The sequence below is a fragment of the Heptranchias perlo genome, unplaced genomic scaffold, assembly GCF_035084215.1.
Source record: "Heptranchias perlo isolate sHepPer1 unplaced genomic scaffold, sHepPer1.hap1 HAP1_SCAFFOLD_389, whole genome shotgun sequence".
In the NCBI taxonomy this organism is placed as follows: domain Eukaryota; kingdom Metazoa; phylum Chordata; class Chondrichthyes; order Hexanchiformes; family Hexanchidae; genus Heptranchias; species Heptranchias perlo.
Window position 1 is genome coordinate 12,982 of NW_027139401.1, and position 144,179 is coordinate 157,160.

The window sequence follows — 144,179 nt, forward strand, 5'->3', positions numbered from 1 at the left end:
TTCGGCGATGGTAATGCCGTTGAATGTCAAGGGGAGGTGGTTAGACTCTCTCTTGTTGGAGATGGTCATTGCCTGGCACTTATCTGGCGCGAATGTTACTTGCCACTTATCAGCCCAAGCCTGGATGTTGTCCAGGTCTTGCTGCATGCGGGCTCGGACTGCTTCATTATCTGAGGGGTTGCGAATGGAACTGAACACTGTGCAATCATCAGCGAACATCCCCATTTCTGACCTTATGATGGAGGGAAGGTCATTGATGAAGCAGCTGAAGATGGTTGGGCCTAGGACACTGCCCTGAGGAACTCCTGCAGCAATGCCCTGGGGCTGAGATGATTGGCCTCCAACAACCACTACCATCTTCCTTTGTGCTAGGTATGACTCCAGCCACTGGAGAGTTTTCGCCCTGATTCCCATTGACTTCAATTGTACTAGGGCTCCTTGGTGCCACACTCGGTCAAATGCTGCCTTGATGTCAAGGGCAGTCACTCTCACCTCACCTCTGGAATTCAGCTCTTTTGTCCATGTTTGGACCAAGGCTGTAATGAGGTCTGGAGCCGAGTGGTCCTGGCGGAACCCAAACTGAGCATCGGTGAGCAGGTTATTGGTGAGTAAGTGCCACTTGATAGCACTGTCGACGACACCTTCCATCACTTTGCTGATGATTGAGAGTAGACTGATGGGGCGGTAATTGGCCGGATTGGATTTGTCCTGCTTTTTGTGGACAGGACATACCTGGGCAATTTTCCACATTGTCGGGTGGATGCCAGTGTTGTAGCTGAACTGGAACAGCTTGGCTAGAGGCGCAGCTAGTTCTGGAGCACAAGTCTTCAGCACTACAGCCGGGATGTTGTCGGGGCCCATCGCCTTTGCTGTATCCAGTGCACTCAGCCGTTTCTTGATATCACGTGGAGAGAATCGAATTGGCTGAAGACTGGCTTCAGTGATGGTGGGGATATCGGGAGGAGGCTGAGATGGATTATCCACTCGGCACTTCTGGCTGAAGATGGTTGCAAACGCTTCAGCCTTGTCTTTTGCACTCACGTGCTGGACTCCGCCATCATTGAGAATGGGGATGTTTGCAGAGCCTCCTACTCCCGTTAGTTGTTTAATTGTCCACCACCAGACCACTCTGTCTGTCTCTCTCCCTCTCTCCCTCCCGCTCTCTCTCTCTCTCTCTCCCCCTTTGTCTTTCTATCTCTCTCTCTTTCTCTTTCCCTCCATCACCCCCTCCCCTCTTTCCACCACCCTCCCTGATTGCGACATACAGCACTTCCCTCTTGAGAGAGGGAGTGTGAGAGAGAGAGGGGGAGTGTGAGAGAGAGAGGGGGAGTGTGAGAGAGTGACAGATCACTGACTTGGCTCCCTTGTTGAGGGACAGCGTACAAACGCAGGAAATCACGTCACTGCAGACAGAGCAAGATTAAGACACTGGGTTTTGGAAAATGTGACACAGAAGTCCTTTGATCTGCAAACTCAGCTCAAATGTGAAGGCGTCGAGTGGTGAGGGTTTGTCTGTTCCTTCCAAATATCACAGAAAGATCAGAGGGCGGAAAGACGGCATTCAAAAAAACCAGCCTCAGTCGACGTCAAAAAGGGGAGTGCTGATGCTGGGAATTGCCCCTGATCTCATGTAATTATGTGAGATGCCTGCCTTTTTGCTTCCGTATAACGTCAAAGGGATTTGTTTTCCGCGGCGAGGTTCTTTACCTGCGGGTGCGGAGTGTGCGGTTCCAGCTTCCCCGAGAGATCAGCCGGGAGCTGTGCTTGGGATGGTGCTGGTCGACTGCGGTGTGCTTCACAGCTCAGGATTGTGCGTCTCCATCTGAACGGCGAGGAACGGTGGCGCCTTTGTGGTTTCATGTGGGTTTAGAGGCCCAAATCTTGCTCTGATAGGAGTGCACGTCCGGTCCCACTTTTTTTTTTGAAGGGTGCGCTCCTCGTCATATGGTTACAGGGACCACTTACAACCCATGTGCATTTGAGGAAATATTCCAGTATGGTAACTCCCGCCCCCACCAAATGTGATACTCATTGCTGTCTTACTCACTCATTCTTTCCCACCTTCTTCGCTCCTTCATTGGCTCCCTCACCCTCTTACTCTCAATCACTCACTTGTTCCCCCTCATTCACCCACCCATGTCCGACAATCCTTCACTCACTCTCTCACTAGATCCTTCACTGCCACACTCACTCATTCATCCATAAAGACATAGGAGCAGAAGGAGGCCATTCAGCCCCTCGAGCCTGCTCCACGATTCAATGGCTGATCTTCGACCTCAACTCCACGTTCCCGCCCGATCCCCATATCCCCTCGATTCCCTTAGTGTCCAAATATCCCTCGATCTCAGTCTTGAATATAATCAACCACTGAGCATCCACAGCCCTCTGGGGGAGAGAATTCCAAAGATTCACCACCCTCTGAGTGAAGAAATTCCTCCTCAGTCCAAAATGTCCGACCCCTTATCCTGAGACTGTGACCCCTCGTTCTAGACTCTCCAACCAGGGAAAACAGTCTCTCAGCATCTACCCTCTCAAGCCCCCTCAGAATCTTATCAGTTTCAATGAGATCACCTCTCATTCTTCTAAAGGCCTAGAGGAAACTTGACTCTGAAACTAACCCTGTACCTGCCCTGGGAATGTTTGATGGGACAGTGTAGAGGGAGCTTTACTCTGTATCTAACCCTGTACCTGACCCTGGGAGTGTTTGATGGGACAGTGTAGAGGGAGCTTTACTCTGTATCTAACCCTGTACCTGCCCTGGGAGTGTTTGATGGGACAGTGCAGAGGGAGCTTGACTCTGTATCTAACCCTGTACCTGCCCTGGGAGTGTTTGATGGGACAGTGTAGAGGGAGCTTTACTCTGTATCTAACCCTGTACCTGCCCTGGGAGTGTTTGATGGGACAGTGTAGAGGGAGCTTTACTCTGTATCTAACCCTGTACCTGCCCTGGGAGTGTTTGACGGGACAGTGAAGAGGGAGCTTTACTCTGTATCTAACCCTGTACCTGCCCTGGGAGTGTTTGATGGGACAGTGTAGAGGGAGCTTTACTCTGTATCCAACCCTGTACCTGCCCTGGGAGTGTTTGATGGGACAGTGTAGAGGGAGCTTTACTCTGTATCTAACCCTGTACCTGCCCTGGGAGTGTTTGATGGGACAGTGTAGAGGGAGCTTTACTCTGTATCTAAACTGTGCTGTACCTGCCCTGGGAGTGTTTGATGGGACAGTGTAGAGGGAGCTTTACTCTGTATCTAACCCTGTACCTGCCCTGGGAGTGTTTGATGGGACAGTGTAGAGGGAGCTTTACTCTGTATCCAACCCTGTACCTGCCCTGGGAGTGTTTGATGGGACAGTGTGGAGGGAGCTTTACTCTGTATCTAACCCTGTACCTGCCCTGGGAGTGTTTGATGGGACAGTGTAGAGGGAGCTTTACTCTGTATCTAACCCTGTACCTGCCCTGGGAGTGTTTGATGGGACAGTGTAGAGGGAGCTTTACTCTGTATCTAAACTGTGCTGTACCTGCCCTGGGAGTGTTTGATGGGACAGTGTAGAGGGAGCTTTACTCTGTATCTAACCCTGCACCTGCCCTGGGAGTGTTTGATGGGACAGTGCAGAGGGAGCTTTACTCTGTATCTAATCCTGTACCTGCCCTGGGAGTGTTTGATGGGACAGTGTAGAGGGAGCTTTACTCTGTATCCAACCCTGTACCTGCCCTGGGAGTGTTTGATGGGACAGTGTAGAGGGAGCTTTACTCTGTATCTAACCCTGTACCTGCCCTGGGAGTGTTTGATGGGACAGTGTAGAGGGAGCTTTACTCTGTATCTAACCCTGTACCTGCCCTGGGAGTGTTTGATGGGACAGTGTAGAGGGAGCTTTACTCTGTATCTAACCCTGTACCTGACCCTGGGAGTGTTTGATGGGACAGTGTAGATGGAGCTTTACTCTGTATCTAACCCTGTACCTGCCCTGGGAGTGTTTGATGGGACAGTGTAGAGGGAGCTTTACTCTGTATCTAACCCTGTACCTGACCCTGGGAGTGTTTGACGGGACAGTGTGGAGGGAGCTTTACTCTGTATCTAACCCTGTACCTGCCCTGGGAGTGTTTGATGGGATTCACTCACTCTTTGACATTTTCACTCAGTGACTTCCTCAGCCCGCAATTTCCCTCACTGCCTTCTTCCCTCACTGCCTCCTTCCCTCGCTCCCTCCCCACTCCCACCCTCTCTCACTTGCCCCTTTCTTGCTCTCCCTCCCTCTGCACTCCCTCCATAACTCTCTAACTCCCTTTCTCTGTCCAAATCACCTATTTATTTGCTCCCTCCCTCCCTCATTCTCTCACTCACCCATTCACTGTCTCATTCACTCTCTCACTCATTCCCTTCTTCCCTTATAACCCTAACTGAACCCCCCTCCCCATTCCCTTTTCTCTTCCTGAATCTCAGGATCGAGGGGCCGATTGGCCTACTCCTGTTCCTATTTCTTATGATCTGCGGGAGAACAAACCAGTCTCTATCTGCTCAGTTTGTTTTCTCTCTCCTCTGTCAGAGGCTATTAACACCTTCTAATCTGATTCCTTTTTTGGCACAAATTCAAATTGAAACACAAATTTGGCCACAACTGGAGTCTTGTGTCCAGTTCTGGGCACCGCACTTTAGGAAAGATGTGAAGGTCTTAGAGGGAGTGCAGAACAGATTTACGAGAATGGTTCCAGGGATGAGGGACCTCAGTTACGGGGAAAGACTGGAGAAGCTGGGGTTGCTCTCCTTGGAACAGAGAAGGTTAAGAGGAGATTTGATTTTTTTTTATTCGTTCATGGGATGTGGGCGTCGCTGGCGAGACCGGCATTTATTGCCCATCCCTGATTGCCCCTTGAGAAGGGGGTGATGAGCCGCCTTCTTGAACCGCTGCAGTCCGTGTGGTGACGGTTCTCCCACAGTGCTGTTCAGGAGTTCCAGGATTTTGACCCAGCGACGATGAAGGAACGGCGATATATTTCCAAGTCGGGATGGTGTGTGACTTGGAGGGGAACGTGCAGGTGGTGTTGTTCCCATGTACCTGCTGCCCTTGTCCTTCTAGGTGGTAGAGGTCGCGGGTTTGGGAGGTGCTGTCGAAGAAGCCTTGGCGAGTTGCTGCAGTGCATCCTGTGCATGGTGCACACTGCAGCCACGGTGCGCCAGTGGTGAAGGGAGTGAATGTTTAGGGTGGTGGATGGGGTGCCAATCAAGCGGGCTGCTTTGTCCTGGATGGTGTCGAGCTTCTTGAGTGTTGTTGGAGCTGCACTCATCGAAGCAAGTGGAGAGTATTCCATCACACTCCTGACTTGTGCCTTGTAGATGGTGGAAAGGCTTTGGGGAGTCAGGAGGTGAGTCACTCGCTGCAGAATACCCAGCATCTGACCTGCTCTTGTAGCCACAGTATTTATATGGTTGGTCCAGTTAAGTTTCTGGTCAATGGTGACCCCCAGGATGTTGATGGTGGGGGATTCGGTGATGGTAATGCCGTTGAATATCAAGGGGAGGTGGTTAGACTCTCTCTTGTTGGCGATGGTCATTGCCTGGCACTTGTCTGGCGAGAATGTTACTTGCCACTTATGAGCCCAAGCCTGGATGTTGTCCAGGTCTTGCTGCATGCGGGCTCGGACTGCTTCATTATCTGAGGGGTTGCGAATGGAACTGAACACTGTGCAATCATCAGCGAACATCCCCATTTCTGACCTTATGATGGAGGGAAGGTCATTGATGAAGCAGCTGAAGATGGTTGGGCTTAGGACACTGCCCTGAGGAACTCCTGCAGCAATGCCCTGGGGCTGAGATGATTGGCCTCCAACAACCACTACCATCTTCCTTTGTGCTAGGTATGACTCCAGCCACCGGAGAGTTTTCCCCCTGATTCCCATTGACTTCAATTTTACTCGGGCTCCTTGGTGCCACACTCGGTCAAATGCTGCCTTGATATCAAGGGCAGTCACTCTCACCTCACCTCTGGAATTCAGCTCTTTTGTCCATGTTTGGACCAAGGCTGTAATGAGGTCCAGAGCTGAATGGTCCTGGCGGAACCCAAACTGAGCATCGGGGAGCAGGTTATTGGTGAGTAAGTGCCACTTGATAGCACTGTCGACGACACCTTCCATCACTTTGCTGATGATTGAGAGTGGACTGATGGGGCGGTAATTGGCCGGATTGGATTTGTCCTGCTTTTTGTGGACAGGACATACCTGGGCAATTTTCCACATTGTCGGGTAGATGCCAGTGTTGTAGCTGTACTGGAACAGTTTGGCTGGAGGCGCGGCTAGTTCTGGAGCACAAGACTTCAGCACTACAGCCGGGATGTTGTCGGGGCCCATCGCCTTTGCTGTATCCAGTGCACTCAGCCGTTTCTTGATATCACCTGTGATTTCAGGATAGAAGTGTCCAAAATCATGATGGCTTTGGATAAAGCAAACAAAGAGAAAGTGTTCCCATTGGCGGAAGGGTCGGGAAGCAGAGGACGCAGAGTTAAGGGGACTGGCAAAAGAACCAAAGGCGACAGGGGAAAATCTTTTTTACGCAGCGAGTGGTTAGGATCTGGAATACGTTGCCTGAAAGGGAGGTGGAGGCAGATTCAATCGTGGCTTTCGAAAGGGAGTTGGATAAATACCTGAAGGGAAAAAATTGGCAGAGCTACGGGGAAAGGGCGGGGGTCGGGGGGGGAGTGGGACCAGTTGCGTGGAGCCGGCACGGTGCTCGATGGGCCAAATGGCCTCCTTCTATGTTGGAACCACTCTACGATTCTCTGAAAGCCTTTCAGACAGTTTTATTGAGAGGGAGCAGAAAGACACGGAACGATAATGAGGAACGTCAGATCCTGAAATGAAGATTCAATCGTCTGATTTTCCCGCGACCCTTGAACTCGGACAACGGTCAGTCATAAACAAAAGGATAATGTTTCATGGTTTAAACAATTCGCACAAGCAAATCAAGCAACACATACAACACTCTCTACCCGTAATGCACTTATCTCTTCCCGAGGATCTCTGGTTATTTCAGCACCGTTTCTCCAAGTACATTGTCTTGTGAACCAAAGGCCCTCTTCGAACCGTCCTGAAGATGCTTCAGAACTCTTCTGGGCAAAGTTCCTTTCAAACTTGTCTTCTGTCGTTGAGGTGCTCGGAGCTCAACGGGGGTCACTCGCGCCTCTGAGTTCGAAGGTCGTGGGTGAAAATCCCGCTCCCGAGACTTGAGCACAAAGTCGAGGGAGTGCTGCACTGTTGGAGGGTCGGTACTGAGGGAGTGCTGCACTGTCGGAGGGTCAGTACTGAGGGAGTGCCGCACTGTTGGAGGGTCAGTTCTGAGGGAGCGCCGCACTGTCGGAGGGTTGGTACTGAGGGAGCGCCGCACTGTCGGAGGGTTGGTACTGAGGGAGCGCCGCACTGTCGGAGGGTCAGTACTGAGGGAGCGCCACACTGTCGGAGGGTTGGTACTGAGGGAGTGCTGCACTGTCGGAGGGTCAGTACTGAGGGAGCGCTGCACTGTCGGAGGTGCCCTCTTTCAGATGAGACTTTAAACCGAGGGCCCCGTCTGCCCCTCTCAGGTGGATGCAAAAGATCCCACGGCCACTATTGGATGAAGAGCAGGGGGGAGTTCTCCCCGGGGTCCTGGGCCCCGATATTTATCCCTCGAACAACATCACTAAAAAAACAGATGATCTGGGTCATTTATCACGGTGCTGTTTGTGGGATCTTGCTGTGCACAAGTTGGCTGCCGTGTTTCCCACATTACAACAGTGAGCGCACTTCGAAACGTACTCGATTGGCCGAAAAGCGCGTTGGGACTTCCTGAGGTGGTGAAAAGCACTGTAGAAATGCAAGTCTCTCTCTCTCTCTCTCTCTCCCTTCTCTCTCTCTCTCTCCCCCCCTGCATTTCTCTCTCTCTCTCTCTCCCTTCTCTCTCTCTCTCTCCCCCCCCCTGCATTTCTCTCTCTCTCTATGCACTGGTACATTTGCAGTTTCCAAACAAAACGCACAAACAGAAGAACATGAGAAATAGGAGCAGGAGGAGGCCATTCGGCCCCTCGAGCCTGCTCCGCCATTCAATAAGATCATGGCGGATCTGATCCTCACCTCAAATCTCAAGAACACAAGCAGTCGGAGCAGGACCCGGCCACTCAGCCCCTTTAGACTTTGCAATGCCCGAGGTGTGAGGGTCTTAACCCCTTACACGACAAGGCTGCGTTAAATTCTCCAGCTCTGCACAATGAGCTGAATCAGTGTTCCCTGATAGCAAGCTGATGCTGGTGTGGGTTAACCGGCCGGTGGGGAATTACAGCAAAATGCAAAGATCAGATCGAGAAAATAAAACTCCCTTTTACTCTGTTATTCCACATTTCCCGTCACAGCTTCCAGAATCTTTTAATATCCGGTTAAAATCCGTCTTCATTCACCGTTCGCTTTCAATCGGGCGGGAATAAATTCCCATTTTTGTAACGGGACAGATTCCAGCTCAATCTTTGTAAAAGTAACAAACCCCAGATTGCGGATTGATCCCTGTTCACAGGAGCTGCTGCGGGATCGAAACCGGAGCCGAGACTCCTGGTGCAAGAAGTGGAACAGTGAGAGAGAGCCTTTTGACTGTTCTGTACTCGGTGTGAACACCCTTTAGGGATTGCTGCTTTACAAAGTGAGATTCCCGAATAATGAACAAACAAAGGTGAAAAGGAGAAAGAAATGACTGAAGTCTAATCCCCCGCCTTAAAACGGCTCTGACGGGGCAGATGCGGGGGAAGGGGTGGAATATGAGCGGGAATGAGAGGATCAGGGACACGTTTTTGGTTATTGGGACGAAATAAAAAAGCGACACACAGATTATAGCGGGCAGTGAATACGAGAATCTTCCAGATTTCAAGAGAAATTACAAAAGCACAAGAACATCGGAACAGGAGTTTTTTTTTAAAAATCTGTACTCAGGAGCTTTATCCCTTCGTTGAGGGTTGTATAACAAGGGGGCATAGATTCAAGGTAAAAGGCGGGAGGTTTAGAGGGGATTTGAGAAAGAACTTTTTCACCCAGAGGGTGGTTGGAGTCTGGAACTCACTGCCTGAGAGGGTTGTGGAGGCAGGAACCCTCACAACATTCAAGAAGCATTTGGATGAGCACATGAAATGCCATAGCATACAAGGCTACGGACCAAATGCTGGAATATGGGATTAGATTAGACTGGGCTTGATGGCCGGCGCGGACACGATGGGCCGAAGGGCCTCTATCCGTGCTGTATAACTCTATGACTCTATGGTATTAAGCTGAACGGACGGTGGTAAATTGAGTTTGAAGGACGACGGATATTAAGGTCGGGTATCTGTCTCAGTTTGTTCTCGGCCACTGTCGGGGGGGTGTGGGGGGAGGTGTTTCTCCCCATGACTGTCCGGCCCAGACGTCTCTCACTTCCCCGGGCGTCTGCATTCTTTGTCCGCCTCATGCCTTGCCCGGCCGAATCCTGGGTCCGTTTCACGTTCTGCCCGAGCGTTGTACCTCTGCGTAGATGGTGCGCGGGCTTTCCGGATCCTCGCTGTTAACCTGCGATGGCTCGGGACGGGAAGGGAAAAAAAAAAAGACACACTCAGGAATGTTCTCAACTTCGGCGTCCGATTGCAGCCACATCTCTGCTCCATCACCAAGACTGCCTGCTTCCACCTTTTTGTTTTATGCGTTCATGGGATGTGGGCGTCGCTGGCGAGGCCGGCATTTATTGCCCATCCCTGATTGCCCCTCGAGAAGGTGGTGGTGAGCCGCCTTCTTGAACCGCTGCAGTCCGTGTGGTGAAGGTTCTCCCACAGTGCTGTTAGGAAGGGAGTTCCAGGATTTTGACCCAGCGACAATGAAGGAACGGCGATATATTTCCAAGTCGGGATGGTGTGTGACTTGGAGGGGAACGTGCAGGTGGTGTTGTTCCCATGTGCCTGCTGCCCTTGTCCTAGGTGGTAGAGGTCGCGGGTTTGGGAGGTGCTGTCGAAGAAGCCTTGGCGAGTTGCTGCAGTGCATCCTGTGGATGGTGCACACTGCAGACACCGTGCGCCAGTGGTGAAGGGAGTGAATGTTTAGGGTGGTGGATGGGGTGCCAATCAAGCGGGCTGCTTTGTCCTGGATGGTGTCGAGCTTCTTGAGTGTTGTTGGAGCTGCACTCATCCAGGCAAGTGGAGAGTATTCCATCACACTCCTGACTTGTGCCTTGTAGATGGTGGAAAGGCTTTGGGGAGTCAGGAGGTGAGTCACTCGCCGCAGAATACCCAGCCTCTGACATGTTCTTGTACCACAGTATTTATATGGTTGGTCCAGTTAAGTTTCTGGTCAATGGTGACCCCCAGGATGTTGATGGTGGGGGATTCAGCGATGGTAATGCCGTTGAATGTCAAGGGGAGGTGGTTAGACTCTCTCTTGTTGGAGATGGTCATTGCCTGGCACTTGTCTGGCGCGAATGTTACTTGCCACTTATGAGCCCAAGCCTGGATGTTGTCCAGGTCTTGCTGCATGCGGGCTCGGACTGCTTCATTATTTGAGGGGTTGCGAATGGAACTGAACACTGTGCAATCATCAGCGAACATCCCCATTTCTGACCTTATGATGGAGGGAAGGTCATTGATGAAGCAGCTGAAGATGGTTGGGCCTAGGACACTGCCCTGAGGAACTCCTGCAACAATGTCCTGGGGCTGAGATGATTGGCCTCCAACAACCACTACCATCTTCCTTTGTGCTCGGTATGACTCCAGCCACTGGAGAGTTTTCCCCCTGATTCCCATTGACTTCAATTTTACGAGGGCTCCTTGGTGCCACACTCGGTCAAATGCTGCCTTGATGTCAAGGGCAGTCACTCTCACCTCACCTCTGAAATTCAGCTCTTTTGTCCATGTTTGGACCAAGGCTGTAATGAGGTCTGGGGCCGAGTGGTCCTGGCGGAACCCAAACTGAGCATCGGTGAGCAGGTTATTGGTGAGTAAGTGCCGCTTGATAGCACTGTCGACAACACCTTCCATCACTTTGCTGATGATTGAGAGTCGACTGATGGAGCGGTAATTGGCCGGATTGGATTTGTCCTGCTTTTTGTGGACAGGACATACCTGGGCAATTTTCCACATTGTCGGGTGGATGCCAGTGTTGTCGCTGAACTGGAACAGCTTGGCTAGAGGCGCGGCTAGTTCTGGAGCACAAGACTTCAGCACTACAGCCAGGATGTTGTTGGGGCCCATAGCCTTTGCTGTATCCAGTGCACTCAGCCGTTTCTTGATATCACGTGGAGTGAATCGAATTGGCTGAAGACTGGCTTCTGTGATGGTGGGGATATCGGGAGGAGGCCGAGATGGATCATCCAATCGGCAAATCTGGCTGAAGATGGTTATAGAATAGAATCATAGAAGTTTACAACATGGAAACAGGCCCTTCGGCCCAACATGTCCATGTCGCCCAGTTTATACCACTGAGCTAGTCCCAATTGCCTGCACTTGGCCCATATCCCTCTATACCCATCTTACCCATGTAACTGTCCAAATGCTTTTAAAAGACAAAATTGTACCCGCCTCTACTACTGCCTCTGGCAGCTCGTTCCAGACACTCACCACCCTTTGAGTGAAAAAATTGCCCCTCTGGACCCTTTTGTATCTCTCCCCTCTCACCTTAAATCTATGCCCCCTCGTTATAGACTCCCCTACCTTTGGGAAAAGATTTTGACTATCTACCTTATCTATGCCCCTCATTATTTTATAGACTTCTATAAGATCACCCCTTAACCTCCTACTCTCCAGGGAAAAAAGTCTCAGTCCATCCAACCTCTCCCTATAAGTCAAACCATCAAGTCCCGGTAGCATCCTAGTAAATCTTTTCTGCACTCTTTCTAGTTTAATAATATCCTTTCTATAATAGGGTGACCAGAACTGTACACAGTATTCCAAGTGTGGCCTTACTAATGTCTTGTACAACTTCAACAAGACATCCCAACTCCTGCATTCAATGTTCTGACCAATGAAACCAAGCATGCCGAATGCCTTCTTCACCACCCTATCCACCTGTGACTCCACTTTCAAGGAGCTATGAATCTGTACTCCTAGATCTCTTTGTTCTATAACTCTCCCCAACGCCCTACCATTAACGGAGTAGGTCCTGGCCCGATTCGATCTCCCAAAATGCATCACCTCACATTTATCCAAATTAAACTCCATCTGCCATTCATCGGCCCACTGGCCCAATTTATCAAGATCCCGTTGCAATCCTAGATAACCTTCTTCACTGTCCACAATGCCACCAATCTTGGTGTCATCTGCAAACTTACTAACCATGCCTCCTAAATTCTCATCCAAATCATTAATATAAATAACAAATAACAGCGGACCCAGCACCGATCCCTGAGGCACACCGCTGGTCACAGGCCTCCAGTTTGAAAAACCACCCTCTACAACCACCCTCTGTCTTCTGTCGTCAATCCAATTTTGTATCCAATTGGCTACCTCACCTTGGATCCCGTGAGATTTAACTTTATGTAACAACCTACCATGCGGCACCTTGTCAAAGGCTTTGCTAAAGTCCATGTAGACCACGTCTACTGCACAGCCCTCATCTATCTTCTTGGTTACCCCTTCAAAAAACTCAATCAAATTCGTGAGACATGATTGTCCTCTCACAAAACCATGCTGACTGTTCCTAATCAGTCCCTGCCTCTCCAAATGCCTGTAGATCCTGTCTCTCAGAATACCCTCTAACAACTTACCCACTACAGATGTCAGGCTCACCGGTCTGTAGTTCCCAGGCTTTTCCCTGCCGCCCTTCTTAAACAAAGGCACAACATTTGCTACCCTCCAATCTTCAGGCACCTCACCTGTAGCGGTGGATGATTCAAATATCTCTGCTAGGGGACCCGCAATTTCCTTCCTAACCTCCCATAACGTCCTGGGATACATTTCATCAGGTCCCGGAGATTTATCTACCTTGATGCGCGTTAAGACTTCCAGCACCTCCCCCTCTGTAATATGTACACTCTTCAAGACATCACTATTTATTTCCCCAAGTTCCCTAACATCCATGCCTTTCTCAACCGTAAATACCGATGTGAAATGTTCATTCAGGATCTCACCCATCTCTTGTGGTTCTGCACATAGATGACCTTGTTGATCCTTAAGTGGCCCTACTCTCTCCCTAGTTACTCTTTTGCCCTTTATGTATTTGTAGAAGCTCTTTGGATTCTCCTTTGCCTTATCTGCCAAAGCAATCTCATGAACCCTTCTTGCCCTCCTGATTTCTCTCTTAACTCTACTCCGGCAATCTCTATACTCTTCAAGGGATCCACTTGATCCCAGCTGCCTATGCATGTCATATGCCTCCTTCTTCTTTTTGACTCGGGCCTCAATCTCCCGAGTCATCCAAGGTTCCCTACTTCTACCAGCCTTGCCCTTCACTTTAGAAGGAATGTGCTTACCCTGAACCCTGGTTAACACACTTTTGAAAGCCTCCCACTTCCAGACGTCCCTTTGCCTGCCAACAGACTCTCCCAATCAACTTCTGAAAGTTTCTGTCTAATACCATCAAAATTGGCCTTTCCCCAATTTAGAATTTTAACTTTTGGGCCAGACCTATCCTTCTCCATAGCTATCTTAAAACTAATGGAATTATGATCACTGGTCCCAAAGTGATCCCTCACCAACACTTCTGTCACCTGCCCTTCCTTATTTCCCAAGAGGAGGTCAAGTTTTGCCCCCTCTCGAGTCGGGCCATCCACATACTGAATGAGAAATTCCTCCTGAATACACTCAACAAATTTCTCTCCATCCAAGCCCCTAATGCTATGGCTGTCCCAGTCAATGTTGGGAAAGTTAAAGTCCCCTACTATTACCACCCTATTTTTCTTGCAGCTGTCTGTAATCTCCTTACATATTTGCTCCTCAATTTCCCGTTGACTATTTGGGGGTCTGTAGTACAATCCTATCAAAGTGATCTCTCCCTTCTTATTTTTCAGTTCTACCCATATAGATTCAGTGGGCGAACCCTCGGATATATCCTCTCTCAGTACTGCCGTGATGTTCTCCCTAATCAAGAACGCAACTCCCCCTCCTCTCTTACCTCCTGCTCTATCTTTCCTGTAGCATCTGCACCCTGGACTTGTGACGTTTCACTACGTTAAAAGGCACTGGATAAATGCAGATTATTGTTGCTGGACTCTATATACGGAGGACTGGAATACAAGGTGGTGGGGGGGGTAGAAGTTATTGTACAGCGATACAGAGCCCTGGTTAGACCACACCTGGAGTACTGGGTTCAGTTCTGGGCACCGCACCTTGGGAAGGAGATAGTGGCCTTGGAGGGAGTGCAGCGTAGGTTCACCAGAACGATACCTGGACTCCAAGAGTTAAATTCCGAGGAGAGAACACACAAACTAGGGTTGTATTCCCTGGAATTTAGAAGATTAAGGGGTGATTTGATCGAAGTTTTTAAGCTATTAAGGGGAACTGATAGGGGAGATAGAGAGAAACTATTTCTGCTGGTTGGGGTCGATGCCGAGAGGATGTCATCCCTCATGGGGGAATCTAAAACTAGGGGGCATAGTCCCAGAATAAAACGGAAATGAGGAGGAATTTCTTCTCCCAGGGGGTCGTGAATCTTTGGAATTCTTTACCCCAAAAAGCTGTGGAGGCCGAGTCACTGAGTACATTCAAGGCCGAGTTCGACACATTTCTGATCAGCGAGGGAGTCAAAGGATATGGGGAAAGGGCGGGAAAGTGGAGTTGTGGTAAAAATCAGATCAGCCATGATCTCATTGAATGGCGGAGCAGGCTCGAGGGGCCGAATGGCCTACTCCTGCTCCTATCTCTTACGGTCTTATGCTCTTATGTTGGGACTGGGGGACACCGTCTAAAAATTCGAGGCAGGACTTTCAAGGGTGAGGTTTGGAAACACTTCGACAGGCAAAGGGTGGGAGAAGTTTGGAACTCTCTCCCGCAAACGGCAGTCGATGCCAGCTCAGTTGTTCATTTTAAATCTCAGATTGTTCAGTTTTTGTTAACCGAAGGGTATTAAGGGACATGGGGCAGAGGTCACAGATCAGCCCTGATCTCAATGAATGGCGGAACGGGCTAGAGGGGCCGAATGGCCTCCTCCTGCTCCTGTGTTGTTTAATGCCCATGGAGTTAAGCTCTGATTGCCATCATTGTCCGATTCACTGCAACAAAACCAGCCCTCACCGTCAGCACTAACGATAAGAGGTCCAAAGCGTTTTGGCCAAAAGGGGGCTCGCACCGTTCTAAGCCCCGGAGAGGCTTGGATAACCATGGGCCGCCAACGGAGGGTTCAGACAGCATGTGGGGGAGGGGTGATGGGCGAACGGGACGAGTGCGGATACGGAGAGGGGGGGCAGCCGAGAGTTTGGATGAGCTGATGGCTACGGAGGGCACACAGGTGGTGAGGGAAGCTGTGGGATCTCCGTGTGTGTGTGCGTGTCGAGGTACATCAATACTCACGTAATTGTTGGGAACCGAGGCACGTTCGAAGCTTCGACCATCTGCAGCATTTGCCAAGCCTACGATGAGAGAGTTCAAGAGACACTGAGGGCCCGGGATAAAACCAGCTCGATTTGACACCCCCGCAAAAAGCTCCCCACCCCAGAGGGTGAAAGGTCAGCAGTCTGACACACCCATTGATTGAGATGAAGATGATCTCTTACCTTCTGAACGGGAGGAATGTCGACGGCATTTATAAATGGAGAAGGCGACACATGGAATTAAAAAAACAAGGAGGAGGGCAATGTAGTTGCTGTCAGATGAATTCGTATCAGATACGCCTGGAAGATGTGAAAAGGACAGAGACAATTTAGGACAATTTTACAGGATGATCTTCACCATCACGGAGTCAACTCACCGAGCAATCCGTGGGCAAAATCAGGTCGAGCTCCGTGCGAGGTCAAGGATCAAACAATCCCAGGGCAGGTACAGGGTTAGATTCAATCATAGGAACACAGGAACAGGAGGAGGCCATTCAGCCCCTCGTGCCTGCTCCGCCATTTGATAAGGTCATGGCCGATCTGTGATCTAACTCCATATACCTGCCTTTGGCCCATATCCCTCAATACCTTTGGTTGCCAAAAAGCCATCGATCTCAGATTTAAATTTAGCAATTGAGCTAGTATCAACTGCCGTTTGCGGAAGAGAGTTCCAAACTTCTACCCACCCTTTGTGTGTAGAAATGTTTTCTAATCTCGCTCCTGAAAGGTCTGGCTCTAATTTTTAGACTGTGCCCCCGACTCCTAAAATCCCCAACCAGCGGAAATAGTTTCTCTCTATCCACCCTATCTGTTCCCCTTAATATCTGATAAACTTCGATCAGATCACCCCTTAACCTTCGAAACTCCAGAGAATACAACCCCAATTTGTGTAATCTCTCCTCGTAACTTAACCCTTGAAGTCCGGGTATCATTCTAGTAAACCTCCGCTGCACTCCCTCCAAGGACAATATGTCCTTCCGAAGGTGCGGTGCCCAGAACTGCTCACAGGACTCCAGGTGCGGTCTAACCAGGGTTTTGTATAGCTGCAGCATAACTTCTGCCCCCTTGCACTCCAGTCCTCTCGATATAAAGGCCAGCATTCCATTAGCCTTATTGATTATTTTCTGCACCTGTTCATGACACGTCAATGATCGATGGACCTGAACCCCGAGGTCCCTTTGGACATCCACTGTTTTTAACTTTTTACCATTTAGAAAGTACCCTGTTCTATCCTTTTTTGATCCAAAGTGGATGACCTCACATTTGTGGTTGGGATCAGATCAGCCATGATCTTATTGAATGGCGGAGCAGGCTCGAGGGGCCGATTGGCCTACTCCTGCTCCAATTTCTTATGTTCTTATGTTCTTATTTGCTCCAGCATTCCAGGCCAGGTAGAGGGTTAGATACAGAGTAAAGCTCCCTCTACACTGTCCCATCAAACACTCCCAGGGACAGGTACAGGGTTAGATACAGAGTAAAGCTCCCTCTACACTGTCCCATCAAACACTCCCAGGGACAGGTACAGGGTTAGATACAGAGTAAAGCTCCCTCTACACTGTCCCATCAAACACTCCCAGGGCAGGTACAGGGTAAGATACAGAGTAAAGCTCCCTCTACACTGTCCCATCAAACACACCCAGGGCAGGTACAGGGTAAGATACAGAGTAAAGCTCCCTCTACACTGTCCCATCAAACACACCCAGGGCAGGTACAGGGGAAGATACAGAGTAAAGCTCCCTCTACACTGTCCCATCAAACACTCCCAGGGCAGGAATAGGGTTAGATAAAGACGAAAGCTCCCTCTACACTGTCCCATCAAACACTCCCAGGGGCAGGTACAGGGTTAGATACAGAGTAAAGCTCCCTCTACACTGTCCCATCAAACACTCCCAGGGCAGGTACAGGGTTAGATACAGAGTAAAGCTCCCTCCACACGGTCCCATCAAACAATCCCAGGGCAGGAACAGGGTAAGATACAGACGAACGCTCTCTCCACACCGTCCCATCAAACAATCCCAGGGCAGGCACACGAGCAGATACAGAGTAAAGCTCCCTCTGCACTGTCCCATCAAACAATCGCAGGGCAGGTACAGGGTTAGATGCAGAGTAAAGCTCCCTCTACACTGTCCCGTCAAACACTCCCAGGGCAGGTACAGGGTTAGACACAGAGTAAAGCTCCCTCGACACTGTCCCATCAAACACTCGCAGGGCAGGGACAGGGGTAGATACAGACGAAAGCTCCCTTCACACGGTCCCATCAAACACTCCCAGGGCAGGTGCAGGGTTAGATACAGAGTAAAGATCCCTCTGCACTGTCCATTCAAACACTCACAGGGCAGGTACAGGGTTAGATACACAGTAAAGCTCCCTCTACACTGTCTCATCAAACACTCCCAGGGCAGGTAGAGGGTTAGATACAGACGAAAGCTCCCTTCACACGGTCCCATCAAACACTCCCAGGGCAGGTACAGGGTGAGATACAGAGTAAAGCTCCCTCTATACTGTCCCATCAAACACACCCAGGGCAGGTACAGGGTTAGATACAGAGAAAAGCTCCCTCTATACTGTCCCATCAAACACTCCCAGGGCAGGTACAGCGTTAGATACAGAGTAAAGCTCCCTCCACACCGTCCCATCAAACAATCCCAGGGCAGGTACAGGGTTAGATACAGAGTAAAATTCTCTCGACACTGTCCCATCAAACACTCCGAGGGCATGTACAGGGTTAGATACAGACGAAAGCTCCCTCTACACTGTCCCATCAGACACTCCCAGGGCAGGTACAGGGTTAGATACAGAGTAAAGATCCCTCTGAACTGTCCCATCAAACACTCACAGGGCAGGTACAGGGTTAGATACAGAGTAAAGCTCCCTTCAAGCTGTCCCATCAAACACTCCCAGGGCAGGTACAGGGTTAGATACAGAGTAAACCTCCCTCCACACTGTTCCATCAAACACTCCCAGGGCAGGTGCAGGGTTAGATAGAGAGTAAAGCTCCCTCTGCACTGTCCCATCCAACACTCCCCGGACAGGTACAGGGTTAGATACAGAGTAATGCTCCCTCTACACTGTCCCGTCAAACAGTCCCAGGGCAGGTACAGGGTTAGACACAGAGTAAAGCTCCCTCGATACTGTCCCATCAAACACTCCCAGGGCAGGTACAGGGTTAGATACAGAGTAAAGCTCCCTCCACACTGTCCCATCAAAAAATCCCAGCCCAGCTGCAGGGTGAGTTACAGAGGAAATCTCCCTCTGCACTGTCCCATCAAACACTCGCAGGGCAGGGACAGGGTTGGATACAGAGTAAAGCTCCCTCTACAATGTCCTGTCAAACACTCCCAGACGAGGGACAGGGTTAAATACAGAGTAAAGCTCCTTCAACACTGTCCCATCAAACACTCACAGGGCAGGTACAGGGTTAGATACAGAGTAAAGCTCCCTCTGCACTGTCCATTCAAACACTCACAGGGCAGGTACAGGGTCAGATACAGACGAAAGCTCCCTCCACACGGTCCCATCAAACACTCACAGGGCAGGTAGAGGGTTAGATACAGAGAAAAGCTCCCTCTGCACTGTCCCATCAAACACTCCCAGGGTCACGTGCAGGGTTAGATACAGAGAAAAGCTCCCTCCACACCGTCCCGTCAAACAATCCCAGGGCAGGTACAGGATTAGATACAGAGTAAAGCTCCCTCTACACTGTCCCATCAAACACTCCCAGGGCCAGGTACAGGGTTAGATACAGACGAAAGCTCCCTCTACACTGTCCCATCAAAGACTCCCAGGGAAGGCAAAGGGATTGACACAGAGAAAAGCTGCCTTAACACTGTTTCATCAAACACTCCCAGGGCAGGTGCAGGGTTAGATACAGAGTAAACCTCCCTCCACACTGTCCCATCAAATACTCACAGGGCAGTTGCAGGGTCAGATACAGAGTAAAGCTCCCTCTACACTATCCCATCAAACACTCCCAGGGCAGGTACAGGGTTAGATCCAGACTAAAGCTCCCTCTACACGTTCCCATCAAACACTCACAGGGCAGGTACAGGGTTAGATACAGAGTAAAGCTCCCTCTACACTGTCCAATCAAACACTCCCAGGACAGGTACAGGGTTAGATACAGAGTAAAGCTCCCTCTGCACTGTCCCATCAAACACTCCCAGGGCAGGTGCAGCGTTAGATACAGAGTAAACCTCCCTCCACACTGTTCCATCAAACACTCCCAAGGCAGGTGCAGGGTGAGATGGAGAGTAAAGCTCCCTCTACATTGGGCACGTCAAAAACTCCCAGGACAGGTGCAGGGTTAGATCCAGAGAAAAACACCCTCAACACTGTCCCATCAAACACTCCCAGGGCAAGTACAGGGTTAGATACAGAGTAAAGCTCCCTCTACACTGTCCCATCAATAACTCCCAGGGCAGGGACAGGGTTAGATACAGAGTAAAGCTCCCTCTCCATTGTCCCATCAAACACTCCCAGGGCAGGTACAGGGTTAGATACAGAGCAAAGCTCCCTCTACACTGTCCCATCAAACACTCCCAGGGCAGGTCCAGGGTTAGATATGGAGTAAAGCTCCCTCTACACTGTCCCATCAAATACTCCCAGGGCAGGTCCAGGTTTAGATATCGAGTAAAGCTCCCTCGACACTGTCCCGTCAAACAATCCCAGGCCAGGTACCGGGTTAGATACAGAGGAAAGCTCCCTCGACACTATCCCATCAAACACTCCCAGGGCAGGTACAGGGTTAGATACAGAGTAAAGCTCCCTCTACATTGTCCCATCAAACACTCGCAGGGCAGGTACAGGGTTAGATACAGAGTAAAGCTCCCTCTGCACTGTCCCATCAAACACTCCCAGGGCAGGTACAGGGTTAGATACAGAGTAAAGCTCCCTCTGCACTGTCCCATCAAACACTCCCAGGGCAGGTACAGGGTTAGATACAGAGTAAAGCTCCCTCTGCACTGTCCCATCAAACACTCCCAGGGCAGGTACAGGGTTAGATACAGAGTAAAGCTCCCTCTACACTGTCCCATCAAACACTCCCAGGGCAGCTACAGGGTTAGATATGGAGTAAAGGTCACTCTGCACTGTCCCGTCAAACACTCACAGACGAGGTACAGGTTAGATACAGAGTAAAGCTCCCTCTACACTGTCCCATCAAACACTCCCAGCGCAGGTGCAGGGTGAGATACAGAGTAAAGCTCCCTCTGCACTGTCCCATCAAATACTCCCAGGGCAGGTCCAGGTTTAGATATCAAGTAAAGCTCCCTCGACACTGTCCCAGCAAACACTCCCAGGCCAGGTACCGGGTTAGATACATAGAATCATAGAATCATAGAAGTTACAACATGGAAACAGGCCCTTCGGCCCAACATGTCCATGTCGCCCAGTTTATACCACTAAGCTAGTCCCAATTGCCTGCACTTGGCCCATATCCCTCGATACCCATCTTACCCATGTAACTGTCCAAATGCTTTTTAAAAGACAAAATTGTACCCGCCTCTACTACTGCCTCTGGCAGCTCGTTCCAGACACTCACCACCCTTTGAGTGAAAAAATTGCCCCTCTGGACCCTTTTGTATCTCTCCCCTCTCACCTTAAATCTGTGCCCCCTCGTTATAGACTCCCCTACCTTTGGGAAAAGATTTTGACTATCGACCTTATCTATGCCCCTCATTATTTTATAGACTTCTATAAGATCTCCCCTTAACCTCCTACTCTCCAGGGAAAAAAGTCCCAGTCTGTCTAACCTCTCCCTGTAAGTCAAACCATCAAGTCCCGGTAGCATCCTCGTAAATCTTTTCTGCACTCTTTCTAGTTTAATAATATCAATACAGAGTAATACAGAGTAAAGCTCCCTCGACAGGAGGGGCCATGAAATAAAGGAAAATCCTAAGATGTTTTATAAGTATATTAAGGGTAAGAGGATGACTAGGGAAAAAATAGGGCCCATTAGGGACAAAAATGGCAATCTGTGTGTGGAGCCGGCAGATGTAGGAGGGGTTCTAAATGAATTTTTTGCATCTGTTTTCACTATGGAGAAGGACGATGTAGACATAGAAATACGGCAGGGGGACTGTGATATACTCGAACATATTAACATCGAGCGGGAGGAGGTATTGGCGGTTTTAGCAGGCCTAAAAATGGATAAATCCCCAGGCCCGGACGAAATGTATCCCAGGCTACTGTGTGAGGCAAAGGAGGAGATTGCGGGGGCTCTGACACATATATTCAGAACCTCTCTGGCCACAGGGGATGTGCCAGAGGACTGGAGAACCGCTAATGTAATACCATTATTCAAGAAGGGGAGTAGGGAAAAACCGGGGAACTACAGGCCAGTGAGCCTAACATCAGTGGTAGGAAAATTATTGGAAAAAATTCTGAAGGACAAAATTAGTCTCCACTTGGAGAAGCAAGGATTAATCAGGGATAGTCAACATGGCTTTGTCAAGGGAAGATCATGTCTGACTAATTTGATTGAATTTTTTGAGGGGGTGACTAGGCGTGTGGATGAGGGTAACGCAGTGGATGTGGTATACATGGATTTCAGTAAGGCCTTCGATAAAGTCCCGCACAGGAGACTGGTCAAGAAGGTACGAGCCCATGGAATCCAGGGTGCCTTGGCACTTTGGATACAAAACTGGCTTAGTGGCAGAAGGCAGAGGGTGATGGTCGAAGGTTGTTTTTGTGACTGGAAGCCTGTGGCCAGTGGGGTACCACAGGGATCGGTGCTGGGTCCCTTGCTGTTTGTGGTCTACATTGATGACTTGGATATGAATGTAAAAGGTATGATCAGTAAGTTCGCTGATGATACAAAAATTGGTAGGGTGGTAAATAGCGAGGAGGATAGCCTCAGTCTGCAGGACGATATAGATGGGTTGGTCAGATGGGCGGAACAGTGGCAAATGGAATTTAACCCGGAAAAGTGCGAGGTGATGCAGTTTGGAGGGACTAACAAGGCAAGGGAATACACAATGAATGGGAGGACCCTAGGCAAGACAGAGGGTCAGAGGGATCTTGGTGTGCAAGTTCACAGATCCCTGAAGGCGGCGGAACAGGTCGATAAGGTGGTAAAGAAGGCATATGGGATACTTGCCTTTATTAGCCGAGGCATAGAATATAAGAGCAAGGAGGTTATGATGGAGCTGTATAAAACACTGGTTAGGCCACAGCTGGAGTACTGTGTGCAGTTCTGGTCGCCACACTACAGGAAGGATGTGATCGCTTTGGAGAGGGTGCAGAGGAGATTCACCAGGATGTTACCAGGGCTGGAGCGCTTCAGCTATGAAGAGAGACTGGGAAGATTGGGTTTGTTTTCCTTGGAGCAGAGGAGGCTGAGGGGGGACATGATTGAGGTGTACAAAATTATGAGGGGCACAGATAGGATGGATACTAAGGAGCTTTTTCCCTTCGTTGAGGGTACTATAACAAGGGGACATAGATTCAAGGTAAAAGGCGGGAGGTTTAGAGGGGATTTGAGAAAGAACTTTTTCACCCAGAGGGTGGTTGGAGTCTGGAACTCACTGCCTGAAAGGGTTGTGGAGGCAGGAACCCTCACAACATTCAAGAAGCATTTGGATGAGCACTTGAAATGCCACAGCATACAAGGCGACGGACCAAATGCTGGAATATGGGATTAGAGCAGACAGGGCTGATGGCCGGCGCGGACACGATGGGCCGAAGGGCCTCTATCCGTGCTGTATAACTCTATGACTCTATGACAGGTACAGGGTTAGATACAGAGTAAAGCTCCACCTACACTGTCCCATCAAACAATCCCAGGCTAGGTATAGGGTTCGATACAGAGTAATGCTCCCTCTACACTGTTCCATCAAACACTCCCAAGGCAGGTAAAGGATTAGATAGAGAGTAAAGTTCCCTCTGCACTGTCCCTTCAATAACTCCCAGGGTCAGGTACAGGGTTAGATACAGAGAAAAGCTCCTTCTGCACTGTCCCATCAAACACTCCCAGGGCAGGTACAGGGTTAGATCCAGAGTAAAGCTCCCTCTACACTGTCCCATCAAACACTCCCAGGGCAGGTACAGGGTTAGATACAGAGTAAAGCTCCCTCTACACTGTCCCGTCAAACACTCCCAGGGCAGGTACAGGGTTAGATACAGAGTAAAGCTCCCTCCACACTGTCCCATCAAACACTCCCAGGGCAGGTACAGGGTTAGATACAGAGTAAAGCTCCCTCTACACTGTCCCATCAAACACTCCCAGGGCAGGTACAGGGTTAGATACAGAGTAAAGCTCCCTCTACACTGTCCCATCAAACACTCCCAGGGCAGGTACAGGGTTAGATCCAGAGTAAAGCTCCCTCTACACTGTCCCATCAAACACTCCCAGGGCAGGTACAGGGTTAGATACAGAGTAAAGCTCCCTCTACACTGTCCCATCAAACACTCCCAGGGCAGGTACAGGGTTAGATACAGAGTAAAGCTCCCTCTACACTGTCCCATCAAACACTCCCAGGGCAGGTACAGGGTTAGATCCAGAGTAAAGCTCCCTCTACACTGTCCCATCAAACACTCCCAGGGCAGATCCAGGATTAGGTACAGAGTAAAGCTCCCTCTACACTGTCCCATCAAACACTCCCAGGGCAGGTACAGGGTTAGATGCAGAGTAAAGCTCCCTCTGCACTGTCCCATCAAACACTCCCAGGGCAGGTACAGGGTTAGATACAGAGTAAAGCTCCCTCTACACTGTCCCATCAAACACTCCCAGGGCAGGTACAGGGTTAGATACAGAGTAAAGCTCCCTCTACACTGTCCCATCAAACACTCCCAGGGCAGGTACAGCGTTAGAGACAGAGTAAAGCTCCCTCTACACGGTCCCATCAAACACTCCCAGGGCAGCTACAGGGTTAGATATAGAGTAAAGGTCCCTCTGCACTGTTCCGTCAAACACTCACAGACGAGGGACAGGGTTGGATACAGAGCAAAGCTCCCTCTACACTGTCCCATCAAATATTCCCAGGCCAGGTCCTGGGATCGATACAGAGTAAAGCTCCCTCTGCACTGTCCCATCAAACACTCCCTGGGCAGGTACAGCGTGAGATACAGAGTAAAGCTCCCTCTACACTGTCCCATCAAATACTCCCAGGGCAGGTACAGGGTGAGATACAGACTAAAGCTCCCTCTACACTGTCCCATCAAATACTCCCAGGGCAGGTCCAGGTTTAGAGATGGAGTAAAGCTCCCTCGACACTGTCTCATCAAACAATCCCAGGCCAGGTACCGGGTGAGATACAGAGTAAAGCTCCCTCTACACTATCCCATCAAACACTCCCAGGGCAGGTACAGGGTGAGATAGAGAGTAAAGCTCCCTCTACATTGTGCACATGAAAAAATCCCAGGACAGGTGCAGGGTTAGATCCAGAGAAAAACACCCTCAACACTGTCCCATCAAACACTCACAGGGCAGGTACAGGGTGAGATATAGAGTAAAGGTCCCTCTGCACTGTCCCGTCAAACACTCACAGACGAGGGACAGGGTTAGATACAGAGTAAAGCTCACTCTACACTGTCCCATCAAATATTCCCAGGCCAGGTACTGGGATAGATACAGAGTAAAGCTCCCTCTACACTGTCCCATCAAACACTCCCAGAGCAGGTACAGGGTCAGATAGAGAGTAAAGCTCCCTCTGCATTGTGCACGTCAAAAACTCCCAGGACAGGTGCAGGGTTAGATCCAGAGAAAAACACCCTCTACACTGTCCCATCAAACACTCCCAGGGCAGGTACAGGGTTAGATACAGAGTAAAGCTCCCTCTGCACTGTCCCATCAAACACTCCCAGGGCAGGTACAGGGTTAGACACAGACGAAAGCTCCCTCTACACGGTCCCATCAAACACTCCCAGGGCAGGTACAGGGTTAGATACAGACTAAAGCTCCCTCTACACGTTCCCATCAAACACTCCCAGGGCAGGTACAGGGTTAGATACAGAGTAAAGCTCCCTCTACACTGTCCCATCGAACACTCCCAGGACAGGTACAGGGTTAGATACAGAGTAAAGCTCCCTCCACACTGTCCCATCAAACACTCCCAGGGCAGGGACAGGGTAAGATACACAGTAAAGCTACCTGTACACTGTCCCATCAAACACTCACAGGGCAGGTACAGGGTTAGATACAGAGTAAAGCTCCCTCCACACTGTCCCATCAAACACTCCCAGGGCAGGTACAGGGTAAGATACACAGTAAAGCTACCTGTACACTGTCCCATCAAACACTCACAGGGCAGGTACAGGGTTACGTACAGAGTAAAGCTCCCTCTACACTGTTCCATCAAACACTCCCAGGACAGGTACAGGGTTAGATACAGAGTAAAGCTCCCTCCACACGGTCCCATCAAACACTCCCAGGGCAGGTACAGGGTTAGATACAGAGTAAAGCTCCCTCTACACTGTCCAATCAAACACTCCCAGGGCAGGTACAGGGTTAGATACAGAGTAAAGCTCCCTCTGCACTGTCCCATCAAACACTCCCAGGGCAGGTACAGGGTTAGACACAGACGAAAGCTCCCTCTACACGGTCCCATCAAACACTCCCAGGGCAGGTACAGGGTTAGATACAGACTAAAGCTCCCTCTACACGTTCCCATCAAACACTCCCAGGGCAGGTACAGGGTTAGATACAGAGTAAAGCTCCCTCTACACTGTCCCATCGAACACTCCCAGGGCAGGTACAGGGTTAGATACAGAGTAAAGCTCCCTCCACACTGTCCCATCAAACACTCCCAGGGCAGGTACAGGGTAAGATACACAGTAAAGCTACCTGCACACTGTCCCATCAAACACTCACAGGGCAGGTACAGGGTTACGTACAGAGTAAAGCTCCCTCTACACTGTTCCATCAAACACTCTCAGGACAGGTACAGGGTTAGATACAGAGTAAAGCTCCCTCCACACGGTCCCATCAAACACTCCCAGGGCAGGTACAGGGTTAGATACAGAGTAAAGCTCCCTCTACACTGTCCAATCAAACACTCCCAGGACAGGTACAGGGTTAGATACAGAGGAAAGCTCCCTCTGCACTGTCCCATCAAACACTCCCAGGGCAGGTACAGCGTTAGATACAGAGTAAACCTCCCTCCACACTGTTCCATCAAACACTCCCAAGGCAGGTACAGGGTGAGATGGAGAGTAAAGCTCCCTCTACATTGGGCACGTCAAAAACTCCCAGGACAGGTGCAGGGTTAGATCCAGAGAAAAACACCCTCAACACTGTCCCATCAAACACTCCCAGGGCAGGTACAGGGTTAGATACAGAGTAAAGCTCCCTCTACACTGTCCCATCAATAACTCCCAGGGCAGGTACAGGGTTAGATACAGAGAAAAGCTCCTTCTGCACTGTCCCATCAAACACTCCCAGGGCAGATACAGGGTTAGATACAGAGTAAAGCTCCCTCCACACGGTCCCATCAAACACTCCCAGGGCAGCTACAGGGTGAGATATAGAGTAAAGGTCCCTCTGCACTGTCCCGTCAAACACTCACAGACGAGGGACAGGGTGAGATACAGAGTAAAGCTCCCTCTACACTGTCCCATCAAATATTCCCAGGCCAGGTACTGGGATAGATACAGAGTAAAGCTCCCTCTACACTGTCCCATGAAACACTCCCAGGGCAGGTACAGGGTTAGATACAGAGTAAAGCTCCCTCTACACTGTCCCATGAAACACTCCCAGGCCAGGGACTGGGATAGATACAGAGTAAAGCTCCCTCTACACTGTCCCATCAAATACTCCCAGGGCAGGTCCAGGTTTAGATACAGAGTAAAGCTCCACCTGCACTGTCCCATCAAACAATCCCAGGCCAGGTACAGGGTTAGATACAGAGTAATGCTCCCTCTACACTGTTCCATCAAACACTCCCAAGGCAGGTGCAGGGTTAGATACAGAGTAAAGCTCCCTCTGCATTATGCACGTCAAAAACTCCCAGGACTGGTGCAGGGTTAGATCCAGAGAAAAACACCCTCAACACTGTCCCATCAAACACTCCCAGGGCAGGTACAGGGTTAGATACAGAGAAAAGCTCCTTCTGCACTATCCCATCAAACACTCCCAGGGCAGGTACAGGGTTAGATCCAGAGTAAAACTCCCTCCACACTGTCCCATCAAACACTCCCAGGGCAGATCCAGAATTAGGTGCAGAGTAAAGCTCCCTCTACACTGTCCCATCAAACAGTCCCAGGGCAGGTACAGGGTTAGATAGAGAGTAAAGCTCCCTCTCCACTGTCCCATCTAACACTCCCAGGACAGGTACAGGGTTAGATACAGAGTAAAGCTCCCTCCACACTGTCCCATCAAACACTCCCAGGGCAGGTACAGGGTTAGATACAGAGTAATGCTCCCTCTATACTGTCCAATCAAACACTCCCAGGGCAGGTACAGGGTTAGATACAGAGTAAAGCTCCCTCTACACTGTCTCATCAATAACTCCCAGGGCAGGTACAGGGTTAGATACAGAGAAAAGCTCCTTCTGCACTGTCCCATCAAACACTCCCTGGGCAGATACAGGGTTAGATACAGAGTAAAGCTCCCTCTACACGGTCCCATCAAACACTCCCAGGGCAGCGACAGGGTGAGATATAGAGTAAAGGTCCCTCTGCACTGTCAAGTCAAACACTCACAGACGAGGGACAGGGTGAGATACAGAGTAAAGCTCCCTCTACACTGTCCCATCAAATATTCCCAGGCCAGGTACTGGGATCGATACAGAGTAAAGCTCCCTCTACACTGTCCCATCAAACACTCCCAGGGCAGGGACAGGGTTAGATATAGAGTAAAGCTCCCTCTACACTGTCCCATCAAATACTCCCAGGGCAGGTCCAGGTTTAGATACAGAGTAAAGCTCCACCTACACTGTCCCATCAAACAATCCCAGGCCAGGTACAGGGTTCGATACAGAGGAATGCTCCCTCTACACTGTCCCATCAAACACTCCCAAGGCAGGTGCAGGGTTAGATACAGAGTCCAGCTCCCTCAACACTGTTCCATCAAACACTCCCAAGGCAGGTACAGGTTGAGATAGAGAGTAAAGCTCCCTCTGCATTGTGCACGTCAAAAACTCCCAGGACAGGTGCAGGGTTAGATCCAGAGAAAAACACCCTCAACACTGTCCCATCAAACACTCCCAGGGCAGATCCAGAATTAGGTGCAGAGTAAAGCTCCCTCTACACTGTCCCATCAAACACTCCCAGGGCAGGTACAGGGTTAGATACAGAGTAAAGCTCCCTCTGCAGTGTCCCATCAAACACTCCCAGGGTCAGGTGCAGGGTTAGATACAGAGTAAAGCTCCCTCTGCACTGTCCCATCAAACACTCCCAGGGCAGGTGCAGGTTTAAAGATAGAGTAAAGCTCCCTCTACTCTGTCCCGTCAAACACACCCAGGGCAGGTACAGGGTTAGATACAGAGTGAAGCTCCCTCTGCACTGTCCCAACAAACACTCCCAGGTCAGGTACAGGGTTAGATACAGAGTAAAGCTCCCTCTACACTGTCCCATCCAACACTCCCAGGGCAGGTACAGGCTGAGATACAGAGTAAAGCTCCCTCTCCATTGTCCCATCAAACACTCCCAGGGTCAGGTACAGGGTTAGATACAGAGTAAAACTCCCTCTACACTGTCCCGTCAAACACTCCCAGGGTCAGGTACAGGGTTAGATACAGAGTAAAGCTCCCTCTACACTGTCCCGTCAAACACTCCCAGGGCAGGTACAGGGTTAGATCCAGAGCAAAGCTCCCTCTACACTGTCCCATCAAACACTCCCAGGGCAGGTCCAGGGTTACATACACAGTGAAGCTCCAGCTGCATTGTCCATTCAAATATTCCCAGGCCAGGTTCTGGGATAGATACAGAGTAAAGCTCCCTCTGCACTGTCTCATCAAATACTCCCAGGGAAGGTCCAGGTTTAGATACAGAGTAATGCTCCCTCTACACTGTCCCGTCAAACACTCACAGACGAGGGACAGGGTTAGATACAGAGCAAAGCTCCCTCAACACTGTCCCATCAAACACTACCAGGGCAGGTACAGGGTTAGATACAGAGTAAAGCTCCCTCTACACTGTCCCATCAAACAATCCCAGGCCAGTTACAGGGTTAGATACAGAGTAATGCTCCCTCTGCACTGTTCCATAAAACACTCCCAAGACAGGTACAGGGTTAGTTGCAGAGTAAAGCTCCCTCTACACTGTTCCATCAAACACTCCCAAGGCAGGTACAGGGTTAGATAGAGAGTAAAGCTCCCTCTACATTGTGCACGTCAAAAACTCCCCGGACAGGTGCAGGGTGAGATCCAGAGAAAAACACCCTCAACACTGTCCCATCAAACACTCCCAGAGCAGGCACAGGGTTAGATACAGAGTAAAGCTCCCTCTACACTGTCCCATCAAACACTCCCTCTAGTGTCCTGGGCCCAACCATCTTCAGCTGCTTCATCAATGACCTTCCCTCCATCATAAGGTCAGAAATGGGGATGTTTGCTGATGACTGCACAGTGTTCAGTTTCATTCGCAACCCCTCAGATAATGAAGCAGTCCAAGTCCGCATGCAGCAAGACCTGGACAACGTCCAGGCTTGGGCTGATAAGTGGCAAGTAACATTCGCGCCAGATAAGTGCCAGGCAATGACCATCTCCAACAAGAGAGAGTCTAACCACCTCCCCTTGACATTCAACGGCATTACCATCGCCGAATCCCCCACCATCAACATCCTGGGGGTCACCATTGACCAGAAACTTAACTGGACCAGCCATATAAATACTGTGGCTACGAGAGCAGGTCAGAGGCTGGGTATTCTGCGGCGAGTGACTCACCTCCTGACTCCCCAAAGCCTTTCCACCATCTACAAGGCACAAGTCAGGAGTGTGATGGAATAATCTCCACTTGCCTGGATGAGTGCAGCTCCAACAACACTCAAGAAGCTCGACACCATCCAAGATAAAGCAGCCCGCTAGATTGGCACCCCATCCACCACCCTAAATATTCACTCCCTTCACCACCGGCGCACTGTGGCTGCAGTGTGCACCATCCACAGGATGCACTGCAGCAACTCGCCAAGGCTTCTTCGACAGCACCTCCCAAACCCGCGACCTCAACCACCTAGAAGGACAAGGGCAGCAGGCGCATGGGAACAACACCACCTGCACGTTCCCCTCCAAGTCACACACCATCCCGACTTGGAAATATATCGCCGTTCCTTCATTGTCGCTGGGTCAAAATCCTGGAATTCCCTTCCTAACAGCACTGTGGGAGAACCTTCACCACACGGACTGCAGCGGTTCAAGAAGGCGGCTCACCACCACCTTCTCGAGGGCAATTAGGGATGGGCAATAAATGCCGGCCTTGCCAGCGACGCCCACATCCCGTGAACGAATAAAAAAAAACTCCCAAGGCAGGTACAGGGTAAGATCCAGAGTAAAACTCCCTCTACACTGTCCCATCAAACACTCCCAGGGCAGGTACAGGGTTCGATACAGAGCAAAGCTCCCTCTACACTGTCCCATCAAACACTCCCAGGGCAGGTACAGGATGAGATACAGAGGAAAGCTCCCTCCACACTGTCCCATCAAACACTCCCAGCGCAGGTACAGGGTTAGATACAGAGTAAAGCTCCCTCCACACCGTCGCATCAAACAATCACAGGGCAGGTACAAGGTTAGATACAGAGTAAAGCTCCACCTACACTGTCCCATCAAACAATCCCAGGCCAGGTACAGGGTTCGATACAGAGTAATGCTCCCTCCACACTGTTCCATCAAACACTTCAAAGGCAGGTACAGGGTTAGATACAGAGTAAAGCTCCCTCTACACTGTCCCATCAAACACTCCCAGGGCAGGTACAGGTTTAGATACAGAGTAAAGCTCCCTCTACACTGTTCCATCAAACACTCCCAAGGCAGGTAAAGGAATAGATAGAGAGCAAAGCTCCCTCTGCACTGTACCTTCAATAATTCCCAGGCCAGGTACAGGGTTAGATACAGAGAAAAGCTCCTTCTGCACTGTCCCATCAAACACTCCCAGGGCAGGTACAGGGTTAGATCCAGAGTAAAACTCCCTCTACACTGTCCCATCAAACACTCCCAGGGCAGATCCAGGATTGGGGACAGAGTAAAGCTCCCTCTACACTGTCCCATCAAACACTCCCAGGGCAGGTACAGGGTTAGATGCAGAGTAAAGCTCCCTCTGCACTGTCCCATCAAACACTCCCAGGGCAGGTACAGGGTTAGATAGAGAGTAAAGGTCCCTCTGCACTGTTCCGTCAAACACTCACAGACGAGGGACAGGGTTGGAGACAGAGCAAAGCTCCCTCTACACTGTCCCATCAAATATTCCCAGGCCAGGTCCTGGGATCGATACAGAGTAAAGCTCCCTCTGCACTGTCCCATCAAACACTCCCTGGGCAGGTACAGGGTGAGATACAGAGTAAAGCTCCCTCTACACTGTCCCATCAAATACTCCCAGGGCAGGTACAGGGTGAGATACAGAGTAAAGCTCCCACTACACTGTCCCATCAAACACTCCCAGGGTCAGGTACAGGGTTAGATACAGAGTAAAGCTCCCTCTACACTGTCCCATCAAACACTCACAGGGCAGGTACAGGGTGAGATACAGAGTAAAGCTCCCTCGACACTGTCCCATCAAATACTCCCAGGGCAGTTCCAGGTTTAGATATGGAGTAAAGCTCCCTCGACACTGTGTCATCAAACAATCCCAGGCCAGGTACCGGGTTCGATACAGAGTAAAGCTCCCTCGACACTATCCCATCAAACACTCCCAGGGCAGGTACAGGGTTAGATACAGAGTAAAGCTCCACCTACACTGTCCCATCAAACAATCCCAGGCCAGGTACAGGGTTAGATAGAGAGTAAAGCTCCCTCTACATTGTGCACGTGAAAAACTCCCAGGACAGGTGCAGGGTTAGATCCAGAGAAAAACACCCTCAACACTGTCCCATCAAACACTCCCAGGGCAGGTACAGGGTTAGATACAGAGTAAAGCTCCCTCTACACTGTCCCATCAAACACTGCCAGGGCAGGTTCAGGGTTAGATCCAGAGTAAAACTCCCTCCACACTGTCCCATCAAACACTCCCAGGGCAGATCCAGGTTTAAATACAGACGAAAGCTCCCTCCACACCCTCCCATCAAACACTCCAAGGGCAGGTACAGGGTTAGACACAGAGTAGAGCTCCCTCTGCACTGTCTCATCAAATACTCCCAGGGCAGGTACAGGGTTAGATACAGAGTAAAGCTCCCTCTACACTGTCCTATCAAACACTCCCAGGGTAGGTACAGGTTCGATACAGAGTAGAGCTCCCTCTGCACTGTCTCATCAAATACTCCCAGGGCAGGTACAGGGTTAGATACAGAGTAAAGCTCCCTCTACACTGTCTCATCAAATATTACCAGGGCAGGTCCAGGTTTAGATACAGAGTAATGCTCCCTCTGCACTGTCCCGTCAAACACTCACAGACGAGGGACGGGGTTAGATACAGAGTAAAACTCCCTCTACACTGTCCCATCAAATATTCCCAGGCCAGGTACTGGAATAGATACAGAGTAAAGCTCCCTCAACACTGTCCCATCAAACACTACCAGGGCAGGTCCAGGGTTAGATACAGAGTAAAGCTCCCTCTACACTGTCCCATAAAACACTCCCAAGACAGCTGCAGGGTTAGTTACAGAGTAAAGCTCCCTCTGCACTGTCCCATCAAACACTCCCAGGGCAGGGACAGGGTTAGATAGAGAGTAAAGCTCCCTCTACATTGTCCCATCAAACACTCCCAGGGCAGGTACAGGGTTAGATCCAGAGTAAAACTCCCTCTGCACTGTCCCATCAAACACTCCCAGAGCAGGCACAGGGTTAGATACAGAGTAAAGTTCCCTCTACACTGTCCCATCAAACACTCCCAGGGCAGGGACAGGGTTAGATCCAGAGTAAAACTCCCTCTACACTGTCCCATCAAACACTCCCAGGGCAGATCCAGGATTAGGTACCGAGTAAAGCTCCCTCTGCACTGTCCCGTCAAACACTCCCAGGGCAGGCACAGGGTTAGATAGAGAGTAAAGCTCCCTCTACATTGTCCCATCAAACACTCCCAGGGCAGGTACAGGGTTAGATACAGAGTAAAGCTCCCTCTACACTGTCCCATCAAACACTCCCAGGGCAGGTACAGGATGAGATACAGAGGAAAGCTCCCTCTACACTGTCCCATCAAACACTCCCAGGGCAGGTACAGGGTTAGATACAGAGTAAAGCTCCCTCTACACTGTCCCATCAAACACTCCCAGGGCAGGTACAGGATGAGATACAGAGGAAAGCTCCCTCCACACTGTCCCATCAAACAATCCCAGGGCAGGTACAGGGTTAGATGCAGATTAAAGCTCCCTCTGCACTGTCCCATCAAACACTCCCAGGGCAGGTACAGGGTTAGATACAGAGTAAAGCTCCCTCTACACTGTCCCATCAAACACTCTCAGGGCAGGTACAGCGTTAGAGACAGAGTAAAGCTCCCTCTACACGGTCCCATAAAACACTCCCAGGGCAGCTACAGGGTTAGATATAGAGTAAAGCTCCCTCGACACTGTCCCATCAAATACTCCCAGGGCAGGTACAGGGTGAGATACGGAGTAAAGCTCCCTCTACACTGTCCCATCAAACACTCACAGGGCAGGTACAGGGTGAGATACAGAGTAAAGCTCCCTCGACACTATCCCATCAAACACTCCCAGTGCAGGTACAGGGTTAGATGCAGAGTAAAGCTCCACCAACACTGTCCCATCAAACAATCCCAGGCCAGGTACAGGGTTAGATAGAGAGTAAAGCTCCCTCTGCATTGTGCACGTGAAAAACTCCCAGGACAGGTGCAGGGTTAGATCCAGAGAAAAACACCCTCAACACTGTCCAATCAAACACTCCCAGAGCAGGCACAGGGTGAGATACAGAGTAAAGCTCCCACTACACTGTCCCATCAAACACTCCCAGGGCAGGGACAGGGTTAGATCCAGAGTAAAACTCCCTCTACACTGTCCCATCAAACACTCCCAGGGCAGGTACAGGGTTAGATACAGAGTAAAGCTCCCTCTACACTGTCCCATCAAACACTCCCAGGGCAGGTACAGGATGAGATACAGAGGAAAGCTCCCTCTACACTGTCCCATCAAACACTCCCAGGGCAGGTACAGGGTTAGATACAGAGTAAAGCTCCCTCCACACTGTCCCATCAAACAATCCCAGGGCAGGTACAGGGTTAGATGCAGAGTAAAGCTCCCTCTGCACTGTCCCATCAAACACTCCCAGGGCAGGTATAGGGTTAGATACAGAGTAAAGCTCCCTCTACACTGTCCCATCAAACACTCTCAGGGCAGGTACAGCGTTAGAGACAGAGTAAAGCTCCCTCTACACGGTCCCATAAAACACTCCCAGGGCAGCTACAGGGTTAGATATAGAGTAAAGGTCCCTCTGCACTGTTCCGTCAAACACTCACAGACGAGGGACAGGGTTGGATACAGAGCAAAGCTCCCTCTACACTGTCCCATCAAATATTCCCAGGCCAGGTCCTGGGATCGATACAGCGTAAAGCTCCCTCTGCACTGTCCCATCAAACACTCCCAGGGCAGGTACAGGGTTAGATACAGAGTAAAGCTCCCTCGACACTGTCCCATCAAACACTGCCAGGGCAGGTTCAGGGTTAGATCCAGAGTAAAACTCCCTCTACACTGTCCCATCAAACACTCCCAGGGCAGATCCAGGTTTAAATACAGACTAAAGCTCCCTCCACACTGTCCCATCAAACACTCCCAGGGCAGGTACAGGGTTAGATACAGAGTAAAGCTCCCTCTACACTGTCCCATCAAACACTCCCAGGGTAGGTACAGGTTGGATACAGAGTGGAGCTCCCTCTGCACTGTCCCGTCAAACATTCCCAGGCCAGGTACAGGGTTAGATACACAGTGAAGCTCCAGCTGCATTGTCCATTCAAATATTCCCAGGCCAGGTTCTGGGATAGATACAGAGTAAAGCTCCCTCTGCACTGTCCCATCAAACACTCCCAGGGCAGGTACAGGGTTAGAGACAGAGTAAAGCTCCCTCTGCACTGTCTCATCAAATACTCCCAGGGCAGGTCCAGGTTTAGATACAGAGTAATGCTCCCTCTACACTGTCCCGCCAAACACTCACAGACGAGGGACAGGGTTAGATACAGAGTAAAACTCCCTCTACACTGTCCCATCAAATATTCCCAGGCCAGGTACTGGGATAGATACAGAGTAAAGCTCCCTCAACACTGTCCCATCAAACAATCCCAGGCCAGGTACAGGGTTCGATACAGAGTAATGCTCCCTCTACACTGTTCCATAAAACACTCCCAAGACAGGTACAGGGTTAGTTCCAGAGTAAAGCTCCCTCTGCACTGTTCCATCAAACACTCCCAAGGCAGGTACAGGGTTAGATAGAGAGTAAAGCTCCCTCTACACTGTCCCATCAAACACTCCCAGGGCTGGTACAGTGTTAGATGCAGAGTAAAGCTCCCTCCACACTGTCCTATCAAACACTCCCAGGGCTGGTACAGGGTTAGATACAGAGTAAAGCTCCCTCTACACTGCCCGTTATTTATTTTATCTCCATTTTCCCACCGCGGCAGGTGTTACAATACCTGGTGTGTTCAATCCCATTGCTTCCCGTACTGACTGGCTTTCTCCCAGTCCATTTCTCCGTCCTCTGCGCTCCTGTCGGGAGAGGCAGAGATCTCCTCGATATCGCCTTGAGGTACCAACTCAGCAGACGGTCTGGGATCTCCCCTCCCCCTGCCCCGTATCGGTGTGTAAAGTTCACACTCACCTCCCTCGTGGTCTTTACACGGTTGTGATTTGGTGAATTTTACGCTCTCCGAACTGATGGGGTTGCTCACCGTGCAGCTGCAGTCAACGTCGTCCATCATGCCCAGCGATAATTCCAATCTCGACCCGTTCGCAGAAACATGGCCGAGGTGCCCCTCTGTGGCATTGCTCCCTGTTCCTGTCCAGCTGTAGACAGCATGGCGATCTCTCTCCGTAAAGCAGAGCAGGGTGAGGATACAGGTCTCAGCGGAGGAGATGTGGATCATATTAACCGTGGGTTCGGATACGGGCTCTGTGGGAGTGAGGAAGATACTGTGAAAAAGGATTGTAAAACTTCCAGAAGGTCCAATCTTCAGACTCCCCTCGGTGAGGGACGGGACCGAGAGGCTCCTGTCTCCAGACTCCCCTCAGAGAGGGACAGGACCGAGAGGTTCCTGCCTCCAGACTCCCCTGAGAGAGGGACAGGACCGAGAGGCTCCTGCCTCCAGACTCCCCTCAGAGAGGGACAGGACCGAGAGGCTCCTGCCTCCAGACTCCCCTCAGAGAGGGACGGAACGGGACCGAGAGGCTCCTGTCTCCAGACTCTCCCCTCGGTGAGGGACGGGGCTGAGAGGCTCCTGTCTCCGGACTCTCCCCTCGGTGAGGGACGGGACCGAGAGGCTCCTGTCTCCGGACTCTCCCCTCGGTGAGGGACGGGACCGAGAGGCTCCTGTCTCCGGACTCTCCCCTCGGTGAGGGACGGGACCGAGAGGCTCCTGTCTCCGGACTCTCCCCTCGGTGAGGGACGGGACCGAGAGGCTCCTGTCTCCAGACTCCCCTCAGAGAGGGACAGGACCGAGAGGCTCCTGCCTCCAGACTCCCCTCAGAGAGGGACGGAACGGGACCGAGAGGCTCCTGTCTCCAGACTCTCCCCTCGGTGAGGGACGGGGCTGAGAGGCTCCTGTCTCCGGACTCTCCCCTCAGTGAGGGACGGGACCGAGAGGCTCCTGTCTCCGGACTCTCCCCTCGGTGAGGGACGGGACCGAGAGGCTCCTGTCTCCGGACTCTCCCCTCGGTGAGGGACGGGACCGAGAGGCTCCTGTCTCCAGACTCTCCCCTCGGTGAGGGACGGGACCGAGAGGCTCCCGTCTCCAGACTCTCCCCTCGGTGAGGGACGGGACCGAGAGGCTCCTGTCTCCGGACTCTCCCCTCGGTGAGGGACGGGACCGAGAGGCTCCTGTCTCCGGACTCTCCCCTCGGTGAGGGACGGGACCGAGAGGCTCCTGTCTCCGGACTCTCCCCTCGGTGAGGGACGGGACCGAGAGGCTCCTGTCTCCGGACTCTCCCCTCGGTGAGGGACGGGACCGAGAGGCTCCTGTCTCCAGACTCCCCCCTCGGTGAGGGACGGGACCGAGAGGCTCCTGTCTCCGGACTCCCCCGTCGGCGAGGGACGCGACCGAGAGGCTCCCGTCTCCGGACTCCCCCCTCGGTGAGGGACGGGACCGAGAGGCTCCTGTCTCCAGACTCTCCCCTCGGTGAGGGACGGGACCGAGAGGCTCCTGTCTCCAGACTCCCCCCTCGGTGAGGGACGGGACCGAGAGGCTCCTGTCTCCAGACTCCCCCCTCGGTGAGGGACTGGACCGAGAGGCTCCTGTCTCCAGACTCTCCCCTCGGTGAGGGACGGGACCGAGAGGCTCCTGTCTCCAGACTGCCCCCTCGGTGAGGGATGGGGCCGAGAGGCTCCTGTCTCCAGACTCCCCCCTCGGTGAGGGACGGGACCGAGAGGCTCCTGTCTCCAGACTCCCCCCTCGGTGAGGGACGGGACCGAGAGGCTCCTGTCTCCAGACTCCCCCCTCGGTGAGGGACGGGACCGAGAGGCTCCTGTCTCCAGACTCTCCCCTCGGTGAGGGACGGGACCGAGAGGCTCCTGTCTCCAGACTCTCCCCTCGGTAAGGGACGGGACCGAGAGGCTCCCGTCTCCAGACTCCCCCCTCGGTGAGGGATGGGGCCGAGAGGCTCCTGTCTCCAGACTCCCCCCTCGGTGAGGGACGGGACCGAGAGGCTCCTGTCTCCAGACTCCCCCCTCGGTGAGGGACGGGACCGAGAGGCTCCTGTCTCCAGACTCCCCCCTCGGTGAGGGACAGGACCGTGAGGCTCCTGTCTCCAGACTTCCCACTCGGTGAGGGATGGGGTCAAGGGGCTCCCGTCTCCAGACTCTCCTCTCAGTGAGGGATGGGGCCGAGAGGCTCCTGTCTCCAGACTCCCCCCTCGGTTAGGGACAGGACCGAGAGGCTCCTGTCCCAAATTAAACTGAATAAACTCACCGTAAACCCGTAGAGACACAGACCCGGTTCGATCCACCGATGCTGTCACAGTCACGATGTAAATTCCTTCATCCTCCTCCCTCAGTTGATTTATCTGCAGAGTGAAATTCTTGTCGATTTTGACCCTTCCTTCAAACTGGGTCCCTTTAAATATCTTAACTTTGTCCTCACTCATGTCATATCGGGCGATGCCTGTGGGATTTTCTGCCCCAGCGTATTTCCAGATTATTTCTGCATCCTCTGCGATGTTGTCGATCTCCACGGGTAACCACACTGAGTGTCCCAGGCTCCCATTCACAGGGGAATCCAGAGTTTTCAATCTCATGTCACCCCGACCGGTAACTGGAAAACACAAATGGGCAGACTGAGCCCAACATTCAGGGAGATATCTGTACACTGACTGGTGTCTCTCAGTCCCCTCTCTCTCAGGGAGATATCTGTACACTGACTGGTGTCTCTCAGTCCCCTCTCTCTCAGGGTGATATCTGTACACTGACTGGTGTCTCTCAGTCCCCTCTCTCTCAGGGAGATATCTGTACACTGACTGGTGTCTCTCAGTCCCCTCTCTCTCAGGGAGATATCTGTACACTGACTGGTGTCTCTCAGTCCTCTCCCTCAGGGAGATATCTGTACACTGACTGGTGTCTCTCAGTCCCCTCTCTCTCAGGGTGATATCTGTACACTGACTGGTGTCTCTCAGTCCCTCTCTCTCAGGGTGATATCTGTACACTGACTGGTGACACTCAGTCCCCTCTCTCTCAGGGAGATATCTGTACACTGACTGGTGTCTCCCAGTTCCTCTCTCTCAGGGTGATATCTGTACACTGACTGGTGTCTCTCAGTCCCCTCTCTCAGGGTGATATCTGTACACTGACTGGTGTCTCCCAGTTCCTCTCTCTCAGGGAGATATCTGCACACTGACTGGTGTCTCTCAGTCCCCTCTCTCTCAGGGAGATATCTGTACACTGACTGGTGTCTCTCAGTCCCCTCTCTCTCAGGGAGATATCTGCACACTGACTGGTGTCTCTCAGTCCCTCTCTCTCAGGGAGATATCTGTACACTGACTGGTGTCTCTCACTCCCTCTCTCTCAGGGTGATATCTGTACACTGACTGGTGTCTCTCAGTCCCCTCTCTCTCAGGGTGATATCTGTACATTGACTGGTGTCTCTCAGTCCTCTCTCTCAGGGAGATATCTATACACTGACTGGTGTCTCTCAGTCCCCTCTCTCTCAGGGAGATATCTGCACACTGACTGGTGTCTCTCAGTCCCTCTCTCTCAGGGAGATATCTGTACACTGACTGGTGTCTCTCACTCCCTCTCTCTCAGGGTGATATCTGTACACTGACTGGTGTCTCTCAGTCCCCTCTCTCTCAGGGTGATATCTGTACACTGACTGGTGTCTCTCAGTCCCCTCTCTCTCAGGGAGATATCTGTACACTGACTGGTGTCTCTCAGTCCCTCTCTCTCAGGGAGATATCTGTACACTGACTGGTGTCTCTCAGTCCCCTCTCTCTCAGGGAGATATCTGTACACTGACTGGTGTCTCTCAGTCCTCTCTCTCTCAGGGTGATATCTGTACACTGACTGGTGTCTCTCAGTCCCCTCTCTCAGGGAGATATCTGTACACTGACTGGTGTCTCTCAGTCCTCTCTCTCAGGGAGATATCTGCACACTGACTGGTGTCTCTCAATCCCCTCTCTCTCAGGGAGATATCTGTACACTGACTGGTGTCTCTCAGTCCCCTCTCTCTCTCAGGGAGATATCTGTACACTGACTGGTGTCTCTCAGTCCCCTCTCTCTCAGGGAGATATCTGAAAACTGACTGGTGTCTCTCAGTCCCCTCTCTCTCAGGGAGATATCTGTACACTGACTGGTGTCTCTCAGTCCCCTCTCTCTCAGGGAGATATCTGTACACTGACTGGTGTCTCTCAGTCCCCTCTCTCTCAGGGAGATATCTGTACACTGACTGGTGTCTCTCAGTCCTCTCTCTCTCAGGGAGATATCTGTACACTGAATGGTGTCTCTCAGTCCCCCTCTCTCTCAGGGAGATATCTGTACACTGACTGGTGTCTCTCAGTCCTCTCTCTCAGGGAGATATCTGTACACTGACTGGTGTCTCTCAGTCCCCTCTCACTCAGGGAGATATCTGTACACTGACTGGTGTCTCCCAGTCCCCTCTCTCAGGGAGATATCTGCACACTGACTGGTGTCTCTCAGTCCCCTCTCACTCAGGGAGATATCTGTACACTGACTGGAGTCTCCCAGTCCCCTCTCTCAGGGAGATATCTGGACACTGACTGGTGTATCTCAGTCCCCCTCTCTCTCAGGGAGATATCTGGACACTGACTGGTGTCTCTCAGTCCCCTCTCTCTCAGGGAGATATCTGTACACTGACTGGTGTCTCTCAGTCCCCTCTCTCAGGGAGATATCTGTACACTGACTGGTGTCTCTCAGTCCTCTCTCTCAGGGAGATATTTGTACACTGACTGGTGTCTCTCAGGCCCCTCTCTCTCAGGGAGATATCTGTACACTGACTGGTGTCTCTCAGTCCCCTCTCTCTCTCAGGGAGATATCTGTACACTGACTGGTGTCTCTCAGTCCCCTCTCTCTCAGGGAGATATCTGTACACTGACTCGTGTCTCTCAGTCCCCTCTCTCTCAGGGAGATATCTGTACACTGACTGGTGTCTCTCAGTCCCCTCTCTCTCAGGGAGATATCTGTGCACTGACTGGTGTCTCTCACTCCCCTCTCTCTCAGGGAGATATCTGTACACTGACTGGTGTCTCTCAGTCCCCTCTCTCTCAGGGAGATATCTGTACACTGACTGGTGTCTCTCAGTCCCCTCTCTCTCAGGGAGATATCTGTACACTGACTGGTGTCTCTCAGTCCTCTCTCTCTCAGGGAGATATCTGTACACTGACTGGTGCCTCTCAGTCCCCTCTCTCTCAGGGAGATATCTGTACACTGACTGGTGTCTCTCAGTCCCCTCTCTCTCAGGGAGATATCTGTACACTGACTGGTGTCTCCCAGTCCCTCTCTCTCAGGGAGATATCTGTACACTGACTGGTGTCTCTCAGTCCCCTCTCTCCCATGGTGATATCTGTACACTGACTGGTGTCTCTCAGTTCCCTCTCTCTCAGGGAGATATCTATACACTGACTGGTGTCTCTCAGTTCCCTCTCTCTCAGGGAGATATCTATACACTGACTGGTGTCTCTCAGTCCCTCTCTCTCAGGGAGATATCTGTACACTGACTGGTGTCTCTCAGTTCCCTCTCTCTCAGGGAGATATCTATACACTGACTGGTGTCTCTCAGTCCCTCTCTCTCAGGGAGATATCTGTACACTGACTGGTGTCTCTCAGTCCCCTCTCTCTCAGGGAGATATCTGTACACTGACTGGTGTCTCTCAGTTCCCTCTCTCTCAGGGAGATATCTATACACTGACTGGTGTCTCTTAGTCCCTCTCTCTCAGGGAGATATCTGTACACTGACTGGTGTCTCTCAGTCCCCTCTCTCTCAGGGAGATATCTGTACACTGACTGGTGTCTCCCAGTCCCTCTCTCTCAGGGAGATATCTGTACACTGACTGGTGTCTCTCAGTCCCTCTCTCTCAGGGAGATATCTGTACACTGACTGGTGTCTCTCAGTCCCCTCTCTCTCAGGGAGATATCTGTACACTGACTGGTGTCTCTCAGTCCCCTCTCTCTCAGGGAGATATCTGTACACTGACTGGTGTCTCTCAGTCCTCTCTCTCTCAGGGAGATATCTGTACACTGACTGGTGTCTCTCAGTCCTCTCTCTCAGGGAGATATCTGTACACTGACTGGTGTCTCCCAGTCCCTCTCTCTCAGGGAGATATCTGTACACTGACTGGTGTCTCTCAGTCCCCTCTCTCCCATGGTGATATCTGTACACTGACTGGTGTCTCTCAGTTCCCTCTCTCTCAGGGAGATATCTATACACTGACTGGTGTCTCTCAGTTCCCTCTCTCTCAGGGAGATATCTATACACTGACTGGTGTCTCTCAGTTCCCTCTCTCTCAGGGAGATATCTATACACTGACTGGTGTCTCTCAGTCCCTCTCTCTCAGGGAGATATCTGTACACTGACTGGTGTCTCTCAGTTCCCTCTCTCTCAGGGAGATATCTATACACTGACTGGTGTCTCTCAGTCCCTCTCTCTCAGGGAGATATCTGTACACTGACTGGTGTCTCTCAGTCCCCTCTCTCTCAGGGAGATATCTGTACACTGACTGGTGTCTCTCAGTTCCCTCTCTCTCAGGGAGATATCTATACACTGACTGGTGTCTCTCAGTCCCTCTCTCTCAGGGAGATATCTGTACACTGACTGGTGTCTCTCAGTCCCCTCTCTCAGGGAGATATCTGTACACTGACTGGTGTCTCTCAGTCCTCTCTCTCTCAGGGTGATATCTGTACACTGACTGGTGTCTCTCAGTCCCATCTCTCAGGGAGATATCTGTACACTGACTGGTGTCTCTCAGTCCCCTCTCTCTCAGGGAGATATCTGTGCACTGACTGGTGTCTCTCACTCCCCTCTCTCTCAGGGAGATATCTGTACACTGACTGGTGTCTCTCAGTCCCCCTCTCTCTCAGGGAGATATCTGTACACTGACTGGTGTCTCTCAGTCCTCTCTCTCAGGGAGATATCTGTACACTGACTGGTGTCTCTCAGTCCCCTCTCACTCAGGGAGATATCTGTACACTGACTGGTGTCTCCCAGTCCCCTCTCTCAGGGAGATATCTGCACACTGACTGGTGTCTCTCAGTCCCCTCTCACTCAGGGAGATATCTGTACACTGACTGGTGTCTCCCAGTCCCCTCTCTCAGGGAGATATCTGTACACTGACTGGTGTATCTCAGTCCCCCTCTCTCTCAGGGAGATATCTGGACACTGACTGGTGTCTCTCAGTCCCCTCTCTCTCAGGGTGATATCTGTACACTGACTGGTGTCTCTCAGTCCCCTCTCTCTCAGGGAGATATCTGTACACTGACTGGTGTCTCTCAGTCCCCTCTCTCAGGGAGATATCTGTACACTGACTGGTGTCTCTCAGTCCTCTCTCTCCGGGAGATATCTGTACACTGACTGGTGTCTCTCAGGCCCCTCTCTCTCAGGGAGATATCTGTACACTGACTGGTGTCTCTCAGTCCTCTCTCTCTCAGGGTGATATCTGTACACTGACTGGTGTCTCTCAGTCCCCTCTCTCAGGGAGATATCTGTACACTGACTGGTGTCTCTCAGTCCTCTCTCTCAGGGAGATATCTGCACACTGACTGGTGTCTCTCAGTCCCCTCTCTCTCAGGGAGATATCTGTGCACTGACTGGTGTCTCTCAGTCCCCTCTCTCTCTCAGGGAGATATCTGTACACTGACTGGTGTCTCTCAGTCCCCTCTCTCTCAGGGAGATATCTGTACACTGACTGGTGTCTCTCAGTCCCCTCTCTCTCAGGGAGATATCTGTACACTGACTGGTGTCTCTCAGTCCCCTCTCTCTCAGGGAGATATCTGTACACTGACTGGTGTCTCTCAGTCCCCTCTCTCTCAGGGAGATATCTGTACACTGACTGGTGTCTCTCAGTCCCCTCTCTCTCGGGGAGATATCTGTACACTGACTGGTGTCTCTCAGTCCCCTCTCTCTCAGGGTGATATCTGTACACTGACTGGTGTCTCTCAGTCCCCTCTCTCTCAGGGAGATATCTGTACTCTGACTGGTGTCTCTCAGTCCCCTCTCTCTCAGGGAGATATCTGTACACTGACTGGTGTCTCTCACTCCCCTCTCTCTCAGGGAGATATCTGTGCACTGATTGGTGTCTCTTGTCCTCACTATATTTCTTGAGTCATTCCCTCCCCAATCTAATTTTGATATTTCCTTGTCTCTGACTTCTTGTCTCTCTCTCTGTTTCTCCCTCTCTCTCTCTCTCCCTTTCTGTCTCTCTCTTCCCCTTCCTCTGTGTCTGTCTCTCTCACTGTCTTACTCTGTCTCTCTCTCCCCCTGTCTCTCTCTCTCTCCCCCTCTCTCTCCGTCTCTCTGTGTCTCTGTTTCTCTCACTGTCTCCATTTCCGTTCACTGTAATTAACAGCTCACACTTCCTGAAAGCGTTTCCTTTCCAGTTTCGTCACCGCAGAAGAAACGACAGAGCCGGGTTACCCTGGGGCTCTGACTGGGCTCCACTCTGCCTCGGCCTCGGACGAAGGACGGTACCAGGCTGGTCTGAGAGCTCTCCTCGCCTCAGGTCGAGCACCAGAGCAGGTTGCAATCGGAGCGAGAGAGAGAAGGGGTCGTCGGGGACCGACCGTGGGCCAGCTTTGAGGGGGCCCCTCCATACTCTGAGCATTTACCAGTTCCAAGACGGGTTTATGGAGGCAAATTGGAAAAGGATGGACACAGGATGACAGCTACAGATCAGCGAGCGAAAGAGGGCAGGGCATGAGGATTAATGTTAGGGCCCATATACACTCTCCCCACTACCCACGCACTTAATCTCCTCCCACAGCCCATGGACACTCTCCCCTATCATGGACTCTCCCCACCCATTTAATCTCCCCCCACAGCCCATGTACACTCTCCCCTATCATGGACTCTCCCCACCCATTTAATCTCCCCCCACAGCCCATGTACACTCTCCCCTATCATAGACTCTCCCCACCCATTTAATCTCCCCCCACAGCCCATGTACACTCTCCCCTATCATGGACTCTCCCCACCCATTTAATCTCCCCCCACAGCCCATGTACACTCTCCCCTATCATGGACTCTCCCCACCCATTTAATCTCCCCCCACAGCCCATGTACACTCTCCCCTATCATGGACTCTCCCCACCCATTTAATCTCCCCCCACAGCCCATGTACAATCTCCCCTATCATGGACTCTCCCCACCCATTTAATCTCCTCCCACAGCCCATGTACACTCTCCCCTATCATGGACTCTCCCCACCCATTTAATCTCCCCCCACAGCCCATGTCACTCTACATTTCAAGGGAAGCTCGATAAACACACGAGGGAGAAAGGAATAGAAGGATACGCTGATCGTGCTCGCTGAGTTCGGGAGGGAGGAGGCTCGTGTGGAGCATAAACAACGGCATCGACCAGTTGGGCCGAATGGCCTGTTTCTCTGCTGCTGTTTTGATGTAACTCGATGTAATTCCACCCTATCATGGACTCAACTCACTCATCGAAAATGTGAGAGACAGAGAGAGGCACGGACAGAGCAAATTATATGGTGGGAAAGAGAGAGACGGAGGTAGAGACAGAGAGGCAGAAAGAGTACAAGAAAGAGAGAGAGCCAGAAATAACATGTGAGAGAGAGAGAGAGAGGTGGAGAGAGTTTGTGAGAATGTGAGGTAGAGTGAGACAGACAAAGATGGAAACAGGGGCAGAGGGGGACAGAGAGAGAAAGAAAAAGAGAAACAGGGAGACAGAGACAGAAACAGAGGCAGAAAGAGTCAGAAACAGAGACAGAGGCAGAGAGAGACAAAGAGAGAGAGAGAGACAGACAGAAACAGAGACACAGAGACAGAGAGAGAAAGAGAGGCAGAAAGAGCATGTAAGAGCGAGAGGTAGAGAGAGTTTATGAGAGTGTGAGGTGGAGAGAGACCGACAGACAGAGAGAGGGAGAGAGACAGACTGACGGATAGATAGAGAGACAGAGATACAGAAAGAGAGAGACAGAGAAAGATAGAGAGAAACGGAGAGGGAGGGAGAGACAGATTGAGAGAGCAAGACAAATTGAGAGAGCGAGACGGATAGAGAGAGAGATAGAGAGAGGGAGACACAGCAAGAGAGAGGGAGACAGAGAGAGAGAGAGAGAGGGAGACAGAGAGAGAGAGCGAGAGGGGGAGAGGCAGACAGATTGAGAGAGCGAGACAGAGAGAGTCAGAGGGAGAAGGAGAGGCAGAGAGACAGACAGATTGGAGAGAGCGAGACAAAGAGAGAGAGAGAGACAGAAGGTGGCAGGATGCGATACAACGGGGAGCGAACGACAGAGCGAGGGACGGGAAGTGGAAGGGACGGGGAAGAGTGGGGCAGATTCCCTGCCACCTCACTCTGATGCACAGAGCAGAAAGCTCGACGACTTCCCACGGTCCGGAAACCGGGCAGGAGAACAAGAGCCCTCGCCAATCGGAGGCTTACCTGCAGAGAGGAGACTGGGCAGGAGCAAAACCAGGCTTCCAATGCCGCAGGCTGGCCCCCCGACTTTTACAAGACCCACCATTCCGGAGCCCAGAAACCTTCGACGCTGCCGCGGGTCTGAAGAGCTGGCGTTTCGGGGTTGTTTCCAGGACGTGCTGGTAAGACCGCAGACGATGAGGCAGAACAGACCACGTATCCTGTGTCGACCATTTGACGATATGCAGGCGGGGAGCTGTGCAGCTCGTTCCTCTCTCTCTGCTTCCTCTTCCTCTGACTTGGGGCCTCGAATCACCACACGCTCACACGCACGAGACCAGAGGAAGGGGCCGGGGTGTGAAGGGAGGTTAAACTTGTGCACAGTTCCGGTCTCCGTGCACCTTGGTTCGACCGCACTTGGAGCACTGTGAACAGTTCTGGTCATCTTGGGGGGGAAAATCGGATCGGGCCTGTTTTTTGGGCGGGGGTAGTGCGATCCCGCTGTTACCCAAGGCTCCCGGCGCAGGCAGGACGAGATTTTCGTCAGGTCTGAGGGCTCCCCTGCGATCTGCGTTGAACGAGGATTCCATCCAATTCGCGCTTTCCGCCTGCAGGGGGACGCTCCAACCTCTTAAAGGCAGGCTGTCTGTTCGCAGTCTCTTAAAGGTAGCTGGTACCTTTCATTTGCTGAATGTAACAGCCTGCTGTCTGCGCGGAGTCTGAACGGAGATCAGGCATCGCACCACGTAAATCCCTATGTTTGCACACTGATGAGTTACGGCAAAACATTGAATAAAGGTTGCGCACCACTAAATCCCACATCCTTCAATCTGCCAGGCCCTGCGAGAGTGCCCTGCCAGGGGCCTTGGCGCAAGAGGTGGACAGGAGGAGGGACATCCTATATCCGCGGGCGAGGTGGGGGCGGGCGGGCGCAGGGAGCACGAGGCCCTCCAGACATACACCCAAAATGCAGTGGGAGGCAGCCGGGGATGAAGTCAATGCCAGGCGCATCGCATCGTCAACATGGAAGAAGTTCAGTGCTTTGACATGAGTGGTCAAGGTGAGTGAGGTCAACTGTCAAGTGGCGTCTCCTGCCAACTGCACCACACACTAAACCCCCCAACACCCACCGACCAACCATCTCTTTCCATCAGTACTCAACTCTTCCAACCAGGTGCTTCCTCTCACCCTCGCACATTACCACCGCCCAACCCACAACTCACAGGCCGCGCACACTGGCAGCGATTCACACGTGACAGGCACATCGCCCAGACACACGTCCCGCTTTCTTGCAGGTAGCGCATATCAGGAGGCAGCGAGTGGCCCCTCGAGCCTGTTCCGCCATTGAATGAGATCACGGTGGACCTGCGACCTAACTCCATGCACCCGCCTCAGCCCCATATCCCTTCATACCCTTGGTTCACAGAAATCCATCAATCTCAGATTGAACATTCACGAGTGAGCCGTCTGCAGAAGAGCGTTCCAAACATCTCACGCCCTTTGCGAGCAGTAGCATTTCCTAACTTCATTCCTGCACGTCCTGGCTCCAAATGCGAGGCTATGTCCCCACGTCCTGGTATTCAAGTGCAGGCGACCTCCAAAAACAGTTACAAATATCTCGGCAGCCAGAGGCAATAATCCAGCCACTAACCTGTAAATCCTGCATGGTCCCTTCAAATAGGGCCGGTGGGGGGACCTCCAGGCACTCGAAGACGCGTTCAGATGGTCGGGGTTAAGACTGTGCGTTGAGTTGAGCGTTGAGTCACGAAATTGTGTCGATCACTTTAAATCAGCGTTGCACACAGATTGAAGCCATTTTCTCCCTACTTTACATGATTTCAACGTTCGTTATCTGCGCCTGTGCTAATTCCTTCTTTAAGATGGCGTCTGGTGCATGTCACGCTGGAAACCTGCGTGCGCATCCAAGACGCCATCTTGGACGTCAGAGAGGCCGTGCAGCACCAAAACAATGGGCACCAGACGGCCCAATTTAGCGCCCCATATACCCGGGTTAGACCGCACTTGGAGCACTGTGCACAGTTCTGGTCTCCATATACCTGGGTTAGACCACACTTGGAGCACTGTGCACAGTTCTGGTCTCCATATACCTGGGTTAGACCACACTCGGAGCACTGTGCACAGTTCTGGTCTCCATATACCTGGGTTAGACCACACTTGGAGCACTGTGCACAGTTCTGGTCTCCATGTACCTGGGTTAGACCACACTCGGAGCACTGTGCACAGTTCTGGTCTCTATATACCTGGGTTAGACCACACTTGGAGCACTGTGCACAGTTCTGGTCTCCACATACCTGGGTTAGGCCACGCTTGGAGCACTGTGCACAGTTCTGGTCTCCATATACCTGGGTTACACCACACTTGGAGCACTGTGCACAGTTCTGGTCTCCATATACCTTGGTTAGTCCACACTTGGAGCACTGTGCACAGTTCTGATCTCTATATACCTGGGTTAGACCACACTTGGAGCACTGTGCACAGTTCTGGTCTCCACATACCTGGGTTAGGCCACGCTTGGAGCACTGTGCACAGTTCTGGTCTCCATATACCTCGATTAGGCCACACTTCGAACACTGTGCACAGTGGCTGGAGTCATACCTAGCACAAAGGAAGATGGTAGTGGTTGTTGGAGGCCAATCATCTCAGCCCCAGGGCATTGCTGCAGGAGTTCCTCAGGGCAGTGTCCGAGGCCCAACCATCTTCAGCTGCTTCATCAATGACCTTCCCTCCATCATAAGGTCATAAGGTCAGAAATGGGGATGTTCGCTGATGATTGCACAGTGTTCAGTTCCATTCGCAACCCCTCAGATAATGAAGCAGTCCGTGCCCGCATGCAGCAAGAACTGGACAACATCCAGGCTTGGGCTCATAAGTGGCAAGTAACATTCGTGCCAGATAAGTGCCAGGCAAAGACCATCTCCAACAATAGAGAATCTAACCACCTCCCCATGACATTCAACGGCATTACCATCGCCGAATCCCCCACCATCAACATCCTGAGGGTCACCATTGACCAGAAACTTAACTGGACTAGCCACATAAACGCTCAAGAAGTTCGACACCATCCAAGATAAAGCAGCCCGCTTGATTGGCACCCCATCCACCACCCTAAACATTCGCTCCCTTCACCACCGGCGCACTGTGTCTGCAGTGTGTACCATCCACAGGATGCACTGCAGCAACTCGCCAAGGCTTCTTCGACAGCACCTCCCAAACCCGCGACCTCTACCACCTAGAAGGACAAGGGCAGCAGGTACATGGGAACAACACCACCTGCACGTTCCCCTCCAAGTCACACACCATCCCGACTTGGAAATATATCGGCCGTTCCTTCATCGTCGCTGGGTCAAAATCCTGGAACTCCCTTCCTAACAGCACTGTGGGAGAACCTTCACCACACGGACTGCAGCGGTTCAAGAAGGCGGCTCACCACCACCTTCTCAAGGGGCAATTGGGGATGGGCAATAAATGCCGGCCTCGCCAGCGATGCCCACAACCCATCAACGAATAAAAAAAAAATGGGTGGGGAGAGTCCATGATAGGGGAGAGTGTCCATGGGCTGTGGGGGGAGATTAAATGGGTGGGGAGAGTCCATGATAGGGGAGAGTGTCCATGGGCTGTGGGAGGAGATTAAACGGGTGGGGAGAGTCCATGATAGGGGAGAGTGTATATGGGCTGTGGGAGGAGATTAAATGGGTGGGGAGAGTCCATGATAGGGAAGAGTGTCCATGGGCTGTGGGAGGAGATTAAACGGGTGGGGAGAGTCCATGATAGGGGAGAGTGTATATGGGCTGTGGGAGGAGATTAAATGGGTGGGGAGAGTCCATGATAGGGGAGAGTGTATATGGGCTGTGGGAGGAGATTAAATGGGTGGGGAGAGTCCATGATAGGGGAGAGTGTCCATGGGCTGTGGGAGGAGATTAAACGGGTGGGGAGAGTCCATGATAGGGGAGAGTGTCCATGGGCTGTGGGGGGAGATTAAATGGGTGGGGAGAGTCCATGATCCGATGACTTTGTCCAAGTTCCCCTCTCGGTCCTCAGACCCCTCACTATCATTCAGTACCAAGTGAGATTATTTTGTCTCGAGACTGGGGGGAGTATTGGATTGAAAACTGGGTAAAAGAGGTCGGTTTTAAGGAACCTGTTCGAGGAGGTGGAGCTGGCTCTGTACGGTCAGTAAACTTGGAGACATTACACTCGGTCCCTTCATCTCAGTCATTGATATAGATTGTAAATAGCTGAGGCCCAAGCACTGATCCTCACGGCACCCCACTAGTTACAGCCTGCCAACCTGAGAATGACCCGTTTATCCCCACTCTCTGTTTTCTGTCCATTAACCAATCCTCTATCCATGCTAAGATATCACCCCCAACCCCACGAGCCCTTATCTTGTGTAACAACCTTTTATGTGGCACCTTATCGAATGCCTTTTGAAAATCCAAATCTTCTACATCCACTGGTTCCCCTTTATCGACCCTGCGAGTTACACCATCAATAAACTCTAATAAATTTGTCAAACACGATTTCCCTTTCATAAAACCATGTTGACTCTGCCCAATCATATTCTGATTTTCTAAGTGCCCTGTCACCACTTCCTCAATAATGGATCCCAGCAGTTTCCCGACGACTGATGTCAGGCTAACGGGCCTGTAGTTCCCTTGTTTTCTCTCTCCCTCCTTTCTTTAGCAGCGAGGTTATATTTGCTACCTTCCAATCCACTGGGACCGTTCTAGAATCGAGGGAATTTTGGACGATCACAACCAATGCATCCACTATCTCCGCAGCCCCCTCGTTTAAAACCCTCGGATGTCGGCCATCAGGTCCAGGGCATTTATCGGCTTTTAGTCCCATTAGTTTCTCCAGTACTTTCTCTCTACTGATATTAATTACTTTAAATTCCGCCCTCTCATTAGCCCCTTGGTTCCCCACTATTTCTGGTATGTTTTTTTGTGTCTTCTGCTGTGAAGACAGATACAAAATATTGGTTTAACGTCTCTGCCATTTCCTGATTCCCCCGTTATAATTTCTCCTGTCTCAGCCTCTAAGGGACCCACGTTTACTTTCGCTGCTCTCTTCCTTTTTACAGACTTGGAGAAGTTTATACAATCCGTTTCTGTATTTCTTGCTCGTTTTCTCTCACATTATATTTCCTCCCTGTTTATCAATTCTCCGGTCGTCCTTTGCTGGTTTCTAAACCCAAGTCCAGAGGTACAGAGTGATGAGATTCCACAAGGTGATAGAGAAGGGAAACTTACTTTTCAATGCGCTGAGCGAGCTCAGTCACTGCAGCAAACAATTCCACAGAAACACTGCTGGCAGGAGGACAAGACGCGACCCGAGCAGACAGGGTGCAAAGGCTGAGAAGGAAACAAAATCAGTTGCTCTGAAACGTCAGGGAAAATTAAAGGTCAGGGTTAGAAACAGAGTAAAGCTCCCTCCACACTGTCCCATCAAACACTCCCAGGGCAGGTACAGGGTGAGATACAGAGTAAAGCTCCCTCCACACTGTCCCATCAAACACTCCCAGGGCAGGTACAGGGTGAGATACAGAGTAAAGCTCCATCTACACTGTCCCATCAAACACTCCCAGGGCAGGTACAGGGTCAGATACAGAGTAAAGCTCCCTCTACACTGTCCCATCAAACACTCCCAGGGCAGGTACAGGGTCAGATACAGAGTAAAGCTCCCTCTACACTGTCCCATCAAACACTCCCAGGGCAGGTACAGGGTTAGATACAGAGTAAAGCTCCCTCCACACTGTCCCATCAAACACTCCCAGGGCAGGTACAGGGTTAGATACAGAGTAAAGCTCCCTCTACACTGTCCCATCAAACACTCCCAGGGCAGGTACAGGGTTAGATACAGAGTAAAGCTCCCTCTACACTGTCCCATCAAACACTCCCAGGGCAGGAACAGGGTAAGATACAGAGTAAAGCTCCCTCCACACTGTCCCATCAAACACTCCCAGGGCAGGTACAGGGTTAGATACAGAGTAAAGCTCACTGTACGCTGTCCCATCAAACACTCCCAGGGCAGGTACAGGGTTAGATACAGAGTAAAACTCCCACTACACTGTCCCATCAAACACTCCCAGGACAGGTACAGGGTTAGATACAGAGTAAAGCTCCCTCCACACTGTCCCATCAAACACTCCCAGGGCAGGTACAGGGTTAGATACAGAGTAAAGCTCCCCCTACACTGTCCCATCAAACACTCCCAGGGCAGGTACAGGGTTAGATACAGAGTGAAGCTCCCTCTACACTGACCCATCAAACACTCCCAGGGCAGGTCCAGGGTGAGATACAGAGTAAAGTTCCCCCTACACTGTCCCATCAAACACTCCCAGGGCAGGTACAGGGTTAGATACAGAGTGAAGCTCCCTCTCCACTGTCCCGTCAAACACTCCCAGGGCAGGTACAGGGTTAGATACAGAGTAAAGCTCCCTCGACACTGACCCATCAAACTCTCCCAGGGCAGATACAGGGTTAGATACAGAGTGAAGCTCCCTCTACACTGTCCCATCAAACACTCACAGGGGCAGGTACAGGGTTAGATACAGAGTAAAGCTCCCTCTACACTGACCCATCAAACTCTCCCAGGGCAGATACAGGGTTAGATACAGAGTGAAGCTCCCTCTACACTGTCCCATCAAACACTCACAGGGGCAGGTACAGGGTTAGATACAGAGTAAAGCTCCCTTCACACTGTCCCATCAAACACTCCAAGGGCAGGTACAGGGTTAGAAACAGAGTAAAGCTCCCTCCACACTGTCCCATCAAACACTCCCAGGGCAGGTACAGGGTTAGATACAGATTAAAGCTCCATCTACACTGTCCCATCAAACACTCCCAGGGCAGGTACAGGGTTAGATACAGAGGAAAGCTCCCTCTACACTGTCCCATCAAACACTCCCAGGGCAGGTACAGGGTTAGATACAGAGTAAAGCTCACTCTACACTGTCCCATCAAACACTCCCAGGGCAGGTACAGGGTTAGATACAGAGTAAAGCTCCCTCTACACCACCACATCAAACACTCCCAGGGCAGGTACAGGGTTAGATACAGAGTAAAGCTCCCTCTACACTGTCCCATCAAACACTCCCAGGGCAGGTACAGGGTTAGATACAGAGTAAAGCTCCCTCTGCACTGTCCCATCAAACTCTCCCAGGGCAGATACAGGGTTAGATACAGAGTGAAGCTCCCTCTACACTGTCCCATCAAACACTCCCAGGGCAAGTACAGGGTTAGATACAGAGTAAAGCTCCCTCTACACTGTCCCATCAAACACTCCCAGGGGCAGGTACAGGGTTAGATGCAGAGTAAAGCTCCCTCTACACTGTCCCGTCAAACACTCCCAGGGCAGGTACAGCGTTAGATACAGAGTAAAGCTCCCTTTACACTGTCCCATAAAACACTCCCAGGGCAGGTACAGGGTTAGATACAGAGTAAAGCTCCCATACACTGTCCCATCAAACACTCCAAGGGCAGGTACAGGGTTAGAAACAGAGTAAAGCTCCCTCCACACTGTCCCATCAAACACTCCCAGGGCAGGTACAGGGTTAGATACAGAGTAAAGCTCCCTCTACACTGTCCCATCAAACACGCCCAGGGCAGGTACAGGGTTAGATACAGATTAAAGCTCCATCTACACTGTCCCATCAAACACTCCCAGGGCAGGTACAGGGTTAGGTACAGAGTAAAGCTCCCTCTACACTGTCCCATCAAACACTCCCAGGGCAGGTACAGTGTTAGATACAGAGTAAAGCTCACTCTACACTGTTCCGTCAAACACTCCCAGGGCAGGTACAGGGTTAGATACAGAGTCAAGCTCCCTCTGCACTGTCCCATCAAAAACTCTCAGGGCAGATACAGGGTTAGATACAGAGTAAAGCTCCCTCTGCACTGTCCCATCAAACACTCCCAGGGCAGGTACAGGGTTAGATACAGAGTAAAGCTCCCTCTACACTGTCCCATCAAACACTCCCAGGGCAGGTACAGGGTGAGATACAGAGTAAAGCTCCCTCTACACTGTCCCATCAAACACTCCCAGGGCAGGTACAGGGTTAGATGCAGAGTAAAGCTCCCTCCACACTGTCCCATCAAACACTCCCAGGGCAGGTACAGGGTTAGATACAGAGTAAAGCTCCCTCTACACTGTCCCATCAAACACTCCCAGGGCAGGTGCAGGGTTAGATACAGAGTAAAGCTCCCTCTGCACTGTCCCATCAAACACTCCCAGGGCAGGTACAGGGTTAGATACAGAGTAAAGCTCCCCCTGCACTGTCCCATCAAACACTCCCAGGGCAGGTACATTGTTAGATACAGAGTGAAGCTCCCTCTACACTGACCCATCAAACACTCCCAGGGCAGGTACAGGGTTAGATACAGAGTAAAGCTCCCTCTACACTGTCCCATCAAACACTCCCAGGGTCAGGTACAGGGTTAGATACAGAGTGAAGCTCCCTCTCCACTGTCCCGTCAAACACTCCCAGGGCAGGTACAGGGTTAGATACAGAGTGAAGCTCCCTCTACACTGTCCCATCAAACACTCCCAGGGCAAGTACAGGGTTAGATACAGAGTAAAGCTCCCTCTACACTGTCCCATCAAACACTCCCAAGGCCAGCTGCAGGCTTAGATACAGAGTAAAGCTCCCTCTGCACTGTCCCATCAAACACTCCCAGGGGCAGGTACAGGGTTAGATAGAGAGTAAAGCTCCCTCTACACTGTCCCATCAAACACTCCCAGGGCAGGTACAGGGTTAGATACAGAGTAAAGCTCCCTTTACACTGTCCCATCAAACACTCCCAGGATAGGTACCGGGTTAGATATAGAGTAAAGCTCCCTCTACACTGTCCCATCAAACACTCCCAGGGCAGGTACAGGGTTAGATACAGAGTAAAGATCCCTCTACACTGTCCCATCAAACACTCCCAGGGCAGGTACAGGGTCAGATACAGAGTAAAGCTCCCTCCAGACTGTGCCCTCTGACAGTGCACCACATACATTTGATGGGACAGTGTCGAGTGAGTTTTACTCTGTATCTAACCTGTGCTGTACATGCCCTGGGAGTTGAGAGACAGACAGAGATTCCCATTCCCCCTTTTGCCATTCCCCCCATTGCCCCTGTGCCCCCTCTCTCTGAAAGATCTCTCCCCTCAGTCCCATTCCCCCATTCCCCATTCACCCCATCACCCCCTGTGCCCCTCTCTCTCTGAAAGATCTCTCCCCTCAGTCCCATTCCCCCTTTCCCCATTCACCCCATCGCCCCCAGTGCCCCTCTCTCTCTGAAAGATCTCTCCCCTCAGTCCCATTCCCCCTTTCCCCATTCACCCCATCACCCCCTGTGCTCCTCTCTCTCTGAAAGATCTCTCCCCTCAGTCCCATTCCCCCTTTCCCCATTCACCCCATCACCCCCTGTACCCCCCTCTCTCTCTGAAAGATCTCTCCCCTCAGTCCCATTCCCCCTTTCCCCATTCACCCCATCACCCCCTGTGCTCCTCTCTCTCTGAAAGATCTCTCCCCTCAGTCCCATTCCCCCTTTCCCCATTCACCCCATCACCCCCTGTACCCCCCTCTCTCTCTGAAAGATCTCTCCCCTCAGTCCCATTCCCCCTTTCCCCATTCACCCCATCACCTCCTGTGCCCCTCTCTCTGAAAGATCTCTCCGCTCAGTCCCATTCCCCCTTTCCCCATTCACCCCATCACCCCCTGTTCTCCTCTCTCTCTGAAAGATCTCTCCCCTCAGTCCCATTCCCCCTTTCCCCAATCACCCCATCACCTCCTGTGCCCCTCTCTCTTTGAAAGATCTCTCCCCTCAGTCCCATTCCCTCTGCTCCCCCCACTGTTTCTGATGCTCCCTCTCTGTGTGATGGAGATTACCCGACCAGATAGCAGTCTGTAGCACGAGTTACCTCAATTTGTGACAATAACCACTTCCTGATCCTCTGCTTCACCTCTTCGAGAGTCCCCGATGCTCTGAATAAAACCCAGAGATGTGGCAGTTGTGTGCGGGACGGGTCTGGAGCCTTGTCTGTGTGTTCCTGTTTGCCATCTGTGTGGGTAAGAGATATTTTTTTAATCGATTGTGTGTGAAGAGCAGCGAGAAGTGTGAGAACATCCTAAACGTTTCCAGTGTGTGCGAAGGCCATTCGGCCCATTGTAGTCGGTCCCTGGGTCTCTACTAGGCCAAACATCGCAACAATTCCGTATCTCTCTCTCTCCCTCGCTGTCTCAGCCTCTCTATCTTCTATTTGTCTGTCTCTCTCTGTCGTTCTTTCTCTATGTGTGTCTGTGTCTTTCTGTCTCCCTCTCCCTCGCTCAGTGTCACTGTCGTGTCTGTATCTCTCCCTTCCTCTCTCTGTCTCTCGCTCTCTCTGTCTGTCTCTCTCACTCTCTCCCACCCTCTCTCGCACCCTCCAACTCTCTCCCTCCCTCTCCCTCTGTCTCACTCTCTCCCTCCCTCTCTCTCGCTCTCTTTTTCCCTCCCTCTCTCTCATCCTGTCTCCAACCATCTCTCTCTGTCTCACTCTCTCTCTCTCTGTCCCTCTCCCTCTGTGTCACTCTCTCTCTGTCTCTCTCTCCCTCTTTCTCTCTCCCTCTCTCTCTCTGTCCGTCTCCTTCTCTCTCTATCGAACTCCCTCTTTACCCGTAGCCCTGCACCATTCTCTGATTAAAATATTTTTCGATTTGCCCTTTACAATAAACAACCTTCTCTTCCTGAACCATTTCCTGCCAGCACTCGCTGTATCTCACAATCTGTGAACTGCATCAGCAAATATCTCCCATTACAGAGAGAGCTCCTCACACCCTGGCTGAACATTTCCAATCTCTCACTGCACCTCGTGCGGTTTCATTTGTTCCAAAATCTTTTTCAGTTCTTTGTTTCTACAAATGTGTGAGGGCAAAGGAGAGACAAGTGTCCACCAGATAAAAACATACACTGTATCTAAACTGTGCTGTACCTGCCCTGGGAGTGTTTGACGGGACAGTGTAGAGGGAGCTTTACTCTGTATCTAACCCTGTACCTGCCCTGGGAGTGTTTGACGGGACAGTGTAGAGGGAGCTTTACTCTGTATCGAACCCTGTACCTGCCCTGGGAGTGTTTGACGGGACAGTGTAGAGGGAGCTTTACTCTGTATCTAACCCTGTACCTGCCCTGGGAGTGTTTGATGGGACAGTGTAGAGGGAGCTTTACTCTGTATCTAACCCTGTACCTGCCCTGGGAGTGTTTGACGGGACAGTGTAGAGGGAGCTTTACTCTGTATCTAACCCTGTACCTGACCCTGGGAGTGTTTGATGGGACAGTGTAGAGGGAGCTTTACTCTGTATCTAACCCTGACCCTGCCCTGGGAGTGTTTGACAGGACAGTGTAGAGGGAGCTTTACTCTGTATCTAACCCTGTACCTGCCCTGGGAGTGTTTGATGGGACAGTGTAGAGGGAGCTTTACTCTGTATCTAACCCTGTACCTGCCCTGGGAGTGTTTGATGGGACAGTGTAGAGGGAGCTTCACTCTGTATCTAACCCTGTACCTGCCCTGGGAGTGTTTGATGAGACAGTGTGGAGGGAGCTTTACTCTCACTCCTCAACAAATTATCTGCCCCATTTCCCTGTGTCCCAACGCTTCAAAAGTATTTATTGCCTTTCAGTCACTTTGAGACCCTGCGGAGATGTGGCACTGGGTTATCTATCTCTCCAATTCGTTCCTCAATCACTGAGCTTGTCCTGTTCCACAAACACTCACTGTCTCCTCCTGTTAACTCAGGTGAAATTCAGACTCTCCGTCCCCCTGTGAATGGAACCCTGGGTCAGTCGATTGTCTTACCTGTTGGGATCCCACCCACACCGGAGGATGTTGAGGTTGTTTGGAAACGCAAAGAACCCGACGCCAGAATAGCGAGATACATGAACGGGAATGTGAAAACGTTCGGCACTGAGGAGTACACACGACGGATAAAGTTTCATCCAGAGAATTACAGTCTGCAAATCAGTGGCTTACAGAGAGAGGACAGTGGTGTGTATGAGGTGATTGTAACAGGAGAGTTAGGACGTGAAACTTCGGAGCTGGTTCGACTGGACGTGTACGGTGAGTGAGATTGTATCTGCTGATTCTGGGCTTCACCCATTACTGAAAGACCTTAATTAATGGGTTGGGACAGATATTGTACATTACCAAGTTTATTGAATCGCTCCTGATTGTCGGTGCCCATACTGGGGTCACTGATCTCAGGGGTGTGGGAGTGAGGCAGCCTGAGTCTGGGGGTACACGCAGTACATTGCTGGATTTACTCAATCCCAGTGTAAACCCTGTTCCCATCGGAGGGATGGAGAGGGGAGATGAAACAGGTTCCCCACAATCTCAGACTCACTGTGAAATACCTCACTCAATCCCAGTGTGAACCCTGTTCCCATCGGAGGGATGGAGAGGGGAGATGAAACAGGTTCCCCACAATCTCAGACTCACTGTGAAATACCAGAATACAGTTCTGTGCCTTTCACCATCTTGTCCTGTTTGCTGTTCATTCACCTGCCTCGTGGAAATAAATCAGTTGTCGGTCTAAATCCCGAGTCTCCAGACATTCGGAGAATCTGGGAATCTTTTAACGAGAAGGATTGACAGGACAGCCCACAAAACGTTCCAGTAACCAGGGTACAGAGTCATTATTCCCGATCATAATCCCAGGGTCTCCCTCTTATTTAACGCGATCTAGGCCAGAACGAGAGGGCGCACTCCAGATCTTAAGGGACACAGGCTCAGCTTACAGGAGTGAGTGATGACACGGAACCAGTGAGAATTCCCGGGATACAAACCCAAAAACGGTGAATTTGAGCGAAGGAGTGTGCGATGCATGTGTGTGACTCTCCTCCATTTTGATCCGCGTGAAACCAGCGGGGCAGCGACACAGTTAAAATGGCGGATGGAAGACTGAGACGGGATCTGCTTGAAGTTGACTCGGGAGCATCGTAGACGACACGGGTGGAGGGGAGGGGATAGTTGGGTATTGAGCTGTCACACAAGGGCCTCCAATACTTTCTCACATGTCTGCCTGTGTTTTTCTTTCGATCCTAATGTCAGAGCGTGTGTCAGGAACGAACATCACGGCTACTGTCACCCAGGGGATCTGTAACATCACCCTGACCTGCTCAGTGACCTCAGGCGATCGCACCAGCTTCCGATGGTGGAGGGGACGAGAGGAGTTGGGGAATGACAGCAACCATTATCTCTCTGGACACGGAGAGGAACTCCGGATCTATTACACATCGGATGTCAAGGAGAGTGTGTACAGGTGTGAAGCCTGGAACCCAGTCAGGAAGGACATTGCACAGGTCGAGCTGAGTGGTGTCTGTAATATAACCGTATCTGGTAAGTGTCACAGTGAGAGAAACAAACAACTGCATTCAGGTATCAGACAGTCTCGTGTTGTACCTGCCCTGGGAGTGTTTGATGGGACAGTGTAGAGGGAGCTTTACTCTGTATCTAACCCTGTACCTGCCCTGGGAGTGTTTGATGGGACAGCGTAGAGGGAGCTTTACTCTGTATCTAACCCTGTACCTGCCCTGGGAGTGTTCGAGGGGACAGTGTAGAGGGAGCTTTACTCTGTATCTAACCCTGTACCTGCCCTGGGAGTGTTTGACGGGACAGTGTAGAGGGAGCTTTACTCTGTATCTAACCCTGTACCTGCCCTGGGAGTGTTTGACGGGACAGTGTCGAGGGAGCTTTACCCTGTATCTAACCCTGTACCTGCCCTGGGAGTGTTTGATGGGACAGTGTCGAGGGAGCATTACTCTGTATCTAACCCTGTACCTGCCCTGGGAGTGTTCGAGGGGACAGTGTAGAGGGAGCTTTACTCTGTATCTAACCCTGTACCTGACCCTGGGAGTGTTTGACGGGACAGTGTCGAGGGAGCTTTACTCTGTATCTAACCCTGTACCTGCCCTGGGATTGTTTGATCCTTGACCTCGCACGGAGCTCGACCTGATTTGGCCCACGGATTGCTCGGTGAGTTGCCTCCGTGATGGTGAAGATCATCCTGTAAAATTGTCCTAAATTGTCTCTGTCCTTTTCACATCTTCCAGGCGTATCTGTTACGAATTCATCTGACAGCAACTACATTGCCTTCCTCCTTGTTTTTTTAATTCCATGTGTCGCCTTCTCCATTTATAAATGCCGTCGACATTCCTCCCGTTCAGAAGGTAAGAGATCATCTTCATCTCAATCAATGGGTGTGTCAGACTGCTGACCTTTCACCCTCTGGGGTGGGGAGCTTTTTGCGGGGGTGTCAAATCGAGCTGGTTTTATCCCGGGCCCTCAGTGTCTCTTGAACTCTCTCATCGTAGGCTTGGCAAATGCTGCAGATGGTCGAAGCTTCGAACGTGCCTCGGTTCCCAACAATTACGTGAGTATTGATGTACCTCGACACGCACACACACACGGAGATCCCACAGCTTCCCTCACCACCTGTGTGCCCTCCGTAGCCATCAGCTCATCCAAACTCTCGGCTGCCCCCCCTCTCCGTATCCGCACTCGTCCCGTTCGCCCATCACCCCTCCCCCACATGCTGTCTGAACCCTCCGTTGGCGGCCCATGGTTATCCAAGCCTCTCCGGGGCTTAGAACGGTGCGAGCCCCCTTTTGGCCAAAACGCTTTGGACCTCTTATCGTTAGTACTGACGGTGAGGGCTGGTTTTGTTATCGTGAATCGGACAATGATGGCAATCAGAGCTTAACTCCATGGGCATTAAACAACACAGGAGCAGGAGGAGGCCATTCGGCCCCTCTAGCCCGTTCCGCCATTCATTGAGATCAGGGCTGATCTGTGACCTCTGCCCCATATCCCTTAATACCCTTCGGTTAACAAAAACTGAACAATCTGAGATTTAAAATGAACAACTGAGCTGGCATCGACTGCCGTTTGCGGGAGAGAGTTCCAAACTTCTCCCACCCTTTGCCTGTCGAAGTGTTTCCAAACCTCACCCCTGAAAGTCCTGCCTCGAATTTTTAGACGGTGTCCCCCAGTCCCAACATAAGAGCATAATACCGTAAGAGATAGGAGCAGGAGTAGGCCATTCGGCCCCTCGAGCCTGCTCCGCCATTCAATGAGATCATGGCTGATCTGATTTTTACCACAACTCCACTTTCCCGCCCTTTCCCCATATCCTTTGACTCCCTCGCTGATCAGAAATGTGTCCAACTCGGCCTTGAATGTACTCAGTGACTCGGCCTCCACAGCTTTTTGGGGCAAAGAATTCCAAAGATTCACGACCCCCTGGGAGAAGAAATTCCTCCTCATTTCCGTCTTACTCTGGGACTATGCCCCCTCGTTTTAGATTCCCCCATGAGGGATAACATCCTCTCAGCATCTACCCTGTCGAGTCCCCAACCAGCAGGAATAGTTTCTCTCTATCTCCCCTATCAGTTCCCCTTAATAGCTTAAAAACTTCGATCAAATCACCCCTTAATCTTCTAAATTCCAGGGAATACAACCCTAGTTTGTGTGTTCTCTCCTCGGAATTTAACTCTTGGAGTCCAGGTATCGTTCTGGTGAACCTACGCTGCACTCCCTCCAAGGCCACTATCTCCTTCCCAAGGTGCGGTGCCCAGAACTGAATCCAGTACTCCAGGTGTGGTCTAACCAGGGCTCTGTATCGCTGTACAATAACTTCTACCCCCCCCCACCACCTTGTATTCCAGTCCTCCGTATATAGAGTCCAGCAACAATAATCTGCATTTATCCAGTGCCTTTCAACGTAGTGAAACGTCACAAGGTGCTTCCCAGGAGCGTAAATCAGGCAAAATGAGACCCCGAGCCACATATTAGGAGATATCAGGACAGGTGACCAAAAGCTTGGGTCAAAGAGGGAGTTTTAAGGAGAGTCTTAAAGGAGGAGAGAGAGGGGTGGAGAGGTTTAGGGAGGGAATTCCAGAGCACAGAGGCCCCAGGCAGCTGAAGGCACGGCCGCCAATGGTGGAGCGATGGGAATCGGGGGGATGGGCAAGAGGCCAGAATTGGAGAAGCGCAGAGATCCGGGGGGGGGGGTTGGGGGGCTGGTTGGAGAGGCTGGAGGAGGTTACAGAGATCTGGGAGGATTGGAGGGGCTGGTGGGGGTTGCAGAGATCTGGGAGGATTGGAGGGGCTGGAGGAGGTTACAGAGATCTGGGAGGGTCGGAGGGGCTGGAGGAGGTTGCAGAGATCTGGGAGGATTGGAGGGGCTGGAGGATGTTACAAAGATCTGCGAGGGTTGGAGGGGCTGGAGGAGGTTACAAAGATCTGGGAGGGTCGGAGGGGCTGGAGGAGGTTACAGAGATCTGGGAGGGTTGGAGGGGCTGGAGGAGGTTAGAGATCTGGGAGGATTGGAGGGGCTGGAGGAGGTTAGAGATCTGGGAGGATTGGAGGGGCTGGAGGGGGTTGCAGAGATCTGGGAGGATTGGAGGGGCTGGAGGAGGTTACAGAGATCTGGGAGGGTCGGAGGGGCTGGAGGAGGGTTACAGAGATCTGGGAGGGTCGGAGGGGCTGGAGGAGGGTTACAGAGATCTGGGAGGGTCGGAGGGGCTGGAGGAGGGTTACAGAGATCTGGGAGGGTCGGTGGGGCTGGAGGAGGTTAGAGATCTGGGAGGATTGGAGGGGCTGGAGGGGGTTACAGAGATCTAGGAGGATTGGAGGGGCTGGAGGAGGTTACAGAGATCTGGGAGGGTCGGAGGGGCTGGAGGAGGGTTACAGAGATCTGGGAGGGTCGGAGGGGCTGGAGGAGGGTTACAGAGATCTGGGAGGGTCGGAGGGGCTGGAGGAGGGTTACAGAGATCTGGGAGGGTCGGAGGGGCTGGAGGAGGTTACAGAGATCTGGGAGGGTCGGAGGGGCTGGAGGAGGTTACAGAGATCTAGGAGGGTTGGAGGGGCTGGAGGAGGTTACAGAGATCTGGGAGGGTCGGTGGGGCTGGAGGAGGTTAGAGATCTGGGAGGATTGGAGGGGCTGGAGGGGGTTGCAGAGATCTGGGAGCATTGGAGGGGCTGGAGGAGGTTACAGAGATCTGGGAGGGTCGGAGGGGCTGGAGGAGGGTTACAGAGATCTGGGAGGGTCGGAGGGGCTGGAGGAGGGTTACAGAGATCTGGGAGGGTCGGAGGGGCTGGAGGAGGGTTACAGAGATCTGGGAGGGTCGGAGGGGCTGGAGGAGGTTACAGAGATCTGGGAGGGTCGGAGGGGCTGGAGGAGGTTACAGAGATCTAGGAGGGTTGGAGGGGCTGGAGGAGGTTACAGGGATCTGGGAGGGTTGGAGGGGCTGGAGGAGGTTACAAAGATCTGCGAGGGTTGGAGGGGCTGGAGGAGGTTACAGGGATCTGAGAGGGTTGGAGGGGCTGGAGGAGGTTACAGGGATCTGGGAGGGTTGGAGGGGCTGGAGGGGGTTGCAGAGATCTGGGAGGATTGGAGGGGCTGGAGGAGGTTACAGAGATCTGGGAGGGTCGGAGGGGCTGGAGGAGGTTACAGAGATCTGGGAGGGTCGGAGGGGCTGGAGGAGGTTACAGAGATCTGGGAGGGTTGGGGGGACTGGAGGAGGTTTCAGAGATCTGGGAGGGGTTGGGGGCGAGGGCCATGGAGGGGATTTGAACACGAGGATGGGATCATTTTAAAATCGAGGCATTGCTGGACCGGTTACCAATGTAGGTCCAGCGAGCACCGGGGGGGGTGACAGGTGAACGGGACCTAGGATGCGGGGGGCAGCAGAGTTTGGGACGAGTGGATGGTTACGGAGCGTGCAGAGGTGAGAAAGCATTGGGGAATACTCGAGTGTGGGGGTGACAAAGGGCACGGATGAGGATTTCAGCAACAGATGAGCTGAGGCGGGAAGTGGAGGGGGGGGGGCCGGAGACGGGCGATGTTACAGGAGGTGGAAGCAGGCAGTCTTGGTGATGGAGCAGAAATGTGGCCGCAATCGGACGCAAAGTTGAGAACATTCCTGAGTGTGTCATTTTTTTTCCCTTCCCGTCCCGAGGCATCGCAGGTTAACAGCGAGAACCCGGAAAGCCCGCCCCCCGTCTCCGCAGAGGTACAACGCTCGAGCGGAACGTGAAACGGACCCAGGATTCGGCCGGGCAAGGCATGAGGCGGACAAAGAATGCAGACGCCCGGGGAAGTGAGAGACGTCTGGGCCGGACAGTCATGGGGAAAAACACCTCCCCCCACACCCCCCCGACAGTGGCCGAGAACAAACTGAGACAGATACCCGACCTTAATATCCTTCGTCCTTCAAACTCAATTTACCACCGTCCGTTCAGCTTAATACCCTTTCTAAAACCCTGGCCCCGGAGAGACCCTCCTTTATATCGCGCTGCACCTCACCTCGCGCACACTCCCACCCCCGAGGTTTCCAATACCACCGTTCACTAACCCCTCCCCATCCCTGCCGCCTCCCTGTGCTCACTGTTGTAATGTGGGAAACACGGCAGCCAATTTGTGCACAGCAAGATCCCATAAACAGCACCGTGATAAATGACCCAGATCATCTGTTTTTTTCGTGATGCTGTTCGAAAGATAAATATCGGGGCCCAGGACCCCGGGGAGAACTCCCCCCTGCTCTTCATCCAATAGTGGCCGTGGGATCTTTCACATCCACCTGAGAGGGGCAGACGGGGTCCTCGGTTTAAAGTCTCATCTGAAAGATGGCACCTCCGACAGTGCAGCACTCCCTCAGTACTGACCCTCCGACAGTGCGGCGCTCCCTCAGTACTGACCCTCCGACAGTGCAGCACTCCCTCAGTACTGACCCTCCGACAGTGCGGCGCGCCCTCAGTACTGACCCTCCGACAGTGCAGCGCTCCCTCAGTACTGACCCTCCGACAGTGCGGCGCTCCCTCAGTACTGACCCTCCGACAGTGCAGCACGCCCTCAGTACTGACCCTCCGACAGTGCAGCACTCCCTCAGTACTGACCCTCCGACAGTGCAGCACTCCCTCAGTACTGACCCTCTGACAGTGCAGCACTCCCTCAGTACTGACCCTCCGACAGTGTGGCGCTCCCTCAGTACTGACCCTCCGACAGTGCAGCGCTCCCTCAGTACTGACCCTCCGACAGTGCGGCGCTCCCTCAGTACTGACCCTCCGACAGTGCAGCGCGCCCTCAGTACTGACCCTCCGACAGTGCAGCACTCCCTCAGTACTGACCCTCCGACAGTGCAGCACTCCCTCAGTACTGACCCTCTGACAGTGCAGCACTCCCTCAGTACTGACCCTCCGACAGTGTGGCGCTCCCTCAGTACTGACCCTCTGACAGTGCAGCACTCCCTCAGTACTGCCTCGACTTTGTGCTCAAGTCTCGAGAGTGGGACTTTCACCCACGACCTTCGAACTCAGAGGCGCGAGTGACCCCCGTTGAGCTCCGAGCAACTCAACGACAGAAGACAAGTTTGAAAGGAACTTTGCCCAGAAGAGTTCTGAAGCATCTTCAGGACGGTTCGAAGAGGGCCTTTGGTTCACAAGACAATGTACTTGGAGAAACGGTGCTGAAATAACCAGAGATCCTCGGGAAGAGATAAGTGCATTACGGGTAGAGTGAGGTTGCATGTGTTGCTTGATTTGCTTGTGCGAATTGTTTAAACCATGAAACATTATCCTCGAACGTGTGACCTTTTGTTTTTGACTGACCGTTGTCCGCGTTCAAGGGTCGCGGGAAAATCAGACGATTGAATCTTCATTTCAGGATCTGACGTTCCTCATTATCGTTCCGTGTCTTTCTGCTCCCTCTCAATAAAACTGTCTGAAAGGCTTTCAGAGAATCGTAGAGTGGTTCCAACATAGAAGGAGGCCATTTGGCCCATCGAGCACCGTGCCAGCTCCACACAACTGGTCCCACTCCCCCCCGACTCCCGCCCTTTCCCCGTAGCTCTGCCAATTTTTTCCCTTCAGGTATTTATCCAACTCCCTTTCGAAAGCCACGATTGAATCTGCCTCCACCTCCCTTTCAGGCAACGTATTCCAGATCCTAACCACTCGCTGCGTAAAAAAGATTTTCCCCTGTCGCCTTTGGTTCTTTTGCCAGTCCCCTTAACTCTGCGTCCTCTGCTTCCCGACCCTTCCGCCAATGGGAACACTTTCTCATTGTTTGCTTTATCCAAAGCCATCATGATTTTGGACACTTCTGTCCTGAAATCACAGGTGATATCAAGAAACGGCTGAGTGCACTGGATACAGCAAAGGCGATGGGCCCCGACAACATCCCGGCTGTAGTGCTGAAGTCTTGTGCTCCAGAACTAGCCGCGCCTCCAGCCAAACTGTTCCACTTCAGCTACAACACTGGCATCTACCCGACAATGTGGAAAATTGCCCAGGTATGTCCTGTCCACAAAAAGCAGGACAAATCCAATCCGGCCAATTACCACCCCATCAGTCTACTCTCAATCACCAGCAAAGTGATGGAAGGTGTCGTCGACAGTGCTATCAAGCGGCACTTACTCACCAATAACCTGCTCACCGATGCTCAGTTTGGGTTCCGCCAGGACCACTCGGCTCCAGACCTCATTACAGCCTTGGTCCAAACATGGACAAAAGAGCTGAATTCCAGAGGTGAGGTGAGGGTGACTGCCCTTGACATCAAGGCAGCATTTGACCGAGTGTGGCACCAAGGAGCCCGAGTAAAATTGAAGTCAAATTGAAGCGGGGAAAACTCTCCAGTGGCTGGAGTCATACCTAGCACAAAGGAAGATGGTAGTGGTTGTTGGAGGCCAATCATCTCAACCCTCAGGGTAGTGTCCTAGGCCCAACCATCTTCAGCTGCTGCATCAATGACCTTCTCTCCACCATAAGGCCAGAAATGGGGATGTTCGCTGATGATTGCACAGTGTTCAGTTCCATTCGCAACCCCTCAGATAATGAAGCAGTCCGTGCCCGAATGCAGCAAGACCTGGACAACTTGCCACATATCAGGCTTGGGCTGATAAGTGGCAAGTATCATTCGCACCAGACAAGTGGCAGGCAATGACCATCTCCAAAAAGAGAGAGTCTAACCACCTCCCCTTGACATTCAACGGTATTACCATCACTGAATCCCCCACCATCAACATCTCGGTGGTCACCATTGATCAGAAACATAACTGGACCAACCATATAAATACTGTGGCAACAAGAGCAGGTCAGAGGCTGGGTATTCTGCGGCGAGTGACTCACCTCCTGACTCCCCAAAGCCTTTTCACCATCTACAAGGCACAAGTCTGGAGCGTGATGGAATACTCTCCACTTGCCTGGATGAGAGCAGCTCCAACAACACTCAAGAAGCTCGACAGGATTCACTGCAGCAACTCGCCAAGGCTTCTTCGACAGCACGCCCCAAACCCGCGACCTCTACCACCTGGAAGGACAAGAGCAGCAGGCACATGGGAACAACACCACCTGCACGTTCCCCTCCAAGTCACACACCATCCCGACTTGGAAATATATCGGCCGTTCCTTCATCGTCGCTGGGTCAAAATCCTGGAATTCCCTTCCTAACAGCACTGTGGGAGAACCGTCACCACACGGACTGCAGCGGTTCAAGAAGGCGGCTCACCACCACCTTCTCAAGGGGCAATTAGGGATGGGCAATAAATGCCGGCCTCGCCAGCGACGCCCACATCCCATGAACGAATAAAAAAAAGGTGCAGGATTAGATACACTGTCCCGTCAAACACTCCTGGGGCAAGTACCGGATTAGATACAGAGTAAAGCTCCATTTGCACTGTCCCATCAAACACTCCCAGGGCAGGTACAGGGAGTTGGATACAGAGTAAAGCTCCCTCTGCACTGTCCCATCAAACACTCCCAGGGCAGGTACAGGGAGTTAGATACAGAGTAAAGCTCCCTCTGCACTGTCCCATCAAACACTCCCAGGGCAGGTACAGGGAGTTAGATACAGAGGAAAGCTCCCTCTACACTTTCCCATCAAACACTCACAGGACAGGTACAGGGTTAGATACAGAGTAAAGCTCCCTCGACACTGTCCCATCAAACAAACCCAGGGCAGGTACAGGGAGTTAGATACAGAGTAAAGCTCCCTCTATACTGTCCCATCAAACACACCCAGGGCAGGTACAGGGAGTTAGATACAGAGTAAAGCTCCCTCTGCACTGTCCCATCAAACACTCCCAGGGCAGGTACAGGGAGTTAGATACAGAGGAAAGCTCCCTCTACACTTTCCCATCAAACACTCACAGGACAGGTACAGGGTTAGATACAGAGTAAAGCTCCCTCGACACTGTCCCATCAAACACTCCCAAGGCAGGTACAGGGTTCGATACAGAGTAAAGCTCCCTCTACACTGTCCCATCAAACACTCTCAGGGCAGGTACAGGGTTCGATACAGAGTAAAGCTCCCTCTACACTGTCCCATCAAACACTCCCAGGGCAGGTACAGGGTTAGATACAGAGTAAAGCTCCCTCTACACTGTCCCATCAAACACTCCCAGGGCAGGTACAGGGTTAGATACAGAGTAAAGCTCCCTCTGCACTGTCCTGTCAAACACTCCCAGGGCAGGTACAGGGAGTTGGATACAGAGTAAAGCTCCCTCTACACCGTCCCATTAAACACTCCCAGGGCAGGTACAGGGTTAGATACAGAGTAAAGCTCCCTCTACACTGTCCCATCAAACACTCCCAAGGCAGGTACAGGGTTCGATACAGAGTAAAGCTCCCTCTACACTGTCCCATCAAACACTCTCAGGGCAGGTACAGGGTTCGATACAGAGTAAAGCTCCCTCTACACTGTCCCATCAAACACTCCCAGGGCAGGTACAGGGTTGGATTGAGAGTAAAGCTCCCTCTACACTGTCCCATCAAACACTCTCAGGGCAGGTTCAGGGTTAGATACAGAGTAAAGCTCCCTCTACACTGTCCCGTCAAACACTCCCAGAGCAGGTACAGGGTTAGATACAGAGTAAAGCTCCCTCTGCACTGTCCCATCAAACACTCCCAGGGCAGGTACCGGGTGAGATACAGAGTAAAGCTCCCTCTACACTGTCCCATCGAACACTCCCAGGGGCAGGTACAGGGTTAGATACAGAGTAAAGCTCCCTCTACACTGTCCCATCAAACACTCCCAGGGCAGGTACCGGGTGAGATACAGAGTAAAGCTCCCTCTACACTGTCCCATCAAACACTCCCAGGGCAGGTACAGGGTTAGATACAGAGTAAAGCTCTCTCTACACTGTCCCATCAAACATTCCCAGGGCAGGTACAGGGTTAGATTCAGAGTAAAGCTCCCTCCACACTGTCCCATCAAACACTCCCAGGGCAGGAACTGCACAGGTTAGATGCACAGTGAAGCTCCCTCAGTACTGACCCTCCGACAGTGCAGCGCTCCCTCAGTGCTGACCCTCTGACAGTGCAGCGCTCCCTCAGTACTGACCCTCCGACAGTGCAGCGGTCCCTCAGTACCGACCCTCCGACAGTGCGGCGCTCCCTCAGTACTGACCCTCCGACAGTGCTGCGCTCCCTCCGTACCCCCTTTCCCCATTCACCCCATCGCCCCCTGTGCCCCTTCTCTCTGCAAGATCTCTCCCCTCAGTCCCATTCCCCCTTTCCCCCCCATCACCCCCTGTGCCCCTCTCTCTCTGAAAGATCTCTCCCCTCAGTCCCATTCCCCCTTTCCCCATTCACCCCATCACCCCCTGTGCCCCTCTCTGAAAGATCTCTCCCCTCAGTCCCATTCCCTCATTCACCCCATCACCCCCTGTGCCCCTCTCTCTCTGAAAGATCTCTCCCCTCAGTCCCATTCCCCCTTTCCCCATTCCCCCCCAGTGCCCCTCTCTCTCTGAAAGTTCTCTCCCCTCAGTCCCATTCCCTTTCCCCATTCACCCCATCACCCCCTGTGCCCCTCTCTCTGAAAGATCTCTCCCCTCAGTCCCATTCCCTCTTTCCCCATTCACCCCATCATCCCCTGTGCCCCCCTCTCTCTGAAAGATCTCTCCCTTCAGTCCCATTCCCCCTTTCCCCATTCCCCCCCAGTGCCCCTCTCTCTCTGAAAGTTCTCTCTCCTCAGTCCCATTCCCTTTCCCCATTCACCCCATCACCCCCTGTGCCCCTCTCTCTGAAAGATCTCTCCCCTCAGTCCCATTCCCTCTTTCCCCATTCACCCCATCACCCCCTGTGCCCCCCTCTCTCTGAAAGATCTCTCCCTTCAGTCCCATTCCCCCTTTCCCCATTCACCCCTCGCCCCCTGTGTCCCCTCTCTCTCTGAAAGATCTCTCCCCTCAGTCCCATTCCCTCTGCTCCCCCCACTGTTTCTGATGCTCCCTCTCTGTGTGGTGGAGATTACCCTACCAGATAGCAGTCTGTAGCACGAGTTACCTCAATTTGTGACAATAACCACTTCCTGATCCTCTACTTCAACTCTTCGAGAGACTCCGACGCTCTGAATAAAACCCAGAGATGTGGCAGTTGTGTGCGGGACGGGTCTGGAGCCTTGTCTGTGTGTTCCTGTTTGCCATCTGCGTGGGTAAGAGATATTCTTTTCATCAATTGTGTGTGAAGAGCAGCGAGAAGTGTGAGAACATCCTAAACGTTTCCAGTGTGTGCGAAGGCCATTCGGCCCATCGTGGTTGGTCCCTGGGTCTCTACTAGGCCAAACATCGCAACAATTCCGTCGCTCTCTCTCGCTGTCTCTGCCGCTCTATTTTCTTTTTGTCTGTCTCTCTCTCTGTCTTTCTTTCTCTCTGTCTTTCTTCACTCTGTCTGTGTCTTTCTGTCATCATCTCCCTCTCTCTGTTTCTCTCTCTCTTTCCCACCCTGTCTGTCTCGTTCCCTCACTGTCTCTCTCTCACTGTGTCACTGTCTCTCCCACCCTCTCTCTCACCATCCGTCTCCCTCATTCCCTCTCCCTATTTCACTCTCGCCCTCCCTCTCTCTCACCCTCCCTCTGTCTCACTCTCTCTGTCTCTCTATCCCTCTCCCTCTCTCTATGTCACTCTCTTTCTGTCTCCCTCTCCCTCTTTCTCACTCTCCCTCTGTCTCATTCCCTCTCCCTCTCTCTGCATCCCTCTCTCCCCCTCTCTCTCTTTCTCTCTCCCTCTGTCTCATTCTCTCCCTCTCTCTCTCTGTATCCCTCTCTCTCTTTCTCACTCTCCCTCTCTCTCTGTATCCTTCTCTCTCTCTCCCTCTCTCTCTCCTTCTCTGTCTGTCTCCCTCTCTCTCTGTCTCCCCCCTCCCTCTCTCTCTAACCCACACCCTCTTTACCCGTAGACGTGCACCATTCTCTCCTTAAAATAATTCTCACTTTGCCGTTTACAATAAACCATTTCCTGCCAGCACTCGCTGTATCTTGCAGTCTGTGAACTGCATCAGCAAATATCTCCCATTACAGAGAGAGCTCCTCACACCCTGGCTGAACATTTCCGATTTCTCACTGCACCTCGTGCGGTTTCATTTGTTCAAAAATCTTTTACAGTTCTTTGTTTCTACAAATGTGTGAGGGCAAAGGAGAGACAAGTGTCCACCAGATAAAAACATACCCTGTATCTAAACTGTGCTGTACCTGCCCTGGGAGTGTTTGATGGGTCAGTGCAGAGGGAGCTTTACTCTGTATCTAACCCTGTACCTGACCCTGGGAGTGTTTGATGGGACAGTGTAGAGGGAGCTTTACTCTGTATCTAACCCTGTACCTGCCCTGGGAGTGTTTGATGGGTCAGTGCAGAGGGAGCTTTACTCTGTATCTAACCCTGCACCTGCCCTGGGAGTGTTTGATGGGACAGTGTAGAGGGAGCTTTACTCTGTATCTAAGCCTGTACCTGCCCTGGGTGTGTTTGATGGGACAGTGTAGAGGGAGCTTTACTCTGTATCTAAGCCTGTAGCTGGCCCTGGGAGTGTTTGATGGGACAGTGTAGAGGGAGCTTTACTCTGTATCTAACCCTGCACCTGCCCTGGGAGTGTTTGATGGGACAGTGTAGAGGGAGCTTTACTCTGTATCTAACCCTGTACCTGCCCTGGGAGTGTTTGATGGGACAGTGTAGAGGGAGCTTTACTCTGTATCTAACCCTGTACCTGACCCTGGGAGTGTTTGATGGGACAGTGTAGAGGGAGCTTTACTCTGTATCTAAGCCTGTACCTGGCCCTGGGAGTGTTTGATGGGACAGTGTAGAGGGAGCTTTACTCTGTATCTGAGCCTGTACCTGGCCCTGGGAGTGTTTGATGGGACAGTGTAGAGGGAGCTTTACTCTGTATCTAACCCTGCACCTGACCCTGGGAGTATTTGATGGGACAGTGTACAGGGAGCTTTACTCTGTATCAAAGCCTGTACCTGGCCCTGGGAGTGTTTGATGGGACAGTGTAGAGGGAGCTTTACTCTGTATCTAACCCTGCACCTGCCCTGCGAGTGTTTGATGGGACAGTGTAGAGGGAGCTTTACTCTGCATCTAACCCTGTACCGGACCTGGGAGTGTTTGATGGGACAGTGTAGAGGGAGCTTTACTCTGTATCTAACCCTGTACCTGCCCTGGGAGTGTTTGATGGGACAGTGTAGAGGGAGCTTTACTCTGTATCTAACCCTGTACCTGACCATGGGAGTGTTTGATGGGACAGTGTAGAGGGAGCTTTACTCTGTATCAAAGCCTGTACCTGGCCCTGGGAGTGTTTGATGGGACAGTGTAGAGTGAGCTTAACTCTGTATCTGAGCCTGTACCTGGCCCTGGGAGTGTTTGATGGGACAGTGTAGAGGGAGCTTTACTCTGTATCTAACCATGTACCTGCCCTGGGAGTGTTTGATGGGACAGTGTAGAGGGAGCTTTACTCTGTATCTAACCCTGTACCTGACCCTGGGAGTGTTTGATGGGACAGTGTAGAGGGAGCTTTACTCTGTATCTAAGCCTGTACCTGGCCCTGGGAGTGTTTGATGGGACAGTGTAGAGGGAGCTTTACTCTGTATCTAACACTGCACCTGACCCTGGGAGTGTTTGATGGGACAGTGTAGAGGGAGCTTTACTCTGTATCTAAGCCTGTACCTGGCCCTGTGAGTGTTTGATGGGACAATGTAGAGGGAGCTTTACTCTGTATCTAACCCTGTACCTGCCCTGGGAGTGTTTGATGGGACAGTGTAGAGGGAGCTTTACTCTGTATCTAACACTGTACCTGACCCTGGGAGTGTTTGATGGGACAGTGTAGAGGGAGCTTTACTCTGTATCTCAGCCTGTACCTGGCCCTGGGAGTGTTTGATGGGACAGTGTGGAGGGAGCTTTACTCTGTATCTAACCCTGTACCTGCCCTGGGAGTGTTTGATGGGACAGTGTAGAGGGAGCTTTACTCTGTATCTAACCCTGTACCTGCCCTGGGAGTGTTTGATGGGACAGTGTAGAGGGAGCTTTACTCTGTATCTAACCCTGTACCTGCCCTGGGAGTGTTTGATGGGTCAGTGCAGAGGGAGCTTTACTCTGTATCTAACCATGTACCTGCCCCTGGGAGTGTTTGATGGGACAGTGTAGAGGGAGCTTTACTCTGTATCTAAGCCTGTACCTGGCCCTGGGAGTGTTTGATGGGACAGTGTAGAGGGAGCTTTACTCTGTATCTAAGCCTGTACCTGGCCCTGGGAGTGTTTGATGGGACAGTGTGGAGGGAGCTTTACTCTGTATCTGAGCCTGTACCTGGCCCTGGGAGTGTTTGATGGGACAGTGTAGAGGGAGCTTTACTCTGTATCTGAGCCTGTACCTGGCCCTGGGAGTGTTTGAAGGGACAGTGTAGAGGGAGCTTTACTCTGTATCTAACCCTGCACCTGACCCTGGGAGTATTTGATGGGACAGTGCACAGGGAGCTTTACTCTGTATCTAAGCCTGTACCTGGCCCTGGGAGTGTTTGATGGGACAGTGTAGAGGGAGCTTTACTCTGTATCTAACCCTGCACCTGCCCTGGGAGTGTTTGATGGGACAGTGTAGAGGGAGCTTTACTCTGTATCTAACCCTGTACCGGACCTGGGAGTGTTTGATGGGACAGTGTAGAGGGAGCTTTACTCTGTATCTAACCCTGTACCTGCCCTGGGAGTGTTTGATGGGACAGTGTAGAGGGAGCTTTACTCTGTATCTAACCCTGTACCTGACCCTGGGAGTGTTTGATGGGACAGTGTAGAGGGAGCTTTACTCTGTATCAAAGCCTGTACCTGGCCCTGGGAGTGCTTGATGGGACAGTGTAGAGTGAGCTTACCTCTGTATCTGAGCCTGTACCTGGCCCTGGGAGTGTTTGATGGGACAGTGTAGAGGGAGCTTTACTCTGTATCTAACCATGTACCTGCCCTGGGAGTGTTTGATGGGACAGTGTAGAGGGAGCTTTACTCTGTATCTAACCCTGTACCTGACCCTGGGAGTGTTTGATGGGACAGTGTAGAGGGAGCTTTACTCTGTATCTAAGCCTGTACCTGGCCCTGGGAGTGTTTGATGGGACAGTGTAGAGGGAGCTTTACTCTGTATCTAACACTGTACCTGACCCTGGGAGTGTTTGATGGGACAGTGTAGAGGGAGCTTTACTCTGTATCTAAGCCTGTACCTGGCCCTGTGAGTGTTTGATGGGACAGTGTAGAGGGAGCTTTACTCTGTATCTAACCCTGTACCTGCCCTGGGAGTGTTTGATGGGACAGTGTAGAGGGAGCTTTACTCTGTATCTAACCCTGTACCTGCCCTGGGAGTGTTTGATGGGACAGTGTAGAGGGAGCTTTACTCTGTATCTAACCCTGTACCTGCCCTGGGAGTGTTTGATGGGTCAGTGTAGAGGGAGCTTTACTCTGTATCTAAGCCTGTACCTGGCCCTGGGAGTGTTTGATGGGACAGTGCAGAGGGAGCTTTACTCTGTATCTAACACTGTATCTGACCCTGGGAGTGTTTGATGGGACAGTGTAGAGGGAGCTTTACTCTGTATCTAAGCCTGTACCTGGCCCTGGGAGTGTTTGATGGGACAGTGCAGAGGGAGCTTTACTCTGTATCTAACCCTGTACCTGCCCTGGGATTCTTTGATGGGACAGTGTAGAGGGAGCTTTACTCTGTATCTAACCCTGTACCTGCCCTGGGAGTGTTTGATGGGACAGTGTAGAGGGAGCTTTACTCTGTATCTAACCCTGTACCTGCCCTGGGAGTGTTTGATGGGTCAGTGCAGAGGGAGCTTTACTCTGTATCTAACCATGTACCTGCCCCTGGGAGTGTTTGATGGGACAGTGTAGAGGGAGCTTTACTCTGTATCTAAGCCTGTACCTGGCCCTGGGAGTGTTTGATGGGACAGTGTAGAGGGAGCTTTACTCTGTATCTAAGCCTGTACCTGGCCCTGGGAGTGTTTGATGGGACAGTGTAGAGGGAGCTTTACTCTGTATCTGAGCCTGTACCTGGCCCTGGGAGTGTTTGATGGGACAGTGTAGAGGGAGCTTTACTCTGTATCTAACCCTGTACCTGACCCTGGGAGTATTTGATGGGACAGTGTGCAGGGAGCTTTACTCTGTATCTAAGCCTGTACCTGGCCCTGGGAGTGTTTGATGGGACAGTGTAGAGGGAGCTTTACTCTGTATCTAAGCCTGTAGCTGGCCCTGGGAGTGTTTGATGGGACAGTGTAGAGGGAGCTTTACTCTGTATCTAACCCTGCACCTGCCCTGGGAGTGTTTGATGGGACAGTGTAGAGGGAGCTTTACTCTGTATCTAACCCTGTACCGGACCTGGGAGTGTTTGATGGGACAGTGTAGTGGGAGCTTTACTCTGTATCTAACCCTGTACCTGCCCTGGGAGTGTTTGATGGGACAGTGTAGAGGGAGCTTTACTCTGTATCTAACCCTGTACCTGACCCTGGGAGTGTTTGATGGGACAGTGTAGAGGGAGCTTTACTCTGTATCTAAGCCTGTACCTGGCCCTGGGAGTGTTTGATGGGACAGTGTAGAGGGAGCTTTACTCTGTATCTGAGCCTGTACCTGGCCCTGGGAGTGTTTGATGGGACAGTGTAGAGGGAGCTTTACTCTGTATCTAACCCTGTACGTGCCCTGGGAGTGTTTGACAGGACAGTGTGGAGGGAGCTTTACTCTGTATCTAAACCTGTACCTGCCCTGGGAGTGTTTGATGGGACAGTGTAGAGGGAGCTTTACTCTGTATCTAACCCTGTACCTGCCCTGGGAGTGTTTGATGGGACAGTGTAGAGGGAGCTTTACTCTGTATCTAAACCTGTACCTGCCCTGGGAGTGTTTGATGGGACAGTGTAGAGGGAGCTTTACTCTGTATCTAACCCTGTACCTGCCCTGGGAGTGTTTGATGGGACAGTGTAGAGGAAGCTTTACTCTGTATCTAACCCTGTACCTGCCCTGGGAGTGTTTGATGGGACAGTATAGAGGGAGCTTTACTCTGTATCTAACCCTGTACCTGCCCTGGGTGTGTTTGACGGGACAGTGTGGAGGGAGCTTTACTCTGTATCTAACCCTGTACCTGCCCTGGGAGTGTTTGATGGGACAGTGTAGAGGGAGCTTTACTCTGTATCTAACCCTGTACCTGCCCTGGGAGTGTTTGATGGGACAGTGTAGAGGAAGCTTTACTCTGTATCTAACCCTGTACCTGCCCTGGGAGTGTTTGATGGGACAGTATAGAGGGAGCTTTACTCTGTATCTAACCCTGTACCTGCCCTGGGTGTGTTTGACGGGACAGTGTGGAGGGAGCTTTACTCTGTATCTAACCCTGTACCTGCCCTGGGAGTGTTTGATGTGACAGTGTAGAGGGAGCTTTACTCTGTATCTAAGCCTGTACCTGCCCTGGGAGTGTTTGATGGGACAGTGTAGAGGGAGCTTTACTCTGTATCTAACCCTGTACCTGCCCTGGGAGTGTTTGATGGGACAGTGTGGAGGGAGCTTTACTCTGTATCTAACCCTGTACCTGCCCCTGGGAGTGTTTGATGGGACAGTGTAGAGGGAGCTTTGCTCTGTATCTAATCCTGTACCTGCCCTGGGAGTGTTTGATGGGACAGTGTAGAGGGAGCTTTACTCTGTATCTAACCCTGTCCCTGCCCTGGGAGTGTTTGATGGGACAGTGTCGAGGGTTCTTGACTCGAACTCCTCCACAAATTATCTGCCCCATTTCTCACGTTCCAACACTTCAAAAGTATTTCCTTGCCTTTCAGTCACTTTGAGACCCTGTGGAGATGTGGCACTGGGTTATGTATCTCTCCAACTCGTTCCTCAATCACTGAGCTTGTCCTGTTCCACAAACACTCACTGTCTCCTCCTGTTAACTCAGGTGAAATTCAGACTCTCCGTCCCCCTGTGAATGGAACCCTGGGTCAGTCGATTGTCTTACCTGTTGGGATCCCACCCACACCGGAGGATGTTGAGGTTGTTTGGAAACGCAAAGAACCCGACGCCAGAATAGCGAGATACACGAACAAGAATGTTGAAACGTTCGGCACTGATGAGTACACACGACGGATAAAGTTTCATCCAGAGAATTACAGTCTGCAAATCAGTGACTTACAGAGAGAGGACAGTGGTGTGTATGAGGTGATTGTAACAGGAGAGTTAGGACGTGAAACTTCGGAGCTGGTTCGACTGGACGTGTACGGTGAGTGAGATTGTATCTGCTGATTCTGGGCTTCACCCATTACTGAAAGACCCCAAATTAATGGGTCGGGACAGATATTGTACATTGCAAAGTTTATTGAATCGCTCCTGATTGTCAGTGCCCATACTGGGGTCACTGATCTCAGGGGTGTCGGGGTGAGGCAGCCTGAGTCTGGGGGTACACGCAGTGCATTGCAGGATTTACTCAATCCCAGTGTAAACCCTGTTTCCATTGGAGGGATGGAGAGGGGAGATGAAACAGGTTCCCCACAATCTCAGACTCACTGTGAAATACCTCACTCAATCCCAGTGTGAACCCTGTTCCCATCGGAGGGATGGAGAGGGGAGATGAAACAGGTTCCCCACAATCTCAGACTCACTGTGAAATACCTCACTCAATCCCAGTGTAAACCCTGTTCCCATCGGAGGGATGGAGAGGGGAGATGAAACAGGTTCCCCACAATCTCAGACTCACTGTGAAATACCTCACTCAATCCCAGTGTGAACCCTGTTCCCATCGGAGGGATGGAGAGGGGAGATGAAACAGGTTCCCCACAATCTCAGACTCACTGTGAAATACCAGAATACAGTTCTGTGCCTTTCACCATCTTGTCCTGTTTGCTGTTCATTCACCTGCCTCGTGGAAATAAATCAGTTGTCGGTCTAAATCCCGAGTCTCCAGACATTCGGAGAATCTGGGAATCTTTTAACGAGAAGGATTGACAGGACAGCCCACAAAACGTTCCAGTAACCAGGGTACAGAGTCATTATTCCCGATCATAATCCCAGGGTCTCCCTCTTATTTAACGCGATCTAGGCCAGAACGAGAGGGCGCACTCCAGATCTTAAGGGACACAGGCTCAGCTTACAGGAGTGAGTGATGACACGGAACCAGTGAGAATTCCCGGGATACAAACCCAAAAACGGTGAATTTGAGCGAAGGAGTGTGCGATGCATGTGTGTGACTCTCCTCCATTTTGATCCGCGTGAAACCAGCGGGGCAGCGAGACAGTTAAAATGGCGGATGGAGGACTGAGACGGGATCTGCTTAAAGTTGACTCGGGAGCATCGTTGACGACACGGGTGGCGGGGAGGGGATTGTTGGGTATCGAACTGTCACACAAGGGCCTCCATTACTTTCTCACAGGCCTGCCTGTGTTTTTCTTTCTATCCTAATGTCAGAGCGTGTGTCAGGAACGAAGATCAGGTCTACTGTCACCCAGGGGATCTGTAACATCACCCTGACCTGCTCAGTGACCTCAGGCGATCTCACCAGCTTCCGATGGTGGAGGGGACGAGAGGAGTTGGGGAATGACAGCAACCATTATCTCTCTGGATACGGAGAGGAACTCCGGATCTATTACACATCGGATGTCAAGGAGAGTGTGTACAGGTGTGAAGCCTGGAACGCAGTCAGTAAGGACACTGCACAGGTCGAGCTGAGTGATGTCTGCAATATACCCGTATCTGGTGAGTGTCACAGTGAGAGAAACAAACAACTACATTCAGGTATCAGACAGTCTCGTGTTGTACCTGCCCTGGGAGTGTTTGATGGGACAGTGTAGAGGGAGCTTTACTCTGTATCTAACCCTGTACCTGCCCTGGGAGTGTTTGATGGGACAGTGTAGAGGGAGCTTTACTCTGTATCTAACCCTGTACCTGCCCCTGGGAGTGTTTGATGGGACAGTGTAGAGGGAGCTTTAATCTGTATCTAACCCTGTACCTGACCCTGGGAGTGTTTGATGGGACAGCGTAGAGGGAGCTTTACTCTGTATCTAACCCTGTACCTGCCCTGGGAGTGTTCGAGGGGACAGTGTAGAGGGAGCTTTACTCTGTATCTAACCCTGTACCTGCCCTGGGAGTGTTTGATGGGACAGTGTGGAGGGAGCTTTACTCTGTATCTAACCCTGTACCTGCCCTGGGAGTGTTTGATGGGACAGTGTCGAGGGAGCTTTACTCTGTATCTAACCCTGTACCTGCCCTGGGAGTGTTCGAGGGGACAGTGTAGAGGGAGCTTTACTCTGTATCTAACCCTGTACCTGCCCTGGGAGTGTTTGACGGGACAGTGTAGAGGGAGCTTTACTCTGTATCTAACCCTGTACCTGCCCTGGGAGTGTTCGAGGGGACAGTGTAGAGGGAGCTTTACTCTGTATCTAACCCTGTACCTGCCCTGGGAGTGTTTGACGGGACAGTGTCGAGGGAGCTTTACTCTGTATCTAACCCTGTACCTGCCCTGGGATTGTTTGATCCTTGACCTCGCACGGAGCTCGACCTGATTTGGCCCACGGATTGCTCGGTGAGTTGCCTCCGTGATGGTGAAGATCATCCTGTAAAATTGTCCTAAATTGTCTCTGTCCTTTTCACATCTTCCAGGCGTATCTGTTACGAATTCATCTGACATCAACTGCATTGCCCTCCTCCTTGTTTTTTTAATTCCATGTGTCGCCTTCTCCATTTATAAATGCCGTCGACATTCCTCCCGTTCAGAAGGTAAGAGATCATCTTCATCTCAATCAATGGGTGTGTCAGACTGCTGACCTTTCACCCTCTGGGGTGGGGAGCTTTTTGCGGGGGTGTCAAATCGAGCTGGTTTTATCCCGGGCCCTCAGTGTCTCTTGAACTCTCTCATCGTAGGCTTGGCAAATGCTGCAGATGGTCGAAGCTTCGAACGTGCCTCGGTTCCCAACAATTACGTGAGTATTGATGTACCTCGCCACGCACACACACACGGAGATCCCACAGCTTCCCTCACCACCTGTGTGCCCTCCGTAGCCATCAGCTCATCCAAACTCTCGGCTGCCCCCCCTCTCCGTATCCGCACTCGTCCCGTTCGCCCATCACCCCTCCCCCACATGCTGTCTGAACCCTCCGTTGGCGGCCCATGGTTATCCAAGCCTCTCCGGGGCTTAGAACGGTGCGAGCCCCCTTTTGGCCAAAACGCTTTGGACCTCTTATCGTTAGTACTGACGGTGAGGGCTGGTTTTGTTGCAGTGAATCGGACAATGATGGCAATCAGAGCTTAACTCCATGGGCATTAAACAACACAGGAGCAGGAGGAGGCCATTCGGCCCCTCGAGCCCGTTCCGCCATTCATTGAGATCAGGGCTGATCTGTGACCTCTGCCCCATATCCCTTAATACCCTTCGGTTAACAAAAACTGAACAATCTGAGATTTAAAATGAACAACTGAGCTGGCATCGACTGCCGTTTGCGGGAGAGAGTTCCAAACTTCTCCCACCCTTTGCCTGTCGAAGTGTTTCCAAACCTCACCCCTGAAAGTCCTGCCTCAAATTTTTAGACGGTGTCCCCCAGTCCCACCATAAGAGCATAAGACCGTAAGAGATAGGAGCAGGAGTAGGCCATTCGGCCCCTCGAGCCTGCTCCGCCATTCAATGAGATCATGGCTGATCTGATTTTTACCACAACTCCACTTTCCCGCCCTTTCCCCATATCCTTTGACTCCCTCGCTGATCAGAAATGTGTCTAACTCGGCCTTGAATGTACTCAGTGACTCGGCCTCCACAGCTTTTTGGGGTAAAGAATTCCAAAGATTCACGACCCCCTGGGAGAAGAAATTCCTCCTCATTTCCGTCTTACTCTGGGACTATGCCCCCTCGTTTTAGATTCCCCCATGAGGGATAACATCCTCTCAGCATCTACCCTGTCGAGTCCCCAACCAGCAGAAATAGTTTCTCTCTATCTCCCCTATCAGTTCCCCTTAATAGCTTAAAAACTTCGATCAAATCACCCCTTAATCTTCTAAATTCCAGGGAATACAACCCGAGTTTGTGTGTTCTCTCCTCGGAATTTAACTCTTGGAGTCCAGGTATCGTTCTGGTGAACCAACGCTGCACTCCCTCCAAGGCCACTATCTCCTTCCCAAGGTGCGGTGCCCAGAACTGAACCCAGTACTCCAGGTGTTGTCTAACCAGGGCTCTGTATCGCTGTACAATAACTTCTACCCCCCCCCACCACCTTGTATTCCAGTCCTCCGTATATAGAGTCCAGCAACAATAATCTGCATTTATCCAGTGCCTTTTAACGTAGTGAAACGTCACAAGGTGCTTCCCAGGAGCGTAAATCAGGCAAAATGAGACCCCGAGCCACATATTAGGAGATATCAGGACAGGTGACCAAAAGCTTGGGTCAAAGAGGGAGTTTTAAGGAGAGTCTTAAAGGAGGAGAGAGAGGGGTGGAGAGGTTTAGGGAGGGAATTCCAGAGCACAGAGGCCCCAGGCAGCTGAAGGCACGGCCGCCAATGGTGGAGCGATGGGAATCGGGGGGATGGGCAAGAGGCCAGAATTGGAGAAGCGCAGAGATCCGGGGGGGGGGTTGGGGGGCTGGTTGGAGGGGCTGGAGGAGGTTACAGAGATCTGGGAGGATTGGAGGGGCTGGTGGGGGTTGCAGAGATCTGGGAGGATTGGAGGGGCTGGAGGAGGTTACAGAGATCTGGGAGGGTCGGAGGGGCTGGAGGAGGTTGCAGAGATCTGGGAGGATTGGAGGGGCTGGAGGAGGTTACAAAGATCTGCGAGGGTTGGAGGGGCTGGAGGAGGTTACAAAGATCTGGGAGGGTCGGAGGGGCTGGAGGAGGTTACAGAGATCTGGGAGGGTAGGAGGGGCTGGAGGAGGTTACAGAGATCTGGGAGGGTCGGAGGGGCTGGAGGAGGGTTACAGAGATCTGGGAGGGTCAGAGGGGCTGGAGGAGGGTTACAGAGATCTGGGAGGATTGGAGGGGCTGGAGGAGGTTACAGAGATCTGGGAGGGTCGGAGGGGCTGGAGGAGGGTTACAGAGATCTGGGAGGGTCGGAGGGGCTGGAGGAGGGTTACAGAGATCTGGGAGGGTCGGAGGGGCTGGAGGAGGGTTACAGAGATCTGGGAGGGTCGGAGGGGCTGGAGGAGGTTACAGAGATCTGGGAGGGTCGGAGGGGCTGGAGGAGGTTACAGAGATCTAGGAGGGTTGGAGGGGCTGGAGGAGGTTACAGAGATCTGGGAGGGTCGGTGGGGCTGGAGGAGGTTAGAGATCTGGGAGGATTGGAGGGGCTGGAGGGGGTTGCAGAGATCTGGGAGCATTGGAGGGGCTGGAGGAGGTTACAGAGATCTGGGAGGGTCGGAGGGGCTGGAGGAGGGTTACAGAGATCTGGGAGGGTCGGAGGGGCTGGAGGAGGGTTACAGAGATCTGGGAGGGTCGGAGGGGCTGGAGGAGGGTTACAGAGATCTGGGTGGGTCGGAGGGGCTGGAGGAGGTTACAGAGATCTGGGAGGGTCGGAGGGGCTGGAGGAGGTTACAGAGATCTAGGAGGGTTGGAGGGGCTGGAGGAGGTTACAGGGATCTGGGAGGGTTGGAGGGGCTGGAGGAGGTTACAAAGATCTGCGAGGGTTGGAGGGGCTGGAGGAGGTTACAGGGATCTGAGAGGGTTGGAGGGGCTGGAGGAGGTTACAGGGATCTGGGAGGGTTGGAGGGGCTGGAGGGGGTTGCAGAGATCTGGGAGGATTGGAGGGGCTGGAGGAGGTTACAGAGATCTGGGAGGGTCGGAGGGGCTGGAGGAGGTTACAGAGATCTGGGAGGGTCGGAGGGGCTGGAGGAGGTTACAGAGATCTGGGAGGGTCGGAGGGGCTGGAGGAGGTTACAGAGATCTGGGAGGGTCGGAGGGGCTGGAGGAGGTTACAGAGATCTGGGAGGGGTTGGGGGCGAGGGCCATGGAGGGGATTTGAACACGAGGATGGGATCATTTTAAAATCGAGGCATTGCTGGACCGGTTACCAATGTAGGTCCAGCGAGCACCGGGGGGGGTGACAGGTGAACGGGACCTAGGATGCGGGGGGCAGCAGAGTTTGGGACGAGTGGATGGTTACGGAGCGTGCAGAGGTGAGAAAGCATTGGGGAATACTCGAGTGTGGGGGTGACAAAGGGCACGGATGAGGATTTCAGCAACAGATGAGCTGAGGCGGGAAGTGGAGGTGGGGGGGGCCGGAGACGGGCGATGTTACAGGAGGTGGAAGCAGGCAGTCTTGGTGATGGAGCAGAAATGTGGCCGCAATCGGACGCCAAAGTTGAGAACATTCCTGAGTGTGTCATTTTTTTTCCCTTCCCGTCCCGAGGCATCGCAGGTTAACAGCGAGAACCCGGAAAGCCCGCCCCCCGTCTCCGCAGAGGTACAACGCTCGAGCGGAACGTGAAACGGACCCAGGATTCGGCCGGGCAAGGCATGAGGCGGACAAAGAATGCAGACGCCCGGGGAAGTGAGAGACGTCTGGGCCGGACAGTCATGGGGAAAAACACCTCCCCCCACACCCCCCCGACAGTGGCCGAGAACAAACTGAGACAGATACCCGACCTTAATATCCTTCGTCCTTCAAACTCAATTTACCACCGTCCGTTCAGCTTAATACCCTTTCTAAAACCCTGGCCCCGGAGAGACCCTCCTTTATATCGCGCTGCACCTCACCTCGCGCACACTCCCACCCCCGAGGTTTCCAATACCACCGTTCACTAACCCCTCCCCATCCCTGCCGCCTCCCTGTGCTCACTGTTGTAATGTGGGAAAAACGGCAGCCAATTTGTGCACAGCAAGATCCCATAAACAACACCGTGATAAATGACCCAGATCATCTGTTTTTTTCGTGATGTTGTTCGAAAGATAAATATCGGGGCCCAGGACCCCGGGGAGAACTCCCCCCTGCTCTTCATCCAATAGTGGCCGTGGGATCTTTCACATCCACCTGAGAGGGGCAGACGGGGTCCTCGGTTTAAAGTCTCATCTGAAAGATGGCACCTCCGACAGTGCAGCACTCCCTCAGTACTGACCCTCCGACAGTGCGGCACTCCCTCAGTACTGACCCTCCGACAGTGCAGCGCTCCCTCAGTACTGACCCTCCGACAGTGCGGCGCTCCCTCAGTACTGACCCTCCGACAGTGCAGCACGCCCTCAGTACTGACCCTCCGACAGTGCAGCACTCCCTCAGTACTGACCCTCCGACAGTGCAGCACTCCCTCAGTACTGACCCTCTGACAGTGCAGCACTCCCTCAGTACTGACCCTCCGACAGTGTGGCGCTCCCTCAGTACTGACCCTCCGACAGTGCAGCGCTCCCTCAGTACTGACCCTCCGACAGTGCGGCGCTCCCTCAGTACTGACCCTCCGACAGTGCAGCGCGCCCTCAGTACTGACCCTCCGACAGTGCAGCACTCCCTCAGTACTGACCCTCCGACAGTGCAGCACTCCCTCAGTACTGACCCTCTGACAGTGCAGCACTCCCTCAGTACTGACCCTCCGACAGTGTGGCGCTCCCTCAGTACTGACCCTCTGACAGTGCAGCACTCCCTCAGTACTGCCTCGACTTTGTGCTCAAGTCTCGAGAGTGGGACTTTCACCCACGACCTTCGAACTCAGAGGCGCGAGTGACCCCCGTTGAGCTCCGAGCAACTCAACGACAGAAGACAAGTTTGAAAGGAACTTTGCCCAGAAGAGTTCTGAAGCATCTTCAGGACGGTTCGAAGAGGGCCTTTGGTTCACAAGACAATGTACTTGGAGAAACGGTGCTGAAATAACCAGAGATCCTCGGGAAGAGATAAGTGCATTATGGGTAGAGTGAGGTTGCATGTGTTGCTTGATTTGCTTGTGCGAATTGTTTAAACCATGAAACATTATCCTCGAACGTGTGACCTTTTGTTTTTGACTGACCGTTGTCCGCGTTCAAGGGTCGCGGGAAAATCAGACGATTGAATCTTCATTTCAGGATCTGACGTTCCTCATTATCGTTCCGTGTCTTTCTGCTCCCTCTCAATAAAACTGTCTGAAAGGCTTTCAGAGAATCGTAGAGTGGTTCCAACATAGAAGGAGGCCATTTGGCCCATCGAGCACCGTGCCAGCTCCACACAACTGGTCCCACTCCCCCCCGACTCCCGCCCTTTCCCCGTAGCTCTGCCAATTTTTTCCCTTCAGGTATTTATCCAACTCCCTTTCGAAAGCCACGATTGAATCTGCCTCCACCTCCCTTTCAGGCAACGTATTCCAGATCCTAACCACTCGCTGCGTAAAAAAGATTTTCCCCTGTCGCCTTTGGTTCTTTTGCCAGTCCCCTTAACTCTGCGTCCTCTGCTTCCCGACCCTTCCGCCAATGGGAACACTTTCTCATTGTTTGCTTTATCCAAAGCCATCATGATTTTGGACACTTCTGTCCTGAAATCACAGGTGATATCAAGAAACGGCTGAGTTCACTGGATACAGCAAAGGCGATGGGCCCCGACAACATCCCGGCTGTAGTGCTGAAGTCTTGTGCTCCAGAACTAGCCGCGCCTCCAGCCAAACTGTTCCACTTCAGCTACAACACTGGCACCTACCCGACAATGTGGAAAATTGCCCAGGTATGTCCTGTCCACAAAAAGCAGGACAAATCCAATCCGGCCAATTACCGCCCCATCAGTCTACTCTCAATCATCAGCAAAGTGATGGAAGGTGTCGTCGACAGTGCTATCAAGTGGCACTTACTCACCAATAACCTGCTCACCGATGCTCAGTTTGGGTTCCGCCAGGACCACTCGGCTCCAGACCTCATTACAGCCTTGGTCCAAACATGGACAAAAGAGCTGAATTCCAGAGGTGAGGTGAGGGTGACTGCCCTTGACATCAAGGCAGCATTTGACCGAGTGTGGCACCAAGGAGCCCGAGTAAAATTGAAGTCAAATTGAAGCGGGGAAAACTCTCCAGTGGCTGGAGTCATACCTAGCACAAAGGAAGATGGTAGTGGTTGATGGAGGCCAATCATCTCAACCCTCAGGGTAGTGTCCTAGGCCCAACCATCTTCAGCTGCTTCATCAATGACCTTCTCTCCACCATAAGGCCAGAAATGGGGATGTTCGCTGATGATTGCACAGTGTTCAGTTCCATTCGCAACCCCTCAGATAATGAAGCAGTCCGTGCCCGAATGCAGCAAGACCTGGACAACTTGCCACATATCAGGCTTGGGCTGATAAGTGGCAAGTATCATTCGCGCCAGACAAGTGGCAGGCAATGACCATCTCCAAAAAGAGAGAGTCTAACCACCTCCCCTTGACATTCAACGGTATTACCATCACTGAATCCCCCACCATCAACATCTCGGTGGTCACCATTGACCAGAAACATAACTGGACCAACCATATAAATACTGTGGCAACAAGAGCAGGTCACAGGCTGGGTATTCTGCAGCGAGTGACTCACCTCCTGACTCCCCAAAGCCTTTTCACCATCTACAAGGCACAAGTCTGGAGCGTGATGGAATACTCCCCACTTGCCTGGATGAGAGCAGCTCCAACAACACTCAAGAAGCTCGACAGGATTCACTGCAGCAACTCGCCAAGGCTTCTTCGACAGCACGCCCCAAACCCGCGACCTCTACCACCTGGAAGGACAAGAGCAGCAGGCACATGGGAACAACACCACCTGCACGTTCCCCTCCAAGTCACACACTATCCCGACTTGGAAATATATCGCCGTTCCTTCATCGTCGCTGGGTCAAAATCCTGGAACTCCCTTCCTAACAGCACTGTGGGAGAACCTTCACCACACGGACTGCAGCGGTTCAAGAAGGCAGCTCACCACCACCTTCTCAAGGGGCAATTAGGGATGGGCAATAAATGCCAGCCTTGCCAGCGATGCCCACATCCCATGAACGAATAAAAAAAAGGTGCAGGATTAGATACTCTGTCCCGTCAAACACTCCTGGGGCAAGTACCGGATTAGATACAGAGTAAAGCTCCATTTGCACTGTCCCATCAAACACTCCCAGGGCAGGTACAGGGAGTTGGATACAGAGTAAAGCTCCCTCTATACCGTCCCATTAAACACACCCAGGGCAGGTACAGGGAGTTAGATACAGAGTAAAGCTCCCTCTGCACTGTCCCATCAAACACTCCCAGGGCAGGTACAGGGAGTTAGATACAGAGGAAAGCTCCCTCTACACTTTCCCATCAAACACTCACAGGACAGGTACAGGGTTAGATACAGAGTAAAGCTCCCTCGACACTGTCCCATCAAACACTCACAGGACAGGTACAGGGTTAGATACAGAGTAAAGCTCCCTCTACACTGTCCCATCAAACACTCTCAGGGCAGGTACAGGGTTCGATACAGAGTAAAGCTCCCTCTACACTGTCCCATCAAACACTCCCAGGGTCAGGTACAGGTTTAGATACAGAGTAAAGCTCCCTCTACACTGTCCCATCAAACACTCCCAGGGCAGGTACAGGGTTAGATACAGAGTAAAGCTCCCTCTACACTGTCCCATCAAACACTCCCAGGGCAGGTACAGGGTTAGATACAGAGTAAAGCTCCCTCTGCACTGTCCCATCAAACACTCCCAGGGCAGGTACAGGGTTAGATACAGAGTAAAGCTCCCTCCACACTGTCCCATCAAACACTCCCAGGGCAGGTACAGGGTTAGATACAGAGTAAAGCTCCCTCTACACTGTCCCATCAAACACTCCCAGGGCAGGTACAGGGTTAGATACAGAGTAAAGCTCCCTCTGCACTGTCCCGTCAAACACTCCCAGGGCAGGTACAGGGAGTTGGATACAGAGTAAAGCTCCCTCTACACCGTCCCATTAAACACACCCAGGGCAGGTACAGGGAGTTAGATACAGAGGAAAGCTCCCTCTACACTGTCCCATCAAACACTCACAGGACAGGTACAGGCTTAGATACAGAGTAAAGCTCCCTCTACACTGTCCCGTCAAACACTCCCAGGGCAGGTACAGGGTTAGATACAGAGTAAAGCTCCCTCTACACTGTCCCATCAAACACTCCCAGGGCAGGTACAGGGTTAGATACAGAGTAAAGCTCTCTCTACACTGTCCCATCAAACACTCCCAGGGCAGGTACAGGGTTAGATACAGAGTAAAGCTCCCTCGACACTGTCCCGTCAAACACTCACAGGGCAGGTACAGGGTTAGATACAGAGTAAAGCTCCCTCTACACTGTCCCATCAAACACTCCCAGGGTCAGGTACAGGGTTAGATACAGAGTAAAGCTCCCTCTACACTGTCCCGTCAAACACTCCCAGGGCAGGTACAGGGTTCGATACAGAGTAAAGCTCCCTCTACACTGTCCCATCAAACACTCCCAGGGCAGGTACAGGGTGAGATACAGAGTAAAGCTCCCTCCACACTGTCCCATCAAACACTCTCAGGGCAGGTACAGGGTTCGATACAGAGTAAAGCTCCCTCTACACTGTCCCGTCAAACACTCCCAGGGCAGGTACAGGGTTAGATACAGAGTAAAGCTCCCTCTACACTGTCCCATCAAACACTCCCAAGGCAGGTTCAGGGTTAGATACAGAGTAAAGCTCCCTCTACACTGTCCCGTCAAACACTCCCAGAGCAGGTACAGGGTTGGATTGAGAGTAAAGCTCCCTCTACACTGTCCCATCAAACACTCTCAGGGCAGGTTCAGGGTTAGATACAGAGTAAAGCTCCCTCTACACTGTCCCGTCAAACACTCCCAGAGCAGGTACAGGGTTAGATACAGAGTAAAGCTCCCTCTGCACTGTCCCATCAAACACTCCCAGGGCAGGTACCGGGTGAGATACAGAGTAAAGCTCCCTCTACACTGTCCCATCGAACACTCCCAGGGGCAGGTACAGGGTTAGATACAGAGTAAAGCTCCCTCTACACTGTCCCATCAAACACTCCCAGGGCAGGTAACGGGTGAGATACAGAGTAAAGCTCCCTCTACACTGTCCCATCAAACACTCCCAGGGCAGGTACAGGGTTAGATACAGAGTAAAGCTCTCTCTACACTGTCCCATCAAACATTCCCAGGGCAGGTACAGGGTTAGATTCAGAGTAAAGCTCCCTCCACACTGTCCCATCAAACACTCCCAGGGCAGGAACTGCACAGGTTAGATGCACAGTGAAGCTCCCTCAGTACTGCCCCTCCGACAGTGCAGCGCTCCCTCAGTGCTGACCCTCTGACAGTGCAGCGCTCCCTCAGTACCGACCCTCCGACAGTGCAGCGGTCCCTCAGTACCGACCCTCCGACAGTGCGGCGCTCCCTCAGTACTGACCCTCCGACAGTGCGGCGCTCCCTCCGTACCCCCTTTCCCCATTCACCCCATCGCCCCCTGTGCCCCTTCTCTCTGCAAGATCTCTCCCCTCAGTCCCATTCCCCCTTTCCCCATTCCCCCCCATCACCCCCTGTGCCCCTCTCTCTCTGAAAGATCTCTCCCCTCAGTCCCATTCCCCCTTTCCCCATTCACCCCATCACCCCCTGTGCCCCTCTCTCTCTGAAAGATCTCTCCCCTCAGTCCCATTCCCCCTTTCCCCATTCCCCCCCAGTGCCCCTCTCTCTCTGAAAGTTCTCTCCCCTCAGTCCCATTCCCTTTCCCCATTCACCCCATCACCCCCTGTGCCCCTCTCTCTGAAAGATCTCTCCCCTCAGTCCCATTCCCTCTTTCCCCATTCACCCCATCACCCCCTGTGCCCCCCTCTCTCTGAAAGATCTCTCCCTTCAGTCCCATTCCCCCTTTCCCCATTCACCCCTCGCCCCCTGTGTCCCCTCTCTCTCTGAAAGATCTCTCCCCTCAGTCCCATTCCCTCTGCTCCCCCCACTGTTTCTGATGCTCCCTCTCTGTGTGGTGGAGATTACCCTACCAGATAGCAGTCTGTAGCACGAGTTACCTCAATTTGTGACAATAACCACTTCCTGATCCTCTACTTCAACTCTTCGAGAGACTCCGACGCTCTGAATAAAACCCAGAGATGTGGCAGTTGTGTGCGGGACGGGTCTGGAGCCTTGTCTGTGTGTTCCTGTTTGCCATCTGCGTGGGTAAGAGATATTCTTTTCATCAATTGTGTGTGAAGAGCAGCGAGAAGTGTGAGAACATCCTTAACGTTTCCAGTGTGTGCGAAGGCCATTCGGCCCATCGTGGTTGGTCCCTGGGTCTCTACTAGGCCAAACATCGCAACAATTCCGTCGCTCTCTCTCGCTGTCTCTGCCGCTCTATTTTCTTTTTGTCTGTCTCTCTCTCTGTCTTTCTTTCTCTCTGTCTTTCTTCACTCTGTCTGTGTCTTTCTGTCATCATCTCCCTCTCTCTGTTTCTCTCTCTCTTTCCCACCCTGTCTGTCTCGTTCCCTCACTGTCTCTCTCTCACTGTATCACTGTCTCTCCCACCCTCTCTCTCACCATCCGTCTCCCTCATTCCCTCTCCCTATTTCACTCTCGCCCTCCCTCTCTCTCACCCTCCCTCTGTCTCACTCTCTCTGTCTCTCTATCCCTCTCCCTCTCTCTATGTCACTCTCTTTCTGTCTCCCTCTCCCTCTTTCTCACTCTCCCTCTGTCTCATTCCCTCTCCCTCTCTCTGCATCCCTCTCTCCCCCTCTCTCTCTTTCTCTCTCCCTCTGTCTCATTCTCTCCCTCTCTCTCTCTGTATCCCTCTCTCTCTTTCTCACTCTCCCTCTCTCTCTGTATCCTTCTCTCTCTCTCCCTCTCTCTCTCCTTCTCTGTCTGTCTCCCTCTCTCTCTGTCTCCCCCCTCCCTCTCTCTCTAACCCACACCCTCTTTACCCGTAGACGTGCACCATTCTCTCCTTAAAATAATTCTCACTTTGCCGTTTACAATAAACCATTTCCTGCCAGCACTCGCTGTATCTTGCAGTCTGTGAACTGCATCAGCAAATATCTCCCATTACAGAGAGAGCTCCTCACACCCTGGCTGAACATTTCCGATTTCTCACTGCACCTCGTGCGGTTTCATTTGTTCAAAAATCTTTTACAGTTCTTTGTTTCTACAAATGTGTGAGGGCAAAGGAGAGACAAGTGTCCACCAGATAAAAACGTACCCTGTATCTAAACCGTGCTGTACCTGCCCTGGGAGTGTTTGATGGGTCAGTGCAGAGGGAGCTTTACTCTGTATCTAACCCTGTACCTGACCCTGGGAGTGTTTGATGGGACAGTGTAGAGGGAGCTTTACTCTGTATCTAACCCTGTACCTGCCCTGGGAGTGTTTGATGGGACAGTGCAGAGGGAGCTTTACTCTGTATCTAACCCTGTACCTGACCCTGGGAGTGTTTGATGGGACAGTGTAGAGGGAGCTTTACTCTGTATCTAACCCTGTACCTGCCCTGGGAGTGTTTGATGGGACAGTGTAGAGGGAGCTTTACTCTGTATCTAACTCTGTACCTGCCCTGGGAGTGTTTGATGGGACAGTGTCGAGGGAGCTTTACTCTGTATCTAAGCCTGTACCTGGCCCTGGGAGTGTTTGATGGGACAGTGTAGAGGGAGCTTTACTCTGTATCTAACACTGTACCTGACCCTGGGAGTGTTTGATGGGACAGTGTAGAGGGAGCTTTACTCTGTATCTAAGCCTGTACCTGGCCCTGGGAGTGTTTGATGGGACAGTGTAGAGGGAGCTTTACTCTGTATCTAACACTGTACCTGACCCTGGGAGTGTTTGATGGGACAGTGTAGAGGGAGCTTTACTCTGTATCTAAGCCTGTACCTGGCCCTGGGAGTGTTTGATGGGACAGTGTAGAGGGAGCTTTACTCTGTATCTAACCCTGTACCTGCCCTGGGAGTGTTTGATGGGACAGTGTAGAGGGAGCTTTACTCTGTATCTAACCCTGTACCTGCCCTGGGAGTGTTTGACGGGACAGTGTGGAGGGAGCTTTACTCTGTATCTAACCCTGTACCTGCCCTGGGAGTGTTTGATGGGACAGTGTAGAGGGAGCTTTACTCTGTATCTAACCCTGTACCTGCCCTGGGAGTGTTTGATGTGACAGTGTAGAGGGAGCTTTACTCTGTATCTAAGCCTGTACCTGCCCTGGGAGTGTTTGATGGGACAGTGTAGAGTGAGCTTTGCTCTGTATCTAATCCTGTACCTGCCCTGGGAGTGTTTGATGGGACAGTGTAGAGGGAGCTTTACTCTGTATCTAACCCTGTCCCTGCCCTGGGAGTGTTTGATGGGACAGTGTCGAGGGTTCTTGACTCGAACTCCTCCACAAATTATCTGCCCCATTTCCCTACGTTCCAACACTTCAAAAGTATTTATTGCCTTTCAGTCACTTAAAGACCCTGTGGAGATGTGGCACTGGGTTATATATCTCTCCAACTCGTTCCTCAATCACTGAGCTTGTCCTGTTCCACAAACACTCACTGTCTCCTCCTGTTAACTCAGGTGAAATTCAGACTCTCCGTCCCCCTGTGAATGGAACCCTGGGTCAGTCGATTGTCTTACCTGTTGGGATCCCACCCACACCGGAGGATGTTGAGGTTGTTTGGAAACGCAAAGAACCCGACGCCAGAATAGCGAGATACATGAACAAGAATGTTGAAACGTTCGGCACTGAGGAGTACACGGGACGGATAAAGTTTCATCCAGAGAATTACAGTCTGCAAATCAGTGTCTTACAGAGAGAGGACAGTGGTGTGTATGAGGTGATTGTAACAGGAGCGTTAGGACGTGAAACTTCGGAGCTGGTTCGACTGGACGTGTACGGTGAGTGAGATTGTATCTGCTGATTCTGGGCTTCACCCATTACTGAAAGACCCCAAATTAATGGGTTGGGACAGATATTGTACATTACAAAGTTTATTGAATCGCTCCTGATTGTCAGTGCCCATACTGGGGTCACTGATCTCAGGGGTGTCGGGGTGAGGCAGCCTGAGTCTGGGGGTACACGCAGTACATTGCTGGATTTACTCAATCCCAGTGTAAACCCTGTTTCCATTGGAGGGATGGAGAGGGGAGATGAAACAGGTTCCCCACAATCTCAGACTCACTGTGAAATACCTCACTCAATCCCAGTGTGAACCCTGTTCCCATCGGAGGGATGGAGAGGGGAGATGAAACAGGTTCCCCACAATCTCAGACTCACTGTGAAATACCTCACTCAATCCCAGTGTAAACCCTGTTCCCATCGGAGGGATGGAGAGGGGAGATGAAACAGGTTCCCCACAATCTCAGACTCACTGTGAAATACCTCACTCAATCCCAGTGTGAACCCTGTTCCCATCGGAGGGATGGAGAGGGGAGATGAAACAGGTTCCCCACAATCTCAGACTCACTGTGAAATACCAGAATACAGTTCTGTGCCTTTCACCATCTTGTCCTGTTTGCTGTTCATTCACCTGCCTCGTGGAAATAAATCAGTTGTCGGTCTAAATCCCGAGTCTCCAGACATTCGGAGAATCTGGGAATCTTTTAACGAGAAGGATTGACAGGACAGCCCACAAAACGTTCCAGTAACCAGGGTACAGAGTCATTATTCCCGATCATAATCCCAGGGTCTCCCTCTTATTTAACGCGATCTAGGCCAGAACGAGAGGGCGCACTCCAGATCTTAAGGGACACAGGCTCAGCTTACAGGAGTGAGTGATGACACGGAACCAGTGAGAATTCCCGGGATACAAACCCAAAAACGGTGAATTTGAGCGAAGGAGTGTGCGATGCATGTGTGTGACTCTCCTCCATTTTGATCCGCGTGAAACCAGCGGGGCAGCGAGACAGTTAAAATGGCGGATGGAGGACTGAGACGGGATCTGCTTAAAGTTGACTCGGGAGCATCGTTGACGACACGGGTGGCGGGGAGGGGATTGTTGGGTATCGAACTGTCACACAAGGGCCTCCATTACTTTCTCACAGGCCTGCCTGTGTTTTTCTTTCTATCCTAATGTCAGAGCGTGTGTCAGGAACGAACATCAGGTCTACTGTCACCCAGGGGATCTGTAACATCACCCTGACCTGCTCAGTGACCTCAGGCGATCTCACCAGCTTCCGATGGTGGAGGGGACGAGAGGAGTTGGGGAATGACAGCAACCATTATCTCTCTGGATACGGAGAGGAACTCCGGATCTATTACACATCGGATGTCAAGGAGAGTGTGCACACGTGTGAAGCCTGGAACGCAGTCAGTAAGGACACTGCACAGGTCGAGCTGAGTGGTGTCTGCAATATACCCGTATCTGGTGAGTGTCACAGTGAGAGAAACAAACAACTACATTCAGGTATCAGACAGTCTCGTGTTGTACCTGCCCTGGGAGTGTTTGATGGGACAGTGTAGAGGGAGCTTTACTCTGTATCTAACCCTGTACCTGCCCTGGGAGTGTTTGATGGGACAGTGTAGAGGGAGCTTTACTCTGTATCTAACCCTGTACCTGCCCCTGGGAGTGTTTGATGGGACAGTGTAGAGGGAGCTTTAATCTGTATCTAACCCTGTACCTGACCCTGGGAGTGTTTGATGGGACAGCGTAGAGGGAGCTTTACTCTGTATCTAACCCTGTACCTGCCCTGGGAGTGTTCGAGGGGACAGTGTAGAGGGAGCTTTACTCTGTATCTAACCCTGTACCTGCCCTGGGAGTGTTTGATGGGACAGTGTGGAGGGAGCTTTACTCTGTATCTAACCCTGTACCTGCCCTGGGAGTGTTTGATGGGACAGTGTCGAGGGAGCTTTACTCTGTATCTAACCCTGTACCTGCCCTGGGAGTGTTCGAGGGGACAGTGTAGAGGGAGCTTTACTCTGTATCTAACCCTGTACCTGCCCTGGGAGTGTTTGACGGGACAGTGTAGAGGGAGCTTTACTCTGTATCTAACCCTGTACCTGCCCTGGGAGTGTTCGAGGGGACAGTGTAGAGGGAGCTTTACTCTGTATCTAACCCTGTACCTGCCCTGGGAGTGTTTGACGGGACAGTGTCGAGGGAGCTTTACTCTGTATCTAACCCTGTACCTGCCCTGGGATTGTTTGATCCTTGACCTCGCACGGAGCTCGACCTGATTTGGCCCACGGATTGCTCGGTGAGTTGCCTCCGTGATGGTGAAGATCATCCTGTAAAATTGTCCTAAATTGTCTCTGTCCTTTTCACATCTTCCAGGCGTATCTGTTACGAATTCATCTGACATCAACTGCATTGCCCTCCTCCTTGTTTTTTTAATTCCATGTGTCGCCTTCTCCATTTATAAATGCCGTCGACATTCCTCCCGTTCAGAAGGTAAGAGATCATCTTCATCTCAATCAATGGGTGTGTCAGACTGCTGACCTTTCACCCTCTGGGGTGGGGAGCTTTTTGCGGGGGTGTCAAATCGAGCTGGTTTTATCCCGGGCCCTCAGTGTCTCTTGAACTCTCTCATCGTAGGCTTGGCAAATGCTGCAGATGGTCGAAGCTTCGAACGTGCCTCGGTTCCCAACAATTACGTGAGTATTGATGTACCTCGCCACGCACACACACACGGAGATCCCACAGCTTCCCTCACCACCTGTGTGCCCTCCGTAGCCATCAGCTCATCCAAACTCTCGGCTGCCCCCCCTCTCCGTATCCGCACTCGTCCCGTTCGCCCATCACCCCTCCCCCACATGCTGTCTGAACCCTCCGTTGGCGGCCCATGGTTATCCAAGCCTCTCCGGGGCTTAGAACGGTGCGAGCCCCCTTTTGGCCAAAACGCTTTGGACCTCTTATCGTTTGTACTGACGGTGAGGGCTGGTTTTGTTGCAGTGAATCGGACAATGATGGCAATCAGAGCTTAACTCCATGGGCATTAAACAACACAGGAGCAGGAGGAGGCCATTCGGCCCCTCGAGCCCGTTCCGCCATTCATTGAGATCAGGGCTGATCTGTGACCTCTGCCCCATATCCCTTAATACCCTTCGGTTAACAAAAACTGAACAATCTGAGATTTAAAATGAACAACTGAGCTGGCATCGACTGCCGTTTGCGGGAGAGAGTTCCAAACTTCTCCCACCCTTTGCCTGTCGAAGTGTTTCCAAACCTCACCCCTGAAAGTCCTGCCTCAAATTTTTAGACGGTGTCCCCCAGTCCCACCATAAGAGCATAAGACCGTAAGAGATAGGAGCAGGAGTAGGCCATTCGGCCCCTCGAGCCTGCTCCGCCATTCAATGAGATCATGGCTGATCTGATTTTTACCACAACTCCACTTTCCCGCCCTTTCCCCATATCCTTTGACTCCCTCGCTGATCAGAAATGTGTCTAACTCGGCCTTGAATGTACTCAGTGACTCGGCCTCCACAGCTTTTTGGGGTAAAGAATTCCAAAGATTCACGACCCCCTGGGAGAAGAAATTCCTCCTCATTTCCGTCTTACTCTGGGACTATGCCCCCTCGTTTTAGATTCCCCCATGAGGGATAACATCCTCTCAGCATCTACCCTGTCGAGTCCCCAACCAGCAGGAATAGTTTCTCTCTATCTCCCCTATCAGTTCCCCTTAATAGCTTAAAAACTTCGATCAAATCACCCCTTAATCTTCTAAATTCCAGGGAATACAACCCGAGTTTGTGTGTTCTCTCCTCGGAATTTAACTCTTGGAGTCCAGGTATCGTTCTGGTGAACCAACGCTGCACTCCCTCCAAGGCCACTATCTCCTTCCCAAGGTGCGGTGCCCAGAACTGAACCCAGTACTCCAGGTGTTGTCTAACCAGGGCTCTGTATCGCTGTACAATAACTTCTACCCCCCCCCACCACCTTGTATTCCAGTCCTCCGTATATAGAGTCCAGCAACAATAATCTGCATTTATCCAGTGCCTTTTAACGTAGTGAAACGTCACAAGGTGCTTCCCAGGAGCGTAAATCAGGCAAAATGAGACCCCGAGCCACATATTAGGAGATATCAGGACAGGTGACCAAAAGCTTGGGTCAAAGAGGGAGTTTTAAGGAGAGTCTTAAAGGAGGAGAGAGAGGGGTGGAGAGGTTTAGGGAGGGAATTCCAGAGCACAGAGGCCCCAGGCAGCTGAAGGCACGGCTGCCAATGGTGGAGCGATGGGAATCGGGGGGATGGGCAAGAGGCCAGAATTGGAGAAGCGCAGAGATCCGGGGGGGGGGGGGTTGGGGGGCTGGTTGGAGGGGCTGGAGGAGGTTACAGAGATCTGGGAGGATTGGAGGGGCTGGTGGGGGTTGCAGAGATCTGGGAGGATTGGAGGGGCTGGAGGAGGTTACAGAGATCTGGGAGGGTCGGAGGGGCTGGAGGAGGTTGCAGAGATCTGGGAGGATTGGAGGGGCTGGAGGAGGTTACAAAGATCTGCGAGGGTTGGAGGGGCTGGAGGAGGTTACAAAGATCTGGGAGGGTCGGAGGGGCTGGAGGAGGTTACAGAGATCTGGGAGGGTAGGAGGGGCTGGAGGAGGTTACAGAGATCTGGGAGGGTCGGAGGGGCTGGAGGAGGGTTACAGAGATCTGGGAGGGTCGGAGGGGCTGGAGGAGGGTTACAGAGATCTGGGAGGATTGGAGGGGCTGGAGGAGGTTACAGAGATCTGGGAGGGTCGGAGGGGCTGGAGGAGGGTTACAGAGATCTGGGAGGGTCGGAGGGGCTGGAGGAGGGTTACAGAGATCTGGGAGGGTCGGAGGGGCTGGAGGAGGGTTACAGAGATCTGGGAGGGTCGGAGGGGCTGGAGGAGGTTACAGAGATCTGGGAGGGTCGGAGGGGCTGGAGGAGGTTACAGAGATCTAGGAGGGTTGGAGGGGCTGGAGGAGGTTACAGAGATCTGGGAGGGTCGGTGGGGCTGGAGGAGGTTAGAGATCTGGGAGGATTGGAGGGGCTGGAGGGGGTTGCAGAGATCTGGGAGCATTGGAGGGGCTGGAGGAGGTTACAGAGATCTGGGAGGGTCGGAGGGGCTGGAGGAGGGTTACAGAGATCTGGGAGGGTCGGAGGGGCTGGAGGAGGGTTACAGAGATCTGGGAGGGTCGGAGGGGCTGGAGGAGGGTTACAGAGATCTGGGAGGGTCGGAGGGGCTGGAGGAGGTTACAGAGATCTGGGAGGGTCGAAGGGGCTGGAGGAGGTTACAGAGATCTAGGAGGGTTGGAGGGGCTGGAGGAGGTTACAGGGATTTGGGAGGGTTGGAGGGGCTGGAGGAGGTTACAAAGATCTGCGAGGGTTGGAGGGGCTGGAGGAGGTTACAGGGATCTGAGAGGGTTGGAGGGGCTGGAGGAGGTTACAGGGATCTGGGAGGGTTGGAGGGGCTGGAGGGGGTTGCAGAGATCTGGGAGGATTGGAGGGGCTGGAGGAGGTTACAGAGATCTGGGAGGGTCGGAGGGGCTGGAGGAGGGTTACAGAGATCTGGGAGGGTCGGAGGGGCTGGAGGAGGTTACAGAGATCTGGGAGGGTCGGAGGGGCTGGAGGAGGTTACAGAGATCTGGGAGGGTCGGAGGGGCTGGAGGAGGTTACAGAGATCTGGGAGGGTCGGAGGGGCTGGAGGAGGTTACAGAGATCTGGGAGGGGTTGGGGGCGAGGGCCATGGAGGGGATTTGAACACGAGGATGGGATCATTTTAAAATCGAGGCATTGCTGGACCGGTTACCAATGTAGGTCCAGCGAGCACCGGGGGGGGTGACAGGTGAACGGGACCTAGGATGCGGGGGGCAGCAGAGTTTGGGACGAGTGGATGGTTACGGAGCGTGCAGAGGTGAGAAAGCATTGGGGAATACTCGAGTGTGGGGGTGACAAAGGGCACGGATGAGGATTTCAGCAACAGATGAGCTGAGGCGGGAAGTGGAGGGGGGGGGGGCCGGAGACGGGCGATGTTACAGGAGGTGGAAGCAGGCAGTCTTGGTGATGGAGCAGAAATGTGGCCGCAATCGGACGCCAAAGTTGAGAACATTCCTGAGTGTGTCATTTTTTTTCCCTTCCCGTCCTGAGGCATCGCAGGTTAACAGCGAGAACCCGGAAAGCCCGCCCCCCGTCTCCGCAGAGGTACAACGCTCGAGCGGAACGTGAAACGGACCCAGGATTCGGCCGGGCAAGGCATGAGGCGGACAAAGAATGCAGACGCCCGGGGAAGTGAGAGACGTCTGGGCCGGACAGTCATGGGGAAAAACACCTCCCCCCACAACCCCCCGACAGTGGCCGAGAACAAACTGAGACAGATACCCGACCTTAATATCCGTCGTCCTTCAAACTCAATTTACCACCGTCCGTTCAGCTTAATACCCTTTCTAAAACCCTGGCCCCGGAGAGACCCTCCTTTATATCGCGCTGCACCTCACCTCGCGCACACTCCCACCCCCGAGGTTTCCAATACCACCGTTCACTAACCCCTCCCCATCCCTGCCGCCTCCCTGTGCTCACTGTTGTAATGTGGGAAAAACGGCAGCCAATCTGTGCACAGCAAGATCCCATAAACAACACCGTGATAAATGACCCAGATCATCTGTTTTTTTCGTGATGCTGTTCGAAAGATAAATATCGGGGCCCAGGACCCCGGGGAGAACTCCCCCCTGCTCTTCATCCAATAGTGGCCGTGGGATCTTTCACATCCACCTGAGAGGGGCAGACGGGGTCCTCGGTTTAAAGTCTCATCTGAAAGATGGCACCTCCGACAGTGCAGCACTCCCTCAGTACTGACCCTCCGACAGTGCGGCACTCCCTCAGTACTGACCCTCCGACAGTGCGGCGCTCCCTCAGTACTGACCCTCCGACAGTGCAGCACGCCCTCAGTACTGACCCTCCGACAGTGCAGCACTCCCTCAGTACTGACCCTCCGACAGTGCAGCACTCCCTCAGTACTGACCCTCTGACAGTGCAGCACTCCCTCAGTACTGACCCTCCGACAGTGTGGCGCTCCCTCAGTACTGACCCTCCGACAGTGCAGCGCTCCCTCAGTACTGACCCTCCGACAGTGCGGCGCTCCCTCAGTACTGACCCTCCGACAGTGCAGCGCGCCCTCAGTACTGACCCTCCGACAGTGCAGCACTCCCTCAGTACTGACCCTCCGACAGTGCAGCACTCCCTCAGTACTGACCCTCTGACAGTGCAGCACTCCCTCAGTACTGACCCTCCGACAGTGTGGCGCTCCCTCAGTACTGACCCTCTGACAGTGCAGCACTCCCTCAGTACTGCCTCGACTTTGTGCTCAAGTCTCGAGAGTGGGACTTTCACCCACGACCTTCGAACTCAGAGGCGCGAGTGACCCCCGTTGAGCTCCGAGCAACTCAACGACAGAAGACAAGTTTGAAAGGAACTTTGCCCAGAAGAGTTCTGAAGCATCTTCAGGACGGTTCGAAGAGGGCCTTTGGTTCACAAGACAATGTACTTGGAGAAACGGTGCTGAAATAACCAGAGATCCTCGGGAAGAGATAAGTGCATTACGGGTAGAGTGAGGTTGCATGTGTTGCTTGATTTGCTTGTGCGAATTGTTTAAACCATGAAACATTATCCTCGAACGTGTGACCTTTTGTTTTTGACTGACCGTTGTCCGCGTTCAAGGGTCGCGGGAAAATCAGACGATTGAATCTTCATTTCAGGATCTGACGTTCCTCATTATCGTTCCGTGTCTTTCTGCTCCCTCTCAATAAAACTGTCTGAAAGGCTTTCAGAGAATCGTAGAGTGGTTCCAACATAGAAGGAGGCCATTTGGCCCATCGAGCACCGTGCCAGCTCCACACAACTGGTCCCACTCCCCCCCGACTCCCGCCCTTTCCCCGTAGCTCTGCCAATTTTTTCCCTTCAGGTATTTATCCAACTCCCTTTCGAAAGCCACGATTGAATCTGCCTCCACCTCCCTTTCAGGCAACGTATTCCAGATCCTAACCACTCGCTGCGTAAAAAAGATTTTCCCCTGTCGCCTTTGGTTCTTTTGCCAGTCCCCTTAACTCTGCGTCCTCTGCTTCCCGACCCTTCCGCCAATGGGAACACTTTCTCATTGTTTGCTTTATCCAAAGCCATCATGATTTTGGACACTTCTGTCCTGAAATCACAGGTGATATCAAGAAACGGCTGAGTTCACTGGATACAGCAAAGGCGATGGGCCCCGACAACATCCCGGCTGTAGTGCTGAAGTCTTGTGCTCCAGAACTAGCCGCGCCTCCAGCCAAACTGTTCCACTTCAGCTACAACACTGGCATCTACCCGACAATGTGGAAAATTGCCCAGGTATGTCCTGTCCACAAAAAGCAGGACAAATCCAATCCGGCCAATTACCACCCCATCAGTCTACTCTCAATCATCAGCAAAGTGATGGAAGGTGTCGTCGACAGTGCTATCAAGCGGCACTTACTCACCAATAACCTGCTCACCGATGCTCAGTTTGGGTTCCGCCAGGACCACTCGGCTCCAGACCTCATTACAGCCTTGGTCCAAACATGGACAAAAGAGCTGAATTCCAGAGGTGAGGTGAGGGTGACTGCCCTTGACATCAAGGCAGCATTTGACCGAGTGTGGCACCAAGGAGCCCGAGTAAAATTGAAGTCAAATTGAAGCGGGGAAAACTCTCCAGTGGCTGGAGTCATACCTAGCACAAAGGAAGATGGTAGTGGTTGATGGAGGCCAATCATCTCAACCCTCAGGGTAGTGTCCTAGGCCCAACCATCTTCAGCTGCTTCATCAATGACCTTCTCTCCACCATAAGGCCAGAAATGGGGATGTTCGCTGATGATTGCACAGTGTTCAGTTCCATTCGCAACCCCTCAGATAATGAAGCAGTCCGTGCCCGAATGCAGCAAGACCTGGACAACTTGCCACATATCAGGCTTGGCCAGACAAGTGGCAGGCAATGACCATCTCCAAAAAGAGAGAGTCTAACCACCTCCCCTTGACATTCAACGGTATTACCATCACTGAATCCCCCACCATCAACATCTCGGTGGTCACCATTGACCAGAAACATAACTGGACCAACCATATAAATACTGTGGCAACAAGAGCAGGTCACAGGCTGGGTATTCTGCAGCGAGTGACTCACCTCCTGACTCCCCAAAGCCTTTTCACCATCTACAAGGCACAAGTCTGGAGCGTGATGGAATACTCCCCACTTGCCTGGATGAGAGCAGCTCCAACAACACTCAAGAAGCTCGACAGGATTCACTGCAGCAACTCGCCAAGGCTTCTTCGACAGCACGCCCCAAACCCGCGACCTCTACCACCTGGAAGGACAAGAGCAGCAGGCACATGGGAACAACACCACCTGCACGTTCCCCTCCAAGTCACACACTATCCCGACTTGGAAATATATCGCCGTTCCTTCATCGTCGCTGGGTCAAAATCCTGGAACTCCCTTCCTAACAGCACTGTGGGAGAACCTTCACCACACGGACTGCAGCGGTTCAAGAAGGCAGCTCACCACCACCTTCTCAAGGGGCAATTAGGGATGGGCAATAAATGCCGGCCTTGCCAGCGATGCCCACATCCCATGAACGAATAAAAAAAAGGTGCAGGATTAGATACTCTTTCCCGTCAAACACTCCTGGGGCAAGTACCGGATTAGATACAGAGTAAAGCTCCATTTGCACTGTCCCATCAAACACTCCCAGGGCAGGTACAGGGAGTTGGATACAGAGTAAAGCTCCCTCTGTACCGTCCCATTAAACACACCCAGGGCAGGTACAGGGAGTTAGATACAGAGTAAAGCTCCCTCTGCACTGTCCCATCAAACACTCCCAGGGCAGGTACAGGGAGTTAGATACAGAGGAAAGCTCCCTCTACACTTTCCCATCAAACACTCACAGGACAGGTACAGGGTTAGATACAGAGTAAAGCTCCCTCGACACTGTCCCATCAAACACTCCCAAGGCAGGTACAGGGTTCGATACAGAGTAAAGCTCCCTCTACACTTTCCCATCAAACACTCACAGGACAGGTACAGGGTTAGATACAGAGTAAAGCTCCCTCTACACTGTCCCATCAAACACTCTCAGGGCAGGTACAGGGTTCGATACAGAGTAAAGCTCCCTCTACACTGTCCCATCAAACACTCCCAGGGTCAGGTACAGGGTTAGATACAGAGTAAAGCTCCCTCTACACTGTCCCATCAAACACTCCCAGGGCAGGTACAGGGTTAGATACAGAGTAAAGCTCCCTCTACACTGTCCCATCAAACACTCCCAGGGCAGGTACAGGGTTAGATACAGAGTAAAGCTCCCTCTGCACTGTCCCATCAAACACTCCCAGGGCAGGTACAGGGTTAGATACAGAGTAAAGCTCCCTCCACACTGTCCCATCAAACACTCCCAGGGCAGGTACAGGGTTAGATACAGAGTAAAGCTCCCTCTACACTGTCCCATCAAACACTCCCAGGGCAGGTACAGGGTTAGATACAGAGTAAAGCTCCCTCTGCACTGTCCCGTCAAACACTCCCAGGGCAGGTACAGGGAGTTGGATACAGAGTAAAGCTCCCTCTACACCGTCCCATTAAACACACCCAGGGCAGGTACAGGGAGTTAGATACAGAGGAAAGCTCCCTCTACACTGTCCCATCAAACACTCACAGGACAGGTACAGGGTTAGATACAGAGTAAAGCTCCCTCTACACTGTCCCGTCAAACACTCCCAGGGCAGGTACAGGGTTAGATACAGAGTAAAGCTCCCTCTACACTGTCCCATCAAACACTCCCAGGGCAGGTACAGGGTTAGATACAGAGTAAAGCTCTCTCTACACTGTCCCATCAAACACTCCCAGGGCAGGTACAGGGTTAGATACAGAGTAAAGCTCCCTCGACACTGTCCCGTCAAACACTCACAGGGCAGGTACAGGGTTAGATACAGAGTAAAGCTCCCTCTACACTGTCCCATCAAACACTCCCAGGGTCAGGTACAGGGTTAGATACAGAGTAAAGCTCCCTCTACACTGTCCCGTCAAACACTCCCAGGGCAGGTACAGGGTTCGATACAGAGTAAAGCTCCCTCTACACTGTCCCATCAAACACTCCCAGGGCAGGTACAGGGTGAGATACAGAGTAAAGCTCCCTCCACACTGTCCCATCAAACACTCTCAGGGCAGGTACAGGGTTCGATACAGAGTAAAGCTCCCTCCACACTGTCCCGTCAAACACTCCCAGGGCAGGTACAGGGTTAGATACAGAGTAAAGCTCCCTCTACACTGTCCCATCAAACACTCCCAAGGCAGGTTCAGGGTTAGATACAGAGTAAAGCTCCCTCTACACTGTCCCGTCAAACACTCCCAGAGCAGGTACAGGGTTGGATTGAGAGTAAAGCTCCCTCTACACTGTCCCATCAAACACTCTCAGGGCAGGTTCAGGGTTAGATACAGAGTAAAGCTCCCTCCACACTGTCCCATCAAACACTCCCAGGGCAGGTACAGGGTTAGATACAGAGTAAAGCTCCCTCTGCACTGTCCCATCAAACACTCCCAGGGCAGGTACCGGGTGAGATACAGAGTAAAGCTCCCTCTACACTGTCCCATCGAACACTCCCAGGGGCAGGTACAGGGTTAGATACAGAGTAAAGCTCCCTCTACACTGTCCCATCAAACACTCCCAGGGCAGGTACCGGGTGAGATACAGAGTAAAGCTCCCTCTACACTGTCCCATCAAACACTCCCAGGGCAGGTACAGGGTTAGATACAGAGTAAAGCTCTCTCTACACTGTCCCATCAAACATTCCCAGGGCAGGTACAGGGTTAGATTCAGAGTAAAGCTCCCTCCACACTGTCCCATCAAACACTCCCAGGGCAGGAACTGCACAGGTTAGATGCACAGTGAAGCTCCCTCAGTACTGACCCTCCGACAGTGCAGCGCTCCCTCAGTGCTGACCCTCTGACAGTGCAGCGCTCCCTCAGTACTGACCCTCCGACAGTGCAGCGGTCCCTCAGTACCGACCCTCCGACAGTGCGGCGCTCCCTCAGTACTGACCCTCCGACAGTGCGGCGCTCCCTCCGTACCCCCTTTCCCCATTCACCCCATCGCCCCCTGTGCCCCTTCTCTCTGCAAGATCTCTCCCCTCAGTCCCATTCCCCCTTTCCCCATTCCCCCCCATCACCCCCTGTGCCCCTCTCTCTCTGAAAGATCTCTCCCCTCAGTCCCATTCCCCCTTTCCCCATTCACCCCATCACCCCCTGTGCCCCTCTCTCTCTGAAAGATCTCTCCCCTCAGTCCCATTCCCCCTTTCCCCATTCCCCCCCAGTGCCCCTCTCTCTCTGAAAGTTCTCTCCCCTCAGTCCCATTCCCTTTCCCCATTCACCCCATCACCCCCTGTGCCCCTCTCTCTGAAAGATCTCTCCCCTCAGTCCCATTCCCTCTTTCCCCATTCACCCCATCACCCCCTGTGCCCCCCTCTCTCTGAAAGATCTCTCCCTTCAGTCCCATTCCCCCTTTCCCCATTCACCCCTCGCCCCCTGTGTCCCCTCTCTCTCTGAAAGATCTCTCCCCTCAGTCCCATTCCCTCTGCTCCCCCCACTGTTTCTGATGCTCCCTCTCTGTGTGGTGGAGATTACCCTACCAGATAGCAGTCTGTAGCACGAGTTACCTCAATTTGTGACAATAACCACTTCCTGATCCTCTACTTCAACTCTTCGAGAGACTCCGACGCTCTGAATAAAACCCAGAGATGTGGCAGTTGTGTGCGGGACGGGTCTGGAGCCTTGTCTGTGTGTTCCTGTTTGCCATCTGCGTGGGTAAGAGATATTCTTTTCATCAATTGTGTGTGAAGAGCAGCGAGAAGTGTGAGAACATCCTTAACGTTTCCAGTGTGTGCGAAGGCCATTCGGCCCATCGTGGTTGGTCCCTGGGTCTCTACTAGGCCAAACATCGCAACAATTCCGTCGCTCTCTCTCGCTGTCTCTGCCGCTCTATTTTCTTTTTGTCTGTCTCTCTCTCTGTCTTTCTTTCTCTCTGTCTTTCTTCACTCTGTCTGTGTCTTTCTGTCATCATCTCCCTCTCTCTGTTTCTCTCTCTCTTTCCCACCCTGTCTGTCTCGTTCCCTCACTGTCTCTCTCTCACTGTATCACTGTCTCTCCCACCCTCTCTCTCACCATCCGTCTCCCTCATTCCCTCTCCCTATTTCACTCTCGCCCTCCCTCTCTCTCACCCTCCCTCTGTCTCACTCTCTCTGTCTCTCTATCCCTCTCCCTCTCTCTATGTCACTCTCTTTCTGTCTCCCTCTCCCTCTTTCTCACTCTCCCTCTGTCTCATTCCCTCTCCCTCTCTCTGCATCCCTCTCTCCCCCTCTCTCTCTTTCTCTCTCCCTCTGTCTCATTCTCTCCCTCTCTCTCTCTGTATCCCTCTCTCTCTTTCTCACTCTCCCTCTCTCTCTGTATCCTTCTCTCTCTCTCCCTCTCTCTCTCCTTCTCTGTCTGTCTCCCTCTCTCTCTGTCTCCCCCCTCCCTCTCTCTCTAACCCACACCCTCTTTACCCGTAGACGTGCACCATTCTCTCCTTAAAATAATTCTCACTTTGCCGTTTACAATAAACCATTTCCTGCCAGCACTCGCTGTATCTTGCAGTCTGTGAACTGCATCAGCAAATATCTCCCATTACAGAGAGAGCTCCTCACACCCTGGCTGAACATTTCCGATTTCTCACTGCACCTCGTGCGGTTTCATTTGTTCAAAAATCTTTTACAGTTCTTTGTTTCTACAAATGTGTGAGGGCAAAGGAGAGACAAGTGTCCACCAGATAAAAACATACCCTGTATCTAAACCGTGCTGTACCTGCCCTGGGAGTGTTTGATGGGTCAGTGCAGAGGGAGCTTTACTCTGTATCTAACCCTGTACCTGACCCTGGGAGTGTTTGATGGGACAGTGTAGAGGGAGCTTTACTCTGTATCTAACCCTGTACCTGCCCTGGGAGTGTTTGATGGGACAGTGCAGAGGGAGCTTTACTCTGTATCTAACCCTGTACCTGACCCTGGGAGTGTTTGATGGGACAGTGTAGAGGGAGCTTTACTCTGTATCTAACCCTGTACCTGCCCTGGGAGTGTTTGATGGGACAGTGTAGAGGGAGCTTTACTCTGTATCTAACTCTGTACCTGCCCTGGGAGTGTTTGATGGGACAGTGTCGAGGGAGCTTTACTCTGTATCTAAGCCTGTACCTGGCCCTGGGAGTGTTTGATGGGACAGTGTAGAGGGAGCTTTACTCTGTATCTAACACTGTACCTGACCCTGGGAGTGTTTGATGGGACAGTGTAGAGGGAGCTTTACTCTGCATCTAAGCCTGTACCTGGCCCTGGGAGTGTTTGATGGGACAGTGTAGAGGGAGCTTTACTCTGTATCTAACACTGTACCTGACCCTGGGAGTGTTTGATGGGACAGTGTAGAGGGAGCTTTACTCTGTATCTAAGCCTGTACCTGGCCCTGGGAGTGTTTGATGGGACAGTGTAGAGGGAGCTTTACTCTGTATCTAACCCTGTACCTGCCCTGGGAGTGTTTGATGGGACAGTGTAGAGGGAGCTTTACTCTGTATCTAACCCTGTACCTGCCCTGGGAGTGTTTGACGGGACAGTGTGGAGGGAGCTTTACTCTGTATCTAACCCTGTACCTGCCCTGGGAGTGTTTGATGGGACAGTGTAGAGGGAGCTTTACTCTGTATCTAACCCTGTACCTGCCCTGGGAGTGTTTGATGTGACAGTGTAGAGGGAGCTTTACTCTGTATCTAAGCCTGTACCTGCCCTGGGAGTGTTTGATGGGACAGTGTAGAGTGAGCTTTGCTCTGTATCTAATCCTGTACCTGCCCTGGGAGTGTTTGATGGGACAGTGTAGAGGGAGCTTTACTCTGTATCTAACCCTGTCCCTGCCCTGGGAGTGTTTGATGGGACAGTGTCGAGGGTTCTTGACTCGAACTCCTCCACAAATTATCTGCCCCATTTCCCTACGTTCCAACACTTCAAAAGTATTTATTGCCTTTCAGTCACTTAAAGACCCTGTGGAGATGTGGCACTGGGTTATATATCTCTCCAACTCGTTCCTCAATCACTGAGCTTGTCCTGTTCCACAAACACTCACTGTCTCCTCCTGTTAACTCAGGTGAAATTCAGACTCTCCGTCCCCCTGTGAATGGAACCCTGGGTCAGTCGATTGTCTTACCTGTTGGGATCCCACCCACACCGGAGGATGTTGAGGTTGTTTGGAAACGCAAAGAACCCGACGCCAGAATAGCGAGATACATGAACAAGAATGTTGAAACGTTCGGCACTGAGGAGTACACGGGACGGATAAAGTTTCATCCAGAGAATTACAGTCTGCAAATCAGTGACTTACAGAGAGAGGACAGTGGTGTGTATGAGGTGATTGTAACAGGAGCGTTAGGACGTGAAACTTCGGAGCTGGTTCGACTGGACGTGTACGGTGAGTGAGATTGTATCTGCTGATTCTGGGCTTCACCCATTACTGAAAGACCCCAAATTAATGGGTTGGGACAGATATTGTACATTACAAAGTTTATTGAATCGCTCCTGATTGTCAGTGCCCATACTGGGGTCACTGATCTCAGGGGTGTCGGGGTGAGGCAGCCTGAGTCTGGGGGTACACGCAGTACATTGCTGGATTTACTCAATCCCAGTGTAAACCCTGTTTCCATTGGAGGGATGGAGAGGGGAGATGAAACAGGTTCCCCACAATCTCAGACTCACTGTGAAATACCTCACTCAATCCCAGTGTAAACCCTGTTCCCATCGGAGGGATGGAGAGGGGAGATGAAACAGGTTCCCCACAATCTCAGACTCACTGTGAAATACCAGAATACAGTTCTGTGCCTTTCACCATCTTGTCCTGTTTGCTGTTCATTCACCTGCCTCGTGGAAATAAATCAGTTGTCGGTCTAAATCCTGAGTCTCCAGACATTCGGAGAATCTGGGAATCTTTTAACGAGAAGGATTGATAGGACAGCCCACAAAACATTCCAGTAACCAGGGTACAGAGTTATGATTCCCTATCACAAGCCAAGGGTCTCCCTCTTGTTTAACGCGATCTAGGCCAGAACGAGAGGGCGCACTCCAGATCTTAAGGGACACAGGTTCAGCTTACAGGAGTGAGTAACAACACTGAACCAGAGAGAACTCCCGGGATACAAACCCAAAAACGGTGAATTTGAGCGAAGGAGTGTGTGATGCATGTGTGTGATTCTCCTCCATTTTGATCCACGTGAAACCAGCGGGGGAGCGAGACAGTTAAAATGGCGGATGGAGGACTGAGACGGGATCTGCTTAAAGTTGACTCGGGAGCATCGTAGACGACACGGGTGGCGGGGAGGGGATAGTTGGGTATTGAGCTGTCACACAAGGGCCTCCATTACTTTCTCACATGTCTGCCTGTGTTTTTCTTTCGATCCTAATGTCAGAGCGTGTGTCAGGAACGAACATCACGGCTACTGTCACCCAGGGGATCTGTAACATCACCCTGACCTGCTCAGTGACCTCAGGCAATCTCACCAGCTTCCGATGGTGGAGGGGACGAGAGGAGTTGGGGAATGACAGCAACCATTATCTCTCTGGACACGGAGAGGAACTCCGGATCTATTACACATCGGATGTCAAGGAGAGTGTGTACAGGTGTGAAGCCTGGAACCCAGTCAGTAACGACACCGCACAGATCAAGCTGAGTGATGTCTGTAATATAACCGTATCTGGTAAGTGTCACAGTGAGAGAAGCAAACAACTGCTTTCAGGTATCAGACAGTCTCGTGTTGTACCTGCCCTGGGAGTGTTTGATGGGACAGTGTAGAGGGAGCTTTACTCTGTATCCAACCCTGTACCTGCCCTGGGAGTGTTTGATGGGACAGTGTAGATGGAGCTTTACTCTGTATCTAACCCTGTACCTGACCCTGGGAGTGTTTGATGGGACAGTGTAGAGGGAGCTTTACTCTGTATCTAACCCTGTACCGACCCTGGGAGTGTTTGATGGGACAGTGTAGAGGGAGCTTTACTCTGTATCTAACCCTGTACCAGCCCTGGGAGTGTTTGATGGGACAGTGTAGAGGGAGCTTTATTCTGTATCTAACCCTGCACCAGCCCTGGGAGAGTTCGAGGGGACAGTGTAGAGGGAGCTTTACTCTGTATCTAATCCTGTACCTGCCTTGGGAGTGTTTGACGGTAGAATGTAGAGGGAGCTTTACTCTGTATCTAACCCTGTACCTGCCCTGGGAGTGTTTGAGGGGACAGTGTAGAGGGAGCTTTACTCTGTATCTAACCCTGTACCTGCCTTGGGAGTGTTTGACGGTAGAATGTCGAGGGAGCTTTACTCTGTATCTAACCCTGTACCTGCCCTGGGAGTGTTTGATGGGACAGTGTTGAGGGAGCTTTACTCTGTATCTAACCCTGAACCTGCCCCTGGGAGTTTTTGATAGGACAATGTAGAGGGAGCTTTAAATTGGGAGGGGTCGGGATTGGAGGGGAGGGGAATTTGGAGGGGAAGGGAATCGGAGGGGAGGGGATTGGAGGGCAGGGGAATTAGAGTGGAAGGAAATTGGATGGTAGGGGATTGGATGGTAGGGGATTGGAGGGGAGGGAATTGGAGGGGAGGGAATTGGAGGGGAGGGGATTGGAAGGGAAGGGAATTGGGGGGGAAGGGAATTGGGGGGGAAGGGAATTGGGGGGGTGGAGGGGATTGGGGGGAGGGGATTGGGGGGGGAGGGGAGGGGATTGGAGAGGAGGTGAATTGGACGGCAGGGGATTGGAGGGGAGGGGATTGTAGGAGAGGGGATTGGAGGGGAAGGGATTGGAGGGGAAGGGAATTGGAGGGGAAGGGAATTGGAGGGGAAGGGAATTGGAGGGGAAGGGAATTGGAGGGGAGGGGATTGGAGGGGGGGGAATTGGAGGGGGGAATTGGAGAGGACGAGAATTGAAGGGGAGGGGATTGGAGGGGAGGGGATTGGAGGGGAGGGAATTGAAGAGGAGGGGAATTGGAGGGGAGTGGATTGGAGGAGAGTGAATTGGAGGCGAGGGGAATTGGAGGCGAGGGGAAGTGGAGGCGAGGGGAAGTGGAGGCGAGGGGAAGTGGAGGCGAGGGGAATTGGAGGCGAGGGGAAGTGGAGGCGAGGGGAATTGGAGGCGAGGGGAATTGGAGGCGAGGGGAATTGGAGGGCAGGGGATTGGAGGGGAGGGAATTGGAGGCGAGGGGAATTGGAGGCGAGGGGAATTGGAGGCGAGGGGAATTGGAGGCGAGGGGAATTGGAGGCGAGGGGAATTGGAGGCGAGAGGAATTGGAGGCGAGGGGAATTGGAGGCGAGGGGAATTGGAGGGCAGGGGATTGGAGGGCAGGGGATTGGAGGGCAGGGGATTGGAGGGCAGGGGTTTGGAGGGGAGGGAATTGGAGGGGAGGGGATTGGAGGGGAGGGGATTGGAGTGGAGGGAATTGGAGGGGAGAGGATTGGAGGGGAGGGGATTGGAGGGGAGGGGATTGGAGGGGAGGGGATTGGAGTGGAGGGAATTGGAGGGGAGGGGATTGGAGGGGAGGGGATTGGAGGGGAGGGGATTGGAGGTGGAGAACGTGTTGCTGTGCCCATGAAGATTGGATGGAGTAATATCTGTGAGAATGTTTCTCCTCCCCAGGGACACAGTCATCTACTGCCACAGTGGTTATAGTGCTGATGCTCGTCATTCTATTGGCCGGTCTATTATTCATTCTCTACAAGAATAAAGAAACAAGTAAGTCGCTGAACCCTAAAATTCCTGGGTCTGAGGAGCTCCCGATTCTGGGGGTGTGCGGGGAATTGTGTCAGTACTGTTTGGGGCAGCAAACCTTCCTGCCAAAGGTCCTCCCCCTTTAATTCCCCTCCATCGGCCTCGCCCCTCCCCATCTCTGTAACTGGGTACAGTTCTGGTCTCCTAACCTAAGGAAGGATAGACTTGACTTCGAGGGGGGGCAACGAAGGTTCACTGGATTGATTCCTGGGATGAGAGGGTTGTCCTATGAGGAGAGATTGAGTGGAATGGGCCGATACTCTCTGGAGTTTAGAAGAATGAGAGGTGATCTTATTGAAACATATAAGATTCTGAGGGGGCTTGAGAGGGTAGATGCTGAGAGGCTGTTTCCCCCTTGGCTGGAGAGTCTAGAACGAGGGGGCATCGTCTCAGGATAAGGGGTCGGACATTTAGGACCGAGATGAGGAACAGTTTCTCCCCTCTGAGGGTTGTGAATATTTGGAATTCTCTCCCCCAGAGGGCTGTGGATGCTCAGTTGTTGAGTAGATTCAAGACTGAGATCGATGGATATTTGCTCACCAAGAGAATCGAGGGATATGGGGATCGGGCGGGAAAGTGGAGTTGAGGTCGAAGATCAGCCATGACCTGATTGAATGGCGAAGCAGGCTCGAGGGGTCGTATGACCGACTCCTGCTCCTATTTCTTATGTTCTTATGTTCCTCCAGCCCCTCCAACCCTCCCAGATCTCTGTAACCTCCTCCAGCCCATCCAACCCTCCCAGATCTCTGTAACCTCCTCCACGTGATATCAAGAAACGGCTGAGTGCACTGGATACAGCAAAGGCGATGGGCCCCGACAACATCCCAGCTGTAGTGCTGAAGACTTGTGCTCCAGAACTAGCTGCGCCTCTAGCCAAGCTGTTCCAGTACAGCTACAACACTGGCATCCACCCGACAATGTGGAAAATTGCCCAGGTATGTCCTGTCCACAAAAAGCAGGACAAATCCAATCCGGCCAATTACCGCCCCATCAGTCTACTCTCAATCATCAGCAAAGTGATGGAAGGTGTCGTCGACAGTGCTATCAAGCGGCACTTACTCACCAATAACCTGCTCACCGATGCTCAGTTTGGGTTCCGCCAGGACCACTCTGCTCCAGACCTCATTACAGCCTTGGTCCAAACATGGACAAAAGAGCTGAATTCCAGAGGTGAGGTGAGAGTGACTGCCCTTGACATCAAGGCAGCATTTGACCGAGTGTGGCACCAAGGAGCCCGAGTAAAATTGAAGTCAATGGGAATCAGGGGGAAAACTCTCCAGTGGCTGGAGTCATACCTAGCACAAAGGAAGATGGTCGTGGTTGTTGGAGGCCAATCATCTCAGCCCCAGGGCATTGCTGCAGGAGTTCCTCAGGGCAGTGTCCTTGGCCCAACCATCTTCAGCTGCTTCATCAATGACCTTCCCTCCATCATAAGGTCAGAAATGGGGATGTTCGCTGATGACTGCACAGTGTTCAGTTCCATTCGCAACCCCTCAGATAATGAAGCAGTCCGTGCCCGCATGCAGCAAGACCTGGACAACATCCAGGCTTGGGCTGATAAGTGGCAAGTAACATTCGCGCCAGATAAGTGCCAGGCAATGACCATCTCCAACAAGAGAGAGTCTAACCACCTCCCCTTGACATTCAACGGCATTACCATCACCGAATCCCCCACCATCAACATCCTGGGGGTCACCATTGACCAGAAACTTAACTGGACCAGCCATATAAATACTGTGGCTACGAGAGCAGGTCAGAGGCTGGGTATTCTGCGGCGAGTGACTCACCTCCTGACTCCCCAAAGCCTTTCCACCATCTACAAGGCACAAGTCAGGAGTGTGATGGAATACTCTCCACTTGCCTGGATGAGTACAGCTCCAACAACACTCAAGAAGCTCGACACCATCCAAGATAAAGCAGCCCGCTTGATTGGCACCCCATCCACCACCCTAAACATTCACTCCCTTCACCACCGGCGCACAGTGGCTGCAGTGTGCACCATCCACAGGATGCACTGCAGCTACTCGCCAAGGCTTCTTCGACAGCACCTCCCAAACCCGCGACCTCTACCACCTAGAAGGACAAGGGCAGCAGGCGCATGGGAACAACACCACCTGCACGTTCCCCTCCAAGTCACACACCATCCCGACTTGGAAATATATCGCCGTTCCTTCATTGTCGCTGGGTCAAAATTCTGGAACTCCCTTCCTAACAGCACTGTGGGAGAACCGTCACCACACGGACTGCAGCGGTTCAAGAAGGCGGCTCACCACTACCTTCTCAAGGGCAATTAGGGATGGGCAATAAATGCCAGCCTTGCCAGCGACGCCCACATCCCGTGAACGAATAAAAAAAAAGCCCCTCCAACCCTCCCAGATCTCTGTAACTTCCTCCAGCCCCTCCAACCCTCCCAGATCTCTGTAACTTCCTCCAGCCACTCCAAGATCTATGTAACCTCCTCCAACCCTCTCAGATCTCTGTAACCTCCTCCAGCCCCTCCAACCCTCCCAGATCTCTGCCCTCCTCCAATTCTGGCCTCTTGCGCATCCCCCCGATTCCCATCGCTCCACCATTGGCGGCCGTGCCTTCAGCTGCCTGGGGCTTCTGTGCTCTGGAATTCCCTCCCTAAACCTCTCCGCCTCTCTCTCTCTTCCCTTAAGGCCCTCCTTAAAACCTGCCTCTTTAACTGAGATTTTAGGCCTCCTGTCCTCATATCTCTTTATGTGGCTCGGTGTCAGTTTGTGTCTGATTTACCCTCCTGTGAAGCACCCTGGGACGTATTTTACCGCGTTAAAGGCACTGTTTAAATGCGAGTTGCGGTTGTGTTTGAAGGAGATTTGCTGAGGGAGCGTGTGGGACAGAGCGTGAGCAGATTCTCGTGTCGGGTTAGAAGTTCCATCGATAATTCCCACCCACACATCTCTCACTGTCATCATTTTTCCCTTTCAAAGTTTGTCCGAACGGGACAAAGAGACAGGAAGCACCAGGCGAAACAGCGACTGTCTATGCTGAGGTCAATCCAAATCTACTTGAGAAGCGCCAAAAGGACCGTTTACCACCAGAAGGAGATGAACTGGTAATGGGACACTCATTTCAGACTCTCAATAGAGGAATCAATTCTGAGGGACAGGATATGTCCACAGATCCCTGAAGGTAGCAGGACAGGTAGATAAGGTGGTTAAGAAGGCACAATGGATCCATTCCTTTATTAACTGAGGCATGGAATATCAGAGCAGGGAGGTTATCCTGGAACTGCATAGAACACGATTTAGGCCACGCTTGGAGCACTGGGCACAGTTCTGGTCTCCATATACCTGGGTTAGACCACACTTGGAGCACTGTGCACAGTTCTGGTCTCCATATACCTGGGTTAGACCACACTGGGAGCACTGGGCACAGTTCTGGTCTCCATATACCTGGGTTAGACCACACTTGGAGCACTGGGCACAGTTCTGGTCTCCATATACCTGGGTTAGACCACACTTGGAGCACTGTGCACAGTTCTGGTCTCCATATACCTGGGTTAGACCACACTTGGAGCACTGTGCACAGTTCTGGTCTCCATATTATAAAAAGGATATAGAGGCAGTGGAGAAGGTGCAAAAAAAAACACAAGGAGGATATCAGAACTGAGAGGATATCCATTCTGGGAAGACTGAACAGGCTGGGACTCTTTTCTCTCGAAAAGAGAAGACTGAGGGGTGACCTGATGGAGGTCTTTAAGATAATGAAAGGGTTCGATAGGGTAGACGTAGAGAAGATGTTTCCACTTGTGGGGGGAGACCAGAACCAGGGGCCATAAATAGAAGATAGTCACTAATAAATCCAATCGGGAATTCAGGAGAAACTTCTTTACCCAGAGAGTGGTGAGAATGTGGAACTCGCTACTGCAAGGAGTAGTTGAGGCAAATAGTGGAGATGGATTTAAGGGGGAAGCTCGATAAACACGTGAGGGAGAAAGGAATAGAAGGATATGGTGATAGGGGGAGATGATGTAGGGAGAGAGGAGGCTCGTGTGGAGCATAAACACTGAGATAGAACAGTTGGGCCGAATGGCCTGTTTCTGTGCTGTAGGTTCGATGTAACTCAATCTCTTGGAAAGGTCACTGATATTGAAATGTTGTTACCCCCAGCTCTCTCGCTGGGTTAGCTAATCCCACAGCCCTCGGTGTGGTACAGAGCTACTTGTCTCAATAACCTCCACCGCCTCGGACTCGGGGCAGCAGGTGCACGAGTACATCATCTCCTCCAAGATTCCCCCCTCCCAACTCAATCAGCGCCCCGACTGGTACACATACTGTCCGTTCCTTCACCGTCGCCGGGTCAAAACACCCGATCGAACAGCACTCTCTCCACACGGACTGCAGCGGTTCAAGCAGAAGGCTCACCACCACCTTCTCAAGGGGCAACTCGGGATGGGCAATAAATGCCGGCCTTGCTGGCGACGCCCACCTCCCCCAGAATCAAGCTTTAAAAAACAAGAGTCATACAGCACAGGAGGGGACCATTCGGCCCATCGTGCCTGTGCCGGCTCTTTGAAAGAGCTATCCAATTGGTTCCACTCCCCTGCTCTTTCCCCAGAAGCCTGGAAATTACCCCTCGTCAAAGACTTGGGAACTCTGAATGATACCAAGCTGTTCAGCACCTCCGTTCCAGCTATTTTTATCCTATCGTTGATTGTGGGTTCTGGCTCGTTTCTTTTGATCAAATCAAGCTTTTCTGCTTTTTCTGTAGGATGTGAAGCAGGTTGAGGGTCCCACAGAGCAGTCGTCAATCACCGTGTACGATACCATCAAGAACCCTGGACTGGGGGCCGATTGAGAGCGGAGTGGATGAAACATTTTGAGGAGAGATAATCCAACCCGAACCAGAAAACCTCGAGACTCAATCCGTGCTTTCAGGAAACCCGTTCCCAGATCGTAACAACTCGCTGCGTAATGAACAATTCTCCTCTCCTCCCCCCACCCCCCGCTTCATTTACCCATTACCAATCCCTGTGGAACACCACTTCCCACCTTTCCCTAGTCTGAGTAACTGCCTCTAACCCCCTACTCTCTGTCTTGTAGCCAGCTCGCTATCCATTCTGCTACCTCTCCCCTGACTCTGCGTGCTCTGACCTTGGTCGTGAGTCGACAATGCGGTTCCTTATCGAGGGACTTTTGAAAGTCCATATATATTACATCTACTACATTACCCTTGTCGACCCTCTCTGTTACTTCTTCAAAGAATTCAAGAAGGTTGGTCAAGCATGACCTTCCCTTTTGAAATCCGTGCTGACTATTCTTTATTAGATTTTCTGTTTCTCGATGTTTTTCTGTTGCATCTTTGAGTGGAGATTCCATTATCTCTCTGACCGCCGATGTACAGTTCCCGGGACTGGTTCTACCTCACTTTTTAAATACCGGAATCACATTAGCTGTCCGCCAGTCCCCTGGCACTATTCCCTTTTCCAATGAATTTTTATATATCTGTAATCGTGCCTCTGCTATCTCCTCCAGAACTTCTTTGAAGATGCGCAGAGGCAATCCATCCGGACCAGGGGTTTTATCCTCTCGAAGTTTGATTAGTTTATCCATTATCTCCTCCCTTTCTATCTTCAATGCAGTTGTACCTTTTTGAACCTCTCCTTCTAATGTCCTGCCCACCTTGTTAGTCTCCCTGCTAAATACTGAGGTAAAGTAACTGATCAATATTTCTGCCCTTACCGATGAGTTTATCGTGTGTATCCTTTACTGGCCCTCTCCCTATTCCGGTTTTCCTTTTGTTATTAACGTGTCTATGGAATACTTTACTCTTTCTTGTCCTGTCCCTTGATAGTTTCATTTCGTGGTTCCTCTTTGCCTTCCAAATTGTTCTTTAAACTTCTTTCCGAAGCTCTTCCTATTCCCTTCTGCCATCCCCTCCTTTATTGTCTCTGTCGCTAAGGGTTTTTAAAGTTTCCAAAGCTGGCCAATCTCAGGGCATAATCAGTAAACGTAGAGTTTAGACAGAAAGCCATCAGAATACAGATATATATTTTTACATTAATTGTTTTATAATACGGAACGAGGACAGAACAGTTAACGTAACAATCATGGTTACGACACGCGAGCACATAAACCGTGTGCACCCAAATCCTATCCTTTCGATAACATTGGAGAAGGATGAAAGTTTAGACAATGGAACAGGAGACTGACGCCCCCAGGGAGGTACGTATGCAGCAATCTGACGGCCTGAAGGTCGTACAGTGCCTACAGTAAAGTGAAACTCAGCAAACATTCGACAAATTACCCTCGTTTCTAACACGGTGTACAAGAGGGCTGCAAAGCAAAAGCTGATTAAGGAACTTTAACCACCTTGAAAGAGAGACACAGCAAGCAACTTGGAGAGACAGTCATTCAGGATTCCCGGGGAGTCCTTTACGCGTGAGTTTCTAGCTGTAGCACTGCGCGTCCGGCTCTGCATGTAGTCTTGAAACAAATGTTTTGGAGACAATGCAGTTAATTGTCAGACATATTACGATTTAGCTTTTAATTATTCTGTTGTTAAAAGGATAAGGCTTGTGCTAAGAAAAGCGAGAGGCATCTTTATTATTTTATACATCACAAAGTACGAGGAAATCTCCATTTGTTAAACTGTGGGGTGTTCCCTCATTTATCTTGAAAAATAAATAAAAGTACTCACGGATTCTGAGCCCAGTGCCTTGAACAGTCCGCTGTCTGGAGAGATGGGACATGATTCACGGTCGTTGCCAAATGTACAGAGTAAGGTGTTTCTCAGTTACACTCCCGGGAGGGGGAGGGGGAGGGGGAGGGAGGCGTCTCGCGATCATTTGTTGAGATATTAGGCAGGAAAAAGGTTTCACTCTGGATGATATCATTAAAAGATCTCCTGTTCCATTCTGATAAATTAATATCCCACTCACCAGCAGCAATGCCAAGGGGGGAACTGATAGTAATACCTTATAATCGCAGAAAATTAACATGCAGGTACAGCAAGCAATTAGGGAAGGTACAATGGCCTTTATTGCAAGATGGTTGGAGTATAAGAGTAAGGAGGTCTTGCTGCAATTATATAGGGATCTGGTGAGACCTCACCTGGAGCACTGTGTACAGTTCTGGTCTCCTTATCTAAGGAAGGATATACTTGCCTTAGAGGGGGTGCAACAAAGGTTCACTGGATTGATTCCTGGGATGAGAGGGTTGTCCTGTGAGGAGAGATTGAGTAGAATGGGCCTCTACACTCCAGAGTTTAGAAGAATGAGAGGTGATCTCATTGAAACCCATAAGATTCTGAGAGGCTTGACAGGGTAGATGCTGAGAGGCTGTTTCCCCTGGCTGGAGAGTCTAGAACGAGGGGACATAGTCTCAGGATCAGGGGTCGGACATTTAATACTGAGATGAGGAAGAATTTCTTCACTCAGAGGGTGGTGAATCTTTGGATTTCTCTCCCCCAGAGGGCTGTGGATGTTGAGTCGTTGAGTAGATTCAAGACTGAGATCAATAGATATTTGGACACTTGGGGAATCAAGGGATATGGGGATCGGGCGGGAAAGTGGAGTTGAGGTCGAAGATCAGCCATGGTCTTATTGAATGGCGGTGCAGGATCAAGGGGCCGAATGGCCTACTCCTGCTCCTATTTCTAATCTTCTTAAAATAACACATTGCACAGTATAACACTTATATACTGATCTAACCGCTCATCATCACAGGCACTGAGAGCAATTCCATGGGGGGTCCGTTGTAACATCTTATAATAACACATTGCACGATATAATACTCCTATACTGATCTAACAGATCATCATCATTCTCACTGGGAGCAATGCCACGGGGGGTCTGTTATTAATATCTTATAATAACACATTGCACGGTATAACACTCCTACACTGATCTAACAGATCATCATCACTCTCACTGGGAGCAATGCCACGGGGGGTCTGTTATTAATATCTTATAATAACACCTTCACGGTAGGGCGTAAGCAGCTTAAGGCAGGGCCTCTGGAGTGGGGGGCGGGGGGGAAGGTCACTTACATTCTTGGCCGCTCCCTCGTCTTCTTCGGACCTCCAATTCCGTGCCTGAGCGAAGAGAGAAGGAGGGAGAGAGAGGTTAGTGATCCCAGCACCAACAGGGAGCAAGACATGAGGCAGAGATTGAGTAATCTGTACAGTGCAGGGGAAATAATTCACCCCATGAGACAATATATCGATATAATCCATCTATCGATGGGTGTAGATCATATAAACCTCAATAAATATCTCTCTGTTAATTTCATCCATCCATCTATTAAGAACATCTATTCTATCTATTAATCTAAACTACGCAATCTATTAAACTAATCTATCCATCAATTAGTCGAATCTAATCTATCTATTAATCTAAACTATCCATCTATAAAACTAATCGAATCGATCTATTAATCTAATTAATCTATCTATTAATCTAATCCATCAATTAATCTAATCTATCCATCTATTAATCGAATCTATCTATTGATCTAATCTATTCATCTATTAATCTAATCCATCTATTAATCTTATCTATTCATCTATTAATCTAACCCATCTATTAATCTAATCTATTAATCTAATCCATCTATTAATCTAATCTATCCATATATTAATCTAATCTATTAATCTAATCTATCGATTAATCTAATATTTCTATTAATCTCATCTCATCTATCTATTGATCTAATCCATCTAATCGAATCTATTCATCCGTTAATCAAATCTATCCATCGATTAATCTAATCTATCTATTAATCTCATCTATCCATCAATTAATCTAATCTATCTATTGATCTAATCGATCCATCTATTAATCTAATCCATCTATTTATCTAATCTATCTATTAATCTCATCTATCTATCAATCTCATCAATCCATCTATAAATCCAATCTATCTATTAATCTAATCTATCCATCTATTAATCCAATCTATCTATGAATCAAATCTATCCATCTATTAATCTAAACTATTCATCGATTAATCTAATCTATCTATTAATCTAATCTATCCATCTATTAATCTAATTTATCTGTTAAACTAATCTATTCATCAATTAATTGAATCCATATATTAATCTAATCTATCTATTAATCTAATCTATCCATCTATTAATCTAATCCATCTATTAATCTAATCTATCCATCTATTAATCTAATCGAATCCATCTATTAATCTAATCCATCTATTAATCTAATCTAATCCATCTATTAATCTAATCTATCTATTCATCTAATCTATCCATCTATTAATCTAATCCATCTATTAATCTAATCTATCGATTGATCTAATCTATCCATCTATTAATCTAATCTATCTATTAATCTAATCTATCCATCTATTAATCTAATCTATCTATTAATCTAATCTATCCATCTATTAATCTAATCTATCTATTAATCTAATCTATCCATCTATTAATCTATCTATCTATCAATCTAATCTATCCATCTATTAATCTAATCGATCCATCTATTAATCTAATCTATCCATCTATTAATCTAATCTATATATTGATCCAATCGATCCATGTATTAATCTATCCATCTATTAATCTAATCTAATCCATCTATTAATCTAATCCATCTATTAATCTAATCGATCCATCTATTAATCTAATCTATCCATCTATTAATCTAATCTATATATTGATCCAATCGATCCATGTATTAATCTATCCATCTATTAATCTAATCCATCGATTAATCTAATCAATATATCAATTAATCTCATCTATCTATTAATCTAATCTATCCACCTATTAATCTAATATATCTATTAATCCAATCTAAATAATCTATTAATGTAATCTATCTGTCTATTAATCCAATCTATCCATCTATTAATCTAATCTAACAATCTGATCAATGCATCTATTAATCTAATCCATCTATGAATCGAATCGAATCCATCTATTAATCTAATCTATCGATAAATCTAATCTAATCCATCTATTAATCAAATCTATCTATTAATCTAATCTAATCCATCTATTAATCTAATCTTTCCATCTATTAATCTAATCTATCTATTAATCTAATCTATCCATCTATTAATCTAATCTATCTATGAATCTAATCTATCCATCTATTAATCTAATCCATCCATTAATCTAATCTATCTATTAATCTAATCAATCCATCTATTAATGTAATCTATCTGTCTATTAATCCAATCTATCCATCTATTAATCTAATCTATCTATTAATCTAATCTATCCATCTATTAATCTAATCCATCCATTAATCTAATCTATCTATTAATCTAATCCATCTATTAATCTAATCTATCTATGAATCTAATCGAATCCATCTATTAATCTAATCTATCTATTAATCTAATCTATCCATCTATTAATCTAATCCATCCATTAATCTAATCTATCTATTAATCTAATCCATCTATTAATCTAATCCATCTATTAATCTTATCTATCTATCAATCTAATCTATCCATCTATTAATCTCATCCATCCATATATTAATCACATCCATCTATTAATCTAATCTATCGATCTATTAATCAAATCCATCTATTAATCTCATCTATCCATCTATTAATCAAATCCATCTATTAATCTAATCTATCGATCTATTAATCAAATCCATCTATTAATCTCATCTATCCATCTATTAATCACATCTATCTATAAATCTAATCTATTCATCTATTAATCTAATATATTAATCTAATCTATCCATCTATTAATCCAATCTATCTATTAATCTAATCTATCCATCTATCAATCTAATCTATTCATCGATTAATCTAATCTATCAGACTATTAATCTAATCTATTCATATATTAATCTAATCTTTCCATCTATTAATCAAATCTATCCATCTATTAATCTAATCTATCTATTAATCTAATCTATCCAGATATTAATCTAATCCATCTATTAATCCAATTTATCCATCGATTAATCTAATCTATCCATCTATTAATCTAATCTATCTATTAATCTAATCTATCCATATATCAATCCAATCTATCTATTAATCTAATATATCCATCTATTAATCTAATCTATCCTTCTATTAATCTAATCCATGTATTAATCTTATCTATCTATTAATCTAATCTAATCATCTATTAATCTAATCTATCTATCAATCTAATCTATTCATCTATTAATCTAATCCATCTATTAATCAAATCCATCTATTAATCACATCTATCTATTAATCTAATCTATTAATCTAATCTATTCATCTATTGATCGAATCCATCTATTAATCCAATCTATCTATTAATCTAATCCATCTATTAATCTAATCCATCTATTAATCTTATCTATCTATCAATCTAATCTATCCATCTATTAATCTCATCCATCCATATATTAATCACATCCATCTATTAATCTAATCTATCGATCTATTAATCAAATCCATCTATTAATCTCATCTATCCATCTATTAATCAAATCCATCTATTAATCTAATCTATCGATCTATTAATCAAATCCATCTATTAATCTCATCTATCCATCTATTAATCACATCTATCTATAAATCTAATCTATTCATCTATTAATCTAATATATTAATCTAATCTATCCATCTATTAATCCAATCTATCTATTAATCTAATCTATCCATCTATCAATCTAATCTATTCATCGATTAATCTAATCTATCAGACTATTAATCTAATCTATTCATATATTAATCTAATCTTTCCATCTATTAATCAAATCTATCCATCTATTAATCTAATCTATCTATTAATCTAATCTATCCAGATATTAATCTAATCCATCTATTAATCCAATTTATCCATCGATTAATCTAATCTATCCATCTATTAATCTAATCTATCTATTAATCTAATCTATCCATATATCAATCCAATCTATCTATTAATCTAATATATCCATCTATTAATCTAATCTATCCTTCTATTAATCTAATCCATGTATTAATCTTATCTATCTATTAATCTAATCTAATCATCTATTAATCTAATCTATCTATCAATCTAATCTATTCATCTATTAATCTAATCCATCTATTAATCAAATCCATCTATTAATCTCATCTATCTATTAATCTAATCTATTAATCTAATCTATTCATCTATTGATCGAATCCATCTATTAATCCAATCTATCTATTAATCTAATCCATCTATTAATCTAATCTATATATCAATTAATCTCATCTATCTGTTAATCTAATCTATCCATCTATTAATCTAATATATCTATTAATCCAATCTAATTAATCCATTAATGTAATCGATCTGTCTATTAATCTAATCCATCTATTAATCCAATCTATCCATCTATCAATCTAATCTAATCTAACAATCTGATCAATGCATCTATTAATCTAATCTATCGATTGATCTAATCTATCCATCCATTAATCTAATCTATTAATCCAATCTATCCATCTATTAATCTCATCTATCTATCAATTAATCTAATCTATTAATCTAATCTATCCATTAATCTAATCTATCCATCTATTAATCTAATCCATCCATTAATCTAATCTATTAATCTAATCTACCCATCTATGAATCTAATCCATCTATTAATCTCATCTATCTATATATTAATCTCATCGATCTATCTATTAATCTAATCAATCCATCTATTAATCTAATCTATCTATTAATCTAATCTATCCATCTATTAATCTAATCTATCTATTAATCAAATCTATCCATCTATTAATCTAATCTATCTATTAATTTAATCTATCCATCTATTAATCTAATATATCTATTAATCTAATCTATCCATCTATTAATCTAATCTATCCATATATTAATCCAATCTATCTATTAATCTAATCTATCTATGAATCTAATCTATCCATCTATTAATCTAATCTATCTATTAATCAAATCTATCCATCTATTAATCTAATCTATCTATTAATCTAATCTATCCATCTATTAATCTAATCTATCTATTAATCAAATCTATCCATATATTAATCTAATCTATCTATTAATCTCATCTATCCATCGATTAATCTCATCCATCTATTAATCAAATCCATCTATTAATCTAATCTATCGATCTATTAATCAAATCCATCTATTAATCTCATCTATCGATCTATTAATCAAATCCATCTATTAATCTCATCTATCCATCCATTAATCACAGCTATCAATTAATCTAATCTATTCATCTATTCATCTAATCTATTAATCTAATCTATTCATCTATTAATCTAATCTATCAGACTATTAATCTAATCTATTCATATATCAATCTAATCTTTCCATCTATTAATCAAATCTATCCATCTATTAATCTAATCTATCTATTAATCTAATCTATCCAGATATTAATCTAATCCATCTATTAATCCAATGTATCCATCTATTAGTCTAATCTATTCATCGATTAATCTAATCTATCTATTAATCTAATCAATCCATCTATTAATTTAATCCATCTCTTAATCTAATCTATTCTATCTATTAATCTAATCCATCTACTAATCTAATCGATCCATACATTAATCTAATCTATCCATCTATTAATCTAATCTATCTATTAATCTAATCCATCTATTAATCTAATCTATCCATCTATTAATCTAATCTATTCATCGATTAATCTAATCTATCTATTAATCTAATCAATCCATCTATTAATTTAATCCATCTATTAATCTAATCTATTCTATCTATTAATCTAATCCATCTACTAATCTAATCGATCCATACATTAATCTAATCTATCCATCTATTAATCTAATCTATCTATTAATCTAATCCATCTATTAATCTAAACTATCCATCTATTAATCTAATCTATCCATCTATTAATCTAATCCATCTATTAATCGAATCCATCTATTAATCTAATCTATCCTTCTATTAATCTAATCTATCTATTAATCTAATCTATCCATATATCAATCTAATCTATCTATTAATCTAATATATCCATCTATTAATCTAATCTATCCTTCTATTAATCTAATCCATCTATTAATCTTATCTATCCATCTATTAATCGAATCCATCTATTAATCTAATCCATCTATGAATCTAATCTATCCTTCTATTAATCTAATCCATCTATTAATCTAATCTATCCTTCTATTAATCTAATCCATCTATTAATCTTATCTATCTATTAATCTAATCTATCTATTAATCTAATCCATCTATTAATCTAATCTATCCTTCTATTAATCTAATCCATCTATTAATCTAATCTATCCATCTATTAATCTAATTTATCTATTAATCTAATCTATCCATCTATTAATCTAATCCATCTATTAATCTAATCTATCCATCTATTAATCGAATCGAATCCATCTATTAATCTAATCCATCTATTAATCTAATCTAATCCATCTATTAATCTAATCTATCTATTCATCTAATCTATCCATCTATTAATCTAATCCATCTATTAATCTAATCTATCGATTGATCTAATCTATCCATCTATTAATCTAATCTATCGATTAATCTAATCTATCCATCTATTAATCTAATCTATCTATTAATCTAATCTATCCATCTATTAATCTAATCTATCTATTAATCTAATCTATCCATCTATTAATCTATCTATCTATCAATCTAATCTATCCATCTATTAATCTAATCGATCCATCTATTAATCTAATCTATATATTGATCCAATCGATCCATGTATTAATCTATCCATCTATTAATCTAATCTAATCCATCTATTAATCTAATCCATCTATTAATCTAATCGATCCATCTATTAATCTAATCTATCCATCTATTAATCTAATCTATATATTGATCCAATCGATCCATCTATTAATCTATCCATCTATTAATCTAATCTATCCATATATTAATCTAATCTATCCATCTATTAATCTAATCCATCAATTAATCGAATCTAATCTATCCATTAATCTAATCTATCCATTAATCTAATCTATCCAGATATTACTCTAATCCATCTATTAATCCAATCTATCTATTAATCTAATGTATCCATCTATTAATCTAATCTATTCATCGATTAATCTAATCTATCTGTCTATTAATCTAATCTATTCATATATTAATCTAATCGTTCCATCTATTAATCTAATCTATCCATCTATTAATCTAATCTATCTAGTACTCTAATCTATTCATCTATTAATCTAATCTATCTATTAATCTAATCAATCCATCTATTAATCTAATCCATCTATTAATCTAATCTATTCTATCTATCAATCTAATCCATCTATTAATCTAATCGATCCATACATTAATCTAATCTATTCATCTATTAATCTAATCTATTAATATAATCTATTTATCTATTAATCTAATCAAATCCATTAATTAATCTAATCTATCCATCTATTAATCTAATCCATCGATTAATCTAATCAATATATCAATTAATCTCATCTATCTATTAATCTAATCTATCCATCTATTAATCTAATCTATCTATTAATCCAATCTAAATAATCTATTAATGTAATCTATCTGTCTATTAATCCAATCTATCCATCTATTAATCTAATCTAACAATCTGATCAATGCATCTATTAATCTAATCCATCTATGAATCGAATCGAATCCATCTATTAATCTAATCTATCGATAAATCTAATCTAATCCATCTATTAATCAAATCTATCTATTAATCTAATCTAATCCATCTATTAATCTAATCTTTCCATCTATTAATCTAATCTATCTATTAATCTAATCTATCCATCTATTAATCTAATCTATCTATTAATCAAATCTATCCATATATTAATCTAATCTATCTATTAATCTCATCTATCCATCGATTAATCTCATCCATCTATTAATCAAATCCATCTATTAATCTAATCTATCGATCTATTAATCAAATCCATCTATTAATCTCATCTATCGATCTATTAATCAAATCCATCTATTAATCTCATCTATCCATCCATTAATCACAGCTATCAATTAATCTAATCTATTCATCTATTCATCTAATCTATTAATCTAATCTATTCATCTATTAATCTAATCTATCAGACTATTAATCTAATCTATTCATATATCAATCTAATCTTTCCATCTATTAATCAAATCTATCCATCTATTAATCTAATCTATCTATTAATCTAATCTATCCAGATATTAATCTAATCCATCTATTAATCCAATGTATCCATCTATTAGTCTAATCTATTCATCGATTAATCTAATCTATCTATTAATCGAATCAATCCATCTATTAATTTAATCCATCTATTGATCTAATCTATTCTATCTATTAATCTAATCCATCTACTAATCTAATCGATCCATACATTAATCTAATCTATCCATCTATTAATCTAATCTATCTATTAATCTAATCCATCTATTAATCTAATCTATCCATCTATTAATCTAATCTATTCATCGATTAATCTAATCTATCTATTAATCTAATCAATCCATCTATTAATTTAATCCATCTATTAATCTAATCTATTCTATCTATTAATCTAATCCATCTACTAATCTAATCGATCCATACATTAATCTAATCTATCCATCTATTAATCTAATCTATCTATTAATCTAATCCATCTATTAATCTAAACTATCCATCTATTAATCTAATCTATCCATCTATTAATCTAATCCATCTATTAATCGAATCCATCTATTAATCTAATCTATCCTTCTATTAATCTAATCTATCTATTAATCTAATCTATCCATATATCAATCTAATCTATCTATTAATCTAATATATCCATCTATTAATCTAATCTATCCTTCTATTAATCTAATCCATCTATTAATCTTATCTATCCATCTATTAATCGAATCCATCTATTAATCTAATCCATCTATTAATCTAATCTATCCTTCTATTAATCTAATCCATCTATTAATCTAATCTATCCTTCTATTAATCTAATCCATCTATTAATCTTATCTATCTATTAATCTAATCTATCTATTAATCTAATCCATCTATTAATCTAATCTATCCTTCTATTAATCTAATCCATCTATTAATCTTATCTATCTATTAATCTAATCTAATCATCTATTAATCTAATCTATCTATCAATCTAATCTATCCATCTATTAATCTCATCCATCTATTAATCTAATCTATCGATCTATTAATCAAATCCATCTATTAATCTCATCTATCCATCTATTAATCAAATCCATCTATTAATCTAATCTATCGATCTATTAATCAAATCCATCTATTAATCTCATCTATCCATCTATTAATCACATCTATCTATAAATCTAATCTTTTCATCTATTAATCTAATCTATTAAACCAATCTATTCATCTATTAATCTAATCCATCTATTAATCCAATCTATCTATTAATCTAATCTATCCATCTATTAATCGAATCTATTCATCGATTAATCTAATCTATCAGACTATTAATCTAATCTATTCATATATTAATCTAATCTTTCCATCTATTAATCAAATCTATCCATCTATTAATCTAATCTATCTATTAATCTAATCTATCCAGATATTAATCCAATCCATCGATGAATCCAATTTATCCATCTATTAATCTAATCTATCCATCTATTAATCTATTCTATCTATTAATCTAATCTATCCATATATCAATCTTATCTATCTATTAATCTAATCTAATCATCTATTAATCTCATCTATCTATCAATCTAATCTCTCCATCTATTAATCTAATCTATCGATCTATGAATCAAATCCATCTATTAAACTCATCTATCCATCTATTAATCACGTCTATCTATTAATCTAATCTATCCATCTATTAATCTAATCCATCTATTAATCTAATCCATCCATCTATTAATCTAATCTATCCTTCTATCAATCTAATATATCTATTAATCTAATCTATCTATTAATCTAATAATCTAATCTATCTATTAATCTAATCTAATCTATCTATTAATCTAATCCATCTATTAATCTAATCTATCCTTCTATTAATCTAATCCATCTATTAATCTTATCTATCTATCAATCTAATCGATCCATCTATTAATCTCATCCATCCATATATTAATCACATCCATCTATTAATCTAATCTATCGATCTATTAATCAAATCCATCTATTAATCTCATCTATCCATCTATTAATCACATCTATCTATAAATCTAATCTATTCATCTATTAATCTAATATATTAATCTAATCTATCCATCTATTAATCCAATCTATCTATTAATCAATTATATCCATCTATTAATCTAATCTATTCATCGATTAATCTAATCTATCAGACTATTAATCTAATCTATTCATATATTAATCTAATCTTTCCATCTATTAATCAAATCTATCCATCTATTAATCTAATCTATCTATTAATCTAATCTATCCAGATATTAATCTAATCCATCTATTAATCCAATTTATCCATCGATTAATCTAATCTATCCATCTATTAATCTAATCTATCTATTAATCTAATCTATCCATATATCAATCCAATCTATCTATTAATCTAATATATCCATCTATTAATCTAATCTATCCTTCTATTAATCTAATCCATGTATTAATCTTATCTATCTATTAATCTAATCTAATCATCTATTAATCTAATCTATCTATCAATCTAATCTATTCATCTATTAATCTAATCCATCTATTAATCAAATCCATCTATTAATCACATCTATCTATTAATCTAATCTATTAATCTAATCTATTCATCTATTGATCGAATCCATCTATTAATCCAATCTATCTATTAATCTAATCCATCTATTAATCTAATCTATATATCAATTAACCTCATCTATCTGTTAATCTAATCTATCCATCTATTAATCTAATATATCTATTAATCCAATCTAATTAATCCATTAATGTAATCGATCTGTCTATTAATCTAATCCATCTATTAATCCAATCTATCCATCTATCAATCTAATCTAATCTAACAATCTGATCAATGCATCTATTAATCTAATCTATCGATTGATCTAATCTATCCATCCATTAATCTAATCTATTAATCCAATCTATCCATCTATTAATCTCATCTATCTATCTATTAATCTAATCTATTAATCTAATCTATCCATTAATCTAATCTATCCATCTATTAATCTAATCCATCCATTAATCTAATCTATTAATCTAATCTACCCATCTATGAATCTAATCCATCTATTAATCTCATCTATCTATATATTAATCTCATCGATCTATCTATTAATCTAATCAATCCATCTATTAATCTAATCTATCTATTAATCTAATCTATCCATCTATTAATCTAATCTATCTATTAATCAAATCTATCCATCTATTAATCTAATTTATCTATTAATTTAATCTATCCATCTATTAATCTAATATATCTATTAATCTAATCTATCCATCTATTAATCTAATCTATCCACATATTAATCCAATCTATCTATTAATCTAATCTATCTATGAATCTAATCTATCCATCTATTAATCTAATCTATCTATTAATCAAATCTATCCATCTATTAATCTAATCTATCTATTAATCTAATCTATCCATCTATTAATCTAATCTATCTATTAATCAAATCTATCCATATATTAATCTAATCTATCTATTAATCCAATCTATCCATCTATTAATCTAATCTATCTATTAATCAAATCTATCCATCTATTAATCTAATCTATCTATTAATCTAATCTATCCATCTATTAATCTAATCTATCTATTAATCTCATCTATCCATCGATTAATCTCATCCATCTATTAATCAAATCCATCTATTAATCTAATCTATCGATCTATTAATCAAATCCATCTATTAATCTCATCTATCGATCTATTAATCAAATCCATCCATTAATCTCATCTATCCATCTATTAATCACAGCTATCAATTAATCTAATCTATTCATCTATTCATCTAATCTATTAATCTAATCTATTCATCTATTAATCTAATCTATCCATCTATTAATCTAATCTATCCATCTATTAATCTAATCTATCTTTTCATCTAATCTATCCATCTATTAATCTAATCCATCCATATATTAATCTAATCTATCCATCTGTTAATCAAAACTATCCATCTATTAATCTAATCTATCTATTAATCTAACCTATCTATTTATCTAATCTATCCATCTATTAATCAAATCCATCTATTAATCTCATCTATCCATCTATTAATCACAGCTATCAATTAATCTAATCTATTCATCTATTAATCTAATCTATTAATCTAATCCATTCATCTATTAATCTCATCTATCTATTAATCTAATCTATCTATCTATTAATCTAATCTATTCATCGAATAATCTAATCTATCCGTCTATTAATCTAATCTATCCATCTATTAATCTAATCTATCTATTAATCTAATCTATCCATCTATTAATCTAATCCATCCATATATTAATCTAATCTATCCATCTGTTAATTGAATCTATCCATATATTAATCTAATCTATCTATTAATCTAATATATCCATCTATTAATCTAATCTATCTATTAATCTAATCCATCTATTCATCTAATCTATTCTATCTATTAATCTAATCCATCTATTAATCTAATCGATCCATACATTAATCTAATCTATCCATCTATTAATCTAATCTATCTATTAATCTAATCTATCCATCTATTAATCTAATCCATCCATATATTAATCTAATCTATCCATCTATTAATCTAATCTATCCATATATCAATCTAATCTATCTATTAATCTAATATATCCATCTATTAATCTAATCTATCTATTAATCAAATCCATCTATTAATCTTATCTATCTATTAATCTTATCTATCTATTAATCTAATCCATCTATTAATCTAATCTATCCTTCTATTAATCTAATCCATCTATTAATCTTATCTATCTATTAATCTAATCTAATCATCTATTAATCTAATCTATCTATCAATCTAATCGATCCATCTATTAATCTCATCCATCCATCTATTAATCAAATCCATCTATTAATCTAATCTATCGATCTATTAATCAAACCCATCTATTAATCTCATCTATCCATCTATTAATCACATCTATCTATTAATCTAATCTATTCATCTATTAATCTAATCTATTCATCTATTAATCTAATCCATCTATTAATCCAATCTATCTATTAATCTAATCTATCCATCTATTAATCTAATCTATTCATCGATTAATCTAATCTATTAATCTAATCTATTCATCTATTGATCGAATCCATCTATTAATCCAATCTATCTATTAATCGAATCTATCCATCTATTAAACTAATCTATTCATTGATTAATCTAATCTATCCGTCTATTAATCTAATCTATTCATATATTAATCTAATCTTTCCATCTATTAATCTAATCCATCCATCTATTAATCTAATCTATTCATCGATTAATCTAATCGATCCATCTATTAATCTAATCTATCTATTAATCTCATCTATCCATCTGTTAATCTATCTATCTATCAATCTAATCGATCCATCTCTTAATCTAATCTATCTATTAATCTAATCGATCCATCTATTAATCTAATCTATCTATTAATCTAATCTAATCCATCTATTAATCTAATCTATCTATTAATCTAATCGATCCATCTATTAATCTATCCATCTATTAATCAAATCTATTCATCTATTAATCTAATCTATCTATTAATCTAATCTATCCATATATTAATCTAATCTATCTATCAATCTAATCTATCCATCTATTAAACTAATCTATTCATCGATTAATCTAATCTATCCGTCTATTAATCTAATCTATTCATATATTAATCTAATCTTTCCATCTATTAATCTAATCTATCCATCTATTAATGTAATCTATCCAGATATTAATCTAATCCATGTATTAATCTAATCCATCCATCTATTAATCTAATCTATTCATCGATTAATCTAATCGATCCATCTATTAATCTAATCTATCTATTAATCAAATCCATCTATTAATCTTATCTATCTATTAATCTAATCTAATCTATCTATTAATCTAATCCATCTATTAATCTAATCTATCCTTCTATTAATCTAATCCATCTATTAATCTTATCTATCTATTAATCTAATCTAATCATCTATTAATCTAATCTATCTATCAATCTAATCGATCCATCTATTAATCTCATCCATCCATCTATTAATCAAATCCATCTATTAATCTAATCTATCGATCTATTAATCAAACCCATCTATTAATCTCATCTATCCATCTATTAATCACATCTATCTATTAATCTAATCTATTCATCTATTAATCTAATCTATTCATCTATTAATCTAATCTATTCATCTATTAATCTAATCCATCTATTAATCCAATCTATCTATTAATCTAATCTATCCATCTATTAATCTAATCTATTCATCGATTAATCTAATCTATTAATCTAATCTATTCATCTATTGATCGAATCCATCTATTAATCCAATCTATCTATTAATCGAATCTATCCATCTATTAAACTAATCTATTCATTGATTAATCTAATCTATCCGTCTATTAATCTAATCTATTCATATATTAATCTAATCTTTCCATCTATTAATCTAATCCATCCATCTATTAATCTAATCTATTCATCGATTAATCTAATCGATCCATCTATTAATCTAATCTATCTATTAATCTCATCTATCCATCTATTAATCTATCTATCTATCAATCTAATCGATCCATCTATTAATCTAATCTATCTATTAATCTAATCGATCCATCTATTAATCTAATCTATCTATTAATCAAATCTAATCCATCTATTAATCTAATCTATCTATTAATCTAATCGATCCATCTATTAATCTATCCATCTATTAATCAAATCTATTCATCTATTAATCTAATCTATCTATTAATCTAATCTATCCATATATTAATCTAATCTATCTATCAATCTAATCTATCCATCTATTAAACTAATCTATTCATCGATTAATCTAATCTATCCGTCTATTAATCTAATCTATTCATATATTAATCTAATCTTTCCATCTATTAATCTAATCTATCCATCTATTAATGTAATCTATCCAGATATTAATCTAATCCATGTATTAATCTAATCCATCCATCTATTAATCTAATCTATTCATCGATTAATCTAATCGATCCATCTATTGATCTAATCTATCTATTAATCTAATCTATCCATCTATTAATCTATCTATCTATCAATCTAATCGATCCATCTTTTAATCTAATCTATCTATTAATCTAATCGATCCATCTATTAATCTAATCTATCTATTGATCTAATCGATCCATCTATTAATCTATCCATCTATTAATCTAATCTAATCCATCTATTAATCTAATCTATCTATTAATCTAATCGATCCATCTATTAATCTATCCATCTATTAATCAAATCTATTCATCTATTAATCTAATCTATCTATTAATCTAATCTATCCATATATTAATTTAATCTATCTATCAATCTAATCTATCCTTCTATTAATCTAATCCATATATTAATCTTATCTGTCTATTAATCTAATCTAATCATCTATTAATCTAATCTATCTATCAATCTCATCTATCCATCTATTAATCTCATCTATCCATCTATTAATCTAATCTTTTTTTTTATTCGTTCACGGGATGTGGGCGTCGCTGGCAAGGCCGGCATTTATTGCCCATCCCTAATTGCCCTTGAGAAGGTGGTGGTGAGCCGCCTTCTTGAACCGCTGCAGTCCGTGTGGTGACGGTTCTCCCACAGTGCTGTTAGGAAGGGAGTTCCAGGATTTTGACCCAGCGATAATGAAGGAACGGCAATATATTTCCAAGTCGGGATGGTGTGTGACTTGGAGGGGAACGTGCAGGTGGTGTTGTTCCCATGCGCCTGCTGCCCTTGTCCTTCTAGGTGGTAGAGGTCGCGGGTTTGGGAGGTGCTGTCGAAGAAGCCTTGGCGAGTTGCTGCAGTGCATCCTGTGGATGGTGCACACTGCAGCCACAGTGCGCCGGTGGTGAAGGGAGTGAATGTTTAGGGTGGTGGATGGGGTGCCAATCAAGCGGGCTGCTTTATCTTGGATGGTGTCGAGCTTCTTGAGTGTTGTTGGAGCTGTACTCATCCAGGCAAGTGGAGAGTATTCCATCACACTCCTGACTTGTGCCTTGTAGATGGTGGAAAGGCTTTGGGGAGTCAGGAGGTGAGTCACTCGCCGCAGAATACCCAGCCTCTAACCTGCTCTCGTAGCCACAGTATTTATATGGCTGGTCCAGTTAAGTTTCTGGTCAATGGTGACCCCCAGGATGTTGATGGTGGGGGATTCGGCGATGGTAATGCCGTTGAATGTCAAGGGGAGGTGGTTAGAATCTCTCTTGTTGGAGATGGTCATTACCTGGCACTTATCTGGCGCGAATGTTACTTGCCACTTATCAGCCCAAGCCTGGATGTTGTCCAGGTCTTGCTGCATGCGGGCTCGGACTGCTTCATTATCTGAGGGGTTGCGAATGGAAGTGAACACTGTGCAGTCATCAGCGAACATCCCCATTTCTGACCTTATGATGGAGGGAAGGTCATTGATGAAGCAGCTGAAGATGGTTGGGCCTAGGACACTGCCCTGAGGAACTCCTGCAGCAATGCCCTGGGGCTGAGATGCTTGGCCTCCAACAACCACTACCATCTTCCTTTGTGCTAGGTATGACTCCAGCCACTGGAGAGTTTTCCCCCTGATTCCCATTGACTTCAATTTTACTCGGGCTCCTTGGTGCCACACTCGGTCAAATGCTGCCTTGATGTCAAGGGCAGTAACTCTCACCTCTATCGATCTATTAATCTAATCCATCTATTAATCTAATCTATTCATCTATTAATCTAATCTATTAATCTGTTCTATTCATCTATTAATCTAATCCATCTATTAATCAAATCTATCCATCTATTAAACTAATCTATTCATCGATTAATCTAATCTATCCGTCTATTAATCTAATCTATTCATATATTAATCTAATCTTTCCATCTATTAATCTAATCTATCCATCCATTAATCTAATCTATCTATTAATCTAATCCATCTATTAATCTAATCTAATCTATCCATTAATCTAATCTATCCAGATATTAATCTAATCCATCTATTAATCTAATTTATCCATCTATTAATCTCATCTATCCATCTATTAATCTCATCCATCTATTAATCAAATCTATTCATCTATTAATCTAATCTATCCATCTATTAATCTAATCCATCTATTAATCAAATCTATTCATCTATTAATCTAATCTATCTATTAATCTAATCTATCCATCTATTAATCTCATTTATCCATCTATTAATCTCATCTATCCATCTAATAATCATATCTATCTATTAATCTATTCTATTCATCTATTAATCTAATCCATCTATTAATCCAATCTATCTATTAATCAAATCTATCCATCTATTAAACTAATCTATTCATCGATTAATCTAATCTATCCATCTATTAATCTAATCTATCCAGATATTAATCTAATCCATCTATTAATCTAATCTATCTATTAATCTGAACTATCCATCTAGTAATCTAATCAACCGTTTATTCTCATCTATCCAACTATTAATCTGATCTCTCCATCTATTAATCCAATCTATCTATTAATCTAATCTATCCATCTATTAATCTAATCCATCTATTAATCTAATCTATCCATCTATTAATCTGATCAATGCATCTATTAATCTAATAGATCTATTAATCTAATCAACCCATCTATTAATCTTATCTATCTATTAATCTCATCTATCGATCTATTCATCTAATCTATTAATCTAATCTATCCATCTATTAATCTAACCTAACTATGAATCTAATCAAATCCATCTATTAATCTAATCTATCCATCTATTAATCTAATCTATCCATTAATCTCATCTTTCCATCTATTAATCTAATCCATCTATTAATCTAATCCACCTATCTATTCTATCTATTCATCTAATCTATCCATCTATTAATCTCATCTATCCATCTACTAATCTAATATATTAATCTAATCTATCCATCTATTAATCTAATCTATCCATCTATTAATCTAATCTATCTATTACTCTAATCTATCCATCTATTAATCAAATCTATCTATTACTCTAAGCTATCTATATATTAATCTCATCGATCTATCAATTAAACTAATCTATCGATCTATTAATCTAAGCTATCCATTAATCTAATCTAATACATCAAGTAATCTAATCTTTATTTATTAATCTAATCTATCCATCCAGTACTCTAATCTAAACTATCAATTAAACTATTCTAATCCATCTATTAATCTAATCTATCTATTAATCTAATCTATCAATCTGATCAATGCATCTATTAATCTAATCCATCTATGAATCTAATCGAATCCATCTATTAATCTATCTATTAATCTCATCTATCCATCTATTAATCTAATCAATCCATCTATTAATCCAATTATGTATCTATTAATCTAATCTATCGATTAATCTAATCTAATCCATCTATTAATCTAATCTATTAATCTGATCAATGCAGCTATTAATCTATCGATCTATTAATCTAATCTAATCCATCTATTAATCTAATCGAATCTATCAATCTGATCAATGCATCTATTAATCTATCCATCTATTAATCTAATCTAATCCATCTATTAATCTCATCTATCAATCTATTAATCTAATTTATCCACCCATTAATCCAATCTATCCATCTATTAATCTAATCCATCTATTAATCTAATCTATCCATCTATTAATCTAATCCATCTATTAATCTCATCTATCCATCTATCTATTAATCTAATCTATCCATCTTTAAATCCAATCTATCCATCTATTAATCTCATCTATCGATCTATTAATCTAATCTATTAAGCTAATCTATCTATTACAGAGAGGGAGGTGCTGGAAGTCTTCACGCGTATCAAGGTAGATAAATCTCTGGGACCTGATGAAATATACCCCAGGACGTTATGGGAGGTTCGGGAGGAAATTGCGGGTCCCCCAGCAGAGATATTTGAATCATCGACAGCTACAGGTGAGGTGCCTGATGATTGGAGGGTAGCAAATGTTGTGCCTTTGTTTAAGAAGGGCGGCAAGGAAAAGCCTGGGAACTACAGACCGGTGAGCCTGACATCTGCAGTGGGTAAGTTGTTAAGAGGGTATTCTGAGAGACAGGATCTACGGGCATTTGGAGAGGCAGGGGCTGATTAGGAACAGTCAGCATGGTTTTGTGAGAGGACAATCATGTCTCATGAATTTGATTGAGTTTTTTGAAGGGGTAACCAAGAAGATAGATGAGGGCTGTGCAGTAGACGTGGTCTACATGGACTTTAGCAAAGCCTTTGACAAGGTACCGCATGGTAGGTTGTTACATAAGGTTAGATCTCACGGGATGCAAGGTGAGGTAGCCAATTGGATACAAAATTGGATTGACGGCAGAAGACAGAGAGGGTGGTTGTAGAGGGTTGTTTTTCAAACTGGAGGCCTGTGACCAGCGGTGTGCCTCAGGGATCGGTGCTGGGTCCGCTGTTATTTGTTATTTATATTAATGGTTTGGATGAGAATTTAGGAGGCATGGTTAGTAAGTTTGCAGATGACACCAAGATTGGTGGCATTGTGGACAGTGAAGAAGGTTATCTAGGATTGCAACGGGATCTTGATAAATTGGGCCAGTGGGCCGATGAATGGCAGATGGAGTTTAATTTAGATAAATGTGAGGTGATGCATTTTGGTCGATCGAATCGGGCCAGGACCTACTCCGTTAATGGTAGGGCGTTGGGGAGAGTTATAGAACAAAGAGATCTAGGAGTACAGGTTCATAGCTCCTTGAAAGTGGAGTCACAGGTGGATAGGGTGGTGAAGAAGGCATTCAGCATGCTTGGTTTCATTGGTCAGAACATTGAATACAGGAGTTGGGATGTCTTGTTGAAGTTGTACAAGACATTAGTTAGGCCACACTTGGAATACTGTGTACAGTTCTGGTCACCCTATTATAGAAAGGATATTATTAAACTAGAAAGAGTGCAGAAAAGATTTACTAGGATGCTGCCGGGACTTGATGGTTTGACTTATAGGGAGAGGTTGGATAGGCTGAGACTTTTTTCCCTAGAGAGTAGGAGGTTTCGGGGTGATCTTATAGAAGTCTATAAAATAATGAGGGGCATAGATAAGGTCGATAGTCAAAATCTTTTCCCAAAGGTAGGGGAGTCTATAACGAGGGGGCATAGGTTTAAGGTGAGAGGGGAGAGGGGAGAGATACAAAAGGGTCCAGAGGGGCAATTTTTTCACTCAAAGGGTGGTGAGTGTCTGGAACGAGCTGCCAGAGGCAGTAGTAGAGGCGGGTACAATTTTGTCTTTTAAAAAGCATTTGGACAGTTACATGGGTAAGATGGGTATAGAGGGATATGGGCCAAGTGCAGGAAATTGGGACTAGCTTAGTGGTATAAACTGGGCGACATGGACATGTTGGGCCGAAGGGCCTGTTTCCCTGTTGCAAACTTCTATGATTCTATGATTCTAATAGATGGATAGATTAGAGTAATAGATAGATTAGATTAATAGATGGATTAGATTAATAGATTAGATTAATAGATGGATAGATTAGATTAATAGATGGATTCGATATGATTAATAGATGGATAGATTAGATTAATAGATTAGATTAATAGATGGATAGATTGGATGAATAGATTAGATTAATAGATGGATAGATTAGATTAATAGATGGATAGATTAGATGAATAGATAGAATAGATAGGTGGATTAGATTAATAAATGGATTAGATTAATAGATGGATAGATTAGATTAATAGATAGATTAGATTAGTAGATGGATAGATTGGATTAATGGATAGATTAGATTATTAGATGGATAGATATAGATTAATAGATGGATTGGATTAATATATAGATAGATTAGATTAATAGATGGATTAGATTAGATTCATGGTTAGGTTAGATTAATAAATGGATAGATTAGATTAATAGATAGATGAGATTAATAGATAGATTAGATTAACAGATGGATTAGATTAGTTTAATTGATAGTTTAGATTAGAGTACTGGATGGATAGATTAAATTAATAAATAAAGAGATTAGATTACTTGATGTATTAGATTAGATTAATGGATAGATCGATGAGATTAATATATAGATAGATGAGATTAATAGATGGATAGATGAAATTAATAGATGGATTCAATATGATCAATAGATGGATAGATTAGATTAATAGATGGATAGATTAGATTAATGGATAGATTAGATTATTAGATGGATTAGATTAGATTCATAGTTAGGTCAGATTAATAGATTAGATTAATAGATAGATTAGATGAATTGATGGATAGATTAGATTAATAGATAGATTAATAGATGGATTGGATTAATATATAGATAGATTAGATTAATAGATGGATTAGATTAGATTCATAGTTAGGTTAGATTAATAGATTAGATTAATAGATAGATTAGATGAATAGATACAGTCTATCCAACCTCTCCCGAAAAGTCAAACCATCAAGTCCCGGTAGCATCCTAGTAAATCTTTTCTGCACTCTTTCTAGTTTAATAATATCCTTTCTATAATAGGGTGACCAGAACTGTACACAGTATTCCAAGTGTGGCCTAACTAATGTCTTGTACAACTTCAACAAGACATCCCAACTCCTATTAATCTCATCTATCTATCTATTAATCTAATCTATCGATCTATTAATCTAAGCCATCCATTAATCTAATCTAATACATCAAGTAATCTAAACTCTTTATTTATTAATCTAATCTATCCATCCAGTACTCTAATCTAAACTATCAATTAAACAAATCTAATCCATCGATTGATCTAATCTATCCATCTATGAATCTAATCCATCTATTAATCTCATCTATCCATCTATTAATCTAATCCATCTATTAATCTAATCTATTAATCTAATCTTTCCACCTATTAAACTAACCTATCCATCCATTAATCTAATCTACCCATCTATGAATCTAATCCATCTATTAATCTCATCTATCTATATATTAATCTCATCGATCTATCTATTAATCTAATCTATCCATCTATTAACCTAATCTAATCCATTGAAAAATCTAATCCATCTATTAATCTAATCAATCTTTTAATCTAATCTATCTATTAATCTAATCTAATCCATATATTATTCTAATCTATCCATCTATTAATCTAATCTATCCATATATTAATCTAATCTATCCATCTATTAATCTAATCTATCTATTAAACCAATCCATCTATTAATCTAATCTATCCATTAATCTAATCTATCCATCTATTAATCTCATCTATCCATCTATTAATCTAATCTATCCATCTATTAATCTAATCTATCTATTAATCAAATCTATCCATCTATTAATCCAATCTATCTATTAATCAAATCTATCCATCTATTAATCTAACCTATCCATCTATTAATCTAATCTATCCATATATTAATCCAATCTATTAATCTAATCTATCCATCTATTAATCTAATCTAAACATCTAATAATCTAATCTATCTATTAATCTAATCTATCCATCTATTAATCTATTCTATCCATATATTAATCCAATCTATCTATTAATCTCATCTATCCATCGATTAATCTCATCCATCTATTAATCAATTCCATCTATTAATCTAATCTATCGATCTATTAATCAAATCCATCTATTAATCTCATCTATCCATCTATTAATCTAATCTATTAATCTAATCTATTCATCTATCAATCTAATCTATCTATTAATCTAATCTATCTATCTATTAATCTAATCTATTAATCTAATCTATTCATCTATTAATCTAATCTATCTATTAATCTAATCTATTCATCGAATAATCTAATCTAGCCGTCTATTAATCTAATCTATCTATTAATCTAATCGATCCATCTATTAATCTAATCTATTAATCTAATCTATTCATCTATTAATCTAATCTATTAATCTAATCTATTCATCTATTAATCTAATCTATCTATTAATCTGATCTATCTATCTATTAATCTAATCTATTCATCGAATAATCTAATCCATCCATATATTAATCTAATCTATCCATCTATTAATCAAATCTATCCATCTATTAATCTAATCTATCTATTAATCTAATCTATCCATATATTAATCTAATCTATCTATTAATCTAATATATCCATCTATTAATCTAATCCATCTATTAATCTAATCTATCCTTCTATTAATCTAATCCATCTATTAATCTTATCTATCTATTAATCTAATCTAATCATCTATTAATCTAATCTATCTATCAATCTAATCAATCCATCTATTAATCTCATCCATCCATCTATTAATCAAATCCATCTATTAATCTAATCTATCGATCTATTAATCAAATCCATCTATTAATCTCATCTATCCATCTATTAATCACATCTATCTATTAATCTAATCTATTCATCTATTAATCTAATCTATTAATCTAATCTATTCATCTATTAATCTAATCCATCTATTAATCCAATCTATCTATTAATCTAATCTATCCATCTATTAATCTAATCTATTCATCGATTAATCTAATCTATCAGACTATTAATCTAATCTATTCATATATTAATCTAATCTTTCCATCTATTAATCAAATCTATCCATCTATTAATCTAATCTATCTATTAATCTAATCTATCCAGATATTAATCTAATCCATCTATTAATCCAATGT

General features: G+C 47.8%; 4 protein-coding genes across 9 annotated transcripts; 3 read left to right on the plus strand and 1 right to left on the minus strand.

Annotated features, from left to right (window-relative positions):
• Nucleotides 1-8,318: 8,318 nt before the first annotated feature.
• On the minus strand, nucleotides 8,319-71,409 carry LOC137311982 (SLAM family member 5-like). Of its 4 annotated transcripts, XM_067978798.1 has the most exons (7): nucleotides 71,078-71,409; nucleotides 56,687-56,826; nucleotides 52,031-52,132; nucleotides 38,628-38,969; nucleotides 36,326-36,616; nucleotides 15,666-15,782; nucleotides 13,902-15,521 (listed from the first exon to the last, which is right to left on the minus strand). In XM_067978798.1, exons 4-7 carry the CDS (start codon nucleotides 38,950-38,952, stop codon nucleotides 15,133-15,135), a joined length of 1,122 nt encoding a protein of 373 aa, XP_067834899.1. In that variant the 5' UTR covers nucleotides 38,953-38,969; nucleotides 52,031-52,132; nucleotides 56,687-56,826; nucleotides 71,078-71,409; the 3' UTR covers nucleotides 13,902-15,132. The 4 variants fall into 4 exon arrangements, with proteins under 4 accessions (XP_067834897.1, XP_067834898.1, XP_067834896.1 ...); XM_067978796.1 differs by lacking the exons at nucleotides 52,031-52,132; nucleotides 56,687-56,826; nucleotides 71,078-71,409 and adding exons at nucleotides 8,319-9,553; nucleotides 46,782-47,236 and having other exon boundaries at nucleotides 15,463-15,521; XM_067978797.1 differs by lacking the exons at nucleotides 52,031-52,132; nucleotides 56,687-56,826; nucleotides 71,078-71,409 and adding exons at nucleotides 8,319-9,544; nucleotides 46,782-47,234 and having other exon boundaries at nucleotides 15,463-15,521.
• Nucleotides 56,719-86,076, plus strand: LOC137311984 (T-lymphocyte surface antigen Ly-9-like). 2 transcript variants are annotated; one of them, XM_067978799.1, is made up of 8 exons: nucleotides 56,719-56,834; nucleotides 58,538-58,858; nucleotides 59,849-60,136; nucleotides 77,956-78,276; nucleotides 79,458-79,745; nucleotides 80,649-80,765; nucleotides 80,910-80,968; nucleotides 84,374-86,076. In XM_067978799.1, the coding sequence occupies exons 1-8, from the start codon at nucleotides 56,768-56,770 to the stop codon at nucleotides 84,449-84,451; spliced, it is 1,539 nt and encodes a 512-aa protein (XP_067834900.1). In that variant the 5' UTR covers nucleotides 56,719-56,767; the 3' UTR covers nucleotides 84,452-86,076. The 2 variants fall into 2 exon arrangements, with proteins under 2 accessions (XP_067834900.1, XP_067834901.1); XM_067978800.1 differs by having other exon boundaries at nucleotides 84,383-86,076.
• Nucleotides 86,077-90,812: 4,736 nt separating this feature from the next.
• On the plus strand, nucleotides 90,813-101,552 carry LOC137311981 (SLAM family member 5-like). 2 transcript variants are annotated; one of them, XM_067978794.1, is made up of 6 exons: nucleotides 90,813-91,076; nucleotides 93,423-93,743; nucleotides 94,925-95,212; nucleotides 96,116-96,232; nucleotides 96,377-96,435; nucleotides 99,892-101,552. In XM_067978794.1, the coding sequence occupies exons 1-6, from the start codon at nucleotides 91,010-91,012 to the stop codon at nucleotides 99,958-99,960; spliced, it is 921 nt and encodes a 306-aa protein (XP_067834895.1). In that variant the 5' UTR covers nucleotides 90,813-91,009; the 3' UTR covers nucleotides 99,961-101,552. The 2 variants fall into 2 exon arrangements, with proteins under 2 accessions (XP_067834895.1, XP_067834894.1); XM_067978793.1 differs by having other exon boundaries at nucleotides 90,814-91,076; nucleotides 99,883-101,552.
• A 4,739-nt stretch (nucleotides 101,553-106,291) lies between these two features.
• On the plus strand, nucleotides 106,292-119,257 carry LOC137311980 (CD48 antigen-like). The gene is made up of 6 exons (XM_067978792.1): nucleotides 106,292-106,588; nucleotides 108,935-109,255; nucleotides 110,247-110,534; nucleotides 112,456-112,551; nucleotides 115,539-115,663; nucleotides 117,322-119,257. Exons 1-6 carry the CDS (start codon nucleotides 106,522-106,524, stop codon nucleotides 117,406-117,408), a joined length of 984 nt encoding a protein of 327 aa, XP_067834893.1. The 5' UTR covers nucleotides 106,292-106,521; the 3' UTR covers nucleotides 117,409-119,257.
• Nucleotides 119,258-144,179: the final 24,922 nt, after the last annotated feature.

What these genes read in the sequence shown, in the direction of transcription:
- LOC137311981 (XM_067978793.1), top strand. Translation starts at nt 91,010, where the DNA reads ATGTGGCAGTTGTGTGCGGGACGGGTCTGGAGCCTTGTCTGTGTGTTC. An exon ending in CTGCAATATACCCGTATCTG is followed by an intron (nt 95,213 to 96,115) that starts GTGAGTGTCACA and finishes CACATCTTCCAG; the next exon opens with GCGTATCTGTTACGAATTCA. An exon ending in ACATTCCTCCCGTTCAGAAG is followed by an intron (nt 96,233 to 96,376) that starts GTAAGAGATCAT and finishes CTCTCATCGTAG; the next exon opens with GCTTGGCAAATGCTGCAGAT.
- LOC137311980 (XM_067978792.1), top strand. Translation starts at nt 106,522, where the DNA reads ATGTGGCAGTTGTGTGCGGGACGGGTCTGGAGCCTTGTCTGTGTGTTC. An exon ending in GGTTCGACTGGACGTGTACG is followed by an intron (nt 109,256 to 110,246) that starts GTGAGTGAGATT and finishes TCCTAATGTCAG; the next exon opens with AGCGTGTGTCAGGAACGAAC. An exon ending in CACCAGAAGGAGATGAACTG is followed by an intron (nt 115,664 to 117,321) that starts GTAATGGGACAC and finishes CTTTTTCTGTAG; the next exon opens with GATGTGAAGCAGGTTGAGGG.
- LOC137311982 (XM_067978795.1), bottom strand. Translation starts at nt 47,202, where the DNA reads ATGACCAGAACTGTTCACAGTGCTCCAAGTGCGGTCGAACCAAGGTGC. An exon ending in TGTGTCTCTACGGGTTTACG is followed by an intron (nt 36,617 to 38,627) that starts GTGAGTTTATTC and finishes TCACTCCCACAG; the next exon opens with AGCCCGTATCCGAACCCACG. An exon ending in GTGTAAAGACCACGAGGGAG is followed by an intron (nt 15,783 to 36,325) that starts GTGAGTGTGAAC and finishes CACATCTTCCAG; the next exon opens with GCGTATCTGATACGAATTCA.
- LOC137311984 (XM_067978799.1), top strand. Translation starts at nt 56,768, where the DNA reads ATGTGGCAGTTGTGTGCGGGACGGGTCTGGAGCCTTGTCTGTGTGTTC. An exon ending in GGTTCGACTGGACGTGTACG is followed by an intron (nt 58,859 to 59,848) that starts GTGAGTGAGATT and finishes TCCTAATGTCAG; the next exon opens with AGCGTGTGTCAGGAACGAAC. An exon ending in GGTTCGACTGGACGTGTACG is followed by an intron (nt 78,277 to 79,457) that starts GTGAGTGAGATT and finishes TCCTAATGTCAG; the next exon opens with AGCGTGTGTCAGGAACGAAG.